This window comes from Indicator indicator, chromosome 1 (genome assembly GCF_027791375.1).
Source record: "Indicator indicator isolate 239-I01 chromosome 1, UM_Iind_1.1, whole genome shotgun sequence".
In the NCBI taxonomy this organism is placed as follows: domain Eukaryota; kingdom Metazoa; phylum Chordata; class Aves; order Piciformes; family Indicatoridae; genus Indicator; species Indicator indicator.
Genome location: NC_072010.1, coordinates 129,345,840 through 129,465,315, shown reverse-complemented (window position 1 = coordinate 129,465,315; position 119,476 = coordinate 129,345,840). Strand labels below are relative to the sequence as shown.

General features: G+C 46.5%; 2 protein-coding genes across 6 annotated transcripts; one reads left to right on the top strand and one right to left on the bottom strand.

The window, feature by feature from the left end:
- The first annotated feature begins 36,125 nt into the window (after nt 1-36,125).
- Nucleotides 36,126-49,942, top strand: PDHA1 (pyruvate dehydrogenase E1 subunit alpha 1). 5 transcript variants are annotated; one of them, XM_054388390.1, is made up of 12 exons: nt 36,126-36,203; nt 38,636-38,650; nt 40,927-40,995; nt 41,991-42,164; nt 43,042-43,168; nt 43,631-43,722; nt 44,249-44,341; nt 45,684-45,839; nt 46,383-46,454; nt 47,222-47,289; nt 48,407-48,515; nt 49,479-49,942. In XM_054388390.1, the coding sequence occupies exons 1-12, from the start codon at nt 36,126-36,128 to the stop codon at nt 49,641-49,643; spliced, it is 1,218 nt and encodes a 405-aa protein (XP_054244365.1). In that variant the 3' UTR covers nt 49,644-49,942. The 5 variants fall into 5 exon arrangements, with proteins under 5 accessions (XP_054244365.1, XP_054244600.1, XP_054244520.1 ...); XM_054388625.1 differs by lacking the exon at nt 38,636-38,650 and having other exon boundaries at nt 36,126-36,185; XM_054388545.1 differs by lacking the exon at nt 38,636-38,650 and having other exon boundaries at nt 36,126-36,191.
- Nucleotides 49,943-51,086: 1,144 nt separating this feature from the next.
- Nucleotides 51,087-117,580, bottom strand: MAP3K15 (mitogen-activated protein kinase kinase kinase 15). Its single transcript, XM_054396528.1, has 30 exons — nt 117,250-117,580; nt 100,776-100,915; nt 99,021-99,044; nt 93,389-93,460; nt 90,522-90,715; nt 88,660-88,828; nt 88,197-88,303; nt 86,536-86,706; nt 85,423-85,535; nt 83,109-83,268; nt 81,824-81,974; nt 80,817-80,924; nt 79,485-79,534; nt 78,497-78,592; nt 77,451-77,538; nt 72,035-72,168; nt 70,558-70,685; nt 69,177-69,307; nt 68,797-68,902; nt 65,022-65,179; nt 63,108-63,291; nt 58,718-58,895; nt 57,452-57,626; nt 55,724-55,909; nt 54,770-54,875; nt 53,889-54,099; nt 52,745-52,857; nt 52,491-52,588; nt 52,292-52,368; nt 51,087-51,210 (listed from the first exon to the last, which is right to left on the bottom strand). The coding sequence occupies exons 1-30, from the start codon at nt 117,578-117,580 to the stop codon at nt 51,087-51,089; spliced, it is 4,083 nt and encodes a 1,360-aa protein (XP_054252503.1).
- Nucleotides 117,581-119,476: the final 1,896 nt, after the last annotated feature.

Sequence of the window (119,476 nt, the reverse complement as noted above, 5' to 3'; positions counted from 1 at the left end):
TAAATCTCCCCTCCTCTAGCTTGGATCCATTCCCCCCCAGTCCTATCACTCCCTGACACCCTCAAAAGTCCCTCCCCAGCTTTCTTGTAGCCCCGTTCTGAACTGGAAGGCCACAAGAAGGTCTCCTTGGAGCCTTCTCCTCTCCAGACCAAACAACTCCAACTCTCTCAGTCTGTCCTCATAGGAGAGGAGCTGCAGCCCTTTGCTTATCCTTGTGGCCCTTCTCTGGACACCTTCCAGCACATCCTCAACTAGATCAGGTTGCTCAGAGCCTTGTCAAGCCTCACCTATCATACACATCTGAACTCTCCTTCTTACATAACCTCAAGACACTTTCCACACACAGATAAATATTCTCTCTCTCTGTGGCAAGTGCAAAAATTAATTGCAAAATAGTGGCTGCCCACAAGTGACAGTGAGGATGAGTGGCAGACCTCAATAAAAGTGGTTTAAATCCTTTGAAGGATTCCTTACTGCAAACTGAATCCATTTATTTCAGTCATTTCTTCTGTTATTTCTTATTTTTCAGAAATATGCATGCCCCTTTTTCACACTTGATCGAACTAACAAGCAGAGCTTCACTGAATTTACTTAGGTAACTTATGGGTCATGGTCAGTCCCACCACAATGTGATAACTAATGTCATTAGCATTGTAGTTAAAGTGCTAAGACATTTCAGGAGTTTACGATAGGATTCCAATAGCTGAAGAGATCCTACAGGACGGCTACAGAGGGACTTTTCATGAGGGCGTCCAGAGACAGGACAAGGGAGAATGGTTTAAAGCTGATGGAAACTGGATCTTAGGAAGAAGTTCTTCAGTAGGAGGGTGGTGAGACTCTGGAATAGGCTGCCCAGGGAAGCTGTAGATGCCTCCTCCTTGGGGGTGTTCCAGGCCAGGTTAGATGAGGTCTCGAGCAGCTGAGTCTGGTTGAGAAGTGTCCCTGCCCATGGTGGGAAGGTTGGAGTAGATGAGCTCTGAGGTCCCTTCCAACCTAAACCATTCTGTTATTCAAATGCCCAATGCAAGACATGTCAGAAGGGCCTGGTTATTGTGTGCTTAGCATTTCCTGAACACTTAAGGATATGTTGTCATAAATCTCTGGGGTTTTTAGCCATGTATTAGTTTTATATACACAAACCTTTACAGAAAGGGGCACTAGATTCACACTAAAGGAATGCTAATAATACAGCAAATACACTTCTGAAGGTCAAGGTCAGGCTGGATAAGGCTCTGAACAACCTGATCTAGTGGAGGATGTCCCTGCTCACTGCAGGGGGGTTGGACTGGATGACCTTTGGAGGTCCCTTCCAACCCAAACCATTCATGTTCTCCTCATGCCCCGGTGTCTTCAGAAACCATCACAAGATATCCACATCAGAGGCAGTTTTAGGAGTGCCTGGCACAGCAGTTCCTTTGCATGCCATGGTATGGTGTGAATAAGGCACAGAACTCAGCAATGCAAGTCACCTGTATAGCTTGGGGACAGTAGAAAAAGCAGCTCTCCAGGGCTCCCACACCTCCAGCTGTGGATCCCATTAAAACCCAGGCTAACACATACAAACAGCAACTCAAGCTCTCAGAGTGTTTCTGAAGAGCCTAGGCTGACAGGCTTCTCTTCTCAGAATGCAACTCAGCTTCCTAGAACTGGTGCAGTGAGGAGCAGAGAGAACATGCTATTTCGGTTACAGAATGTCCTTGTGCTCCTGGGACACTTCATCCTCAGCAGGGGCCAGTCTTGAGAAAGAGGCCAAAGCTGGAAATGTTCATGCACTTAATTAAAAGATGGCAGTGGAATCAAATTTATACCTTCAGATCTTCTGTTGGATTTCAACATGAGCATGCAGCCCTCTGATGGTGCCAGTGGAGTTTCATGTCAATTCTTGAAGTCATCTTGCACGTGAGGTATGCTGGAGGAGAGGAACACAGGATTTCTGACTATTCTTATTTAGAAATCCTGTGTCTGAGCTACCTCAGATTTCAGCTACATTTGGATCCAGATGAGGATCATGTCACTTGGATCCTTCTCAGTTACTAGTTAAGTCCTCATAGGAATACTGGAATAGCAAGTTTTAAAGTTGCACTAAGAAGAAGGGGTTATGGTAGTCTGCACAACCTCTGCCCAGCTGTCTTTTGGGAAGGCTTTGCAGTGCCCAGTGACAGGACAAGGGGAAAGAGGCACAAAATAGAACACAGGAAGTTCCACCTAAGCATAAGGGAAAATCTTTGAGTATCCAGAGCCCTGGAGCAGGCTGCCCAGAGAGGCTGTGGAGTCTCCTTCTCTGCAGATTTTCAGAACCTGCCTGGATGTGTTCCTTTGTGACCTGATCTGGGAGAACTTGCTTTAGCTGCATCACCCAGCAGAGCCTGGCTCCATTCTCTTGGCACTCACCCTGCACATCTTTATCAACAGCAATGAGGTCACCCCTCAGGCTCCTCCTCTCCAAGCCCCAGCTCCCTCAGCCTGGCCTCACAGGGAGATGTTCCACTGCCTGCAGCAGCTTTGTGGCTCTGTGCTGGACTTTCTCAAGCAGTTTCCTGAGGTCCTTCTTGAACTGAGGGGCCCAGAACTGGGCACAATATTCCAGATGTGGCCTCACCTGGGCAGAGTAGAGGGGGAGGAAAACTTCTCTTGATCTGCTAACCACAGCTCTTCTAATTCATCCCAGATAGCATTGGCCTTCTTGGCCACAAGAGCACATTGCTGGAAATGGCCTGAAATTGTGGGAAGGTTTAGACTGTATATCAGGAAACATTTCTTTACTGAAAGAGTGATCAGGCATTGGAACATGTTGCCCAGCAAGGTGGTAGAGTCACTGTCCCTCGAGGTGTTCAAGAAACATGGACAAGGCATTTCAGGACATGGTTTAATGGCCCTGCTGGTCTTAGGTTGATGGTTGGACTCAATGATCTTAGAGGTCTTTTCCAACTCAAAGATCTCTGATTCTATAAGGAAGGTTTGTGTTAAACCATACCTTGCAGTCTTTGAAAGTCTATTGAAGAGCATGAAGTAGCAACAACCCAGTTAGATATCTGCTTTACTAAGCAAGCTGGAGAGTGATGTCCTTTTCTTGACAACTTCATCAACGATGACCTGCAGATTACAGCCAGCATTAAAGAAGTGTTATTTTAATGGTTCTGAAACCATACTTTCAAGGAAACAACGTCTGCTTTATTTATGGATGTGGCTGAACTGCTGCAACACCAGCACTGGATTAACCACAGACTTATAAAATGACCCCAGCTGACTCCCTTTTGTTAGCATCAAGTATGAGTCTGTAAATCATAGAATCACAGAATGTCAGGGTTGGAAGGGACCTCAAGGATCATCCAGTTCCAACTCCCCTGCCATGGGCAGGGACACCTCACACAGGTTGCTCACAGCCACATCCAGCCTGGCTGCAAAAACCTCCAGGGATGAGGCTTCCACCACCTCCCTGGGCAGCCTGGTCCAGTCTCTCACCACCCTCATGGGGAAGAATTTCTTCCTGACATCCAATCTAAATCTCCTCTCCTCTAGCTTGGATCCATTCCCCTTAGTCCTATCACTACCCAACACCCTAAAAAGTCCCTCACCACATCCCATCTGAATCTACCCACTTCTAGTTTTGCTCCAAGTGGGCCTTGTGAAGCTGCCTTCAGCTCTACCTTTGAGACACTTGGATGTTTTATACCCCTTCTGACCCTTCAGACCTGCAGTAAGAGGTTCCCACAGTTCCCACTCTGTGAAAAACATTCAGTTGCTTTGTGTAAATGATGAGCAGCCTGAGACCCTTAAAAGAAGAAGTCACAAAAGCTCTTCTGTCTTGGTAATATTATTGTTGATGTTGAAAATTTGCTTGGATACTACAGCAATGGGGCTCTGCAGAACATCCTCCAGAAAAAAAAAGAAAGCAGTTAAATATTTGCACATGCTGGAAGGAGCATGAGTCAGCAATGGAGTGGGAACATTAATCACAGCTTCACAATGAGCAGCATTGTGATGGGGTCTTGCCTCAAGCATGGGATCCACCAGGACTTTCTTCTCAAAGGAAGGTTCAGGGAGTGGACTTAGCTGGAACTTCTTTTGCACCAGAGGAGTGCAAAAAGAGGTGATGGAAAATTATTGTTATTCTAAGCTGGGGGTATATTCAAAATACCAGAAGGAAGCATTCCCCATTCACTCCTGAGACCTTATTTGGTTGCATGTAGGCTATGGAGAGAGGTTCATTGGCTAAAAAGACCCTTGGACTGTGTCATAACTCCTGCCTGGAAAACCACTGCTGCCCAGACAAAAGGAAAGGGAGTGAATGGAATCAGGGAAGAAGAAGCCAGGAGAGATTTTTTTTTAATCCATTCCCAGGGTTTAAAACACTGAAACAGATGGACAAGAAGCTGGACATAAGCAGGCAGTGTGCACTTGAGGTCCAGAAAGCAAATCACATCCTGGGCTGCATCAAAAGATGCATTGCCAGCAGATCCAGAGAGGTGTTTCTACCCCAGAGCCTTCTTCTCTTCTGCAGGCTGAACACCCCCAGCTCCCTCAGTCTGTCCTCGTAGCAGAGGTGCTCCAACCCCTTGATCATTTTCATGGCCCTCCTCTGGACCTGCTCCATCAGGTCCATGTCCTTCCCATGCTCCATCTCTCCAGTTTTCACCTCTTCTCCCTTCAAATGACACCAGGACTGTGCACTCTTCTGTTTCTTGAGGTTTGTTTTTTAATCTGCTAAGATTGTGGTTGTTGTTTCCAGTCAGACAGTGAGTGTCTCACTGCAGCTAAAGGCCAATGTCTGCCTCTCTAAGGCTTTTCCAGACCACACCATGAGTGATAACAAGGGGTGGGGTTCCATCAGCATCTGCTAGGAATTTTAGCACATGCCCTGCAACAAGTCTGGAAATGAATTTTCAGTCTTTTATCATTTGTATTTTAAATGTTATTTAAATGCTGTTGAGGTTTCATTTTTCACCCTGAAGCTCAGTGATTCACAGCAGTTTCTGACAGTAGCCATGTGCCTGTCAACTTCGAGAATTCCCCAGCTACTGCCTTAGCACTGCTCTGATCTGATTTGTTTTGCTTTGGAACATGGATTGGTTGCTTGTGGTTTTTTATTAAAGAGGCCATGTGTGGGTGTTCCTTACTCTCATCAAAACCAGAGCAGCCACAGTGACTTGTCCAAACTTGTGCTTAAAAAAATGACACAGAGATGTTGGAGTGAGTCTAGAGGAGGGCCACAAAGAAGATCCAAGGGCTGGAGCAGCTCTGCTGTGAGCACAGGCTGAGGGAGCTGGGGGTGTGCAGCCTGCAGAGGAGAAGGCTCCAGGGGCACCTCAGAGCTGCCTGCCAGGACCTGAAGGGATCCTGCAGGAAGGCTGCAGAGGGACTTTTGCTGAGGGGGTCTGGAGCCAGGCCAAGGGGGAATGGTTTGAAGCTGAGGCAGAGCAGGGTTAGAGTGGAGCTGAGGAAGAAGTTGTTGAGTGTGAGGGTGGTGAGAGTCTGGCACAGGCTGCCCAGGGTGGCTGTGGCTGCCTCCTGCCTGGGGGTGTTCCAGGCCAGGTTTGATGAGGCCTTGAGCAGCTGAGTCTGGCTGAGAGGTGTCCCTGGGCATGGTGGGGAGATTGGAGTAGATGAGCTCCGAGGTCCCTTCCAACCTGAACCATTCTAGGATTCTATAAACCAGGGACAAACATGACAGCAACCTTTACACACCATTGAGTAACTTCTCCTGTTGGTGACCATCCTGTGACACTAAGCACCACAAGCAGCAGTGGAGGAGATAGCTTGGGGGACCACACCCTGGAGGAGGCAGTAAGGCAGCAGGCATGGCCACCCAACACCTTGTAGAGATCATGCTGCCCACAGGCTGCCCTCAGCAGCAGTAGCAGCTTCCTGCAGAGCTGTCCACACAGTGGTAGGGGCTGGACTCAAACATGGCCTTTGGGCTGCTCAGAAAGGTAAGGCCAGCCCACGAAAGTCCTGCATGCTTCACAACATCTGCCCTGGCAACTGAGGTTCTGGGCCCCTCAGTTCAAGAAGGACCTCAGGGAATTGCTTGAGAGCCCCCAAGCTGCTGGAGGCAGTGGAAGATCTCCCTGTGAGGCCAGGCTGAGGCAGCTGGGGCTTGGAGCTTGGAGCAGAGGAGCCTGAGGGCTGCCCTCAGTGCTGGGGAGAAAGATGTGCAGGGCAGTGTGGGGAGGACAGAGCCAGGCTCTGCTCAGGGCTGGCCAAGGACAGCACAAGGGGCACTGGGTGCCAGCTGGAGCAGAGGAGGTGCCACAGGAACAGAAGGGAAAACTTTTTCCCTTGTGAGGGTGGCAGAGGGCTGGAGCAGGCTGCCCAGAGAGGTTGTGGAGTCTCCTCTGGAGACATTCCCAAGCCCCCTGGCTGTGTTCCTGTGTGAGCTGCCCTGGGTGCTCCTGCTCTGGCAGGGGGTTTGGACTGGATGATCTCTGGTGGTCCCTTCCAACCTCTAACATTCTGTGGTTCTGTGGGTCCTGTGGGTCCTGCATGTGTCTGGGTGGGCTGACCCAAGGGGAACCACCAAGCACTAAATAAGCAGAACAGTAGAAAAGGAAATGTAAATGTTTACAAGGAATGATTAAAAGGTTTGAGAGAGGCACAAAAGGAGAAATAGTAAATAAAGAAATTTTTTTGTATCCCAGTTGTTAGCTGTGCCTTGTCAAGTGTTTCAGCAAGCTCTTCCCCAGTCCCATGCTCAGCCACACTTTACAAGAAGCTTTCAGGTAATGGGAGTTTAAAAATTAACTGGAGAGCCCTGTGGTGAGCACTGGTGAGCCAGGGCCCTTTGAAGTGGGCAGAAACACCCCCCCCCATTTCCAAGGGTTTTGAAGCAGGCCATGAGCACACAGAGACAGCAGTTAATGTTACACTCCACACAAAGCCAGCCCTGCAGTGGCCACGACAGCAAAGGGCCTCACCCCTAGCTCCACACTGGTGGGAAGGGCTGCCAGGAAGGTGGTGGTGGTGGTGGGGAGGAGATAGAGCACAGCACCCTGGCACAAAATGGCACGCAGCCAGCACAGCAGCCATGCTGCAGCCCTGCCCCTGGCAGGCGCCTGCCTCTCCTTAGCCAGATTAGGGCAATGAAGAAGGACACAGAAAAGAAGTCATCTGCCCTTCCTCTAAGGGAGTACAAATGTTCAGCCTTGGAAAGAGCAGGAACTGCAAACTAAAACCCTGGGAAAACACCTCATGGTGATGGGAATGGAGAGGAAGTTGAGCTTAGTATGGGATAGATTAAAATCCTGCAAATACTGAGGGGTGAAGGAGTCAAGAGGACACAATGTGGCAGTACCCAGCACAGAAGAAAATGAAGGACCCTTGGAGTAATCATACAGAAAACTCTAGGGTTAGATGGCAATCAGTCATCCCTTATTGTGCCTCCTTTATTGTTCTGGTTCTCCTTGCACTACAATATACATAGATTCATAGAATGGATTAGGTTGGAAAGGACCTTGAAGCTCATCCAGTTCCAAACCCCTGCATGGGCTGGGACACCTCCCACCAGCCCAGGTTGCTCAAGGCCTCATCCAGCCTGGCCTAGAACAACTCCAGGGAGGAAGCATCCACAACCTCTCTGGGCAGCCTGTTCCAGAGTCTCACCACCCTCCCTGGAAAGAATTTCTTCCTGTTCTTCAGTCTCAATCTGCCCTCCTCAAGCTTCAATTCATTTTCTCTCATCCTGTCACTACAAGCCCTTGCAAAAAGTCCTTTCCAAATTTTCTTGTAGCCTCCTTCAGGTACTGGCAGGCTGCTCTAAGGTCTCCTTGGAGCCTTCTCTTCTCCAGGCTGAACAGCCCCAACTCTTTCAGCCTGTCCCCATAGGAGACATTCTCCAGCCCCCTATCATTTCCTTTACAGTGAGGATGGTGGAGCACTGGAACAGGCTGCCCAGGGAGGTTGTGGAGTCCCCTTCTCTGAAGAGATTCCAAACCCACCTGGATGCTTTCCTGCACAGACTACCCTAAGTGATCCTGCTTTGGCAGGGGAGTTCAACCCAATGATCTCTTGGGGTCCCTTCCAGCCACTGATACCCCTCCTCTGGACCCTCTCCAACAGCTCCTTGTCCCTCTTATGCTGAGAGCTCCAGAACTGGAGGCAGTGCTGCAGGTGGGGTCTGAGCAGAGCAGAGCAGAGCAGAGGGGCAGAATCCCCTCCCTGTGCTGCTGCTCTCCCTGCTTTGGACGCAACCCAGGGCACTGAAGGTTTTATTAAGCCACATTCCTTTGTTACTAACAGCTTTCAGTGTTTGAAGCAGATCATTTGTTTTGCATTATGTTGCTGCTGGTGTCTGTTCTCCTCAGAGAGCAGACAAAATGTAAAAAATAATGGCATGTTAAAAATAATAATTCATATTATAAAATATAAAGCACTTCAACGGGTATCTTCAAACTCCTGTTATCTGTTACCAGTTTCCAGTTTGTAAGACACAGAATCACAGAAAATATCTGGTTGGAGGAGAGCTCCAAGCTCATCCAGTCCAATCCTCAATCCAGCACTGCAGGGTCAACACTAAACCATGTCCCTAAGCACCAGCTCCACACACTGCTTGAATACCCCCAGGGAAGGTGACTCCTGAGCAGACCATTTCAACGTCTGAGAACCCTTCCAGTGAAGAAATACTTCCTGAGATCCGTCCTGAACCTCCCCTGGGGCAGCTTGGAACCATTTCCTCTGCTCCTGTAATTTGCCACCAAGGAGAAGAGGCTGCCCCCTCCTCACTCCAACCTCCCTTCAGGTAGTTATAGAGAGCCCTGGGCAGACCATCCCGATGTTTGAGAACCCTCTCTGTGAAGAATTATTTCCTAGCACCACACCACAGATGTTTCCAAGGAACCCATTCATTGGTACATATTTTGAGCATGTGCTTGAGTACATTCCTCAAAGTGCTGGGGTTTATTAACACAATACCTTCTTCTTCTAACCATATGAGCTCTGTTCAGCATTATCCCTCTGGATCTACACAATTTGGTGTGAGATCCCAGAAGGACAGACACCATTTCTGGCAGGCTGAGGGAACAGCTGCATATAAGCAATCCATTCTGGGATTCAGGCAAGGAAAATTCTCCTGGACAAGGCTCTGCCCACTCCAGCACCTGAGCTGAACACTCCTAAGCACTTCAGGCTGTTTGACCTATAATCATTATTTGCTGACTTGCCAACTCTATTTTAACTCTATTTATATGAAAACCACACAGGATAGTATGAGGTCATGGAAAAAATTATTTGGTCAACTAAGAACAGAACTGAAAACAAGAACTACGTAGGTAGTCCACACATGTTAGTAACAAATATATTGAAAGCAGACCCTTAGAAATAGTTCAAGAATAGCTGACCCTGGACTGAGAGGAGGATGGACCACAGCTGTGCCAGCAGATTGAGTGAGGTGATTCTGCCATTTTGCTCTGGTGAGACCTCACCTGGAGTACTGCATCAGCTCTGGAGCCCTCAATACAGGAGAGACATGGACCTGATGGAGGGGGTCCAGAGGAAGGCCACGACAATGCTCAGGGGATTGGAACACCTCTGCTATGAGGGCAGACTGAGGGAGCTGGGAGTGTTCAGCCTGAAGAAGAGAAGACTCCAGGGAGACCTAAGAGCAGCCTGCCAGTACCTGATGGGGGCTACAAGGATGGAGAGAGATGGTTTGCAAGGGCCTAGCAGTGATAGGATGAGGGGCAATGGCTTCAAACTAGGGAAGAACAGATTTAGATTGCATGTTAGGAACAAGTTCTGCACCATGAGGGTAGTGGAACACTGCAACAGGTTGCCCAGGGAGAGGGTTAGGGCCCCATCCCTGGAAATACTTGAGGTGAGGCTCGACAGGGCTCTGGGCAACCTGATCTAGTGGAGGATGTCCCTGCTGACTGCAAAGGAGATGGGACTGGATGACCTTTGGAGGTCCCTTCCAACTCAGACCATTCTATGATTCTATGATTCCATCCTCAGTGTGCCTGTGTGGCACACAAGTTGCCAGCAGAACAATGTTCAAGTGAAGGAGAGTTCAGTGGTTGATGGGTTAAGACTCAGCCAAAAGGAGCAGAATACTTTGTGAAAGCTGTTTGTTTCTACTTGAGCATTAAACTTCTCTCCTCAGATGTGTTTTTCTCTATTCAAACATCTGTAGCCATTTCATGATAAGAAATAGATAAATTATACTCTTCAATTGATTAGTGGCTCTGTATTGATGACAGCCTACCCTTGGTAACTAACAGAGGCAGCATCTGCACTGGCACAGCACTGCCCTTGGTCCTAAAGCTGACCGGGTTGCTGCTAGCCTGAGGATGTCCCACAGCCACACTCCAGGTACAGTTTCAGTGACCTGTCTGTGGATGCTGTGGATATTTCAGCCCAGGGGCAGTGTGACTTGGCTGGCAGGTTGGGAGATGGAGTTGGGAGTTTCCCATCAGGCCAGGGACAGACATAGGCTGGGGTACCAGATAAAGGTAAATATTTGCAATGCTATATATCCTGGCACAAAAAAAACCCAAACCCAAAAAACATCAAAACCCCAAAGTAATTAATGTTTTTTTTTTGCAAATAGATTTCTTTTCACCTGGTCAAATGTCTTTGTGGAAAGTAAAGCAACTAACTTGTGCATATTGGCCAACCTCTCCCTCTGCCCCCAGCACTGCACCAGCACCAGGGAGCCTTCTCCTGGGGTTATGGGACAGTGGGAACTGCAGTCTGAGCCACAATGCCCAACCAGCAGCTGGGAAGTGAGTGCCACCTCCAGACTAACACATTTCTCTGCCTTTCATTAGCCCTCTTGTGTGGGACAGCTGTCCCAGAGTTACAAGAGGAAATGGCCTAGGCAAGACAAACCCAGGCCAGGGGCTTCCTTGTGTGCTCCAAGGCCACCTTCATCTCCTAAGCTGCATATATGTAAGAATACAATTAAAGAAAATAAAAATACTTTGCTCCTGGAAGAGAGATGCAAATATCTTCAAACAGAAAACTCGAGCTGTGAGATTCCACTAAAGAAAGAGGATTTTCAGGAACAGGGAAATCCAATTAAAGATAATTTCCAGCCTCTTGTGTTGACTAAACTGCATATTCAGTGCTTTTACAGGGATGATTTGTGTTCTAAAACCTCTAGCTTGCCTTTGGCCTCCATTGTAGTTACATTTGACACATCAGATGTTGCTATAGCAACAGTTTGCTTTCAGAAAAACAGAATATGTCAGAGAATATTTCACTTCCCTACAGAATTAAGAATTTGGTAAAGACTTAAGTAGAAGTGTCTGAAACCACAGGTCAGGGAATATAGCAGCATGATGTACCACAAACCTCTTGGTCCAGAGAGCTGCCAACTTTCACAATTATTTAATGGCTGAAGGCCTCAATACTTGGCATCCTCAGATTTGAAATCTTTTATTTTACAATCAAATCAGGAAGCAGTTTGAGGAGGAGAGAAACAGAGGGGCTTTTGTGATGGAATTTTCTGCTTACAGGGAAATACTTGCCTACCTGAACAAGCAGCTGGGAAGTACCAGGATGCAACAGTGACTGCTAAATACAATGAAAATGTGGTTGAGAAGCTGAGGGCCTGAGTAATGTTGGTAGATGATAGGAGAGGAACAGTAATGATGAATTCCAGTAGTTTATACAAGAACTTGGAACATAAATCATGCTTATAAAAAGTTCTACATATTACTTCTGGACAGCAAATGGGGTCATGAGGGAGCTGGGGCTCTTCAGCTTGGAGCAGAGGAGCCTGAGGGCTGCCCTCATTCCTGTTGGTAAAGATGTGCAGGGCAGTGTGGGGAGGACAGAGCCAGGCTCTGCTCAGGGCTGGCCCAGGACAGCACAAGGGGCACTGGGTGCCAGCTGGAGCAGAGGAGGTGCATGGGAACAGAAGGGAAAACTTTTTCCCTGTGAGGGTGGCAGAGGGCTGGGGCAGGCTGCCCAGAGAGGTTGTGGAGTCTCCTTGTCTGGAGCCATTGCAAGCCCCCTGGCTGTGTTCCTGTGTGAGCTGCCCTGGGTGCTCCTGCTCTGGGAGGGGGCTTGGACTGGATGATCTCTGGAGGTCCTCTCCAACCCCTCACATTCTGTGATTCTGTGAAAGCAGAGCCACCTCCTGCACCTTTCTCCCTCACCAGACACACAATTTCTGTAAGCCATAGTGAGAGTTTTGGGGTGTTTTCCAGTTACAGCCGTCTGTAAGCTGAGTACAGTTATTAGGGTTAGAAAAATGCAGTTTACAGAAACACCTTTCAGGGCATGTTTTGTAGCTTTACTATAGGCACCTGATTCATCAGTTTAAAAAATTTAGGAATGAAAAAAAAAACAAAAACAACTTTGCTAGAGGAAACGTAGACTGTGAGTTCTGGAGCTCCTGCTGAGGATGAGACACAGTAGCAGAACATTAGCAAAACAAGAAGCTTGAACAATATTTTTACTGGATACAAGATTCTGGATGTGGCCTCACCAAGGCAGAGTAGAAGGACAGGAGATCCTCTCTTGACCACTCACCACAGCCCTTCTGATTCACCCCAGGATGCTCTTGGCCTTCTTGGCCACCTGGGCACATTGCTGGTTCAGGGGCATCCTTCTGTCCAGCAGGATCCTCAGGTCCCTTTCCCCTACACTGCTCTCCAACAGATCAGTCCCCAACCTATCCTGGTCCATGAATGCCTTAATATGAACACTTTTGTATTCTCTTCCTCATTTCATGAACTTAAAAATGTATGTCACAAATCCATACTGACACCTGGGGGAGTTTTGAGGCTTTATATGGAAATCCTGGAGAACGTGGTGCCTTTGATGAAGCCTTTTGGCACAGTTTACTTTGCTCCAAACAAGCATTGTGAGGAATCCTGTATGCAGTTGCATTTGTAAATGGGTTAGTGGCTTTGTTTTGAGCTCCATGTGTCCTGTGGTTTGCTGACAGGACGATGCAGGCTCTAACTTCAAAATCAAGGCCAGAAAAAATACATCATCGTAAGCCCCATGCTCCAGGCTGTCAAATAGCCTCCAAACCACTATCAGCTCTCCTTTCCAGCAGAGCCAGGGGGAAGCCTTTTCCTAATCTGGGTCAGGCTGAAGTTTTATCTTTTTTGGCAAAAGCATTCCTAGCTTTCAGAACAAAGCTCATCTTGAAACTTTTTAACAACAGAGCATATGCAAACCACACCTCTTTCTCCAAAATCTCTATTTCTATTTCATTCCTTTCCAATGTCGCTCTTTTAACCAGTTATGAGATCACTCATTTCGTTTGTGCTTTCTGTATCAAAAGATCTGGGTAATCACAGGCTCACAGGATGTTAGGGGCTGGAAGGGACCCCCAAAGATCTTCCAGTCCAACCCCCCTGCCAGAGCAGGACCATAGAATCCAGCACAAGTCACACAGGAACACATCCAGACAGGGCTGGAAAGCCTGCAAAGAAGGAGACTCCACAACCTCTCTGGGCAGCCTGTTCCAGGGCTCTGGGACCCTCACACTGAAGAAGTTCCTCCTCAACCTCCTGTGTTGTAGCTTATGTCCATTGCCCCTTGTCCTATCCCAGGGTGCAACTGAGCAGAGCCTGTCCCCTCCCTCTTGACCCCCAGCCCTCAGATATTTATAAACATTTATTAAATCCCCTCTCAGTCTTCTCCTCTCCAGACTAACCAGCCCCAGGGTTCTCATCCTCTCCTCAAAAGGCAGTGCTCCAGTCCCCCAATCATCCTTGCAGCCCTCTGTCAGACCCTCTCAAGTAGATCCCTGTCCCTCTTTAACTGGGGATCAAAACTTCAGTATTTAGTCAATCAAATGCCTCTTCTTTCTGGTGTTGACTGCATTATTTTCTCTGCTGGAAAAGATTGAGCTGAGTGGATCTCCAAAGCCAAGTGATATTTAATTCCCTCATTGCCTTCACATTTTAAGATGTACACTCAATCAGCAGAGGAAGGTGTAGCAGTCAGAAAAACAGGTGAGGCCCAACCACCCATGGTGGTAGCTGAGGAAGCTGTGGGGCAGAAGCAATAGGGTGCAACCCAAAATCCTGTCTGGGTGTAGGTAGAGGCAGGCTGTGACATGGCAGAAAAAGGGAGGAGATTTAGATCAGATAATAGGAAGAAATGCTTCACTGTGATGGTGGTGAGACACTGAAACAGGCTGCCCAGAGAAGCTGCCGATACTCACTCCCTGGAAGCGTTCAAGGCCAGGCTGGATGAGGCTTTGAGCAACCTGATCCAGTTGAAGATGTCCCTTCCTGTGGCAGAGGGTTTGGAACTGAAATGATCTTTAATCAGACTGCTTTCACTCAGCTCAGTTTTCCTAAGGATGGAAATTTTTCCAAACCTCCAAACCTCCAATCATCTGGCATCTCCCATTTCTATCTCACATTCTTCTGGACTTCCTCACCCTATTAGAGCCTTCCTCTTCTGTCTCAACTTTTTCTTATTGCAATCTCCTGACTGACCTGGCCTTCATTCACAAATCCACTTTAATGTCAATAACTTGGAAGCTGTGAGAGAAGAAAAACCAAGACATAAGTTTTGAAAGAGAACTGTCAGCACCTCCTTCCATTAATCCTCCCATGGCAATTATGATGGGAAGATGCAGCAGGATGTTTTGTCTGATGGCTTGGTAGGAACTCAAGTTTTTCATCATGCTAGTCTTCTCTAGCCTAGAATCTATGCATCCCTAGATCTTCCCTGAATTCTGTTTCCCACACAGAGATAGCCCAAATATTTACTTTCCTTTTTTCTTCCTGCTGCTGCTCAAAGAGTGGATTTGCCCTCTTCTTTCTGAAATAGTGCTGGATTTTCACAGTTCCAGTCTAACTGGACCTGCTTTTGGGTTGGGGTTTTTTTCATCTGCAATACAGTCCTAGAGACTTAACATTCCTGTATTAATTTCAAACCCACAACATTTTTAGTCTGGAGAGGAGAAGACTGAGAGGGGATCTAATCAATGTTTATAAATATCCAAGGGCTGAGGGTCAAGAGGGAGGGGACAGGCTCTGCTCAGTTGTACCCTGTGATAGGACAAGGGGCAATGGATGGAAACTCCAGCACAGGAGGTTCCACCTCAACATGAGGAGGAACTTCTTGACAGTAATGCTCCCAGAGCCCTGGAACAGGCTGCCCAGAGAGGTTGTGGAGTCTCCTTCTCTGGAGAAAAGGACTTTCAAGCCATGTCTGGATGTGTTCCTGTGTGACCTGTGCTGGATTCTATGGTCCTGCTCTGGCAGGGGGGGTTGGACTCAAAGATCTCTATAGGTCCCTTCCAACCCCTAACATCCTGTGAGCCTGTGAATCTGTGAACATTAAATTGGCTTTGATATTAGGCAGGGAAGGTCTGCCCAGCCAACTGTATCTACATGTCAAATGCTTACACTAATTCCATTACAGCAGCCATTGGTTTTTACATTAAATCCTTAATAATGTTGTATTAAAAGGCTTGCAAGGGTGAGACAGAAACTTCCCAAAGAAGGGAAATATTAAGTAAGTATTTCTGCTGTGGCTTTAATTCCTTTTGTCTAGACATCACAACAGCCCTTATGTTGATCCTGCCAACTTTAATAAAGTCTCTGGAGGTTACATGGTAAATTAACAAATATAGCAATCAAAGTAATGGGAGAAGAATTACCTATAATAATAATGAAATCCACAGCCACCCCATGTGCATACAAAAATAGGTCCCTGCAGGCACATATATGCAATGTCTAACTTCATCATGCCACAGCAAGTCTGTTTTTGCCACGTGGATTTGTACATGCACAGAGCTTCCTGGCAGATGGAAGGCTGAGGGAGCTGGGGTTGCTCAGCCTGGAGAAGAGAAGGCTCTGAGGAAACCTAAGAGCAGCCTTCCAGTAACTGAAGGGGGCTACAAGGAGGCTTCAGAGGGACTGTTTGCAAAGTGACAGGACAAGGGGCAATGGCTTCAAACTAGAGAAGAGTAGATTTAGACTGGATGTGAGGAACAAGTTCTGTACCACGAAGGTACCAAAGAGTCTCTCTGAATCTGCTAATGCTGGGTGGGAGCAATAAGGGAATTGCATTATTTTACACACAGAATCACAGAATGTTAGGGGTTGGAAGGGACCTCAAAAGATCACCCAGTCCAACCTCCCTGCCATAGCAGGAGCACCTAGAGCAGGTCACACAGGAATGTATCCAGGTGGGTCTGGAATGTCTCCAGAGAAGGAGACCCCATAACCTCTCTGGGTAGCCTGTTTCAGGACTCTGGCACCCACACAGGGAAAAAGTTCTGTTCCTGTGGCACCTCCTCTGCTCCAGCTGGTACCCAGTGCCCCTTGTCCTATCATTGTACATCCCTGAGAAGAGCCCGGCTCCGTCCTCCTGGCACTCAATCTTCATGTACTTCTAGACTGGACTCTTCCCTGTTATCTCTCTTCACAAGAACCCACACGCAGAAGTCAAGGTGGGGTCCAAGTTGTACCAGCAGAGGTTTCATCTTGAATTAAGAAAGGAATTTTTTACGGTCAGACCTGTCAATGACTGGAACAACCTCCCCAGGGACATGGTGAAGCACCCATCACTGAGGGATTTTAGCATGCAATTGGACAGGGTGTTAGATAGCCTCACCTAGGCTCCCTCTCCCATGAAATGTTGGACTAGGTGATCTTTTGAGATCTCTTCCAGCCTGGGCTGCTCTGTGGTTCTGTCATTCAATGGAAAATCTGCTTAGGTTCTCCTGAAACTTCCAGGAGGTTCATGAGTTCCACAGCTAGAGACATTTTTTCATGATCAACTTTAGGTCCAATACTCTTCTAAAACAAAATGTCCTGAGAGAAGGAGAGAAGCTCTGTTCTTTCACAGCTATGCAAAGATTAAAACTGTAATCAGAGTTTTTAGCAGTCATAATAAATGGTGGAAGGATTGAACAAAGTAGACCAAACTTGCCTGCAGTGAGGTCCTTCCCTTGGTTCTTGATGATACTGAACAAAACAGTAAAGGAAGAGAACATAATAATCTCATCCTGCTATAGGAATCTCCTCCTTCCTATATGAACCCTCAGTAACCTCATTTTCCCCCAAGCTCCATCTCCTTCAGCATGGGGCACATCCTTGCAGTAATCTGAAGCACACTTTACACCAATTGCATTGTCACTGGATTGCATCTGCAGATCTCAGAATGGACTAAGGGACTTGGGAAATGCTTTTTTCCTCTTTAAAATGAGGAATCTCCACCTTTCCACAGGTTGTATCCCACACGATGCCTTTCCTGAAATTGTTAGTAAGATAGAAATTGAAAGAGATAATGAAGATAATTTTCACCTTTATCTTTTGTAAGCCTTCAGGGATTTTGTACCTCTCACTCAAAACAATCCAATGATATATTTATCATATTTCCCAATAGTTTCCAGTACCTGAAGGGGGCTACAAGAAGGCTTCAGAGGGACTGTTTGCAAAGGCCTGCACAGACAGGATGAGGAGCAATGGTTTGAAGTTAGGGAAGAGCAGCACCAGCACTTTTTGTTTCTCTCTTCCCTGTCTGCACCAACAATTTTTGTTTCTATTTTCACTATCAGCACCAACAATTTTTTATTGTCTTCACCATCTGCAGCAACAATTTTTGTTTCTATCCTCAGTATCTACACCAATAATTTTTATTTCTCTCTTCACTACCTGCACCAACAATTTCTGTTTCTATCCTCAGCTTCTGTACCAATAATTTTTGTTTCTGTCCTCAGTATCAGCACCAACAATTTTTGTTCCTATCTTCACTATCTGTAACAACAATTTTTCTTTCTCTCTTCACTATCTGCAGCAACAATTTTTGTTCCTTGTCTTTATCTACCTCTCCAAAAGACAGCAGGGCTTCCCCAAGTTTTACTATGTTTCAGTTTGCTATTATGGAGACAAGCTCCAGATTTGCTTGAAATAATGGCTACAGATTCCAGTCTCTGCAACAGCCTCTACAGACTGAGACACAAATGGCTGCAGGACCATAGTAGACATTGGGTCTCCTTTTAAAAGAGAGCAAGCAAGAAAGTCTTAAGCTTGATTGCTGTCGTTAAACTGCTCTGACCAGTCCTGAAAGAGCTCATTTATATTTTTTTTCTGTTTGTTGGTTGCTGTCACCGCAGCAACTAACTGGTTCTACATGAAGCCATGGTGCAAGCCAGCAAGGCTGTAATGGAATACATTCCTCAGGGTGAGTCAATGCCTGTGCTGAAGAGGAAGCACACTCTTTTGGAAATGGGCTCTCAAATGGGGTGTTCTGCTCAGAGACTGGAAATAAGTTTTCTGCAATCTGATTTTTCCCCCATCTGAGTATTTTTAATTTACATCTACTTCAGTTATGCTTTCCTTGTGATGAATTGGGAGTCCTGCTCATCCAACAAGACTGCAGTAGTTGGAAGGAGGGAGGGCTGAAGCTGAGGCTGCTTTGTGCCCTGCAGAATAGAGAGAGATCTCTATCTGTCACAGTGTAGGCTGGCAGTTATTTCCTGTAAGAGCTGCCTCTGGTGAAGTGGTTTTCAAACAGACCTCTGGGGATTTGTTGACCACTTCAGAAAGTTCTTCCAAGTGGGACTATAAACCCCAAACGTACTGTATTCTAATGTACATTCCCTATCCAGGGATCTGTATGTTCCTTGGAAAACTATGAAGGTCAACAACTCTGAAAAAGTTGAAATCACTGTTGTGCACAATGGAATAATACAGGCTGTGTAAAGCAAGGCTCATTCTGCCTGCAGAAAGCCAGCATCAGGCTGGAGGAATTCTAACAGCACTGGGAATTGCACTCTTGCAGGTGGAGAAGGCTGAAACCTTCCCCTGGCCAAGCTGCTCCAGCTCATGTTGTATGAAAAACTGCTCTGGTCTGCTGAGACCACACCTACAGCACTCCCTCCAGAGAGGGTGTCAGGAGCACGAGAGGGACATGGAATTGCTGGGGTGGGTCCAGAGGAAGGCCATGATGATCAGAGGGCTGGAGAACCTCCCCTGTGGGGACAGGATGAGAGAGTTTGGGCTGTTCAGCCTGGAGGAGAGAGGGCTCCAGGGAGACCTTAGAGCAGCCTTCCAGTACCTGAAGGGGTGCAAGATCTGGGAAGGGACTTTTGACAAGGGCTGGGAGTGATAAAATGAGAGGGAATGGATTGAAGCTTGGGGAGGACAGATTTAGGCAGATTAGGAAGAAGTTCTTTCCAGGGAGGGTGATGAGACACTGGCACAGGTTACCCAGGGAGGCTGTGGATGCCTCCTCCCTGGAGGTGTTGAAGGCCAGGCTGGATGAGACCTTGATCAAGTTGGGCTGGTGGGAGGTGTCCCTGCCCATGGCAGGGGGGGTGGAACTGGATGAGCTTTGGGGTTCCTTCCGACCTAAACCACTCTATGAATCTGTGGAACTTTAGATCTTGATTAGTAAAGAATGAAATCTATTTTGTGATGCATTTTTAGGGGCAGAGTTATGATTCAGTTTGCAGTCATTATAAAAGCAGATTTGAGGAAAAGCAAAATCAAGTTGAATCTCAAACAGCAGTTCACAGTAATGATTATAATGAAGTAAATTATTAGCACAGTGCATTTAATAAGATGCATTGGAGCTTACCAGTCTGTGGAAGGAGTTGCAGGAATTTTAGTTTTCTATTTTAAAGTTGCCTGAGTTCATAAATTAGCAACTGGATGAAGCTTTAAGGTAGATTATTTTTACACCAATGGAATTCTCTGTGCAGTCAGAGCTACTTTGGACTTCTTTTTTCTGAGAACAGAATAACAGCACATTTTGCATCCCAGATACTATGTCATCTGCTTTAAAAAATAAATCTACAACTCCAACCACAGGCTGTTAACCTAAAATATAATGTGTCACATTTGTCTTAATAAATCCAACACATTCATAATATTCAGAATTTTAATAATGACTTTGTCTTGGAAGTGCTGTTTGGAATATGGTTTAGTGTTACTTTCCCTCAAACTTTCCTTCAAGACATTTATTATAAATGTCTTAAAACTGAGCCATTATTTCCTCAAAATGAAACCACATGGCAAAATAGATTTGCTCCCTTAACAGTCAGACTTAGGGAAGGCTTAATGAAAGGCTTATGTGAGATACCAGAGCTAGAAAGAAACTGATCACTACACAGAATCATAGAACCACAGAATCATAGAATCATGGAATCGGAGAATCACAGAATCAGAGAATCACAGAATCAAAGAATCACAGAATCAAAGAATCACAGAATCATAGAATCATAGAATGGTCTGGGTTGGAAGGGACCTCCAAAGGTCATCCAGTCCAACCCCCTCTGCAGTCACCAGGGACATCCTCCACTAGATCAGGTTGCCGAGAACCCTATTGAGCCCCACCTTGAATATCTCCAGGGATGAGACCTCAACCACCTCCCTGGGCAACCTGTTGCAGTGTTCCACTATGCTCATGGTGCAGAACTTGTTCCTAACATCCAATCTAAATCTCCTCTTCTCTGATTTCAAACCATTGCCCCTCATCCTGTCACTACAGACCTGTAAACAGTCTCTCTCCATCCTTCTTGTACCCCCCTTCAGATACTAGAAGGTTCTTTTTTGTTCTCAGTTTAAAGTAACTGCTTGATCTCATTTCCTGACTCCTCAAAATTATATTTTCACATATCACTCAATAAATCTTCACAGCTGTGAAGCTTATTTTTATCCTACCAGTAATGGGCAAATTGCTAGCACAGTAATCTCATGAACATTTTCAGGCAGCCTTGCAGGGGCCACCCTAACAAACTATGATTCATCAACACTCTTGGGCAGAACACTTCCTCAGAAAATGAAATCAAATCATGACTTTGCCTTCTCCCTTGCAACATATAGAGGCAATACATGAGCCTGGAGAGTAGAAAATAATCACAGAATCACAGAATGTTAGGGATTGGAAGGACCTCTAGAGATCACCCAGTCCAACCCCCTGCCAGAGCAGGAGCACCTAGGGCAGGTCACACAGGAACACATCCAGGTGGGTTTTGAACGTCTCCACGGGAGACTCCACAACCTCTCTGGGCAGCCTGTTCTAGGGCTCCATCACCCTCATCATGAAGAATTTTCTCCTTATGTTGAGTTGAGGGTGGTGAGACACTGGAACAGGTTGCACAGGGAGGTCATGGATGCCTCCTCCCTGGAGGTGTTCAAGGCGACGTTGGATGAGGCCCTGAGCAACCTGGGCTAGCGGAAGGTGTTGCTGCCTATGGCTGTGGTTGGCTGAGGGAGCTGGGGATGTTCATCTTGAAGAAGAGGAGGCTCTGGGGCCTGCCAGTACCTGAAGGGGGCTACAAGAAGGATGGAGAGAGACTGTTTACAGAGGCCTGCAGTGATAAGATGAGGGGCAACGGCTTCAAACTAGAGAAGAGCAGATTTAGATTGGGTGTCAGGAACAGGTTCTGTGCCATGAGGGTACTGGAACACTGGAACAGGTTGCCCAGGGAGGTGGTTGAGGCCCCGTCCCTGGAGATACTCAGGGTGAGGCTTTACAAGGCTCTGGGCAACCTGATCTAGCTGAGGATACCCTTGCTGACTGCCGAGGAGGTTGGACTGGATGACCTTTGGAAGCCCCTTCCAATCAAGACCATTCTATGATTCTATGATTCTTGGATGTAAAGTTAGACCTCTGCAGAAGTATTTGCAAGACTGGGACTAATCTGGCTGGCAAGCTAGAGAGCTTCACTCTGATATCTATATTTAATATCACCAGAGGCTGGAAATGTAAAGATATTTAGAAACAGTGTAACCCTCAGTTAAAAACTGCTGGTAGCACAGCTTTTTCACCTTGGAATGCAATGAAGCAGACATATTTTTAACTCTTGCTCACTGGCCCTCCATGACTGGAATGAATTTATCCCACAAAGCACCAGCCTAAGGAAGAAGGTTCAGGTTCCAAAACAGAGAGTTACTGGAATAACAGTGATTCAATCTATTTATTTCAGGGAGGGAAACCTGCATGTTGTAAAATGTGCTTCAAGCATCTCTCTACTGCAATGTGCAAAAGTAGCAGGACTAAATGCAGACTCTTGCCCTTGACTACATGGAGAACAGACTCTTTCAAATGCAATGTACATAAATCCAAAGAACCAAGATTACCTCAACTTGAATATCTCCAGGGATAGGGCCTCAAGCACCTCTCTGGGCAACCTGTTCCAGTGTTCAACCACCCTCATTGTGAAGAAATTTTGTCCTTGGAGGTGTTCTCCAGTTTCATGGACCGTACTCCCTGTACTCTTTTGCCTGCCAGTGCAGCATCTCTTTGGGCATGTTTGTTTTGAGGCACATTTTCATGTGTGCTTATGCAAGCATTCTTTCTGCTTTGCATGACAGACATTGATTGAAAACCTCCTGACAGTCTGCAGAAGAGAAGGCTCCTGGGAGACCTTATTGTGTCCTTCCAGTATCTTCAGGGGGTCTACAGGAAAGCTGGGGAGGGACTTTTTAGGGTGTGAGGTAGTGATAGGACTGGGGAGAATGGAGCAAAACTAGAAATGGGGAGATTCACATTGGATGTTAGGAAGAAGTTGTTCCCCATGAGGGTGATGAGACACTGGAAGAGGTTGCCCAGGAGGTGGTGGAAGCCTCATCCCTGGAGGTTTTTGCAGCCAGGCTGGATGTGGCTCTGAGCAACCTGATGTAGTGTGAGATGTCCCTGCCTATGGCAGCAGGCCTTGGAACTGGATGATCTGTGAGGTCCCTTCCATCCCTGACAATTCCATGATTGTATGACAGACATTCACTGCACCCCTGTTTTCTCTGTGCCTTTATGTTCTCTCTGGATGGGACTCTGCTCTCACCTCCAGGGGATTTTTTGTGTGCATTTGATTCTTGTCTGAGAAGGTTTGCCTACAAAAGGCAGAAAGCTCTCAGTATTTATGTGAGAATATAAATAATATCATCTTCAGATTTAATCTCTCAGAGGGAGTTCTCTACTGCTTCCCTATCATTTTCTGGATGTGCACAGAAAAAAAGCACAGCTGCTATGCAAAGATGTCCAGGACACATCAAACTAGCAAGATATAGAACTGTGATACCACATTTGAATTTTTTCCACTATACAGATTAGTTGATGTAACTTCAGCTCAGGATCTCTCTCAGGTGCTGCTTTGCCATCACAGAAGATCTTTTTTAAAAAAATCTATTCAGAGCATGGATTTTTCTAAATTATTCATAACGGATTGCCATTTGAGGGAGCAAGATAAATCAAGACATGCTGCTTCAAAAAGAAGTGTGGCCAGAAGGTCAAGAGAGATGATTCTGTGACTTGACTGCTCTGGTGAGACCTCACCTGGAGTACTGCATCCAGCTCTGGACCCTCAACACAGGAAAGAGATGGAGCTGAGGGAGTGGGTCCAGAGGAGGGGCATGAAGATGATCAGGGGGCTGGAGCACCTCCCCTATGGGGAGAGGCAGAGGGAATTGTGGCTGTTCAGCCTGGAGAAAATAAGGCTCTGGGGATACCTCAGAGCAGCCTTCCAGTACCTGAAGGGGGCTAGAAGGCAGCTGCAGGGGAACTGTTTGCAAAGGCCTGCAGTGATAGGGTGAGGGACAATGGTTTGAAATGAGAGAAGAGGAGATCTAGATTGGATGTTAGGAACAAGTTCTGCACCATGAGGCTGCTGCAACACTGCAACAGGTTGCCCAGGGAGGTGGTTGAGGCCCCATGCCTGGAGATCTTCAAGGTGAGGCTGGACAAGGCTTGGAGCAGCCTGATCTAGTAGAGGATGTCCCTGCTTATTGCAGCAGGGTTGGACTACATGACCTTTGGAGGTCCCTTCCAACCCAAACCATTCTATACAACTTCATAAGACTTACTTTCCACCAGTGAAGTCCCAAAGCATTTCCCTGATACCCATCTGATAGTTATGAAAATGCTAAGAGCAAATGTATCCAAAAAAGGCAGTAATCTCCAAATCACTTCTCATTATGATCTGAGTTTGTTCCCAGTCTCTGGAATACATGGATTCAGATTTGCTGCTTTTACTCACCCAAGTGACTATTCCTTATAGGACTAGTCAAATTAGTATAATTACATCCTTCATTGGACAGGGCCTGTCTGCACACCCATTCTGGGTTTCTGAAATAAGCCTGGGTACTTTTTTATCACTTTTAATTGTCTCAGATTTCAGTCTGACCACATCAAATCCTCAAATCCATTAAGAACCTAATCAACTGGCTGCCTAAAGCTTCTTCAAGATGCCTTCAGGGCTTGCCTATCAACAGCCCATTGATAATGATGTAGCTTTGTACATGCAAGAAGAGGCTGAAATACTTTGTTTGCATAATTAATGTCCTCATAATAATGACTTCAAAAGAAGCATTGTCAGAAATTCTCATTTTGAGGTCCTCATGCTTGGATTTAGAAACATATCATGGTCGGGGTTGGAAGGGACCTCCAAAGTTCATCCAGTCCAACCTCCTCTGCAGTCAGCAGGGACATCCTCCACCAGATCAGCTTGCACAGAACCCTGTTGAGCCTCACCTTGAATATCTCTGGGGATGGGGCCCCAACCACCTCCCTGGGCAACCTGTTCCAGTGTTCCACTACCCTCATAGTAAAGAACTTGTTCCTAACATCCAATCTAAATCTGCTCTGCTCTAGTTTGAAGCCATTGCCCTTCATCCTATCACTACAGACTGGACATTAGGAAAATTTTTTTCCCTGCAAGAGTGGTCAGGCATTGGAACAGGCTGCCCAGGGAGGTGGTGGAGTCACCAACCTTGGATGTGTTTAAAGGTCATTTGGATGTGGTGCTTGGGGATATGGCTTAGGGGTGAACCTTGTAGAGTAGGGTTAATGGTTGGACTTGGTGATGCTGAGGCTCTTTTCCAATCTGAATGTTTATATGTTTCTATGTCCTATCACTACAGGCCTTTGTAAGCAGTCTCTCATAGATTCATATTCTTAGATGATTAGTGGACTTGAGCACCTCCCCTGCAAGGCCCCTGAGAGCCCTGGGGCTGTTCAGTCTGGAGAGGAGAAGTCTGAGAGGGGATCAGGTCAATGTCTATCAATATCTGAGGGGTGGGTGTCAAGTGGAGGGGGTCAAGCTCTTTTTGGAGGTGTGCAGTAATAAGCCAAGGAACAACGGATACAAACTTGACCATAGAAGGTTTCACCTCAACATGAGGAGAAACTTCTTGACAGTGAGGGTCACAGAGCACCGGAACAGGTTGCCCAGAGAGGTTGTGGAGTCTCCTTCTCTGGAGACTTTCAAGACCCATCTGGATGTGTTCCTGTGCGACCTGCCCTACGAGCTCCTGCTTTGACAGGGGGGATTGGGCTGGATGATTTCTGGAGGTCCCTTCCAACCTCTAACATTCTGTGATTCTGTGATTGGTCATCTGGGATTACAAAGAGTTGCAGTTAACTGTGATTTCTCTGATGCTGGATGATGGTCTTGTTAACATAAAGCTCTCCTCCTTAAGTGCTCCTCCACTCCATTACAGCAGTTTTCCAGCTCTGGATGGAATAAGAGCCTTGCAAAAGCAGGTCTGGTAAGAAATAATAACAGAGAGCAACATTCTGGATCAGAGAAGTCCTCTGGCACCTCATGGGATGCATTTACTCAGCCTCCAGCAGTTCAAACTTATCCTCCTGTGACTGCACATGTCTGGGCCCTTTCTTTGATGTGCTGTAATCCCATCTTAATGAGTTGAGAGAGAAGCACAAATGGACAGCAGATGTGCCCCAAACTGGCATCTATCCCACTAAACTGTTAAGTGGCCCTGATCTAAGCAGTTATGAGTCTCAGAGGGTGACAGTGTCTCACCCTGATTTTCATGGGGCTTATTAATTCATCTTAAAAAAAAAAATGAAATGCAGTCTTTAATATCAAACGCTACAGTAACAGCCTCAAGTGCTTACTTCAGTGTCATTGTGGGGCTTCATTACCTCTAGCACCATTAACAAGGAAATTAATTTCACTCATGACAACAGGACAGCAACTTTAGCATCCAACATTTAGGCTGATCCAAGCCATACTGTTTTCTGCAGCATGTTTTGGTCTTCCTAGTGAGAAGTCTTTTGCTGGCACAGGCAAGCAGAGGCATAGCTGAACCAAAACTACAGGCACTGGGAGAAATGAAGAACTTATTCCTACCTACTGTCCAGGAAAAGTCAATCCAGAAGCCAACTGCTGAGTATTTTGTTCCATTTTCTTCCTGGAATAATTTATGCTCTTGGATATTCTTTAACATATGGCTAAGAAGCAAACTTCAGGCTACATGAGTCTTTATAACTATTTCACTTAGGAGTAGGCCAAGTGCAGAATCTAATTGCTAAGCACCAGTTTAGAGCAAACCAACAAGAAAAGCATCTGCAAACCAAACCCTGAAGCATTGCCATTTTATATTTTCACCCTGGCCTTTCTTCTGCTGTACAAGTGGAAAGAGGCATGCAGATCAAATGAGAGAGCTCTTCAGATGACCAACTGGACATGTTTGAAAAGTTTGGAAAAATAACAGGAAAGCTCAGACTGGCTCAGATTTGCTCTGCTTCTGTTTTCTGATCTGCTCCTTCAGCTAAAATTCTCCTAGAAGAGCTATAAAAAAATCCATGCTGGAAATCTACATTTACATCACTTGAGATCAGTCAGCTGGATCACTTGTCTCAAACACCTTTTCAGCCATTGAGACATGTTGTCTCACAAATTCTGTTTGTCTGCCTGTCCTTACTAGCTTTTCAAGTGGCTGGTGGCCAAGCTGTCATGACACTGTGCACCAAATTTACATAGTGGAATCCTAGGATGGCTTAGGTTGGAAGGGACCTCAGAGATCATCTCCCCCAACCTCCTCACCATGGGCAGGGACACCTCTCAGCTAGACTCAGCTGCTCAAAGCCTCATCCAACCTGGCCTTCATCACCCCCAAGGAGGAAGCATCCACAGCCTCCCTGGACAGCCTATTCCAGAGTCTCACCACCTTCGTACTGAAGAACTTCTTCTTCAGATCCAGTCTAACCCTACTCTGCCTCACTCTAGTTTGAAGCCATTGCCCCTCATCCTATCTATCACTGCAGGTCTTTGTGAAGAGTCTCTCTCCATCCTTCTTGCAGCCCCCTTCAGGTACTGGCAGGCTGCTCTTAGGTCTCCCTGAAGCCTTCTCTTCTCCAGGCTCAACACCCCCAGCTCCCTCAGCCTGCCCTCGTAGCAGAGGTGGTCCAACCCCAGGGAGGTGGTGGAAGCCTCATCCCTGGAGGTGTTCAAGGCCAGGTTGGATATGGCTCTGGGCAACCTGCTGTAGTGTGAGGTGTCCTTGCCCATGGCAGGGGGGTTGGAACTGGCTGACCCTTGAGGTCCCTTCCAACCCTGACAATTTTGTGATTCTGTGATTTATGACAAAGCATTCCAGGCTTGTGTGTTTGATTGAAGATATAAACATACTGATGGATTGGAAAGCTATCCACAATCAGTTTGGCTGAAACTACTCAGAAATCAATAGGAAACTTCTCATTGATTTTGATTGAGTCTGGAGAAGACCCATAATCTGAAAACCAGTGGGGTACATCTTGTTCTCATCAAGATAGTAGACACACAGGCAACCCTTCCTAGACTCCAACATCTGCCTTCTGAAGGGGCATTCCCCTCTTCCTTCCTCTCCTGTGCTTTTAGTGAACTACTCTTCAGCAAATATTTTTGCAAGCCAGTCTATATTTGCAGCACACTTTCACCCTTCAGGCAAAGACTCCTAGGGTTTGTAGACAAGGAGCTACACAGCTGGAATGAAAAGCAATCTTTGTGTAGGGTCAGCTAGAACCATGGGCAAAGCCAGGATTGGCATAGGGCAGTTGACTGGCAGAGGCAACAAAATTAGCATGGCCCTACTGCTTATTTGGCTTGTGCCAGGGCCTCGGGAAGCCATGCTAGTTGATGCTGCTGGCAGAGAAGTCCATGGCCCAGCAGCACAAATTCAGGAAGGTCATGGTGTCTCATGCTCCTCATCTCCCCACAGGCATTCAGCCACAAGCCCAGCTCCATACAGCTTTGCAGTTTTTTCCGCTGCTTTCTGTCTTTGGCCCAGGACACAGCTACAAATTTTGCTTGGCCAATTCAGTCTTCCCCAAAACTAGAGAAGCCTTGGGCTAGTGCTGCCTTTGGCAACTTTGTTCAGGACTTGCCTGGCTGGCAGCAGTGCAAGCTAAAATCTAACATCCAAATTTAAATCAGTAACACACTCAAAATATTCTGAGCTTTTAGACCAAGGAAGATGCCATTTAATAATCCTGAGAAAATTACTTTTAGAAAAAGCTGTAGCCATTGCCTTGTAATGCTCAGGACCAGCTGACACTGAATTTGGCTTGACAAAGTTGTACTTAATTTTAAAACCTAGGGTAATAATGTGGGGTTCATACTCTTTATGCAGGAAGTCATGTTTAGATTACTGCATGAAGAGACTCAGCAGTTTGGTGAAAGCTAGCCAAGCTCCCGTAACAAATCCTTACACTTAAATGCTTCCCAACCATCCTCAACAACACAAAAAACCTGGACAGAAAAATTATCAGTCTGGAGGGACTACTCTATACCTCTTTGAGAAACAGAAGTCTGTTTTCTTCCTTAATTCCTCCTTAACTCCCAATTCCCCATCCTATTTGTACGCATTTCAAAACGTCTTAGTTGAATAATCAAATATAATTCTGCATGCCCTTAATTGTGGCAGAAGAAAAGAATTCCTGCAAGTGAGAGATTAGAGAGATGCAAGGGAGTGTTTCAGTATCAAAGCCCAGGAAACCAAATTAAAGAACAACCTTAATTCTGTCATTTGTTTGGTCTGCTTTCATAAGCATAACTAACATCCTCCTCCTGTAATTATTTGCAGGTTTTCTGCGCACAGATCCAGATGCACACATGCTAAAACAAGAGATGTTTGATCATCACAAAACTAGGGTAAGGAAGGGCTGAACCAGAATCCACTAAGGGTTGTCAGAGACAACCACAGAATCTATCTGGTTGGAAGAGACCTCTAAGATCATCCGGTCCAACCCAAACATGTGTGCCAGGTTAGGGCTGCAGAAAGTAAAAGGCAGTCCCTGCAAGGAGGAGCAGGTAGGATAGGTGACCCTAAAGCTATTTCATTCCTTATAGATCATATTTAGTATCTAGCTCAAGAAGCATGAGGGTCAGTGGCCACTGTCTGAGAAGGACTCTGTCTTCAATTCTGATCCATGTGTTCCTGAATCCACTTCCATCATCCAGCTCCTGAAGCTGGTTCCTGTCTGCCTCTGAGTTCAGTCTGCCCACAGCATCAATGGTGACAGTGACTAATTGCCATCAGGGGTGGTAGGTTCAATATTGGTGTTCTATGTATTTGTATATATTTAATTTTATTTGTAGCATTTTCATTGAAGTGATTTTAGTTTTGTTTTGGAATCTTTTGTTTGTGCTTGGTTTGGGTTTTGTTTTGTTTTTCCTTTGGTTTTTTTGTTGTTTGTTTTGTTGTTGGGTTTTTGTTTGTTGTTTGTTTGGTTTGGTTTGTGGGATGTTTTTCTTTTTTTTTTCCAATCCATAAATCTCTCTCTCCCTTATTCCTTTTCTCTTCCCCTTTGAGAAAGGACAGAGATTAATAGAGAGCATCTGTCACTTGCTGGGTGGCTGGCCCAGGCCTAACCTTTGACAATGACCCTTACCACAGGAGTGGCTTGGATTTTGCAGAGGTCCAAAAAGCTTTGCAGAGAGCACAGTTGTGATTCCCTAGCGTGGGGAGTGTGGGGAGGAGGGTTGGGTAAGTTTGACCCCACTCAGATTTATAAGCATGAAAACCAGATAAACATCAGAGCTACTGAAGGACAAACCTAAAGCAGGCACTCCTTCCCCCGAGGGAGCCTGAGGACTGGGGGTAATGGCAACAGATCAGGTACTAGAACAGCCCCTTCTTGTGCTGGGGAAAAGGAAATAAACAGCACAGGCACAAGTGGGGAAGCAGTCCCAAGCGGTCACACCCTTTCTAGTGAAACCCGTTTATTTTCAGTTTGCTCTTTTAATATTCTCTTAACATTACACGCTCGAGTAACTAAGCAACCTTCAGTGCCCTGCTGCTCAGCTGGCTTTAGTCACTGCTGGGACACCCGGGAGGTCTGAGTTCACTCCAGGGTGCAGGATACAGCGCAGAGGAGCTTCAGTGCCTGGGCTGCACTGCCGCCTGATGGCACTTCTGCACAGCTCCCTTGGTTCTCCCCAAGGCTCCAAAAAGCTCACATCATTCTGACAGCCTTTCCTGTTGCTTATTAGGAGAGACAAGCAAACACAGAATCTCCCATTTTGTTCTGGGGAGACATAAAATGGAGAGGGGCAGAGAATTAGAAAATGTTCTCTTGTAAGACTTCACCTGGAGTGCTGTTTCCAGCTCTGGAGTCCCCAACACAGGAAGGACATGGACCTGATGGAGAGGGTCCAGAGGAGGACCATGAAAAAACATGGGGGCTGGAACAGCTCTTCTACATGGACAGGCTGAGGGAGCTGGGGTTGTTCAGCCAGGAGAAGAGTAGGCTTGTGGGAGACCTAAGAGCAGACTTCAGTTTCTGAAGGGGGCTACAAGAAGGCTGCAGAGGGACTGTTGGCAAAGGCCTGCAGGGCCAGGATGAGGAGCAATGGTTTGAAATGAGGGAAAATGAGATTTAGATTGGATGTGAGGAACAAGTTCTGCACCATTAGGGTGGTGGAACACTGCAACAGGTTGCCCAGGGAGGTAGTTGAGGCCCCAATGCCTGGAGATACTCAAGGTGAGGCTGGACAAGGCTGTTAGCAACCTGATCTAGTGGAGGAGCACCCAGGCCACTTCACACAGGAACACATCAAGGTGGCTTTGCAATGTGTCCAGAGAAGAAGATTCCACAACCTCTCTGGGCAGCCTGCTCCAGGCCTCTGACACCTCTCACAGGGAAAAAGTTTTCCCTTCTGTTCCTGTGGCACCTCCTCTGCACCAGCTGGCACCCAGTGCCCCTTGTGCTGTCCTTGGACATCCCTGAGCAGAGCCTGGCTCTGTCCTCCCCACACTGCCCTGCACATCTTTCTCCCCAGCACTGAGGGCAGCCCTCAGGCTCCTCTGCTCCAAGCTACAGAGCCCTCAGCTCCCTCAATCTCTCCCCATAAGGAAGATGTTTCACTCCCTTAATCATTTTTGTGGCTCTGTGCTGGACTCTCTCAATCATTTCCCTGAGGTCCTTCTGGAACTGAGGAGCCCAGAACTGGACACAATATTCCAGATGTGGTCTCAGCAGGGCAGAGTAGAGGGACAGGAGAACCTCTCTTGAGCTACTAACCACAGCCTTTCTAAACTACCCCAGGGTGCCCTTGGCCTTTTTGGCCACAAGGGCATAGCTATAAGTCTTAGACCTTGATTTTGGATCAAACTATACCTGTGTATATACTTGAAAGATAAATTATCTCAAAATGCAGAAGGAATAAACTGAGATGCAGACATAGATTGCAGTTTTCATACCAACATGGTCCAGGAACAAGAGAAATTATGTCTGTTTTCTTTCCTTTCCAGTTTTCAAACTGATCATTGTTATGTCCACATCACTCTCCACTACTTGGGCTTACCCAGGAGAGTTAAATAATCTCCCTTTTGCACCTAGGGGTTTACTGTGTAAATGAATACAGCCTTTTTCTACAGCAGAGCTCCTCTGCATGTTATAATACTAATTACTCCTGGGACTGCAAAAAAAGAACGTAACATAATGGGAAGCACAGAGAGGAATAGCATAAAAAAAGAAATAATTCAAGCATGAAAAATGACATTTTAACTTCACTGGCATTTTGCTCCTTCAGTGCTTTCCAAGTAATCATAATGCAGGAAAGCAAGCAGAATGACCAAAAAAAAAAAAAAAATCCATCTTAATCCATTGTTCTGTCACTGCTAGAAGCAAAACATCTGGAAAATCCTAGAAAACTACTTCTCTTCCAAAATTTGATGACTCCAAAGGAAACAAATCATCTAAAGAATTTTGACAGTGTAATTAATTAGTCTAATTCCCTCATCAATGTCAATTGCCTGTGCCTCAGTATGACAAGTGAGTTGAGAGTAGGGTTGCTGTCTAAAGCAGCAGCTACTAGAGAATGTAAAACTGACTGGGAATTAGTCAGAAGGGGTGGGATGCAATAAAGCAAAAGGGAGAGAGACATTTTTTTGTGAGAGATGTAGAGGAACAATGTGGGCCTGAGGAAAATAAAAGAGGTACAGAGACAAAAGGAACTTTTTTTGGGGAAAAAAAACAGATGAGATATGGGAGGACAGGAAGAAAAATGTGAGGAGATAAACCAAATGAACACTCAAAAGAGGGAATTATGAGAGAAAAAGGATTGTTCCTGCTGAGCAGTTTCAGAGTGTAGTGTATTTAGATCTGGTGGATGCATCTGGAGAGAAGTTGGTCATTTAGGCTTTAAAGATGGAAAAGGAACTAAGGCTACATCTGTTCTTTTTCATAACTTAATTCCTTAGTTCCAGTCCCAGGCCCTGGTCCCCAGTCATTCACATCTGAGCATGTCCAGCCACTTGTGTGCTCTCTGTCCTTCGGCGCTAACTCACCGCTCACCCCTAGGAAGAAGCCAAGGCACAGTACTGGAGGCTGATGCCTGTGAGCAGCATGGATGAGGCAGTGCCACCACCTTCCCAGTCCTACAAAGTGGAGCCAGCTCATCATGCCACCTGATTCCCACACCACTGAGCACGTAGTACAGTCCCACTGAGCAATGACATCAGGAACAAGTTCTTTACCATGAGAGCGTTGAGACACTGGAACAGGCTGCCCAGGGATGTGCTTGAGACCCTGTCCCTGGAGACATTCAAGATCAGACTCAGTGTGGCCCTGGGCAGCCTGATCTAGTTGAAGGTGTCCCTGCTGACTGCAAGGGGATTGGACAAGATGACCTTTGAGGGTCCCGTCCAACCCAATGCAATCTGTGAATCTGTGAATGTCATTCAAATGCCACTCCATGGCCCCAATTTACTCCAAGCATTTAAAAATGAATAAACACAAACAAGAGCCATTACAATTTAATGGTCTGCCATGTGGTGCCACACAGGAGACCTGGGCAAACATATCACAGTGTGAATACCCCCCCCACAGGAAACAAGAGTTAAGTGATGTGACTACAAGCTGACCTGTGACTGTCTTCCTGGAAGCTGCAGGTCAGTCCATCACACTGCTGCCTTCTGAGAGTTAGACCTATGGCAGCAGAGAAAGAAAAAATCAGACATCAATCTTGAGTCCTGAAGTGAGGTGAGGATTGTTTTCTTTTGGATGCAGCCCTCAATACAGGAATGACATGGACCTGATGGAGTGGGTCCAGAGGAAGGCCATGAAAATATCAGGGGGTTAGAGCACATCTGCTATGAGGACAGGCTGAGGGAGCTGGGGGTGTTCAGCCTGCAGAAGAGAAGGCTCCAGGAAGACCTAAGAGCAGCCCTCCAGTACCTGAAGAGGACCTATAAGAAGGATGGAGACTGTTTACAAAGGCCTGCAGTGATAAAACAAGGGGCAATGGTTTGAAAACAGAGAATAGCAGATTAGGATTGGATGTTAGGAACAAGTTCAGCACCATGAGGGTAGGGGAACACTGAAACAGGTTGCCTGGGGAGGTGGTTGGGGCCCCATCCCTATAGGTATTCAAGGTGAGGGTCGACAGAGCTCTGGGCAACCTGATCTAGTTGAGGATGTCCCTGCTGACTGCAGGGGGGTTGGACTGGATGACCTTTGGAGGTCCCTTCCAGCCCAGCCCATTCTATGACTCTATGAGGATGGTGAACTGGGCTGATCCCCAGATCCTGAACACTGGATGTTTCCTTCTGTCTCTAACCCAGCAGCAGATATTTGCAACAGCAGCTGCAATCCAAAATATTATAAAGTTTCAGGATCCCACCCAGAACAATAGAAAACAAAGAGTTTTGGTCAGCTGCCATGTAACCCACCCTGGATGTGGTAATCCATATGGCAAGGTGCTCCATTATGAAATATTACATCAGCATCTTTCATGATATTATTTCCTAGTGTCATTCTCTGCTTATGATTTCATTATGTTTTCCTTTTCATTGTTTACCTCCTGCATGAATTAGCTTTCTGCTTTAGTTTTCTGTTGGACAATTTAATCATTTCAGGATGTTTTCAGAGGTTTTAGTGGAGAAAGTATATGAATAATAATGGGACACCATGAAAAGTAAAAGATGTCACGTAGGCAATGTAGGTCAATGCTTTACTGCCTTTCCAGGGAGTACAAAAATCATAGAATCACAGAATAGTTTGGGTTTGAAGGCACCTCCAAAGGTCATCCAGTCCAACCCCCCTGCAGTCAGCAGGGACATCCTCCACTACAACAAGTTGCTCAGAGCCTTGTCCAGCCTGACCTCAAATAGCTCCAAGGATGAGGCCTCAGCTATCTTGCTAGGCAACCTGTTCCAATGTTCCATCCCCCTCCTGGTGCAGAACTTGTTCCTGACATCCAATTTAAACGTCCTCTCATTTTAAACCATTGCCCCTCCTCCCATCCCTGCAGGCCTTTATAAACAGTCCCTCTGCAGCCTTCTGGTAGCCCCTATCAGGTACTGGAAGGCTGCTCTTAGGTCTCCTCAGGCCCTTCTCTTCTCCAGGCTGAACAGCCCTAGCTCCCTCAGCCTGTCCTCATAGCAGCCCTCTGAGTATCTTTGTGGCCCTCCTCTGGACCCACTCCATCAGGTTTGCTTTTCTAGTCAATAACTAACCAAACCCAAACCAAAGAGTTGGGCTTCTTCATAACATCTGGACAAATACTGTCAGGAGAGATGGCTACCTGTGTTTGTGATATAATGAGGAAGAAATCACACTGGCTGCTAGCATCCTGTGTAATAATAAACCCCAGACAGCCAGGGACAGATGGGAACAGCAGAGCAGGGAGCCAGATGAAGCTGTGTTTTGGAAATAGACACCCACTTACTGCCCTCTCTGATGAAACCCTGAGGGTATAGCTTGAGGAAAATGCCTTCAGTGCCAGGTACACTTAAACATTTACCATTGGTGCAACAAAATGTGCTGAGCTCTGTACAACCCTCGTACTCAGCAGACACAAGCATCTGTGATGCCAGCAAGTGAACATCATTTACTTTCTGTTATTGTTTGGGAATTTTTGGGAGGTGCTATCTTTCAGCTGGATCTGCTCAGTTTTCAGCTACAGGGTTATGCAAGTGCTGATGTCAGCACCACTCAGGAACGTGAAACAAAGGGCAGGAGCAAACGGCCAGGTGTGAGGCCAGGGTAGCAGTGCAAGTGGTTAACCTGGTTTGGACACTCCACTGCCACCCAGCGTGTACCGCCAGAGTGAGCAGGCGGGAAGGAAAGAGGAGGCTGGCTGAGGAATCAGGCAGCAGTGATGCGAGAGCATTAAGTCACATCTTAACTTCCTAGTGCATTTCCCAGGGGTGGGATGGCTGTGAAACTAAAAGGTTTAACACTTTAGATACTCTATGCATATAAAAATTGGGGAGTGCTCTCACAAAGACCAACTCATGCGTAGCAGAGCTGGAAATACTCACCCCCTGTCACAGCCCCAGGCTGTGGTGGGTGGGTGGGAGACCAGAGGCAGTAACGACAGCCGAGGGAAGTGGCGCGGCCACAGAAGAGGTGACCTGTCCAAACCACTCATTTTCGCATCGGGCTGCCCCAGGTCTGCATGAACACAGGCAGGCCTGCTAGACTGCCGACGTTTTTGAACAAATTAAATCTTTTTTTACATTTAAAGCCCGGCCCGTGAGCCCCTACCGCCTGGGAGGGGGTCCTTGCGCCGCGCCTCCGCCAGGAGGCAGCCGCACAAACCCCTGACCTGGGCTCTCGAGCGGAGCGTTCTCTGCGAGCTTGGCCCCACAAGGTGCAGGGAGAGTCGGCAGGACAATCCCACCGGCAAGAATCTCCCTGGCAGGAGGGCGCACCAAGCGGGTGGCCCTGACAGGGCCTCGGCCGGGTGTCCACCTCTCGGTGCCCGACTGCCTGCGGCTCGCCGCCGTCAGCGCCCCGCGCCCGCAGCCGCCTCACTCGCGCCGCCGCACCCGCGCTGTGCGCGCGCACGCCGCCTGGCGGCACACAGGGGAAAGATCGCTCGGCCCCAGAACTGGGCAGCGAGTCCCGGCCGGCGGCACCGTCACGTCCGGGAGCGTCTCGGTTGGCCGTCAGAAGGGCAGGCGGGGCGGCGGCTGAAGGAGACTTGAGGACAGGGACCTACCCCAGGCACTGTCGCCCCTCCCCGCTCCATGCGCAAGATGTTGCTGGCCGTGCTTTCTCGGGTGCTGCAGGGCCCGGCCGGCGCCGCCGCCGCCGCAGGCAGGACGGTGAGTGCGGCCCTTCCCCGCCTGTCCGGAGGGCGGGGGCCACGGGCCTCAAGGCGCGCGGAGGGGCAGCAGGGGGCTGGCAGCGCGGGGCTGGCGCTCGGCCCTGCGTCGGCAGAGGGCTGCGGCAGGCGGGGGCGGCCTGTGCCGTCACTTCCCCAGCGCGGCAGCGGTGGGGCCTGACCCTCCCGGGACCCGGGTACGGCAGGCAGCCTGCGGGGCTCGGCCCGGTGGCACGGCACGGCTGCCGCGGAGAGATCCACGGGTTTGGCGTTTTGCAATAGCCTCTCCGTCACGGCAGCCCGCTTGCATCGTTCCAGAGGCAAAAGAAAATGATTACAAAGTGGGAGGGTTTTCCCCCACTTGGTGTAAAATGCCGCAGGAAAATAAAATGGTTGCTAGTTGCAAAGCTATTTGACAAGTCCTGACAGTCAGTTGATGTCCCTGGAGACTGGAAGGAAGGAAACATTACATCCATGTTTAAAAAGGGTAAAGAAAAAAAAAAAAGAGGTCCCTGGGGATGACTGACCTCTGTGAGCCTCACCTCTGTGCCGGGGAAGAGCAGGGAACAGATCCTCGTAGAAGCTCTACTGAAGCACATGGAGGATGTGGCGGAGATCAAGACAGTCAGCATGGCTTCACCAAGGGCAAGTCCTGCCTGGCCAAACCTGGCATGATGGCATAACTGTATCAATGGACAAGGGAAGACCAACAGATGTCATCTGTCTGGGCTTTTGTAAAGTCCACACAGTTGCCCACAACATCTTTCAAAGCTGGAGAGATAAGGGTTTGGTGGGTGGACTGTGCAATCGATAAGGAATTGGTTGGATGATTATATACAAAGGACTTGGGAGTGATAAGACGAGGGGGAATGGTTTGAAACTGGAGCAGGGTAGATTTAGGTAGGGCATCAGGAAGAAGTTCTGCATAATGAGAGTGGTGAAATACTGGAACAGGCTGCCCAGGGATGTGCTTGAGACCCTGTCCCTGGAGACATTCAAGATCAGGCTGGATGTGTGCCTGGGCAGCCTGCTCTCATTGGAGGTGTCCCTGCTGACTGCAAGGGGGTTGGACAAGATGACCTTTGAAGGTTCCTTTCAACCCACTGCAATCTGACTCTGTGCAGGAGCTGACTTTGTAAATACGTTTTATACCTGCCCAGCGTGCTGGTGAAGCAGACAGCATGGCTGCTGCCCAGGCATGAGGTTCCTGTGGGGCTTATTTTCTTCCTGAAGTTAAAATCTGGGACAGATGTACCTGTGGCCACATGTGTGTGTTGTCAGGGGAGGGCAGAGCGTTCCAGTAGTGGGGCTGGGTGGACTGTGGGTTACTTGGGAGCCAGCAGCTGTGGCTGACCTGCCCAGAGGCTCTTGTCAGCTCTGTGGGCAGTGATCTCTTTGCTGGGTATGGTTTTAGTACATATGAAGTGTTCTGATTCATTCCTGAAATGTGGTTTGTTTTTTTTCTGGGCCCTCTACTTTGATTTATTTTATTTACATACCTGTCAGCACAGGTCAGATCCTAAACAGGGTGCAAACATTCTTCTCATTCCAAGTCAAATTCAGCCATGGATTTTCTGAGCTGCTTCACCTTGGTTTGCTCAGCCAGTAGCCTCTTTTCATCTCATCCTGAAGTTTTTGCAAGTTTTGTTGTTTTTGTTACATTATGTGTGTTATTTGTTGTGTTTTATCTTTTCTGTGTGAGCTTTCTTACCTCTCCATCCTCCTTAATCCACTATAATGGCTGTGAGGAAAAGGTAACCCTGCTGAAAAAAAAAAATAACACAAGAAGATCCAGGTCAGTGTTAGAGGATACTTGTTGCTAATGGGAATTCAGTTGCATTTTTGCCACTGAGAGTGTTATCTGCATCTGTCTTACTTTACCTAAGCATCCATTTCTTGTGGGAAAAGCAGGTGGGTACACGAGAGCAGATTTACCAGAACATCTTCCTCTGTGTATTTTGGAAGTGGATATCTAAAAGTATTTGCTAATTTATTAAAATTTTCAAATACAAGTGCCTAAAATTAGACTTTTATTACAGGTACTTGGCCTGCTCCTGAAATACTGCATTGTCCTGTAATTCAACACTAAGTCTGCTTTGAATATCTAAATACTGATTTTTTTTTTGATCCTAGTGATTCACAAATACATAAATACATAAATATTTCCTTGAATTACTCCTATGCATTTCTAAATCACCAAATAAATAGAAATAGTTTTAATCCACAAAGCAGTATTTTATATATATGTGGGGTAGTTTGCAGAGCATGGAGGTGGATTTCCATGATGCAGTGCTTACCTGTAGGGAAACCACCTCTTGCAATGTTTTAGTTAGCTAATCATTTGCTGACTTCTCCTCTGATTTTTTTATTGTAGTTACTTACTCTTTTTTTTCTTTTCTTTTTTTTTTCCCCTTCCAAATGCTGCTCACCTAGGGAGCTGTTAGTGAGGTAAGGCCTGAATCAGTCTTGTCAAGGTTTGGTCTTGATAAATGCACTGTCCATGTATCACAACTTTTGTACAGACTCCTCCCTGTCACTTCTCTGTTGTATCCAGGCTGGATGAGGCCTTGAGCAGTTTAGTTGAGAGGGAGGGGAGGCTGGAGGAGATATCTCTGAGGTCCCTTCCAACCTAAGCCATTCTATGATTCACAGAAGGGAGCTTGGACCAGATGGCCTGAAGGGGTCTCTTCCAACCTCATCTGTTCTGTGATTCCACAAATTCCAAGCTCTTGATTTACTTCCATCTCTGGAAGTAAAATAGCTTTTCCTCACTGGTGATACTGCTGCATTGTGGTAAACAGTGTGGACATGGTTTAAATAAAGAAGTTTAAATATTTAATGGGGCAGGAGGGGTATCCCTGAGTTGATAATGGGGTGGGGTGGGGGGGTATCCCAAAATTGTTAAATCAAATATACAGCAGTGCAGGTAACCTAGATGGGTTGAGTTTTCCCTTGGTGGTGTTTGTTTTTTTTTTTTTTGCAAGCTTTATACCTATCAATCAGACCTTTTTTTTTTTTTTTGAGACATTAACCTGGATATTCTCAAAAATTGGAGAGCATGAACCTTCAGCTAAATGCACCTGAATTCTGTGGTTAAAGGAGCCTTTGAAATTTAGGTGTAAGTTAATTAGCAATGCAATTGTGCCCCAGAAGACAGAGATTCCTTATGGCGTATGCATGGGCAGATGAGCATCAGGTCTGATCACAGGATGTTAGGGGTTGGAAGGGACCTCTGCCAGAGCAGGACCAGGTCACACAAGTGACCTGCACACAAGAAACGCATCCAGGCAGGGCTGGACAGCCTCCAGAGGAGACTCCGCAACCTCTCTGGGCAGCCTGTTCCAGGGCTCTGGGACCCTCACAGTGAAGAAGTTCCTCCTCATGTTGAGGTGGAACCTCCTGTGCTGGAGTTTATATCCATTGCCCCTTGGCCTATCACAGGGCACAAGTGAGCAGAGCCTGTCCCTGTCCCTGACCCCCAGCCCTCAGATATTTATAGACATTGATCAGATCTCAGCCTTCTCCTCTCCAGACTAAACAGCCCCAGGGCTCTCAGCCTGATGGTGAATCTGCAAACTTCACTGATGCTGCAATGAAACTTACAAACTTAGGTGTTCATTAGTTAATAGCTCTTACCTCTCTCCTGCCATGCTACCCTCTCTGTTGCTCTGTGTTTCATGTGTCCTCAGGCATGTGACCTTATATATTGCTGTGTAATTAGTGGCTGTGCTGTTACCTGCTTAAGTGACATTCCCTGCATTGCTATTGCTTTGCATTCCTCCAACCTCTCATCCTACTGAAACAAAAGAGTGAGTGGTTCCTACTCCAGAAATCAGCTGGGTTTTTGTTCTGTTTTTCCAAATAAATTCTTTGTTCAGTCAAGGCAAAATTCTGGTCAGTGCAGGGAGACATTGATATCTTGCGTCAATCCTAGGCACAAATTCAGGCTGGGTGCAGAGTGGGCTGAGAGTAGCTGTAAAGAAAGAGCCTTGGGGTGTTGGTTGCTGAGCGGCTCCCCAGGAGCCAGCAGTGCCCTCCTGCAGCCCAGCAGGCAGCTGTGGGCTGGGCTGCAGCCAGAGGAGTGTGGGCAGCCGGGCAGGAGAGGGGATTCTGCCCCTTGGATCTGCTCTGCTCAGACCTCACCTCCAGTCCTGCCTCTAGTTCTGGTGTCCCCAGCAGAAGGACACAGAGCTGCTGGAGAGAGGCCAGAGGAGGCCACAAAGATGATCCAAGGGCTGGAACAGCTCTGCTGTGAGCACAGGCTGAGGGAGCTGGGGGAGTTCAGAAGAGAAGACTCCAGGGAGACCTCAGAGCTGCCTTCCAATAGCTGAAGGGATCCTGCAGGAAGGCTGCAGAGGGACTTTTCCTGAGGGTGTCTAGAGACAGGCCAAGGGGGAATGGTTTGAAGCTGAGGCAGAGCAGGGCTAGACTGGAGCTGGGGAAGAAGCTCTTCAGCGTGAGGGTGGTGAGACTCTGGCCAACCACTCTCTCTGTGAAGAACTTTCTCCTCACCTCCAGCCTAAACCTCCCCTGGTGCAGCTTGAGACTGTGTCCTCTAAGAAGTTCTCTTAATGTCACAGGGATATACTACTGGTGAGTTTAAGTCACAGATTATTTCAGTTTGGGAGTGATGTTCAAAATTGTTTGAGAATTCCCCTACTTTTGCTTGATAATTCTGTTTACGTAGTGCTCATGGTTTGGTTTTGTCTTTTGTTTTTCCCAAGGCCTCTCGAGTGGTGGTGGCATCGCGCAACTATGCAGACTTTGCAAGTGAAGCTACCTTTGAAATTAAGGTAAAGCAGCTCAATACTTAATACTGACATTCTGTTTAAGGGCTAGTTGTAGACTTTTGGCATCTGGATTTGCCCCCCTTACCTTTTCAGTTAGAAAAGTACTGGTTTGAATTTGGAAACAGCTTACAGAATCAGAGAAACATTCAGGGTGGAAAAGACCCTCAGGATCACCAAGTCCAATCATTAACCCTCCTCTACCAAATTCACCCCTAAACCATATCCCCAAGCACCACTTCTAAAGGACATTTAAACACATCCAGGGTTGGTGACTCAACCACCTCCCTGCGCAACACATTGCAATGCCTGACCACTCTTGCTGGGAAAAATTTTTTCCTAATGTCTAGTCTAAACCTACCTAGTCATAGCTTGAGGCCATTACCTCTTGTTCTGTCACTAATTACCTATGAGAAGAGATCAGTACCAACCTCTCCACAACCTCCTTTCAGGTAGCTGTAGACAGCAATGAGGTTTCCCCTCAGCCTCTTCTTTTTCACGCTAACCATCCCCAGCTCCTTCAGTTGCTCTCCATCAGATTTCTTCTCCAGGCCCTTCCCAGCTTCCTTGCCCTCCTCTGCCTTGGCTCCAGCACCTCCACATCTCTCTTGGATTGAGGTGTCCAAAACTGGACACAATACTCCAGGTGTGGCCTCCCCAGAGCTGAGTGCCAGGGGACAATCCCCTCCCTGCTCCTGCTGGACACAGCATTGCTGATCCCAGCCAGGATGCCTTTGGCTTTCTTGGCCACCTGGGCACACTGCTGGCTCCTGTTCAGCTGCTTGGCCATTAGCACCCCCAGGTCCCTTTCTGCCAGCAGCTTTCCAGCCACGCTGCCCCGAGCTTACAAACCTTACCAGTTACTCTAACCTGCAAATGCAGGTTTTGCAAGGTAGTGCGTTCTGAAAATGGCACAGCATAAAAACCCCAAACTCCCTGAACTGCAGTTCATAACCAGGATGAATTACTTTCATGGAACAACTGCTTGTTCAACTTTGCAGAAGTGTGACCTCCACCGCCTGGAGGAAGGTCCTGGTACCACGACAGTGCTGACTCGAGAGGAAGGGCTCCACTACTACAAGACAATGCAGACCATACGACGCATGGAGCTGAAGTCTGACCAGCTCTACAAGCAGAAGATTATCCGTGGCTTCTGCCACTTATATGATGGTCAAGTAAGATTTGATTGTTTTCCCAAGAGGTTTTTATAGTGCTTTACCTTACTGTATTTGAGTAGAGAGGAAATCTAGAACTGTGTGTTTGTGTACAGCATCTGAAGCTGTTGCTGGATCGCTGATTTAATTCATTATTTCTTTAAAAGCAATGTCCTAGCACACAAGGGAGTCCCTGAGGTCTTGGGACAGCAATAGGAAGAAACATCCAGTCCATCCCTCAACCCAGCACTACAGGTCAACTCTAAACCATGTCCCTAAGCACCAGCTCCACACACTGCTTGAACACCCCCAGGGATGGTGACTCCAGCACTGCCCTGGGCAGAACAATCCAATGTTTGAGAACCCTTCCTGTGAAGAAGTAGGGGCATGGGGCAGCTGAAGATGAGCTGAATGTGAAGAATGAGCAACTGCAGAATCTGAAATTCCTCACATTTGGAGGCCCACAGTCTCCTTCTCAAGCTTCACTGATGTTTTTTGTTGCAATGTCTCATAGCTTGTGTGCCCACTAAAAAGCAACAGCTAGAAGGAACTTCATGTACTCGTGAAGCTTTGCTGCCTGTCCATTCCCCTGCCATTTTTGAATTGCTGTTGTTCACATCTTTAATTTGGGACAGTGGAGTAGAAAAAGTCCTTAGGTTTTTGCAGCTTCCCCTGCTGCCTGCTTTTGTTAGTCACAGTGAAATAGGAATTTAGAGCCCAAGGCTCTGATAACTCCAGGCCTGCCACTCCTTGGGATTTAGGGCAGTGTCCTGTGTCTGCTCTTCTGATTTCTGCTGCTGTGTGAGATATAAAGGATCCTAGCTGGCCCTTGCCACACTGCTGGCTGGCAGGTGTGTGCTTTTTCTTCATTGCTAAACTTCCTTTTCCTTTGTAACAGGAGGCTTGCTGCGTGGGGCTGGAAGCTGCCATAAAGCCTACAGACCATGTGATAACAGCTTACAGAGTTCATGGCTTCACCTATGCACGAGGAGTGTCTGTGAAGGAAATCCTTGCTGAACTTACAGGTCTGTGCTAATTGAGAGGAGGATTTGCTTGCTGCTGTACTTGGCTCAGAGTTTTTTAATTCAAATTCAAAATGCTGTTGGTGTGGAAAGTGCACTGAGGCTTTAGGAGCAGTTTAGTGACAGGAGAATAAAGCAGTTTTATAATTCACAGCTTCACAGATTGCATTGGGATGGAAGGGACCCTCAAAGGTCATCTTGTCCAACTCCCCTGCAGGCAGCAGGGACACCTCCAAGTAGATCAGGCTGCACAGGGACACATCCAGACTGATCTTGAATGTCTTCAGGGACAAGGTTTCATCCCTGGGCAGCCTGTTCTCTTTGGGGAGAGGCTGCTGTGTCTTATCTAATGACAGTGATATGGGCTTAGTGTTACTGACTTCAGGAACTGAATGAGATTTCCCATTTGTACAGTATCTTTCCTCTGAAAAAAATAAAAGGGATTGCTTGTTATTCATGTTTCAGGTCGAAAAGGAGGATGTGTGAAGGGAAAAGGAGGATCCATGCACATGTATACCAAAAACTTCTATGGTGGCAATGGCATTGTTGGTGCTCAGGTATGGGCATGACTTCTGCTTTAAAGCAGGTGTTGGATGTGGCTCATGTCTCCTCCCGTGGTATGAGCTGTATGCAGACACCATTGCTCTGTGGCTATGATGAAGAGCAGATTCAGATTGGATGTTAGGAACAAGTTCTGCACCATGAGGGTGCTGGAACACTGGAGCAGCCCAAGGAGGCAATTGAGGCCCCATCTCTGGATATCTTCAAGGTCTGAGCAACCTGATCCAGTGGAAGATGTCCCTGCTGACTGCAGGGGGGTTGGACTAGATGACCTTTGGAGGTCCCTTCCAACCCAACCCATTCTATGTCTTCATTCTTGTTTACTCAGCTGCCACAGAGCCACATCAAATGGAGGATTTAGTTAGTGTTTATGTTTGGGAAGTGCTGGAGTGGGTCAGTAATGACTTGTTTGTTGGGTGACCTCTGCCAGCGTCAGCAACTCTTTGCAGCTGACAAGTTGTTTGTCTCTAACTCCTGTAAACATTGTTCTAAAATTGTGCTTTGTCTTGCTGTCTGTGCTAGGTTCCTCTGGGTGCTGGGATCGCACTGGCCTGTAAATACTTTGGTAAAAACGAAATTTGTCTTACCTTGTACGGGGATGGTGCAGCCAATCAGGTAAAGCAGCTTTGTCTGCTGTGTCTCTGAGCAGAGCTGTGCCTGTGGGTAATCACTTTGCCTTCTGGGAGCTGTGTGAGCCCTGCCTTGCCACATAGGAGTTGGAGAGTACCTTTCACTCTGTCTTTGCAGTACCTGCAACCCTGGCAATGCCTGGCTTGGAACTTAGGCTGATGTGTCCAGCAGGTCTCGGGAGGTTCTCTCCCACTCTGTTGTGTGGGAGGAGGGTGCAGCAGAACTGCCACCATGGACTTCTAAAGGGGAGGCTTTGACTTGTTTAGGAGACTGCTCAACAGCAGTCCTGAAGGGCAAAGGAGTCCGGGAAGGCTGCACACTCTTCATGAAGTCAGTCTTAAAGGCACAGGAGCAGGCTGGCCTCGTGTGCTGTAAGAGGAGCTGTTGGCAGAGAACAGCAGCCTGGCTGAACAGGGAGCTTTGGCTGCAGCTCAGAATAAAAAGGAGAGCTGACCCAGCAGGTCTGGGGAGGTTCTTCTCTCCCCTCTGCTCTGCCCTGTTGAGACCACACCTGGAATATTGTGTCCAGTTTTGGGCTTCCCAGTTCAAGAGAGACAGAGACCTGCTGGAGAGAGTCCAACTGAGAGATATGAGGATGATTGTGGGACTGGAACATTGCTCCTGTTAAGACAGACTGAGTGCCCTGGGGCTGTTTAGTGTGGAGAAGAGAACGCTGAGAGGGATCTGATCAATGTCTATAAATATGTGAGGGGTGAGTGTCAAGATGAAGGTGCCAGGCTCTTTTTGGTGGTGCTCACTGATAGGACAAGGAACAATAGGTACAAACTGGGACACAGGAGGTTCCACCTCAACATGAAGAGACACTTCTTTATTGTGAGGGTGCTGGAGCACTGGAGCAGGCTGCCCAGAGAGGTTGTGGAGTCTCCTCTGGAGGCAGGAGGGTTGGACTGGATGAGAAGAGTCTGGGGGGACCTTGTAGCTCCTTTCAAATACCTTGAGGGGATCCTGCAGGAAGGCTGCAGGGGGACTTTTCATAAGGGTGGCTAGAGACAGGACAAGGGGGAATGGTTTGAAGCTGAGGGGATAGCAGGGTTAGAATGGAGCTGAGGAAGAAGTTCTTGAGGAAAAGAGTGGTGAGACTCTGGAATAGGCTGCTAGAAGAGGGGAGATTTAGCCTGGAGATAAGAAGAAACTGTTCACAGTGAGGGTGGTGAGACACTGAAACAGGTTGCCCAGGGAGGTCGTGGACCACACTTAGTATTAAAATTTCTCTTAGCTAACTTGTACAACTGAAGTGCTTTCTGCAGAGCCTAATGGCAGAAGGCTGAGCTCTCTGTCTAGATGTACCCTGCTCTTTTTCTTTCAGGGCCAGATATTTGAGACATACAACATGGCTGCCTTGTGGAAGCTGCCCTGCGTCTTCATCTGTGAGAACAATCGATATGGAATGGGAACATCAGTTGAAAGAGCTGCAGCCAGCACTGACTACTACAGAAGAGGAGACTTCATCCCAGGGCTCAGGGTGAGGACAGTCACAGCTGCTTTTCTGGGGGAAAATGAAAGTGAGGGGATGCTTGTGCACACACCTGCACAATGTACTCATGGATGGGTTCATTTGTAAGTCTCTCCACAGATGGAATGAGGCTGGGGTTGGTCTCTTCTCCCAAGTAATCAGTGACAGGATGAGAGGCAATGGTTGAAGCTGTGCCAGGGGAGGGTTAGATTGGACATTAGGAAAAACTTCTTTCCTGAGAGAGTGGTGAGGGGTTGGAACAGACTGCCCAAGGAGGTGGTGGAGTCACCATGCCTGGAGGTGTTCAAGAAGCTGTAGCTGTGGTGCTTCAGGACATGGTTTTAGTGGGCACAGTAGTTGGGTTGAGGTTGGATTTGATGATCTTAAAGGTCTTTTCCAGCCTTAATGATTGTATGAAATACATTTGTAAATACTTTTCTGTATATAGGAAAACTTGAAACTGAATTCCTGTTGCATTTGTGGAAGTATGGAGATTGGAAGCTGTGAGGTTTGGCATTGTTTTGCCTTATCTTTGTTGTTTCTGCTCCTCAGGTGGATGGCATGGACATTCTCTGCGTTCGAGAAGCAGCCAAGTTTGCAGCTGAGTACTGCAGATCTGGAAAAGTAAGTCTGCAGTCCTCATTCCTTTTCGTAAGAGACATTCTTAGCCAGATCATTGCATCATAAAATGTTCCTCATCTACACCATTTCCTCCAGTCACTGTTGAAACTTTCATTTGATTTTTATTTCCCTTCTTTCTCCACACTATTGAACCTGTAAAGCAATTGAGTTTGTCTCTAATTTAGTAAGAATTTATTAACATGCAAGTGGTAGTTAACCAAGCACTAAAAAAAGTGTCTCTTACTACTCTCTCATAATTTCTACCCACATACCTACCAACATTTCTACCCCTGACAAATTCTGCTGTGAAAGGTTTTCTGCTTGTCAGATAGTTGATAAGACTGAAGAACAGGATGGGTGCCATCCAGAGGGACCTGGACAGGCTGGAGAGGTTGGCTGAGGAGAATCTCCTGAGGTTCAATATAGCAAAGTGCTGCAAGATCCTGCAGCTGGCTCAGGGCAATCCTAGATATCAGTCCAGGCTGGGGGATGATGACATTGAGAGCAGCCCTGCAGAAAAGGACTTGGGGGTGCTGGAAGCTGGACACAAGCAGACAGTGTGAGCTTGCAGCCCAGAAGGTCAGTGGCAGCCTGGGCTGCATCAAAAGCAGTGTGGCCAGCAGGGCGAGAGAGGTGATTCTGCCAGTACCAAAAAATGGATGCTCAAGGTGGTAACACCTTTTTATTATTTAAAAAAAATATTATTAAGAAATACTACTAATAAACAATATTGTTGTTACTATTAAAAATTAATATTTATTATTTCTTAGGGCCCTATTCTGATGGAGTTACAGACATATCGTTACCATGGCCACAGTATGAGTGACCCTGGAATAAGGTACTGGGACATCCTTTCTTGGCATTCACTGAAAACCTTTAAGTATTTCATCTTCAAGATCCTGAAACTGTGTTCAGGGTCCAAAAGCCTGAAACTTGGCTTTGGGGTCCTGAGGCCTGAAACTCAGCTTTGGGGGCTAAGGCCTGAAACTGTGGTTCAGTGCCTAAACCCACTGTGAGGTGCTTCTCTAGGTGATGATGTCATTGCTGTGAGCAGCCTGATCCCTCATCTCATTGATAATCCATGGCCATGTCACATATGTGTTTTGCTTGCAGCATTAAGAGATTGATTTTTGTGCTTGGTCTAAAACTAAATTAACCTTCTGTACTTTCTATTGAGGAATTCTGCTTTCAGCAGGCCTTTATGGTGTGTTCTAATGAAGCTTGGACTGAAAAGCAGCAGCAACAGCGTTCCCAAAATTTTAGTGTACTTTAAATCCTGTAAGCTAAAATTCTACACAAATGTGGAGGTGTCAGAAAGAGATGGGAATTGTGCCAGATGGCACAGCTGAATTGATCTGCATGAAGTAGATCCCAGTGTATCCCACTGCTTCCTTGGAAACTTAGAGTGAATGGGAAGTGAATAGGATAGAATCACTATCCTGCAGCTCTCTTTCAGGGTGATGGGAAGGAAGCTATACAGCCCCTAATCACTGTCCCAGGCTGGGATTGCTCTCCTTTCCCTGCTCAAGTCAAGCCACTTCAGCTTGGTTGCTTCTTGCAGATCTAAGAAGTGGTTTAGATGTAGCTGGATGTTAGGAAGAAATTCTTCACAGAGAGATGAGCCATTGGAATGGGCTGCCCAGGGAGGTGGTAGAGTCACTGTCCCTAGAAGTGATTAAAACAAGAGTGGATGAGGCACTCTGTGCCATGGGTTAGTTGGTTGGATGGTGTTGGGTGATAGGTTGGACTTGATGATCTCAAAGGTCTTTTCCAACCTGGTTGATTCTGTGTGATTCTGTGTCACCCCCTGACTGCTGAATGCTCCTGTATGTCTCACTGAATGCCTGACAGCTCTTTGGTCACACTTGCTTCCACAAGTGAGCTGTGTCCAGCCCCTCACCCCTGTTGAGAGCTGCCACTGCAGAAGTTCATGTCTTTGCTTGTTTTGCTCCTAGCTATCGTACTAGAGAAGAAATCCAAGAAGTGAGAAGCAAAAGTGATCCTATTACCTTGCTGAAGGACAGGATGGTCAACAATAACCTTGCTAGCATAGAAGAATTAAAGGTACAGCTTTCAGGTGCTATTTAAGCATTCCCACATTTAATGATCTCTGGAAAGCACATCCTGGGGCAGTGGGCAGCACTTTGAAGGTTCTTTGAAGGTCTTTAAAGTTTCACATCATTAAGTTTCGTTGCAGAGCAGCTAAGGCTGCAGTCTGCTGGGAAAGCCATTTTGCCTTTGGGTGGTGAGTGTAGCTCAGCAGTGCAAGGCTCTGTGGCTGTCAGTGTTTCAAAGGCAGTTCCTCTCATCTGCTAACACCTGGAAATCAAAATTACCCAGGCTGCCTCAACTAGGCAGGGGGGTGAGTCTCTGAAAGGGCAGTGAGCAGTAGTCAAAAATCCTTGTGAAGGAGCCAGGAACCCTCTAACAAATGGAAGTAATTTCAGCAACTCGGTTTAAAGGGGGGAAAAAAAAGACACTGACGTTGTGCTTGGTAGAATCAGAATAGTAAATGTAGAGGCTCCATGGTGTCATGTTCCTTTGGTACTGTCCAAAAGGAACAAGTGCTGCAGCTGAGTCGGGAAGGAGTTCTCCCAGGTTTTTAACTGATGTTTATAGTGTTAACAGTAATTCTGAATAACAGTCAGAGAATGGTTTGGGTTGGATGGACCTCCAAAGGTCATCTAGTCCAACCCACCTGCAGTCAGCAGGGACAAGCTCCACTAGATCAGGTTGCTCAGACCTTGAAGACCTCCAGGGATGGGGTCTCAACTGTCTCCCTGGGTTGCTCCAGTGTTCCAGCACCCTCATGGTGCAGAACTTGTTCCTAACATCCGATCTCAATCTGCTCTTCTCTCATTTCAAACCATTGCCCCTTGCCCTGTCCCTGTAGGCCTTTGCAAACAGTCCCTCTGCAGCCTTCTTGTAGGCCTCCTTCAGGTACTGGAAGGCTACTCTCAGGTCTCCCCAATTCAGAATGCTGCCTTTTCTGAGCTGCCTTCTAACCAGCATCCATTCTGTGCTTAGGAAATTGACGTGGCAGTAAGGAAGGAGATCGAGGAAGCTGCTCAGTTTGCTACCACTGACCCAGAGCCACCGCTGGAAGAATTGGGTAACCACATCTACTACAATGAGCCACCCTTTGAGGTGCGTGGCCCCAACCAGTGGATCAGGTACAAGTCTGTCAGCTAAAGGCCTTTTTCTTGGCATAACTTATTCACAAGAATAAGTGAATTCTGTTACAGGAACTACAATGACTCAAAGCCAACCTTTAAGCCTATTTAAAAGCTCTTTCAAAACTGAAAAAAAAAATGTGTAGGGAGGTCCATCTCAGTCTGGACTTCCTTAAACACCTTGAATGTTGTTTCAGAAGGAGCTAAATTAAGAAAAAGCAGCAGTTTATTATTTAAATTGCTCCCTTATTTACTTTTCTGACTTGTTTCGGGGTTGCTCAATGTGTTCTGTACAGTGTAAACACAAATAAACTTTGACAACATTTCTCTAGTGCTCCACTTGCTTTGTGCCTTGATCATGGAATAGTTCTGGTTGGAAAAAAACCTCCCAAGATCGAGTCCAACCTTCCATGGCCATTAAACCATGTCCCCAAGTGCTATGGCCACACCTTTCTTGACTGCCTCCAGGGATGGGGACTCCACCTCTTCCAAGGGATTAGTTTAAGGTCATGAATTAGTTTAAAGTCAAAATATTTAAGAGGCAAAAAAATGGTGAACAACAGACTGTCCAGGCTGCAGTTTTGCAGGAGAAAAAAGAACCTCACCTGCCTGGAGAGCTCAGAGAAGCAGGAGCAGAGTCTGAAGTGACAGCTTAGTGTGGTGAGGAATGAAAGGAGTGACAGTGAGTGGGGATTTAAAGGAGTGCTGGAGGTAAGGCATGAGACAAGTGCTTTATTCAAGGTGAAACCCTGGGGCATCATTGATGCTTTGTGGTTTTTGTGTTTGAAAAGGATGTAAACAGAGGAAGCTAAATAAAGGAGGGACTTGTGAAACAGGTGAGGCTTGGTTCAGCTGTCAGAGAAATCTTGATGAGCACTCACCTATGAGTTAGGCTCACAGAAGAGCCTGGCAAATACTGCCACAGAGCCTGGAAAAATTAGGTTTTGTTTTTCAGGAAGGGCTGTTCTGATGAGCTGCGCAATGACCCTTCTTAAGAAGCCCTTTAGCTGCTCTCCTCTTGCTGTGGATAAGTTGTTAGTAAATGAAAACACCACACCAGGCTTTCTCTAGGAGTTGTTGAGAGTACCTTTAATACAAAAAGCTATATACATTGATGTGTGACAGAGAGGACAGACGCTGTAGCATATCTGTCTCCCCCCTCAAAACAGCAGCCAGCAGAAGTGTTAACACATTTTAAGCTCACAGTTTGCACAGTGCCAAAGCCAGGCCTGCAGAGAAAGGTCTTGTGGTAAGCTAAGACTTTGTTTTGCATCACTAAGCATTTGGCTTCTGCATCACTCTGTCATAAATCATTGAAGTGCATTGACACTGACTCACTTAAAAGCTGTCACTGGTCACTGTGTGTGACACTGATGGGCAAAGGAGCCAGGGGGCTGTGCAAAGCCTCTGTACATCCAGATATATACAGCTAACAGGGGCTAGGAATGTATCTTTGGCTGGGTTATTCCCATGTCACATTCTCCCTCCTCTCCGAAGCATTAACCTGCTCCTGCTGCACTGGGGTCTTACCAGATGTTTGCCTGTGGTTCAATATTGCATTCCAAATTCTGCAGAGAAGACCACCCCTGTGTGAAGAAGAATGGAGAACAGTTAGGGGAAACTCCCTCATCTTCCTTACTTCTTGCTCACATGAAAGTAAAACCCAGACATGCCAGGGATGTACCAATTATGACAGTGCACAGAGAGCACTGCACTGCCTTAAAGCTCATAGATTCATAGCATGGGTTAGGTTGGAAGGGAACTTAAAGATCATCCAGTTCCAACCCCCCTGCCACGGGCTGGGACGCCTTCCACCAGCCCAGATCACTCAAGGCCTCATCCAACCTGGCCTTGAACACCTCCAGGGAGGAGGCATCCACAACCTCCCTGGGCAACCTATTTCAGTGTCTTACCACCCTCACTTAGAAAGAATTTCTTCCTACTTGCCAGTCTCAATCTGCCCTCCTCAAGCTTCAATCCATTCCCTCTCATCCTATCACTCCCAGCCCTTGTCAAAAGTCCCTTCCCAGCATTCCTGTAGCCCCCTTCAAGTACTGGAAGGCTGCTCTAAGGTCTCCCCAGAGCCTTCTCTTTTCCAGGCTGAACAGCCCCAACTCTCTCAGCCTGTCCCCACAGGGGAGGTTCTCCAGCCCTTTTATCATCTTTGCAGTCTCTTCTGGACCCTCTCCAGCAGCTCCATGACCCTCATGCTGGAGACTCCAGAACTGGAGGCAGTGCTGCAGGTGGGGTGTGAGCAGAGCAGAGCAGAGGGGCAGAATCCCCTCCCTGTGCTGCTGCTCTCCCTGCTCTGGATGCAGCTCAGCACACAGCTGCTTGCTGGGCTGCCAGGGACCATTGCTGGCTCCTGGGGAGTTTGTCACCTACTGACACCCCCAAGGCTTTCTCCTCCAATCTGCTCTTGAGCCACTCCTCACCCAGCCTGGATTTGTGCTTGGGATTGCCCTGACCCAGGTGTAGGACCTTGCACTTGGCTTTGTTGAACTTTATAAGGTAAAACTTTGGACAGAAGCTGAGGGATGGCATCAAAGCAGTTGACCTGGCACTGCCCTCTTGGAATACCGTAGCTTCTAAAAAAGCCCAAGGGTTTTTAACAATGAGGTTTAATTAATGAAGCTGCTACCAATGAAGCGAGAAGTGCTTCCTTACCGCAGCTGAAGACACCGCAGGTCATCCTTAGTGATATCATTCAGGACAGCACTCAGGGTGTAATCTTCTTCAGCAAACTAAAAGGTAAATTCAGTCCTAAATTATTTTTTGGGGTTTTTTTTGCTCATGACTGCAATGCCCTTTTTTGTTAAAAGGCGATTTTGGGGGGTTTAATTATTCAAGTTGGGTTTTTTTTTACCCTCTTAATGGTCTCCAAGTCTGCTCCTTGTTCTTTCAGCCAATTCATGAGCTCAGGGTCTGCAGTGCCTCTGAAAGTTGCTGCAGGCCATTGGGAGTCTACCAGAAAACCAGAGATAAAAATACACCTCAAAACCAGGGCACAAAGTGGTGGTCCTCAGGCTACTGAAGCTTAAACCAGACAATCTTTTAGCCTTCAAACACAATCCACTGTGTTTGTCTGCAACTGGCAAAGTGTGCAGGACCTCCTCATACCTTTGGGCTTAAGTTTTAAGCGCAGCAAGTGCAGCTCCTGAGTTTTTTGCTCCAGAGATTGGTGTAGCAGGGCCTGATACTCTTTCTCCTTATGAATGAGGTTTTCCAGAAGCCTGTTAGCACATGAGAGAGATCAAACACAACCAGACCGAGGATAAGGCTGGCTGAAAAAAAAGCATCAAGCAGTTTGAATGGCTACCAAAGGACAGAGACACTTGAGAGATCCTGTCTTTGATAGCTTAGAGATTGCAGTTTGATTGTATGAGACTCAGCTCAGTGGTGGCACTTTAAGGCTTTCATCATTGCAGAATTTAGCTAACAGCTTGCAAATTCTGTTCCTGGTGTCCTTCAGCCTCCCTGGGCAGAGTGGCTGCCTTTATGCTGTGATTCACTGCTGAGCAGTGTAACACTGGTGGTGTACCTGGGACTTTCTGCTCACAGCTTGACATGCCATCCATACAGATGAGCAGGACCTTCAGCTGTTAACACACTGCCAGCAGCCTACAAATGCAATCCATGAGAAACAGGACAGGCTCTGCTAAGCTCTGTTTGTGCTGGGCCAGGACAGAGCTGCTCTAGCCCTTCCTTGCAGGAACAGCTTTAAGGGCACTACCAGGTGGGCTCCAGGAAGCAGAAAGGAAACTAGCCTATTTGCACAACCCTAATTACTGAACAGTAGAAACCCAAGGTGACACTCAGCAATTAAAAAAATTATACAAAAGTTACTCTGAAACTGTTGGGTTGTACCAGCAGTGCTGCCAGCACATTCTGGATCCATTTGTGTTCTGCTTTATCAAGGGGCAGTCTCAGAAGGTGAGTGGTTATCTGTGCCATGTCACAGAGTCACAAGAAAACATCCAGTTGGAAGACAGCTCCAAGCTCATCCAGTCCAACCTTTGACCCAGCACTGCAGGGTCAACACTAACCCATGTCCCTAAGCACCAGCTCCACACACTGCTTGAACACCCCCAGGGATGGTGACTCCAGCACTGCCCTGGGCAGAACAATCCAATGTTTGAGAGCCCTCTTTGCAAAGAAATATTTCCTAATATCCAGCCTAAACCACATGTCACTGCAGAAAGCAATGTCTGAGAGCTTGTCACAGTGCCTGGAAATAAATCCACAGTTTTTATAAGAGGGTTACCTGAAGGTCTCTTGTTTAAGTCTGCCCAGCTCCAGGCTAAGTTGCTGCTGAGCCTCCTGTGACACCACAGAACTAAGAGTGCTGACTCCTGACGTGGTGGCAGGATCCTCAGCCCCATTTTGTTCAGTGGGCTGGCAACTGTCCTCCACTTCATCACCATCCTTGTCCCCACCTTCAGTTTCTGATGCTGGCTCAAAGTGAGCTCGAAGCTCTGGTAAAAAGGAAACAGGGGAAGAATAAGAATGTTTTTGGACAAGTATGTTTCCAGAGGCTGCAGTTTGTGCTTTGCTAAAATCACAGAACATAAGGGGCTGGAAGGGACCTTGAAAGTTCATCCAGTCCAACCCCCCTGCCAGGGCAGGAGCACCTGGAATAGGTCTCACATGATTCAGCCTCCTCCCCAATGGTGGTGATTTTTCTTAGCATCCTTCTGTAGGCCCTCACGATCCTCCTTACATTAATGCACTCCCTTATCTGCATCTGTTTTCCAGACCTGTGCAGTATTAACCACCTTGGATGTCACTAAAACCTTGTACAACCCTCTTTCTTCCTTGAAAAGTGCCAGGTGGGACTGAATTCAATTTACCTTTTTTTTTTTGTCCTGGTTGGAGTACAGTGGTGGTGCAGACCTGCTGGGTTACCTCCTCACTATGTGCTTTTGTGCTGCAAATACAGCACTAATCCTGCAGATCAACACTTCTCCCTCTACAACCTCTCACCCTCTGCCTTTGATGGTGTGGCACATGGGATGCAGTTTTTAATGGCAGGCTGACAGATGAAAACATCTAAACTGTTCCATTTGCTGGGACTCCTTGATATGCAAACAGTCCTTAAAAAAAATAAGAAGGAGGAAGATCTGACTTTCAGCTGCTTTGATTTACCTGGAATAAGGATGGTGACTGCTGCTTGGACTGCACGGCGAATGATGTTATCCATGGCAAACATCCAGTGGGGCCTTATTAAATGATTCCTCAATACTTTGTTCACCTACAAACCAACAAATAATCTTGTTGTACACCACCCGGAGGAAGTTTGACACATTAACAGCCACCTGAGTCACTAAGACACTCCCACCTTTGAAACCCTCACAACTAATTTGACAGTTCTAGGCCAGAGCTTTTAAACTGTGCCCAGACTGTGGCACTCAAGCCCCTGTACAGTACAAGCAGAAGTGAAACAGGAAATAAAAGTAGGATCCAGAACAAAAATTAGAGTTTGTGGGCAGTCTTTCAAGCACCATTACTCCCAAGTAAGCTTCAAGGCTTACCAGGGGGTCACCACCTGTGGCTTCAGTACATCAGGGCTCTGTGTCCAGCAATGTGCACCCCTCTAGGGTGCTCATCTAATGGCTGTTGGCTACACCCCAACCTCCTAGAGCAAGGCAGCTTTCAGCACTGTTGATCCACAGCTCCCCAGGCAAAACCTGACCTTTGAACACTCCTAGCTTTTTCTTAGTCTTCCATGCAGTCACCAGAGCTTTGTCTACTCCATACTGACCACACAGAATCATAGAATTGTCAGGGTTGGAAGAGACCTCAAGGATCATCTAATTCTAACCCCCTGCCATGGACAGGGACACCTCACACTAGAACAGGTTGCTCAGAGCCACATCCAGCCTGGCCTTAAATTGCAGGGATGAGGCTTCCACCACCTCCCTGATCAACCTCATGGTGAAGAACTTCTTCCTAACATCCAATCCTCCAACCTTCCCCAGCAAGTGCAGGAGCTTCTGAGGAGCTGGGGCAGAAAAGTGACTGTTCAGTGTGAGCAGGGTAAAGAGGAAGAGTGAAGAAGGTGTCCAGGAAGAATTCCTCTGTGGCAGACAAGGGACTCACCGCATCCTGAAATCCAAACAGCACCAGATGGATCTGGTTGATGGAAGTGCTGTCAAAGTCCAAATCCATCTTCAACTTGGATATGGTAGAAGCCATCACTCTCTGCTCTGGAGAGTGTATGAAGTCCCTTAAAATCCCAATGATCTGTTTGATGTGGGCAACTGAAAGCTGCAGTTCTTCAGAGCTCTGGAGAAAAGATAATGAATGTGAACCAAGTGTCTACTACAGGCATTAAACAACCAACTAGCAGTAAGGTTGTTTAGGGTTTAGAGCTTTGCCCAAGTATATTTCACACAGATGCAAAGAAATCACAGTGTTGTGTTCCTGCAAAACCTTTCTTTTGTACCTAATTTTGATTTTTTTTTAATAGTAGTTCCTGTTTTCCAAGAAATAAATCAAGTGGATGCCACAAAGGGAAGAAGGTGCAGGTAATAGCTCCAGGTGTCTGCAGTGGACTGCAGAGGGCAGCTCTCCTCCATACAAACAGCAGAGTGAGTTATTAAGAGACCCACAGTTTTTACATGCCATCCTTTCAATAAGCTGAATGTGAACTTAGAGCTAATTAGGCAGAAATTTTGTTTCCTTAGGCAAGTGACAGAATCAAGTGTTCATTCTGTGATGTGCAGTTCAGAACCCTCAGAGTTAAAGCCATCAAAGGGATAGGATGAGAGGGAATGGATTGAAGCTTGAGAAAGGGAGATTCAGGCTGGAGATCAGGAAGAAATTCTTTAGAGTGAGGGTAGTGAGACACTGGGACTGGTTGCCCAGGGAGGTGATGGATGCCTCCTCCCTGTGGCATTGCTTGGCTATAGGTTAACCAACTTTTCTTGCTCCACTTTACAGTCACCAAACCTTCCCACTATAGAAATCTACCTTAAAGTTTTTGAGATCACAGACTCATAGAATGGCTTGGGTTGGAAGGGACCTCCAAAGGTCATCCAGTCCAACCCCCCTGCAGTCAGCAGGGACATCCTCCACTAGATCAGGTTGCTCACAGCCTTCTCCAGCCTCACCTTGAACATCTCCAGGGATGGGACCTCAACTACCTCCCTGGGCAACCTGTTGCAGTGTTCCACCACCCTCATGGTGCAGAACTTGTTCCTAACATCCAATCTAGATCTCCTCTTCTCTCATTTCAAACCACTGTCCCTTGCCCTATCACTGCAGGCCTCTGTAAACAGTCCCTTCCCAGCTTTCTTGTAGCCCCCTTCAGGTACTGGCAGGCTGCTCTTAGGTCTCCCTGGAGCCTTCTCTTCTCCAAGCTGAACACCCCCAGCTCCCTCAGCCTGTCCTGGTAGGAGATTCATGTACTATGTTCTTGGCACCCAGCTTCCATGTGGTTTTGGTTAAAAATCATCCCTCAGATGTCTATCCTTAAAGCAAATCTGATTTTCCATTTCTAGGTTTTTAAAACCCAAGAGGAAAACAAACAAACAACCCCCCAAAAAACCCCAGCCTCAAACCACAACCTTCAGCCCCTCCACCCCACATCAGATGTCCCCAGACCTTCTCCTTCAAAAAACTGCAGAGCCCAACAGCAGGGCAAAGCTGATGCCTGCTGTCCATTCAGACAATAGAGAGTCACACAGGAGCCTCAGAGATTGAAGGTATTCAGAAGGAATGATCCAAGCACCTTCATCCATGAGTTTTCAGAGAAGGAATAACACCAACTGCCCTGCCATTTCCCTTTTGAGGTAGGAAAAGGACAGCTGAAGTGAGATTACCTACCTGTGCAATGCACTCCTGCAAATGGGAGGCAACTTTATTCTGTTCTTCCTTCAGGATTTTATAGAGAATGGCTCTGCGCTCGCTGTCCTTCCGCAGCAGGAACAGCCCAGAGTCCTTGTCCTCCACAGAAGGAGAGGAGCTCCTGTCCTCCAAGGCTGAGCCCTCATCAGGCACACTGTGCAAGCAACCAGGCCACAAGCACCAGAATCATAGAATGTTAGAGGTTGGAAGGGACCTCCAGAGATCATTAAGCCCAACCCCTCTGCCAAAAGCAGGAGCACCCAGGGCAGTCTGCACAGGAATGCATCCAGGTGGGTTTGGAAAGTCTCCAGAGAAGGAGACTCCACAACCCCCCATGGCAGCCTGGTTATTGATGAGATATAGGCAATATTTAAATTAACTGGTAACTTGCCTCCACAACTCACTTGCTGGTTATTTAGCACACATCCTTACCTAGGCACAGACTCACAGAATGCTCTGGGTTGGAAGGGACCTCCAAAGGTCATCTAATCCAACCCCCTCTGCAGTCAGCAGGGACATCCTCCACTAGATCAGGTTGCCCAGAGCCCTGTCGAGCCTTACCTTGAGTATCTCCAGTAATGGGGCCTCAACCACCCTCCCCTGGATAACCTGTTGCAGTGTTCCACCACCCTCCTGGTGCAGAACTTGTTCCTAGCATCCAATCTAAATCTGCCCTTCTCTAGTTTGAAGCCACTGCTCGTCATCCTGGCCCTGCAGGCCTTTGCCAACAGTCCCTCTGCAGCCTTCTTGTAGCCCCCTCCAGATACTGGAAGTCTGCTCTTAGGTCTCCCAGGAGCCTATTCTTCTCCAGGCTGAACAACCCCATCTCCCTCAGCGTGTCCATGTAGGAGTGGTGCTCCAATCCCCTGTATCTTTTCATGGCCCTCCTCAGGACCTGCTCCATCAGGTCCATAACCTTCCTATGTTGAGGGCTCTGGAGCTGGATGCAGTACTCCAGGTGAGGTCTCTCCAGAGCAAAGTGGCAGAATCACCTCCCTTGACCTTCTGGCCACACTGCTTTAGATGAAGCCCAGGCTGCCATTGGCCTTCTGTGCTGCAAGCTCACACTGCCTGCTCATGTCCAGCTTCTTATCCATCAGCATTCCCAAGGCCTTTACTGCAGGGCTGCTTGCCAGCACTATATCCCCCAGTCTGTACTGTCAGTGAGGACAGTCATTATGCGATAAAATATAATGTGAATTAAATCTACAGAAGGGGTTTCAAGCAAAAAAGCAAATGCTTTACCTTAGTAAGTGGGAAATGGGATGCTTTGTCTGGATCTCTGAAATGGATCTCTTTGGCCTTTCAAAAAACATCTCATGCTGTAGGTCAGAGTCAGGTGAGACAGAGCCATGCTCACTGCTGCTGCTGCCGGCCTGCTCTCCGGGGCTGGGCAGTGGGAGGGATGCAGTACGGCTGGAATCTAGGAGCAGACATAGCAAAACACAGAACAGGGCAGGAAAGGTGTAGCAGTGAAGAATTAGTTGGAGTTTGATTAGAAATACCCAGCAGCCAAGGCATGCCTGGGAATAATTGGTGTTTGTGCCTAGCTGCCTGGGGTGTCTGGGAACACTTGGTGTTTGACCATGAGCTCCCAGGTGCACAGTAAGAGTGATGGACAACATGGGTCTGTAGGTACCCTCTCTTTATGAAACCAAGTAGGGATGGGAATGTGTTGAACATGTTGACATCCTGACCTGACTGCAAAAGACCTTCAAGCTCTTGCTTGACTGCTAACGGACCTGAGGGAGATGAAGATGAGGAAGGCTATTGCTGGGCAGGGGGCATGCGACCCCCTGAGCAGGCTGCATGCATGAGCAGTAGGGTGAGAAGTTACATGACACGATTGTGAAATATGGGAGGGGCTTTGGCTCCAAGCCCCAGCCTCCTGTGACTGTCCTGGCCAGACAGCACAGGACCCTTAAAAGCCCTGAAGATCGCTGCTGGGCACTGCTGCTGTTCTCTGTGACCCAACAAGACAAGGTCTGGTCTGGCAGAGATGTCTGCCTGGATGGGAGACACTCAGCTCTGCCACTGTGTGATCTTGGGTACCGCCATGTTCCTTGTAGGGTGCTTAGGGTAAGTTAGCTGTGTTCAGCTTGGGATCAGACTCTGCGCTTGGGTTCCTGGGGAGCTGATGGGGTTGTGCCTTGCCTTAGGGTTCTGTACTTTACAGCGCTCTGGCACAGCCTCCTTCACCTTCATGCTAAATAAAGACGTAGCTCTCGGCACCTGTGGTACTGGTGTGATGGTTTTAAGACTGTCTTTCATTTTTCTTCTTCACAAAGTTCGAGCAGAGAAAGTGAAAGAATGTAAATAAATCACTATTGGGTGTAAGAAAGCAAAAAAATGATTATTCTGAACACTTCCATTGGAGAGATAGAAATGGGTAAGAATCACTCCTCAAAACAAAGTCACTCAGTCTCAGCTTGTTCGGCTTCTTTCCGCTTCTCCTTCTCCCTTCGGAAGACAACACACCTGCATGCTGACCTTGACAAGCTCAGTCTAACTGCCTCTCTGCTTCTTGACTCTCTGCCTTCTGCCAGGGGGGTCTGGGGGAGTCCTTCTGCTTGGGGGGAGGCCCCTTGGGGAAGAAGCACAGCCCCTCGAAGGGAGGGGGAAGCCAAGGGGCTTTGTTGTGTTTTTCTGTTGATTGTACACATTTGTGAATGTTGTGAATAGTGCATGTTTGTACATTTTCATTGCATTTCATCACAGATTGTAGTTTTGCCTGTAAGCTACAGCTTCATTTGCTTCCAGACTGAGCTGGCCTGGTTATTGTCCATGTGGGAGGGAGATTTCAGCTCTCACACTGTTACAACAGGTAATTCATTATTCCTGGGGTGGTTTTAAGGCTATGCCTGTAATTTCTTTTCACAGAGCCCGAGCAGAAAAGTAAAAGAATGTAAATAAATCACAATTGGGTGTAAGAAAGCAAAATAATGATTATTCTAACGACTTCCATTGGGGAGATAGAAATGTTGAAGAGTCAGTACTCAAAGTACAGTCTATTTGGTGTTTCTCTGCTGGGCAGTCTGCATTTCTCTTTTGGCTTTGCTTTCAAAGATAACATACTGGCACACTGACCTTGAAAGGCTAAATTTTAACAGCCTCTCTGCTTCTTGTTTTTCTTCCTTCTGCCAGGGGGGTGGGTCTGAGGAAGGCAGGGAAGTGAGAGGCAGGGGGGGCAGCTTTCCTGGCTTTGGCCAGGAGGGTTTTGTGTTGTTACTGTTAACTGTACATATTTGTAAGTATTGTAAATCCTGTATCTTTGTACATATTCATTGCATTCTGTTGTAGATTGTAGTTTTTGCTTGTAAATACAGCTATAGTTGCTTCCAAACTGAGCTAGTCTGGTGGTGTTAATGTGGGAGGGGGATTTCAGCCCACCACACTACAACAATTCCTCATTGAAAAGAGCTCACTATAACAAAAGGGCAGTGTGCTTCAGACAGCTGTGATCCCCTTTGGTGGCACCAAGGCCTCATTTTGCCAAAGAGCTGAGGGGCAGAGAGCCTTGCTGACAGAAAGCAGCAACACAAGTCATGAGTATAAGCAGTAAAAGGTGTAAGGAACAAACAGCTGAGCTCAAGGAGAGCAAAGCAGCTGGAGATACTGCTATGGAATGCTGGTTGATTACCCTCTTACCTCTCATAGGAGAGGTGTTCCAGCCCTCTGATCATTTTGGTGGCCCTTCTCTCCAGGTGAGGCCTCACTAGAACAGGGTAGAAGGGAACAATCACCTCCCTTGACCTGCTAGCCACAAAGCAGGGACAAGGAAGAAGATGGTGCAGAAGACAGCTGTACCTTCCCTGTGATCACAGAATGGTCTGGGTTGGGAAAGACCTCCAAAGGTCATCTAGTCCAACCCCCTTGCAGTCAGCAGGGACTACCTCCACTAGATCAGGTTGCCCAGAGCCCTGTTGAGCCTCACTTTGAATAGCTTCAGGGACAGGACTCCATCCACCTCCCTGAGCAACCTGTTCCAGTCTTCCACTGCACTCTTGCTCCCAGGGCAGCTTCCAGGACAAGCTCTGCACTTCCTAACGTGTAACAGTTCCCGTGCTGTTTAGAAATTGTAGATATATGTAAATATTGTGTATTTTGTACATATTCATTGCATTTCTAGATTTTAGTGTGCTTGTAAATATAGCTTCATTTGCTTCCACTGAGCTAGTCTGGCAATTTTATCCTGGGGGGTAATTTCAACCCACTACACAATGCCAGGCAATTTTTCCAGGAAGAAGTCCTCAGGCAAGGGCTGAAGAGGCCATAAGAGGACATTATTGGAGTGGGGCAGAAGGTTACAGCCTGCCAATAACTCCTGACTGTTACCAGCCTGGTCAGGCAGGGTGGTGTCTCCATTCCCCCCAGTGCAGCTGCAAGGATGGCAGTTCTCAGTGCCTCTCCAGACAAGAGATGATGCACATTTCCTTGCTGAAAGCAGCTCAGTTCAATGTCATAAATGCTTTGCTGTATTTTCCCCTTAGAATGCCCTTCTGTCAAATGTTCTTTGCTGAGGGGTGTGGAAATCAGAAAGGGAAGCAATTCAACTTGCATTTTGTCTATCTGTGTGTGTGTGTGCAGAGAGGGAAAAGCAGCAGCAGAAGCAATGGTTCTGCCTGTCATTAAATTGGCAGCTCCCTCAAACACCAATGACTTATTTGGCAGGTCTGTATTAAGGTTAATTATCTTATCACTGAGAAAGTGGCATGGAACACACTAGAAAGGTAACCCAAAGCAAGCCATTGAACAGCTCCTTCAGCACCTCTGTGCCAAATTTCCAAGTCAGATACCAAGTTTGAAAATGCTGAGCCATGCAGGTCCAACAGCACCTAGCAGAGCCAGATTTTCAGGTGCCAAACTCACATCTCTCAGGTGTATGCAATTGTGAAGCTAATCCCTTAATTGCTTTGGAAAGTCTTCACCAAATGTAATTTTCTTTCTAATTTTAATTTACTAATCAATGAGGCATTTAATTCTGGGGAGAGGAAAAAGTGGGGTTGGGTGCTTTCAGCAAGTGGAAAGGCAAATAAGCAAGGGAATTGTTGGATTTAAAGATGTCTAATTACAAATCACAGTTGAGTTCCTGCTGCTTTCCTGGAACAAGAAATGTCCTTTGTACAAGAGGCTGCTGAATGATTGTAATCTTTTAATGTAACAGTTAATGATCACAGAATTGCCAGGGTTGGAAGGCACCTCAAGGATTATCCAGTTCCAACCCCCCTGCCACAGCAGGGACACCTCACACTACATCAGGTTGCCCAGAGCCACATCCAGCCTGGCCTTAAAAACTTCCAGGCATGGGGCTTCTACCACCTCCCTGGGCAACCTGTTCCAGGGAAGAACTTCTTCCTAAATTCTAATCTAAATCTCCTCTCCTCTAGCTTGGATCCATTCCCCCCAGTCCTATCCCTACCTGACACCCTAAAAAGTCCCTCCCCAGCTTTCTTGTAGCCCCCTTCAGACACTGGAAGGCTGCTAGAAGGTCTCCTCAGAGCCTTCTCTTCTCCAAACTGAAGAACCCCAAACCTCTCAGCCTGTCCTCATAGGAGAGGAGCTCCAGCTCTCTGCTCATCCTTATGGCCCTTCTCTGGACAGCTTCCAGATGCTGACTCAGTTGGTGATTCCCTACCTGAGGGCTTGAATGCAATCCTGCTTTTCTTGCCCTTGTTCACTTGTTTCAGGAAGGAATCTCTGAGCAGATCAGATGCTGTAACACGTTTGTTAGGATCAGGTTCAAAACAGAGCAAAATAAAAGCTCTAGTTTCAGCAGAGAGTGATTCTGGAATTTCAGGATGAATCTTAAACATCCCAACCTGTGAGGAAAACACAAACACAAATATCAAAATAATGCAAGGAGACCATGGGCCAAAGCTTTCTTACTCTCTGATCTCTCCCACTCTCACAGCACAGGAGAGGTCCAGGTACTCAGACAAAGCCAACAAGGTTCCAATCCTCTTTTACTTCATTGCAGCCATAGTGGCATTACACAAATGCCAAGCTAGGGACATAACCAAACATCTGCTTTCTAGCACCCTGGGGATCTGGACATTGTCCACACCAAGTGCTTCAAACACTGCTTCTCCTACCAGCCACAAATCCCTCCTGCTCCTGCATATGCTTCTCATCACCCCTGCCCAGCACATTCATGCCCAGGAATGGGAACACCATCCTCCTTCTCTAGCACTGCCTCCCAGGGGCCTGCACCTGTTCTGCTCCTGCCACTGCCAAATTTCCTTGTATGAATGCCCACAATGACCTTGCCAGACCTTGTCACCACCCCCAGCACTCAGGCCAGATGTCTTTCCTAGCCTGTCAGCGTTATTGACCTGATAACCACACGACATCCTCCCAAGGTTTAACCAGACCCCCTCAACTCCTTCAAAAGTAATGGAAAACGTATTTCTACAGGTCACACTCTACTGATTTTTTCAACTCCTTCACTGCCTTTTAATCTCTGATGCCAATCTGGTACAAATGTTTTGAAATGAGAGCTGTGTAATGTGTGGCATGTATCTGGCAAGATTATGGCTTCTAGCCTCAGCATCTTGACATAGAACAGGCTCTGGAGGACAAGCAGCAAGATAACAGCCACAAGGGAGGCAGTAGCCCAGCAGTTAAACAAGTCCCAGCTGCCTTTAAATCATCTCATTATCCAGCTGCATTAACACCAGCAGGCAGCTCACAAGAGTGCTTCAGCTCCAAAGCTCAAATAATGCTGAGCAGTCAGGCTGCCATTGGGATGACAGTGCAGGGTTTAAAGTGCTAACAGTGCATCAGGGCCTTCAAACAGCAGCTCCAAGCACAGCCACAGCTCCGCATTTCCTGCATGCAAGGCTTTTAAGATCAGCAACTTGCTAAGTTCTGCAATTAAATTGATGTCTTTAATAAAGGCATTTAATAAATCAAAACACAGAACCATAGGATGGTCTGAGTTAGAAGGGACCTCCAAAGGTCATCCAGTCCAAGCCCCTCTGCAGTCAGCAGGGGCATCCTCCACTAGATCAGCTTGCACAGCCTTTGCCAGCCTGACCTTGAGTATCTCAACTACCTCCCTGGGCAACCTGTTGCAGTGTTCCAGCACCCTCATGGTGCAGAGCTTGTTCCTCACATCCGGTGTAAATCTGCTCTGCTCTCATTTCAAACCATTGCTCCTCATTCTATCACTGCAGGCCTTTGCAAACAGTCCCTCTGCAGCCTTCTTGTAGCCTCTTTCAGGTACTGGAAGTCTGCTCCTGAAGCCTTCTCTTCTCCATGCTGAACAATCCCAGCTCCCTCAGCCTGTCCTTGCAGCAGAGGTGTTCCAGCTCCCAGATCATCTTCACGGCCCTTTATTGGAGCCACTCCATCAGGTCCATGTGCTTCCTTGTGTTGAAGGCTCCAGAGCTGGATGCAGTACTGGCAGGTGAGGGCTCACAAGAGCAGAATAAAGTGGCAAACCAACCCAGATAACAAAGTTACCAACAAATTACTATTAAAACCAGTAAGTTAGCATCTGAAAAATCCCAAACTCTAGCAAAAAAAAAAAAAAAAAAGTTGTCCTTACTTTAAACATTGCTGCTTGAGGCTCCCCTAGTTCATGAAATGGAGGTTTGCCTGTTGCCATTTCGATAATGGTGCAACCTAATGACCAGATATCAGCTGGTGCACCATATCCTCGTGGTCCCTTATCAATGATTTCTGGAGCCATGTACTGCAGGGTTCCTAGGCAGAGCCAAAAGAACAGTCAAGTGTCAGAGCCTTCACAAAATTGTCAGGGTTGGAAAGGACCTCAAGGATCATCTAGTTCCAACACCCTTGCCATGGGCAGGAACACCTCACACTGTATCAGGTTGCCCAGAGCCACATCCAGCCTGGCCTTAAAAACCTCCACCTCCCTGGGAAACCTATTCCAGTGTCTCACCACCATAGAATCATAGAACTGTCTGGGTTGGAAGGAGCCATCAGGGGCATCCTCAACTAAATCAGGTTACCCAGAGCCCTGTTGAGCCTCACCTTGAATATCTCCAGGGATGAGGCCTCAACCACCTTTCCGGGCAATCTGTTCCAGTGTTCTCCCACCCTCACAGCAGAGAGCCTGTTCCCAACATCCAATCCAAATCTGCTCCTCTCCAGTTTGAAGCCACTGCTCCCCTCCCATCACTGCAGGCCCATGGAAACAGTCTCTCCCCATTCCTCCCCTAGGCCCCCTTCAGTTACTGGAAGGCTACCATTAGGTCTCCCTAGAGACTTACCTTTTGAATGTAGACAGGCTAAGCTACAAAATGCATTTCTGGTATTAAAAACGAGTGATTTAGCTTAGAGGATCACTTTCACAAAACACCTAATCCATAGAATGTTTACCCTTCCCATGGCAACTTTCCTGATGGTAAGTTCCTTCCTGCACCTATGTTTCCACTCCTCTTAAAACCAAATCTATCAACACATTTTCCATTCTTCTAACAAATATTAGAGAAAAATTATTTGATTTTATACAACTCCTTCTAATTTTCATAGGGCAAGTAGATTAAAAAAGAAATCTCAGATACTTTTAATTAGAAGTCCTTTGTCCTTAAGTGTGTACTGCTTCAATACAACAATAACACAGGAATCTATTGGAGCCATAATCATCCTACTTATTCCTCATGAGGAAATGTCCACAGCAGCTCCTGCCACTCTCCCCCCCGCCCCCCAGCCTTCATCTTCCAAAAGCAGCTCCTGCTCCCACCCCGCCATCCTCCCCCCTGCCTAAACAGCTCCTGCTCTACCACCACCATTATTGCACCCAACCCAAAGCCTGGAGCAAGACCCTCAAACAGCCAAAATGCCACACAGAAGAGCTCAGCCCCAGTGACGAGGCCCAGCCAGCACCCATAGATGATACTGGAGCGACTCCTCAAACCTCTTCCTACTTAGCCAGGGGACCACCAGGCCCCCCAGCCTTTGTCCCCCCCAGTCACCCAGTACGTACCATGAGGACTCACCAGTGGGCTCAGTTTGGGGCTTCTGCCTTTCCTGGGGGGATTAAAAAGGGGAGTGGGTGGGGAGGGAAAGTGGCCACAACTGGGGTGGGAGGAGCCTCCAAGAGAGCCCAGGTGCTCTGGGATTTGGGGTGGAAAAGGGGCAAAATGAGGTGGGTGGGGTGGAAATGGCCATGCTCTTTCAGCTATGGTTCACCAACATTTCTGTATCACTGAGAGACTGTCCCCTCTCCCTTCGTCCTGCCACCTTCCTCACACCAGATCTGCTAAATCAAACTCATACTGACTGAAAGCAGACAAAGAACTACTAACATAGGAGAGAAGAGGCACCAGTCAGGCTGCTTGCACTGAAATGCAGATGCTGCTGCCACAGCATTCTCCAGCCTTGTTTCTTCTCCCTCTGCAATCTCATTCTAGTCTCCTCTTTTCCACACAGGATCCAGCCTTTTGCTTCACCCTCATGGTGAAGAATTTCTTTCTAACATCCAATTTGAATCTTCCCATTTCTAGTTTTCTCCATTCCCCCCAGTCTTATCACTACCTGACACCCTAAAAAGTCCCTCCGTGGCTTTCTTGTAGTCCCCTTCAGGTACTGGAAGGCCACAATAAGGTCTCCCCAGAGCCTTCTCTTCTCCAGGCTGAACAGCCATGCTCATCAAAGACAATTAGCACACCACTAAGCAACCCCAAAATTGTCAAATGCAACCTGTATGGCCAAAATATTTCAATTCCCCTACTGGCACCGTAAAACCAGCCAGAAACTTACACTTTAACATCTTTACTATAAAACTCTCTTGCTTCTTCCCCTTTCTGATATACCATTTTGAACTCAGGGTTCAGTATTAGGGCCAGTACTATTCAATGTATTCATCAAGGACCTGGATGAGGGCACAGAGGGCACTGCCAGCAAGTTTGCTGATGACACCAAACTGGGAGGAGTGCCTGAAACATCTGAAGGCTGTGCTGCCATTCAGCCAAGCCTGGACAGGCTGGAGAGTTGGGTGGGGAGAAAGGGAATGAAATCCAACAAGGACAAGGGTAGAGTCCTGCACCTTGGAAAGAACAACCACATGGACCAGGATAGGTTGGGGACTGACCTGTTGGAGAGCAGCACAGGGGAAAGGGACCTGGGAGTGCTGGAGGACAGAAGGATGCCCCTGAGCCAACAATGTGCCCTTGTGGCTAAGAAGGCCAAGAGCATCCTGAGGTGGATTAGAAGGGCTGTGGTTAGTAGGTTGAGAGAGATTCTCCTGCCCTTCTCCTCTGCCCTGGTGAAGCCACATCTGGAATACTGTGTCCAGTTCTGGGCCCCTCAGTTCAAGAGGGACCTCAGGGAACCTTAGAAAAGTCATTTATTTCAAACCTTAGTAATTTTATTTTCATTGCTTTCTTTGTAAGAAAGCAGGGGGAACTCCAGACTCACTGCCAGGCAGGTAGTGGGAAGCTCTTTGATTATCACTTCAACAGAGGTTGCTGTCTCTTGCTTTCCACACAGACTGCTGTGTGGAAAGCAGGAGACAGCACTTAAAAGTGCAGGCCATCCTCAAGGTTATTAAGAGCTGCTGGATTCAAGTGCTTCCAGATGTAATTGTAACAAATCGATTGTTCCTTAAGGAAAAACACTTAGAAGAAAAACTATTACCCAGCACACTTAACAAGCCTTTAGGGAAAACAAAGGGGGAAAAGTTAAATGAAAGAAAATGGCATTAAAAAAAAAAAGAGAGAGAGAGAGAAAGTCAGATAAGTTTGTGGTGATCACACTCTCATTTGCTCTTCCCTGGAAATAAAGCCTTTATGTGTGTTTTCATCACAAATCCAAAGAGCCACTTGGCTCTAACTCCCAATCCATCATCAAATCCATTATAAACTTGTGCTGGAACGTGTCCAGGGAAGGGCCATGAGGATGATCAGAGGGCTAGAGCTCCTCTCCTATGAGGACAGACTGAGAGAGTTGGGGTTCTTCAGTTTGGAGAAGAGAAGGCTCCCAGGAGACCTTCTTGCAGCCTTCCAATATCTGTAGGGGGCTACAAGAAAGCTGGGGAGGGACTTTTTAGGGTGTCAGGTAGGGAGAGAACTGGGGGGAATGGATTCAAGCTAGGGGAGAAGAGGTTTAGACTGGATGTTAGGAAGAAGTTCTTCAACATGAAAGTGGTGAGACATGGGCACAGGTTGCCCAGGGAGGTGGTGGAAGCCTCATTCCCTGGAATTTTTTAAGGCCAGGCTGGATGTGGCTCTGAGCAACCTGATCTAGTGGAAAATGTCCCTGCCCATGGCAAGGGGGGTTGCAACTAGATGATCCTTGAGATCCCTTCTAACCCTGACCATTCTGTGATTCTGTGAACTCTGCTAAATTAGTCTTACCTGTAAAAGTTTCTGTGCATGGATTGATTCCTGCTAGCCTCTTGGAAGTCCCAAAATCAGATATCTTTACCACCCCACTATAGGTGTTCACCAGTACATTATCTCCCTGTGGTTGAGAGAGAGGGAGTGAGGAGACAGATGAGTAAGAGATTCCAAATCCCAGTCTCAATAATCCTTCCAGTTCGGAGCTATCTTTGCAATATACCTTTTTACAAAGAGATTTTCATGGAGCACCAGGGAGAAGAGGTTGTTTCATTCTTTCCTTTTGTTTTAAGCTTCCATAAAATCCTACTCAAAGTTCTGCTTCAGGTTAGAGTAAAACTAAGTGAAGTAAATGCAGAAAAAGCAAATCACATAAGACACACTAAAGGAAAATTCACCTTTATGTCTCTGTGTACGATCTGGTTCTCGTGGAGGTATTTAAGGCCTTCCAGAATCTGCTTGGTGTAAAATTTAATCGTGGGTTCTTTCACTGGGCCCCACTTAGATCTTAGGAGAGCTGAGAGGCTGCCTACGAGAGTCAAGAAGCAAATGTCTCAAGACAGCAAAAACCCCAAATTAAGATGAAACATTTACATTTGGGTTAAGCCTTTGCTCACTCCCCCAGTGCAAGAGAAATGCAGTGCCTGTAATTAAGCCAAATCCTTCCTAGGGGCCTCAAAGTGAATCCTTTGCTGCTGCTCTTGTAACGTTACCCTGTAATTACTGTAACATTAACCTGTAGTTAATGTAATGTTACCCTGTAGTTACTGTAATGTTAACCTGTAGTTAATGTAATGTTACTCTGTAGTTACTGTAACGTCAACCTGTAGTTAATGTAATGTTACCATGTAGTTACTGTAACATTAACCTGTAGTTAATGTAATGTTACTCTGTAGTTACTGTAACATTAACTTGTAGTTAATGTAATCTTACTCTGTAGTTACTGTAACGTCAACTTGTAGTTAATGTAATGTTATGCTGTAGTTACTGTAACATTAACCTGTAGTTAATGTAATGTTACTCTGTAGTTACTGTAACGTTAACTTGTAGTTAATGTAATGTTACTCTGTAGTTACTGTAACATTAACCTGTAGTTAATGTAAGGTTACTCTGTAGTTACTGTAACGTTCACCTGTGGTTAATGTAATGTTACTCTGTAGTTAATGTAACATTAACCTGTAGTTACTGTAACGTTAACCTGTAGTTAATGTAAGGTTACTCTCTAGTTACTGTAATGTTAACCTGTAGTTAACATAATGTTACCCTGTAGTTAACATCATGGTGACCTGTAGTTAATGCAATGTTACCCTGTAGACAATTTAACAGTACCCTGTACTCAATGTAATGTTACCCTGTAGTAGTTAAGGTAACATTAACCTGTAGTTAATGTAATGTTACCCTGCAGTCAAAGTAATGTTACCCTGTAGTAGTTAATGTAACATTACCCTGTAGTTAATGTAATACTGACCTGTAGTTAAGGTAATGTTACCCTGTAGTTTATGTAACACTGACCTGTAGTTAAGGTAATGTTAACCTGTAGTCAATGTAACATTACTTTGTAATCAGTGTAATGTTACACTGTAGTCAATGTAACATTACCCCGTAGCAGTTAACGTAATGTTAACCTGTAGTTAAGTAATGTTAACCTGTGGTTAATGTCTTACCAGAAAACCACTTACAGTGCACAAACATATCAAGTGCAGATCTTGGCTTTCACTAAGCTTAAAGAGCTGAGTGCTTTTGATTCCTTTGGGAGGCTAAGCTGAGAGAGATACAAACCTCCTGGCACTTGCTCCATAAAAATCTTAATGTATCCATCTTCTGAAACAGATCCTAGATACTGGACGATGTTGCGATGCTTTAAATATTTGTGCAGTGCTATCTCTTCATGAAGAGGTTGGGAATACCTAGGAAAATAAAACAAATAATCATCTAGGGGTGTCTCATCATGCAGGAAAAGCTTCTAGGCTACACCTAAATGCTAGATTGCAAACAGAATGGATTTTGGGGACACTGATCCTCTTCTCAGCAAACATCTTGTCCAGGACCTTCAAAATGTAGTGTGACTGGTGGTCTATTTAGGAGAGGTACAGAGATGGATCTCAGAGGAATCCTGAAGGACAAACATGCCCTCAAAAAATTGAGACATGCCTTTTTTAACACAATATTGTCTCTGCCTCCAAAAATCCTTCTACATTTTTGCCCCTCCCTCAGAAGAATACAAACGAGATAAAACTGCAAATTAAAACGAAAAATATGTCTTACTCTAAAATATATATATAAACAATCTGTATTTCCGCCCCCCCCCCCCCCCAAATAAATAAATAACTCTTTATTCTGAAAAGGGTGAGTTGGATATTAGGAGGAAAGAACTGAATTTTCTCATGAGGTTCAACTAGGCAAAGTGTAAGGTCCTGCACCTAGGTCAGGGCAACCCTCTTTATCAATCCAGGCTGGGGGATGAGGAGATTGAGAGCAGCCCTGCAGAAAAGGACTTGGGGGTGCTGCTGGGTGAGAAGCTGGACAGGAGCCAACAGGGTTCACTTGCAGCCCATGTCAATAGCAGCCCATGTCAAACTGCATCCAAAGCAGTGTGACCAGCAGGTCAAGTGAGGTGATTCTGCCACTTGATTCTGCTCTGGTGAGACCTCACCTGGAGTACTGTGTCCAGCTCTGGAGCCCTCAATACAGGAAGGATGTGGACCTGATGGAGTGGGTCCAGAGGAGAGCCACAAAGATGATCAAAAGGCTGGAGCACGTCTGCTATGAGGTCAGACTGAAAGAGTTGGGGCTGTTCAGCCTGCAGAAGAGAAGGCTCTGGGGAGACCTAAGTGCTACATTTCAATATCTGAAGGGGACCTAAAGGAAGGCTGGGGAGGGACTGTTTAGAAGTGATTGTAGCAATGGGTTGAAACTGGAGCAGGGGAGATTTAGCTTGAACCTCAGAAAGAAGTTCTTTACAATGAGAGTCGTGAAATACTGAAACAGGCTGCCCAGGGATGTGTTTGAAGACTCAAGATCAGCCTGGATGTGTCCCTGGGCAGCCTGCTCTAGTTGGAGGTGTCCCTGTTGCCTGCAGGGGGGTTGGACAAGATGACCTTTGAAGTTCCAGTGTGATGCATTCTGTGACTCTGAATTTTAGTATAGTGGGACTTGGTTAACCAGCCACATAGAAATACAAGGTTAGAGCAGCAGATTTCAGCAGGCAGCTGCAGTTTCATTAGCAGTAGGGACACCACAAGACATGAAGGCTTACCTGCTGTCTCTCTCGGGTATCTCTTTGATGGCTATCCGGACCTGGTTGCTAAGGTCTCTTCCAGCATACACTATTCCATAAGTACCTTTCCCCAGAACCACTCTCTCACCATTCTCATCATAATCATATTCATACTGCAAGCAGAAAAGATAAAGAGAGCAGCACAGAAAGTGTTATCACTAACATTTGTCTTTTACACAGAGCCACAAGTTCTGTCCTGTATTAAGTACAGCAGAGAGCAGTCCCTGCAGCACAGCTGTGGCACCAGCCTTCTGCAACATTTCCATCTTACTTGCTTCACAAATCAGCTTTGAAATGCATTCACCCCAACAAAGAACACAGCATTAAACCACACTCAGTGAAATAGTTGCTGCCAGAAGAACAGGTATCATAGTTAAGTACAGAGATCTGCACCTGGGAACACCACCATGCACCAGTACACATTAAGGGTTGACCTGCTGGAAAGCAGCTCCATGGAGAATGACCTTGGAGTCCTGGTGGCCAGTAAATTCTCCATGGGACAGCAATGTACCCTTGTGGCCAAGAAGGGGTTAAGAAGCATACTCAGGAAACTGATAAAGGGTATTGGAAAAGCAGTTCTGCAAGGAATTTAGAAAGGAATTGAGGTGGTTTCATAACCTCAGGTGTTAGCAGGAGTACACAGCCCTCCCCTAGCATCTTTCCAGATCCAAGGATTTGAGGAGGATGTTCCATACGGGAAAACAGCCATATATTCTCTGTGGCTTCATCTGATTCTCTACTAAAAAAACCAAATTCTTTTACAATGGCCATAACTACTGACATTTCTGTCAATGGCCACTCTCTCTGCTTCATCCAAGACAACTCTCTCATACAGAATGACAGAACGTTAGGTGTTGGAAGGGACCTCTAAAGATCATCCAGTCCAACCCCCCTGCCAGAGCAGGAGCACCTAGGACACGTCACACAAGAACACATACAGGTGGGTTTTGAATGTCTCCACAGAAGAAGACTCCATAATGTCTCTGGGCAGCCTGTTCCAGTGCTTTGCCACCCACACAATAAAGAATTGTCTTCTCATGTTGAGGTGGAACCTCCTCTGTTCTGCCTTCTACCTGCTGTTCCTTGTCCTATCACAGGACACCACCAAAATGAGCCTGGCACCTTCATCCTGACACCCACCTCTCAAATACTTATAGACATTGATCAGACCCCTCTCAGCCTCCTCTTCTCCAGACTAAACAGCCCCAGGGCTCTCAGCCTTTATTCATAGCAGAGATGTTCTAGTCACCCAGGCATCCTCACAGCTCTGCATTGGACTCTCTCCAGCAGGTCTCTGTCTCTCTTGAACTGGGGAGCCCAGAACTGGAGACAGTATTTCAGCTGTGGTCTCAGCAGAGCAGAGTAGTGGAGCAGGAGAACCTCCCTAGCCCTGCTGGACACCCTTTTCTTAACACACCCTGTGGACCACAAGGGCACATTGCTGTCCCATGGAGAACCTGCTGTACACTAGGACCCCAAGGTCTTTCTCCATGGAACTGCTTTCCATCAGGATGACCCCTAGCCTGTACTGGTGCCTGCTGTTATTCCTCCCCAGACGCAGGACTCTACGTTTGTCCTTATTGAACTTGTGAGGCTCAGCGGGGCTCTCGGCAGCCTGATCTAGTTGAGGATGTCCCTGCTGACTGCAGAGGGGGTTGGACTGGATGACCTTTGGTGGTCCTTTCCCACCCAGACCATTCTATGATTCATGAGGTTTCCCCTTTACCCAGCTCTCCAGCCTGAGAACGGAGGCTGAATGCAGCCCTGAGATCTATTTCTTTAACTACCTTCCCAGGTCACATTTTGGTGTGCACATGTCACTGACATTCCTCTCCTTTCACCTCTACAGAGATACCAATTTTCCTGCTGCTATATGGAAGGTGCTAAAGGAAAACTGTCTCTTATTTATCCTGACAGCATCCTCTGCTCAGTGGAACTATACTTGAGTTAGGACAGCTTTAGGACAGCTTCCTTTGCCATGTTTCAGCACTTCAAGGTTCACAACATAATCTTGTGATAGGATAGGCCTGGCTGACCCAAAATTCCACATGTAAAACTTGTCAGGTTCTTTGGCAGGAGCGCAGCCAGCTTTCACAGCTATCATATGACAGATAACTCCACAGAGGAGAGACAGCAGTCACACTGCAGAATTTAAGACTGACAGCAACCCTATCTACAACAGCCTGGTCCTAAACCAACTCTGGGATTACGGTGGGGAAATCTAGGTCCTCTAGTCTGTGTCTTATGATACATGAAAAGCACTGAGATTTATAGTTCAGTGCTAGTCAGCAGAGAGTTTAATAGAGCTGTACATCACAGTATCACAGTACCTTAGAGGTTGGAAGGGACCTCAAGAGATCATCCAGTCCAACCCCACATAGTTGATGCCAATTCACATTTGCCTCCTCTCTTTCCAGTGGCTACAGAGACTGAATAAATCACAGCCAGCTGCCAGAAGTCTGAATATTTCATCCACTGATTGTGCAATTTCTGGCATTAGGTGTAAGTAAACAAGTTTTTGTTGCTGACCTTCTGCATGGACAGGGTAGAGCAGAATCAGATCCCTAGGATATCCTAAGTGGGGCATAGAAGATACTCTCAAAGGGAAAAGAAGTTCTTCAACATCAACATCCAGCAGCAAATAATCTAAGGTGGAAAGGATGGCCAAACTCATTCTCCTTCCAAATCCTACTCAGCTGTAGAACTAAACTGTAGTTGCTTTCAGTGGATGCACAACCCATTTGGAAAGCTTGAGGAAGCTGAGGCTCTTCAGCTTGGAGGAGCCTGAGTGTTGACCTCATTCGGGTCCATAAAGATGTGCAGGGCAGTGTGGGGAGGACAGAGCCAGGCTCTGCTCAGAGATGTCCAAGGACAGCACAAGGGGCACTGGGTGCCAGCTGGAGCAGAGGAGGTGCCATGGGAACAGAAGGGAAAACTTTCTTCCTGTGAGGGTAGCAGAGGCCTGGAGCAGGCTTCCCAGAGAGGTTGTGGAGTCTCCTTCCCTGGAGCCATTGCAAAGCCCCCTGGCTGTGTTCCTGTGTGAGCTGCTCTGGGTGCTGCTGCTCTGGCAGGGGGCTTGGACTGGATGTTCTCTGGAGGTCTCTTCCAGCCCCTCACATTCTGTGATTCTGTGTGACAAGAATTCTACCTGCAATAGTATTCTTTTTCCTCCAAACTGTGCGCAAGGTTATTTTTTCCTTTTCCAACTCTAAATAGCTGTTTTATGAATGGTAAGAATCTCTGCTTTCTCTGTGCTTGTTAAGCCCGCCAAGAGAACACAAAGCTTTGTTTTCCATGTTCTCTCCCTAAATTTAAGATCTCAGGCTACAGAAAGACAGTGGCTTAGCTCATTTATAAGCTAAAAGATCTTCCCCTTCTATATCTTGATCTCTGTTTTAATATCCTGTCATAAGAGACTTATGTACAAGGTGACAATGGTGAAAACTCCAAAGCAAGTGAAATGGCATAGCTTAAAGATTTTACATTCGTTTCTGCAGTCATTTTTTTCTTACATCATTGATTCATGGAGGATTGCTTCCTGCTGTGCACTCTGAAATGTTTCTTGCAGATCAGTTTTCAGAAGGCTCAAGCCAGGGTGAGCTCACATCCTCTGACAGGTTATTATGCAGTTGAATAGAGATTGTGTTATTTGGAGATTGCTCTGCTAGTAGCTAAGTACAGAAGCCTGCAATGGAAAATCTGCAGCTATAGATAATACCCTGGCTCTGCCAAGGCAGAGCCTTGACACTAGGCCAAGACTGCAGATGTATTGTATTAAGCTGGGCTTAATAGCTGTGTGTATCTGCAATGTTCCAGGCTTGGGGAAGTGTGGCTGGCAAATTGTCCAGCAGAAAGGGACCTGGAGGTTCTAATGGACAAGCAGCTAAATAGGAGCCAGCACTGTGCCCAGGTGGGAAAGAGCGAGCAACTAAGCTGGTGAAGGGCCTAGAGAATGAGTCTGATGAAGAGCAGCTGAGGGGACTGGGACTGTTTAGCGTGAGGAAGAGGAGGCTGAGGGGAGATCTCATTGTCCTCTACAACTACCTGAAAGGACAATGTAGAGAGATTGGTGCTGAGCTATTCTCACAGTGACAGAACAAGAGGGAACAGCCTCAAGCTGTGACTGGATAGGTTTAGACTGGACATTAGGAAAATTTTTTTTCCATGCAAGAGTGGTCAGGCATTGGCACAGGCTGCCCAGGGAGGTGGTGGAGTCACCATCCCTGGATATGTTTAAAGGCCATTTAGATGTGGTGCTTGGGGATATGGCTTAGGGGTGAATGGTTGGACCTGAAGGTCTCAAGGGTCTTTTCCAACCTGAATGATTCTGTGATTCTAGGATCTGGTCCATTTCACTTGAGAATTCTGTGGCCACAATAACACAAACTTCAGTGCAAAAACTCTTCTTCCCCACCACATGCAATTACATTCCACAGTACAGTAGAGGGTTTTCTACTTTCTTAAGCCTCTTCTAAAGTCTCAGGTACTACAAAAGGTTCACTGGCTACCAAGAACTGTTTTGAATCCTAAGCCAAATAGAACTGCTGGAATGAGTTGAGTATCTGCAGACAGACACCCAGCTCAGACAAATCACAGCAGGGACTGAACACACATTATTCAGATTGACTGCAACTGCTTGACCACAAATAAAAGTTCCAACCTATTGTTTTAATGGCTTCTCAGACTTCAAAAAGGACAAAGAGAAGCACAGGGGCTGGCACTTAGTGCTACAAATCTGGACATTTGCTATAAAACAGTGTCCCATGAAGGCACCAATTTACCTACCCTAACCTGGGCCCACAATAAAATTTGAATGACCCTGTCCAAGTGGGTTTGATTTTATCATCTGTACTGATCAGACAGAAAGCCTACAGCTACTAGGTTGCTCACATGGATTTTTCAGTGAGAAGTCAAAAGCACAATGGGCCAGTCTGATCCTAAACCACTGTGACAGATAAAGCCTGTCAAATGAAATTATCTGGAGTACCAATAGCATCAGATACCAGCTAGAAAAAATGAAGGATTTTGCTAAATGGCTTTTCCTTAGAGTTTATTTAGTATCTTCTCTCCTTTTTTTAATTTTTAATCCACTTAAGCCAGCTGATACCAAATAATTCTTACCTGGAGGTTGTTCACAACATAAACATAAGATCAGTATCACCCTTCCTTAGGGATTCATGCAGTTTATAGCAATAACAGACTTAAATTAATGAAAAAATGCTTTTTTGTGGATGAATGCTGCTCTTTTGTACCACTAATTTTGTAAGAGTGGAAATTTCATCCCCAGTTAAGGAGCTTTAATGCTATTTATTAGCTTTCTAGCACACTGAGATGAAAATGCAGGGAAAACAGAGAACAAGTTTCAGAGTCCTTGCACCTTTTATCCTTGACATACCTCCAGTGTGTCTCCATCTATTTCTCCTTCTAGTTCCAAAGTATTGCCAGCTGCATCAGACAAAATCTCTTTCACCAGCCCACAGAATCTAAAAAAAAAAAAAAGAAAGAAAAAAGGCGATAAATAGCAGAGGAGCAAATAAAAACATCTGGAGCAGCTCTAGAGGAGGGCCTGAAGATGACCAGAGGGCTGGAGAACCTCTCCTATGGGTACAGGCTGAGAGTTGGAGCTGTTCAGCCTGGAGAAGGCTTCAGGGAGACTTTAGAGCAGCCTTCCAGTACCTGAAAGGGGGTGCAAGAAAGACAGGAAGGGACTTTTTGTAAGAGTTTGTAGTGATGGGATGAGAGAGAACAGATGGAAGCTTGAGGAGGAGAAACGTGGAGGCGATATTAGGAAGAAATTCTTCAGAGTGAGGGTGGTGAGACACTGGAACAGGTTGCTCAGGGAGGTCATGGATGCCCCCTCCCTGGGGGTGTTCAAGGCCAGGCTGGATGAGGCCTTGAGCAACCTGGGTTAGTGGAAGGTGTCCCTGCCCACAGCAGTGGGGTTGGAACTAGATGATCTTTAAGGTCCCTTCCAACCCGTTCTATGAATGCATGGCTCAACAGGAACAGGAAACATCTGGATACAGATGCAGACAAGAGGTATCTGTGACACTTAATGCTGCTAGACATTTTGATTACATCTGTTTGCTTTTACTGAAATCAAGTTGAACAGCTACATAAAGGAATCTAAACCAACAGACGGCACAGCCAACACACAGCAAAAGAAGGTAATATTTATAAATTAGAAGAAGCTAATTAAACCTTTTCATAGACTTAATGCCTTGTAGGTAAACTGATCAGAACCAGCCAACAAATGTAACAGGATGTCATTCTCATGACCTTAGACATCACTAAGTTTAGCTCATTGCTTCTTCATCAAGAGAAAAAGAAGCAGAGAAATAAATCATTAATTTCTTAGAAACAGCAGCTGTCAAACTTCAACAAATCCAGCAAATCTGGGACAGAAAGCTCACATGCAAGACCCACACAAACTGGACTCACCTGCTGCATTGGCTTTCAGTAGAAAAGTAGATTTGGAAGTCGTCAGAGTTGTCATGGACATAAAGGAAACAACATCGCTCATCGAACTTGGAAATGCTGCAAAACACAGCAAGGAAAGATCCTTTGGGATGGAACTGGGAGATGAAATACTGCAAGGAGGAGTTCATCTTTTCACAGATTCACAGACTGCAATGGGTTGGAAGGGACCCTCAAAGCTCATCTCATCCAACCCCCCTGCAGGCAGCAGGGACACCTCCAACTAGAGCAGGCTGCCCAGGGACACATCCAGGCTGATCCTGAATGTCTCCAGGGACAGGGCCTCAAGCACTTCCCTGGGCAGCCTGTTCCAGGCTGACTGGGTTCTGGAATATCTCTCCTGTGATGAAAGACTGAGAGCCCTGGGGCTGTTTAGTCTGGAGAAGAGAAGGCTGAGAGGGGATCTGATCAATGTCTATCAACAGCTGAGGGGTGGGTGTCAGGATGCAGGTGCCAGGCTCTTTATGGTAGTGCCCAGTGATAGGACAAGGAACAAAAGGTACAAGCTAGAAGCCAGCAGGTTCCACTTCAACACGAGGAGACGCTTCTGTAGGGTAAGGGTGATGGAGCCCTGGAGCAGGCTGCCCAGAGAGGTTGTGGAGTTTCCTTCTCTGAAGCCATTCCAAAGCCACCTGGATGAGTTCCCTGTGTGACCCACCCCAGTTGCTTCTGCTCCTGCAGGGGGGTTGGACTGGATGATCTCTGGAGACTGATAAAACAGGGAAGTCTACCCCAGAAGATACACTCCCACACATCCCTCTTAGATGAATATTCCTATGAGAAATGCACAACTTTGCCGATGCATGAAAATGCAAATTCTTCCGTGCTGACATTTCAAGGCTTTTGTAACAGGCAATGCAAAGCAGAGGTTTAAAGCAGAATCCAGATTCTCAACTTAAGGGAAACAGAAACAAACAAAAAACCCCACTTAACTGCTTTCTCACATACCAACCTTATTCCCCTAATGGAAGAAGCTGTGAAATTCCACTCATGAATCTGTTTCTGTAAAGAATGAAGAGCTACAATCAGCCACAGTTTAACCTTGACTTGAAGTCACAGCATGGTAAGCAAAAGAAAGGTTTTCCATGTTTTTCAACATGTCTCTTTCCTTCCTTTATTTCTCCTCCTCTAACTTTCAACTAAGATTGATGTATAGGTAAAAAAAGGCCATACATAGCTGAGGAAATGCAAGGCCCTGGGAAAAGGCCACTTGAGGAAAAATGAATATAAATGGCAGAGGGTGGAAGTAAAGGACACATTTCCTGTGTAGAATTACATTTGAAAAAGAAATTTTGAGGTGCGATTAACCAAATTGACTCAAAACTTCAACATTTTGTATGATACAGACTATGCCTTACTCTTACCTAGGCTTGAAGAGGCAGGAAGCTTCATACACCTTCCTAAGAGGTATTGAGTTAACAGTTTGGCCCAAGGGAGCACATTGAAAGCAAAACACAGGAAGCACACCTGGTGCCCTAGGACCTCAGCCATTCATAAATCTCTGGCTAATAGCTGGATCTTCTTTAGCACTGCCTGATAGGCAACAGGGATTTGTTCACAGAATGGTTTGGCTTGTAAGGGATCTCAAAGATCATCCAGTTCCAACCCCCCTGCCATGGGCAGGGACACCTTCCACTAGCTCAGGTTGCTCAAGGCCTCATCCAACCTGGCCTTGAACACCTTCAGGGAAGGGACATCCACAACCTCCCTGGGCAACCTGTTCCAGTGTCTCACCACCCTCACTGGAAAGAATTTCTTCCCAACATTCAGACTAAATCTGCCCTCTTTCAGCTTAGCAAAGTTCTATAAAGCAAAGCTGGGTCAGACAACATTCACTCTAAGTAGTGCAGTAGAACAGCATGCTGAAAAAGAAGTTCACAGGTCCAGGTCTAGATCTTAGGAAGAAGTTTTTCAGTATGAGGGTGGTGAGACACTGGAATATGTTGCCCAGGGAGGTTGTGGATGGCCTCTCCCTGGAGGTGTTCAAGGCCAGGTTGGATGAGGCCTTGAGCATCTGAGTCTAGTTGAGAGGTGTCTCTGCCCATTGGCAGGGAGGTAGGCATAGATGTTCTCTGAGGTTCCTTCTAGCCTCAGCTTTTCTATGATGATTCTATGAAAAATCAAGTTTCATAAATACACCAAAGAGATACTGAACTTTGTCCTTCACAGAAACGTAGAAAACTTCACATTATTGCAACATGCTCCAAAATCTACAGGTAAAAAAAAAGGGACTTTGAGCACAGTGAATCACACTACAATGAAATACATCTGCTGGGAGCTTTACCATTTCAGTGGGAGAGACATGCCACAAAGAGAGACATCTCTCATCTGCTTCTTTGTTGATGGAAACATAGGCAGGCTGGTAGACTTTGGTTGGTTCTATCACCAAAACCTGAAGAGAGAAAACATTTTCCCTTAATAAATCAGCATGTAATGCATGACAGTATCTTCAGATGATTTAATATGGACAACAGGTAATCTTAAAGTAACACTAAATCAATTTCCAAGGGGAGAGAGAAGGGCAAAACAAGGCAGGCAGAGGCTGTGTTCCTATGTGCAAAAAAAATGGTATTAGCAGAATTTGTTATAGGAGACATAAAAGTCTTAGAATGCTTCTAGAGCAGTGGGTTAAACATTTTTTATTGAGTAAAGATTAGCAGAACACAGAGCTTTGGTTCATGCAATGAACTGATAGGTAGCAAAGCATGTAGGCACTGTGTTTAGAGTAGTCCAGTTCTTGTTATAGCCTCTGCAGCCCTCAACACAGGAAGGACATGGACCTGATGGAGCAGTTCCAGAGGAGGACCATGAAGATGACTGGGGGTTTGGAACAACTCTGTTACAAGGACAGGCTGAGGGAGCTGGGGGTGTTCAGCCTGGAGAAGAGAAGGCTCCAAGCAGACCTAAGAGCAGCCTGCCAGTACCTGAAAGGGGCTACAAGAAGGCTGCAGAGGGACTGTTCCCAGAGGCCTGCAGGGACAGGATGAGGGGCAGTGGTTTGAAATTAGAGAAGAGCAGATTTAGATTGGATGTTAGAAACAAGTTCTGCACCATGAGGGTGCTGGAACACTGCAACAAAGTGCCCATGGAAATAGTTGAGGCCCCATCCCTGGAGATACTTAAAGTCAGGCTTGGACAAGTCCCTGAGCAACCTGATCTAGTGGAGGATGTCCCTGCTGACTGCAGTGGGGTTGGACTAGATGACCTTTGGAGGTCCCTTCCAACCCAAACCATTCAATGATTCTACAAGACATAAAAAACTTGTTTGGACATGACAACAGAACATCTTACTGGAAATCTCAGTCCATTAGTTGCTTCCTTTGTTGCCTCAAAAATGATATCAATCCAGAAAGTCAACCTTTCTTGTCTAGAAGAATGTTCTATGGTGAGCTTCTTGAAACGCTGAATTAACATTAGATTCTGAACTAAGGATTTCAAGTACCTGGAAAGTATTGAATTAGGGAGTTAAGAGGGAGAGAACAAAATGTGACCAAACTGTCTGTGACCAGACAATCAAACTGACTTACACATACACACAAAAAAAAACTAACTGCACAATGAACTGCACTTTACAAGCTGCCATAATGGAGATGACTGTGTTGCTTTTTACAGGTTTCTGGGAAGAATAATAAGTTTAGTCAAAACCTGAAGCCATAAGCTCACCTGCATGTTCATGAACAAACAGCTTTTGCCAAAGCATAGTTACATGAGTAGCTACATGGAGATTAGACTGGAGATTATCAGATAGAGGATGGTGAGGGAGGGAATCAGCATCCAATTAAACTCTGCAAAGAATGGTTTCAGAATTCTTTTACAAGGAATTAAGATGCTGGCCTTAAGATACTGGCCTTCCAGTATCCGAAGGGGGCCTACAAGAAAGCTGGGGAGGGACTTCTTAGGGTGTCAGGGAGTGATAGGACTGGGGGAATGGAGCAAAAATAGAAGTGTGTAAATTCAAATTGGATGTTAGGAAAATATTCTTCACCATGAGGATGGTGAGACACTGGAACAGGTTGCCCAGGGAGCTGGAAGAAGCCTCATCCCTGGAAGTATTTAAGGTCAGTCTGGATGTGGCTCTGGGCAACCTGGGCTAGTGTGAGGTGTCCCCGCTCATGGCAGGGGGGTTGGAACTGGATGATCCTTGAGGTCCCTTCCAACCCTGACAATTCTATGAATCATCACTAATTTCCAAATTTTTTCCTATAAAAGGTAGGATACAAACCCAGCAATGATGGGTAACAACTTACTGTTAGAGTGGGATGCAAACCCCACAATGATGGGTAACAATTTATTGTTAGAGTGGGATACAAACCAAACAAGGATGGGTAACAATTTATTGTCAGAATGGGATACCAACCCAACAAGGATGGGTAACACTTTATTGTTAGAGTGGGATACAAACCAAATAAGGATGGACAACAATTTATTTACCTCCCCCCTTCCTTTCCAAAATAAAAGTCAGAGTCACACAAACAATCTAAGGTGGAAAAATCCAGTGAAGTTATCCAAGGAACTACATTTTTTTGGTGTATTTCACCATCATTGGGTACTTGAGTGCCAACTTTTTACCACATACCACACTGGAGGCTTCAACTTAAAAAGTTTCTCTGCTGCTTGCACTGCTTTCCCAACATCATTAGCCAGCATGCTCACGCTGAAGAACTGTCCCACATCCCAGTAACTGTTCAGTTTTTCCAGGCTTCCTTTTCTTCCCAGCAAACTGTTTAACCGTACTCCTGCAAAATTGAAATTAAACCCCCCATATTTTTCTATCAGAAAAACACTTCTGGCCCCAGCATCTATCAGAAAAACACTGGTGGCCCCAGCACAAGGACACAGAGCTGTGGGAGCAAGTCCAGAAGAGGGCCACAAAGAAGATCCAAGAGTTGGAGCACCTCTGCTATGAGGATAAGCTGAGGGAGCTGGGATTGTTCAGCCTGAAGAAGCAAAGATTCCAGGGGGACCTTAGAGCTGCCTTCCAATAGCTGAAGGTATCCTACATGAAGGCTGCAGAGGGACTTTTCATAAGGAGGTCTAGCAATAAGACAAGTAGGAATGGTTTGAAGCTGAGGGAAAGTAGGTTTAGAATGGATCTTGGGAAGAAGTTCTTCAGTACAAGGGTGGTGAGACTCTGGAACAGGGTGCCCAGGGAGGTTGTGGATGCCTTCTCCCTGGAGGTGTTCAGGGCCAGGTTGGATGAGGCCATGAGCAGCTGAATCTAATTGAGAGGTGTCCCTGTCCATGGTGGGGAGGTTGGAGCAGATGATCTCTAAGGTCCCTTCAAACCTGAGCCATTCTATGACTCTACGAATAATCACAGAATCAGCCAGGTTGGAAAAGACCTCAGAGATCATCAAATCCAACCTATGACCTAATACCTAACATCTCCTGACAACTAAACCATGGCTCCAAGTGCCACATCCAAGCTTTTTTTTGAACGCCTCCAGGGACAGTGACAACTCCACCATCTCCCTGGGCTGCCAATTCCAGTGGCCAATTACTCTTTCTGTGAAGAACTTTCTCCTCACCTCCAGCCTAAACTTCCCCTGGTGCAGCTTGAGACTGTGTCCTCTTGTTCTATTGCTGGTTGCACCAGAGAAGAGACCAACCCTCACCTGGCTACAACCTCCCTTCAGGGAGTTGTAGACAGCAATGAGGTCTCCCCTGAGCCTCCTCTTCTCCAGGCTGAACACCCCCAGCTCCCTCAGCCTCTCCTCACAGGGTTTGTGCTCGAGACCTCTCCCCAGCCTCATTGCCCTTCTCTGGACCCATTCAAGTATCTCAATGTCCTCCTTAAATTGAGGAGCCAGAACTGGACTCAGCACTCAAGGTGTGGTCTAACCAGCACTGAGTATAGGGGAAGAATGACTTCTCTGCTCCTGCTGGCCACACTATTTTTGTTGCAGGCCAGGATGCCATTGGCCTTCTTGGCCACCTGGGCACACTGCTGCCTCCTGTTCAGCCAGCTGTCAGTCGTTTTCACTGCTGAATCTGTCAGTAAGAGACTAACAACATCTGATTAAGCATTACTGATAAAAATAAAGTGGAGCAACTTTTCCCCAGAAAATAAACTGACAGAGAGCCTGGGTCTGCAAATAACATCCTCAATACCCTTCAGAACTGTACCATACAATGTTGAACAGCCTCTTTTGCTATCTGCCTGGACTGTCTGCCTCCTGATCCTCAGTGTAAGCTCCACATTTCTGTGTCCTCAAGATCTGCATCTATTACAAGAGATCAATGGCTAGAGGTTATTGCAAGTCCACCCCAGAGTAAGGATTTCAAGCTACCTTTGCATTCTTCCCCTTTAAAGTTCGAGTATGTGTATCAGACAGGGTCTGATTCTAAAGTAATTGTCAACTACTGTCTTTCTAGGAAGAGCTGCATATCTGTTTCCATCATCTGCTTTCTTTACAGATATCTAGTGGTGTCTTATCACCTACAATGGAAGATGTGAATCTAGGTAGACAACTAGTCTTGGTAGTTCCTTCCATGTGATATTTCCTGTGGCTCTAACAAAAGCTCTGTGGATCCTTCCCTGGCATCCCTGATGAGAACTGGGCTACACTTAGTCTCTTCCTGTCCTCTGTTGGCTGTGCAAGAAGACAATCTCTGTAGTGCAATAAAGGCAGCATAAGGATGGTGCTGAAGTTTGTCTTCCTTGCTCCTCTCCCATTCTCTGGGACCCTTTACATGTTACCAGAAAGCTGCTCCAAGGCAGAGAAAAATGGCCCTTCAAGATGCTTGGGTTCTTGGCTGCCAGGCAGGACCCATCACTAAGAAGCCTAAACCTGACCATGCAACTCATCACTATAAGTTGTTTTTTTTTTTTTTTCCCCTCACAGGGAAAGACACAGAAAGCTTATCCATGGCACTGTGTGGATATTTACCTATTTTTCTCAGTTCCATTGAGCTTTCAAACTGTTGTCCTGCAACAAGTAGCAAAACTGCAAGGTTAATTCCAGAATAGAGAGTGGACTGCAGTTCAAATCCTTTGCGGTACCTGCAGGGAAGAGTCAAGAGCTCACATCTCACTGCACAGAAGAGCTGAAATACTGCAACACTTTGGTAGTTATTTTAAGTTATTGATTTATTTATTGTAAGGGCAGAGCCTTGGAGCAGACTGCCCAGATAGTTTGTGGAGCCTCCCTTTCTGGAGACATTCAAAACCCACCTGGATGTGTTCCTGTGTGACCTACTCTAGGGCTCCTGCTCTGGCAGGCAGGTTGGACTGGATGAGCTTTTGAGGTCCCTTCCAACCTCTGTCATTCTGTGACTATATGGCTGGTTGGGGCCAATAGCACTCTTTGCAAAGAGCACTTGAAAGAACATAGCTTCTCATCTTACAGGAAGAAACAAGAGAGGTGACTCCACTCTTCCCTGGTGAGACCTCACCTGGAATATTGTATCCAGTTTTGGGCTCTCCAGTTCAAGAGGAACAGGGATCTACTGGAGAGAGTCCAACGGAGGGCTACAAGGATGCTGAAGGGACTGGAGCACTGCCTGATGAGAAAAGGCTGAGAGCCTTGGGGCTGTTTAGTCTGGAGAGAAGACTGAGAGGGGATCTGATCAATGTCTATAAATATCTGAGGGCTGGGGGTCAAGAGGAAGGGGACAGTCTCTGCTCAATTGCACCCTGGGATAGGACAAGGGACAAAGGATATAAACTACAGCACAGGAAGTTCCACCTCAGCATGAGGAGGAACTTCTTCACTGTGAGGGTCTCAGAGCACAGGAACAGGCTGCCCAGAGAGGTTGTGGAGTCTCCTCTGGAGACTTTCAAGCCCTGTCGGGATGTGTTCCTGTGTGACCTGCACCAGATTCTATGGTCCTGCTCTGGCAGGGGGGTTGAACTTGATGATCTCCAGAGGTCCCTTCTGACCCCTAACACTCTGTGATCCTGTGAACAACTGATCTTTAATTCTTACAACCCTCCTTTTCATAACCAGAAGTCTGAAAATGTTTTTAAATGGATCTTATTGTTGGGGTTTTTATTCTGTTACCACTCGATGGCATGATCTCGACTGTCGGTGTCTTTACAGTCAGAATCCAGAAACATATCCTTGTAGATCCTCCCACACAAGCAAAACATATCTGGAGCAGGATGATCACATGTCTGCAGGACTTGAAGCATAACTTGCAGTGCCTTCTCTCTGTCACCTGCATTATTTCTTCTGAAATCAAACGCAGAGAGTAAAATTAATTAGTTCAGATCTCAAATAGTAATTGCAAGATGGTGGAGTAATATCTAATCCCACAACCCATCCATCACTACTCGTGACAGATACTTAGGCTGATGTATGATTGCTGGTTAATAGATAAAAACTAAATGAGTTCTCCTACCACAGAGATACTACTTGTAGCCACATAAATACTGATTTAAACCCAGAACTCCTCTACGAAAAGGCATCCACAACCTGCCTGGGCAACCTATTCCAGAGTTTCACCACCTTTGTACACCCTCACTTACAATAAGAAACTACTTAGTGAGTTAAGGCACATTTCACTGAGGATGCAATTTGATAGTAGAACCTTCAATATCTGACACAGTCAATGAGAAAAACAAGGCCCTGAATGGGACTTTGAGGCTGGAACTAAATTTGCACTCTCCAGGTAGTTATGAAAATGAAAAAAGAGCTGTTTTTACCCCCTTATATACCCTTCAAGTGCTTCATGCAAGCCACTCATAAAATGAAGAACACCATGATGTGCTTTTTACTAACTCTGAGTAATTGCAGACCAGAATATTTGAAATTAGTACCTAGTGTTCTGCAAAAGGAATCATTTCCTACACCTACTATTATTCACAATTACTTGTGATTTTCTACTGGCACCCTGTTATGCCCTTCACTTGTTAATTGCCCTTTTTATTATTGCACTGGGATATGTTTGCTTGTTAAAACACAGCATGCTGAGTTAAATTACAGTGGCTCCAGCTGCCCTCATCTTTCATAGAAGTCAAGACAGAACTGCCTTAAAAAGACACTGAAGTCTTCATAGCTCTGTCCTCATGCTAGGACTGGATTTGATTTTAAGGTCTGCTCTGTTTTGAACACAATTTGGCTTACCCTTTGGCCTCTTTGCTGAGGTAGCTGAGGCCCCATCCCTGGAGATCTTCAAGGTGAGGCTGGACAAGGCTCTGAGCAACCTGATTTAGTGGAGGATGTCCCTGTTCACTGCAGGACTAGATGATCTTTGGAGGTCCCTTCCAGCCCAAACCACTCTGTGATTCTATGAATAATATTTCTGTCTTTCCTAATCTAGCAGCCTGCCTGTAGGTCCATATCACCTTTCAGCCTTTCAAGGAAGCTGTATTGTGGTACAAGTGTATTCATGTACCTAGCAGTGCTTGTTACCTGTTACTTTAATAATTCATCCAGCTCTCTCACGCTAAACTTTTCTAGACATTCAGAAGAAGCAGTCTCAGCCTGACCAAGAACCCATTGGCATCACTGGAGTCACCAGATCCACTTTCACCACGCTGTTGACAAAATGATGGTTGTTGGAAAAGAAAAGTTGCAAACTCTCCTGGTGTGCAGGAAGCATGGGATCAGGGAAAGATGACTGGTGAATGTCAGTGTGTGCAGCAAGGGAAAAGAATTTGATCTTTTCAGCCCATAGGGAACCACAACAACATGAAACAACCTCACCTAATGGTCCTTACCGGTTCAGTGCAAAAGCATAATGAAATTTAATGTTGTGCTGATCAGCCAGATCACAGGTAGGAAGCATTTCTAGTGTTTCTACCAGCTTCACCATAGCATGATAGTCCTGGTATGAATTAAGAGGAAAAAGGAAAAGAAGTACTAAAAGAAACTGAAGGCAGGGGAAAGCATCACTAAACTGAATTGTATCATGACTATTAGTGTCTCAGCTAACTGTTTAAGGAAGTTAAAAATGACTAAAACCAAAGGAGGTGACCTCAGGAAGTCACCTAATCTGTGTTTCCTGTTTGTAGGCAAAATAAATAGGAGTCCAAAGCCCAACAAACAAATCAAACCATTCAACAACATAACAACTCACTGTCAGCTGTGAATCACGAGTTTACCAAATAACCAAGTACAGAAGAACACAGAAAAGCCAAAATCCCAGGGTAAAATAATCTTCCTTAGTCTTCAGGAACATACCTGAATATCTCTGTAAGAGAGAAGCAGGTTTATGACAATGTCAGAAGTCAGCACTTCAGTGTTATCCATACGAAGCTTAATCCTGGCCAGCTCCTTAGCCAGCTCATCTCCTTGATACTTCTCTCTAGCTTTTCTGATATCATTCAGCAGTGTTTCTTTATAATAGGCACTAAAGAAAGAAAAGATAGATGGGGAAAGGACTGTTAGATACTGCTTATGAAACATGGTTAGTTCTAAGAAAAAGCATTAATTTCTAACAGTACCTCAGATGGAGGTGCACATCAAATGTTCCCACATATCCACCTTGACCCACCTCAGACTCTGGGGCTAGGTATCAGTATTTTTACAACCAAGATTGTGAGTGAAGGCCTGGAGCGCCTCTGCTATGAGAACAGGCTGAGGGAGCTGGGGGGGGGGGGGGCGGTCCAGAGGGACCTTAGAGCTGCCTTCCAGTAGCTGAAGGGATCCTACAGGAAGGCTGCAGAGGGACTTTTCCTTGAGGGTGTCTAGGGACAGGACAAGGGGGAATGGTTTGAAGCTAAGGGAGAGCAGGGTTAGAGGGGATCTTGGGAAGAAGTTCTACATGAGTGATGAGAGTCTGGAACAGATTGCTCAGGGAGGTTGTGGATGCCTCCTCCCTGGGGATGTTCAAGACCAGGTTGGATGAAGCCTTGAGCAGCTGAGTCCAGTTGAGAGGCATCCCTGCCCATGACAGGGAGGTTGGAGTAGATGATCTCTAAGGTCTCTTCCAACCTGAGCCATTCTGTGATTCTATGGAAACTGAGGTGTGGTACTCTGAATCTCTGTCCTAAAGAAAGCAGCAACTGGGACAATAAAGTGACACAGAGAGCAAAGACCAGTGTGATATAAAGAGGAGATACATCACAAAAGGAGCAAAGAGGCTTTCAAATAAAGAAACTAAACCAAAACCAAGCTACCAAAAGCTGATTTAGCTGCAATGTCTGAACATTAGCCAAGAAGGCCAAGGGCATCCTGGCTTGGATTAGAAACAGGGTGGGCAGCAGGGACAGGGAAGTGATCATCCCCTTGTGCTCAGCACTGATGAGGCCACACCTTGATTATTGGGTTCATCTCTGGGCCCCTCACTCCAGGAAGGACATTGAGGGGCTTCAGCCTGTCCAGAGAAAGGCAGTGATGCTGGAGAAGGGCCTGGAGCACCTGAGCTACAAGGAGGGACTGAGGGAGCTGGGGGTGTTCAGGAGGCTGAGGAGAGACCTCGTTGCTCTCTACAGCTCCCTAAAGGGAGGTTGGAGTGAAGAGGGGACAGCCTCTGCTCCTTGGTGGCAAGCAACACAACCACAGGAAATCATAGGATCATAGGATGCTAGAGGTTGGAAGGGACCTTCAAAGATCAACAAGTCCAACCCCCCTGCCAGAGCAGGACCATAGAATGTCCCACTGGAAATAGTTCCAAGCTGTACCAGGGGAGGTTCAGGCTGGATGTTAGGAAATATTTCTTCACTGAAAGGGTTCTCAAACACTGGAATGTTCTGCCCAGGGCAGTGCTGGAGTCACCATCTCTGAAGGTGTTTAAGCAGTGTGTGGGCCTGGTGCTTAGGGACATGGCTTAGTGCTGACCCTGCAGTGCTGGGTCAAGGGTTGGATTAGACGATATTAAAGGTCTCTTCCAACCAAATATATTCTGTGATTCTATGTAGGACATCAACAGAGAAGCAGTAAAGTTAGAAGTCTTTTAACACCATTAGATGCAGAGGAAAAATAAAATAAATCAATAAATAACTAAATAAAAATCAGTAATCCCCGAGATTCTGCAGCTTTTCATCATAACATGAAAAAAGAGATTCTCAAAGGTTCTGGAGGTGTGTGTGTTGTAAAATCACCATGACGTAACATGAACGTCCTTGAGAAGGCTGATGAACTTGTCCACCAGTGGGACACAAAGTGGCCCCAGGATGTTGTCCCAGCTGGGTTGCATATACTCAGAAGCTCTTCGTTGGGCATCACTTTCACAGCAAAAGTAGTCAGCACAAGGTGTGATGATGTAGGGAATAAAATAATAATTGCCACTGGAAGCCTGAAAGAAAAACAGGCACAGGTTTTAGAAAACAAGGGGAAGTGGAAACACATTTGTGTGCACACAGAATCTTTTACTGACAGAAAACAAAGCAGCTCATGTACTATAAAGCTTTAGCACAGTGTTAGAGACAAGATTTGCAAGCATGGAATTCAAGGAATTTTCTGTGGAAGAGTTACAAATATTAACAAGGGTCTAGGTCTGTGAGGCAATCATACAGTGAAATTCTTCCTTTATGTGATAGGGTCCTACAGTTACAAGCCAACCTTCTGCTCCCAGATTTTTGTACTTGCATCCTGTCCTAGGAGGCTATGATGCAGAGCTCCCCACAGAGAGAGAATTGCAGAAAGTAGGAGGATATGATGCAGAGCTCCCTACAAAGAGAGAGAAATGCAGAAACACTTTAGGAAGGACTTTGTGCAGGTGTTTAATCCAGAGGAGCCTGCAAAACACCTGCTGCCATCAAACACCAAACCAATCAGCCAACAAAACTTTGCAAGGTTTTGTAATGTATGGAAGAGTTTGAACACAAAATTCTAAAGGCAAACTCCCCAAATCCTTCATATGCCACAGAGGAAGTGCAAACAGGATCGAAGTGCTGAAAGGGCAGATGAGAAAGGAAATGCCCTTCAGGGCACAAACCCACTAAGTTCAGAGTTTTCAGCTCCTGAGCAAGACCCCAAAACCCAGAGAACTGGGAAGTTTCCTGCAGCTACTAGAAGCACCAGGATCCCATTTGGAGCTGTGTCTATTCTCTGCATTTCAGAGTAACTAGGTAGGAGCAGGGATGGGTCACATCCCCACCCACCACTAAATACCCTCCAACTGCCACCTTGGGGACATCAAGGTGTCAAACACTACAGCAAACACACCTTTCGTTTTTTCATATCCTCTAAGCTTACAGAAAAGCTGTAGCCATTTAAAGTCACCTTAAAAAAACAGGAGAATGCTGGGAAGATGAAAAAAACCATAGAATGCCTTAGGTTGGAAGGGAGCTCAGAGATCCTCTACTCCAACCTCCCTGACACAATCAATCACAGCACTCTAAAATCTACATCAAAAAAAGCCAAAGGTTTAAGAACATGGGGAAAAAAAAACAAAACACAACAAAACAAAACAACAACCAACCAAACCCTAAAAATATCCCAAGAAATAACTGCAAGTAGGTTGAGAGAGGAAAGTGTTCCTCAGGGAAAAATGGTCTAAGGAATTAAGAATTTGCTGAAGGGCTGAAAGAGTTAGGCCCCACAGAAGCTGTTTTAAAGCTCCAGGCAAGACAGGGCTCATGTAGAGTGCATTGTGTTAAGATACTCCTCTAAATATTTGGCTAATGCTGTTAAAAGTAAACTTTAGATCTTAATAAACTGTTGGTTTTTTTTTTAATTGTACTGCTACAGTTATTCCACTGCAACTGTCACTTTTGAGGTGGACTGAGGTAGATTGAGGACTGCTTGGAAGAAAGAAGTCAGAGAGTTGTGGGCAATAGGTCAGAGTCTGTTTGGAGGCCTATGTCTAGTGGAGTCCTTCAGGGGTCAGTGCTGGGGCCAGTGTTGTTCAATGCATTCATCAAGGACCTGGATGAGGGCACAGAGGGCACTGCCAGCAAGTTTGCTGATGACACCAAACTGGGAGGGGTAGCTGACACATCTGAAGGCTGTGCTGCCATTCAGCCAAGTCTGGACAGGCTGGAGAGTTGGGTGGGGAGAAAGGGAATGAAATCCAACAAGGACAAGGGTAGAGTCCTGCACCTCGGAAAGAACAACCACATGGACCAGGATAGGCTGGGGACTGACCTGTTGGAGAGCAGTGTAGGGGAAGGGGACCTGGGAGGTGCCAGAGGAGGTGCCACAGGAACAGAAGGGAAAACTTTTTCAGTGTGAGGGTGGCAGAGGCCTGGAGCAGGCTGCCCAGAGAGGTTGTGGAGTCCCCTTCTCTGGAGACATTCCAAACCTGCCTGGCTGCATTCCTGTGTGATCTGCTCTAGTTGCTCCTGCTCTGGCAGGAGGTTGTCAGACTCAGTGATCTTCCAGGGTACTTTCTAACCCCTAACATGCTATGACTGTGTGACAGAAACACTACACTAAAACTGAAGGTTGGGCCTTTTAAAAAAATAAATAATATTGAGTAAAATCTTTGCATTTTTAGAGGGGGAATTAGGGCAGCACAGCTAACAGCACAATTATTTTACTCGAGCCATGCAGTTCATTTTGCCATTTGCCTGAGCATCACGAGCATTAGGAGTGCTTGCCATAGAAGGAAAAAATAGGGTAACAGAAAGTGAACCATATTCACTCCATGAGTGTTCAGGGAGCTTAATGCTCTGTTGTCTTAAGAATGAATGTTTTCACAGTAGTTTTCTGTAACATCACATTCTTATCCATCTTGCCATGCAGGTAACTAAGAGATTATAAATTATTAAAAAAACCACCACACTCTTTCTTCTAGAGCTGAGCACATGCAGATTGTGAATAGAAATTATCAGAAGCCAAACATTCTAAGTTCTCATGGTCCAGCTTGCAAGGACTAAGTGCTCTAAGATTACAATCACTCTGAAAAACAAGATCCTGCCAAGCACTATCCTTGAAGTATTCTTATCCATTTTTAAATGCCTAGAAAGACAGTAAGGAGATGACATCTCTATTAGCCACAAAGCAGATTTAAAGTGATACATACTTTGCCTATCAGACTACCACTGTGGTATTCAGCAGGCACTTCAACCCGAAGAAAAGCTTTGTGGTTGGCAACCTACTCCAAATTGAAATAGAGCAACAAAGAGGAAAACATCACCACAAAACAGTGTAAGAGTCAACAAGACAGACAGGACACATGGACAGAGAAATTCTTAAAAGAAAAGAAACAACAGAAAGCAAAAATATTTATAGCAAGGCCATATTTACAAGGCCAAGTAAATTGTGCAATACCTTGGCACCCAGAATGTCAGACTTCTCTGGCTATAGGATTTTTTGCTACCCAGAATGTCAGACTTCTCTGGCTATAGGATTTTTTGCTACCCAGAATGTCAGATTTCTCTAGCTATAGGATTTTTTGCCACCCAGAATGTCAGATTTCTCTAGCTATAGGATTTTTTGCCACCCAGAATGTCAGATTTCTCTAGCTATAGGATTTTTTGCCACCCAGAATGTCAGATTTCTCTAGCTATAGGATTTTTTGCCACCCAGAATGTCAGATTTCTCTAGCTATAGGATTTTTTGCCACCCAGAATGTCAGATTTCTCTAGCTATAGGATTTTTTGCCACCCAGAATGTCAGATTTCTCTAGCTATAGGATTTTTTGCCACCCAGAATGTCAGATTTCTCTAGCTATAGGATTTTTTGCCACCCAGAATGTCAGATTTCTCTAGCTATAGGATTTTTTGCCACCCAGAATGTCAGATTTCTCTAGCTATAGGATTTTTTGCCACCCAGAATGTCAGATTTCTCTAGCTATAGGATTTTTTGCCACCCAGAATGTCAGATTTCTCTAGCTATAGGATTTTTTGCCACCCAGAATGTCAGATTTCTCTAGCTATAGGATTTTTTGCCACCCAGAATGTCAGACTTCTCTAGCTATAGGATTTTTTGCCACCCAGAATGTCAGATTTCTCTAGCTATAGGATTTTTTGCCACCCAGAATGTCAGATTTCTCTGTCTACAGGATTTTTGTCTATACATCATCCATGTGTCAACAGTAAGCTGCTTTCAAGTCTTCCTTTTATGAACCTATCAGAGTCATCACCTGATTAGTTACCAATAATCCAAGCACTACCAATATGCACCCCTTGAGATAGTAACATTTCCATTAAAAATAACTAATGAATTTTAAAAGCCTTAGTTTTCATTGTATCAGTAGTAACAGTGCTGTGTTTCATGATTAGAAACATTGATCATACAATGATCATATTGAGTTATTCATTGTTTTGATACTATTCATAGAATCATAGAGTGGTTTAGGGTGGAAGGGACTTAAAGATCACCTAATTCCAACACCACTGCCATGGGCAGGGATGCCTCTCAACTAGCCCAGGTTGCTCAAGGCTTCATCCAACTTGGCCTTGAACACCTCCAGGGAGGGGGCATTTGTGACCTCCCTAGGCAACCTGTTTCAGTGTCTCACCACTCTCACTGGAAAGAATTTCTTCCTCATCTTCAGTCTAAATCTGCCCTCCTCGAGCTTCAATCCATTCCCTCTCATCCTATCACTACAAGCCCTTGTCAAAAGTCCCTTCCTGCTTTTCTTGTAGGTCCCCTTCAGGTACTGGCAGGCTGCTCTAAGGTCTCCCTGGAGCCTTCTCTTCTCCAGGCTGAACAACCCCAACTTCTCTAAGCCTATCCCCATAGGGAGGTTCTCCAGCCCTCTGATCATCTTTGTGGGCCCCCTCTGGACCCTATCCAGCAGCTTCATATCTCCCCAGGATTGTGTTTAAGTTGTTTCTATTCCTCTTTCATTTTTTTTTGCAAATTATTTTAATATTTCTGCAGTTTCAGGCTTTGATAGAAATGTATCATTAAATCTCTATACCATATAAACTTTTATATTTATATTATATTGCAAAAATTAATTTCAAAATAAAAGCTTGAAAGCTGCTCTGCAGTATCATTTCTTCAGATTATATAAATCCATAGAATCACACTTTAGTATTTTGGCTCTGTTTTTCAATCCACTGAGGCTGCTGAATTGCAGAATATGAGTCCAAGTGTCAAAATCTTTCTGTTTAGTCTTCTCAAACATGCACTGCCTTCAAAGAGTAGCCACAGTCCAGTTTATACAAGCTACTGAAACACCTCAGAGACTTGCTGCCAATTACAATAAAAGTCACAATAAAAAGTGATTTTTGGTTTAAAAGGACTTCCTTGTGGCAAGGATAAATTGCATTCTTGTTGCCTTTAGATCAAGGAGAATTTCTGCAAATGACACCTCCATGGGCCAGACATTATTCTCTGATTACTATAAGGGCTGCTACAGGATTTAATGGGAAAAAAAACCCCACAGTTAAATCTCTGAAAACAATTCATCAGGCCTCCAGGCCTAACTGTAGTATAATAAATCTTTTTGGTTTAATATCCAGGTTATTTTCCTTTAAATAGCTTGCCTGAAAGCAATTAACAGGGTTAGTGGAATATCTTCAGGCATCCCATCAGCTAAAGAAAAACTAACTATTAAAGTCTTTCTCCTTCTATTCTGTACCTGGCTTAATAATTTTTCCAGTTCTAGTTTGTATCTTCAATGCCAGTTTGAAACAAACTGAAGAGACAGGCCGGAGAGGTTGGCTGAGGAGAATCTCATGAGGTTCAACAAGGCAAAGTGCAAGGTCCTGCACCTAGGTCAGGGCAGAAAAGGGCTTGGGGGTGCTGGTGGAAGAGAAGCTGAACATGGGCCAGGGGTGTGCACTTGCAGCCTGGAAGGTCAATGGCATCCTGGGCTGCATCAAAATCAGCATGGCCAGAGATGGAGAGAGATGATTCTGCCACTTTCCTCTGGTGAGACCTCACCTGGAGTACTGCATCCAGCTCTGGAGCCCTCAACACAGGAAGGACATGGACCTGATGGAGCAGGTCCAGAAGAGGACCATGAAAAGATGACTGGGGGGCTAGAACACCTCTGCTATGAGGACAGGCTGAGAGAGTTGGGGCTGTTCAGCATGGAGAAGAGAAGGCTCCAGGCAGACGTAAGAGCAGTCTTCCAGTACCTGAAAGGGGCTACAAGAAGGCTGCAGAGGGACTGTTTGCAAAGGCCTGCAGGGACAGGATGAGGGGCAAAGGTTACTTTATTCTTTCCTCACTGGATTTTACTCACATTCATTTTCTTAATTTAAGCGTTTTTTTTAAATGGGTTAGGCAATAGCTCCTTTTTAGAGGAAGAATCAAGATTCTAATTTCAGGGTTCCTCTTTGCCTTTTTGCTAACCACATGGTCTAATACCAGGCTCTGCTGTAGAAACCATGTCACCAGATCATCTTCTCCTCCATCTGAAGGTAAGTATCTCCCTCTGGGGGAGAAAGATGCTGCCAAAAGAAAAGATTGCAGGCTGCTGATTTGATTGCACAAGGCCAAACTTGCCACCGTCTTCTGGTCTTCAAGAAGATCTTCAAGGCATCACCACCATATGGCTCAGTCACAATTTCATAGAATCATAGAATTGTCAGGGCTGGAAGGGACCTCAAGGATCATCTGTTTTCAACTAGACTGGGCAAGGACACCTCACACTACAGCAGGTTGCTCACAGCCACATCCAGCCTGGCTGCAAAACCCTCCAGGGATGAGGCTTCCACCACCTCCCTGGGCAACCTGTGCCAGTGTCTCACCACCCTCATGGGGAACAACTTCTTCCTAACATCCAATCTGAATCTACCCACTTCCAGTTTTGCTCCATCCCCCCCAGTCCTGTCACTCCCTGACACCCTAAAAAGTCCCTCCCCAGCTTTCTTGGAGCCCCTTTCAGATACTGGAAGGCCACAAGAAGGTCTCCTCAGAGCCTTCTCTTTTGATCATCTACTGATGGCTAGTAGCATTCACAAGCAAATCTGCCTCATTCTGAGGCTTCCCTTCATAGAGCTGCAGAACAGCAGATGCAGTTCACACGCCACAGGTGAAACCAGTTCAAAGATCATCAGGACAGACAGGAAAACGACCTGGATTTACTCATGTGCTCAAACTGATCTATCTTTAGCCTACATGCAGTCCTGTGGGCAAGTACAAACAGCAGCTGGAAATAAACTGTTGTGACTGCTGCATTATCTCTTCCAGCTCTATTTTAAATTATCAGCAAAGTCAAAGAACATTTGATTACCTTTGTTCTGCTCTGTGTTTCACAGAAGAAAGTAAAAGTATCTGGTGAATGTTGGGAAACAGAGAGGAATAAATGGAAGTTCAAGATTTTTGCAAAGTCAGTAGTTCTCAAAATGCCTAACGAAAATAACCACTGACCTGAGGTGAGGTATGACAAAACCTCTAAGATGTGCTGGCATGTCACAATAAGCCTTTACTTTGGGAAAGAAGCTTCTGCAGTCCTAAGTAACATCTATGAGTTTGTAAGAAAGAGGATGAGAATAGAGTACCAAAGCTGTCTGAGATACAGAAGTAAGCCTCCAACACAGGAAGGACATGGACCTGAGGGAGTGGGCCCAGAGGAGAGCCACGAAGATGCTCAGGGGGCTGGAGCACCTCTGCTACAAGGAAAGGCTGGGGAAACTTGGGGATGTTCAGCCTGGAGAAGAGAAGGCTCCAGGGAGACCTTAGAGTAGCCTGCCAGTACCTGAAGGGGGCTACAAGAAGGCTGCTGAGGGACTGTTTGCAAAGGCCTGCAGTGACAGGACAAGGGACAATGGTTTGAAATGAGAGAGGAGCAGATTGAGATTGGATGTGAGGAACAAGTTCTGCACCATAAGGGTGCTGCAACACTGCAACAGGTTGCCCAAGGAGGTAGTTGAGGCCCCATCCCTGGAGATACTCAAGGTCAGTCTGGACAGGGCTCTGAGCAACCTGACTTAGTGGAGGATGTCTCTGCTGACTACATGGGGGTTGGACTGGATGACCTTCAGAGGTCCCTTCCAACCCAAACCATTCTATGATTCTCTGATTAAGGCATCACACACACATATATGTTTGCACAAGTGGTAAAGGGAGAAAGAGAATTTCTGAGGTTATGTTTTAATCTATCAGCCTACAGACATAACATTTCTAAAGGCATCCCTTAAAAAGGGACTTTTTACAAGGGCTTGTAGTGATAGGATGAGAGGGAATGGATTGAAGCTTGGGGAGGGCAGATTGAGACTGGAGATTAGGAAGGAATTCTTTCCAGTGAGGGAAAGTTTTCAATCAAGCTTTACTTTGGAAAGGAAGTCAAAAGGAAGACTGGAGAGGGGCATTCCATGAGGGTGTCCAGCAACAGGACAAGGGGGAATGATTTGAAGCTGAGGGAGTGTAGATTTAGACTGGATCTTAGGAAGAAGTTCTTCACTATGAAGGTTGTGAGACTATGGAATAGGCTGTCCAGGGAGGCTGCGGATGTCTCCTCCCTGGGAGTGTTCAAGGCCAGCCTGGATGAGGCCATGACCAGCTGAATCTAGTTGAGAGGTATCCCTACCCATGGTGGGGAGATTGGAGTAGATGATCTCTTAGATCCCTTTCAACCTGAGCCATTCTATAAAATAAAATGAAATTAAACCCCAAAAAAATTCTACTATTTTAACCTTCATTTAATCACAGAGCATATATATATATATGCTTGGCAGCTTCTTAATTAGACTTACCTCAAAAATAGTATCTTCATTTTGTGTTTTAAAAATTAATGTGGATTTAATACTTACTGTGTTTTTCTGAGATACCATATCCTGTAAAGAAAAAAAATGAAAAGGATAATAAAACCATTTATTTCTTTTTACTGGGAATGATGGATTGTTTCCAATGAGAATAACTGCTATACATGCACACACACACCTCTGCAGATGTGTTCTTCACATCATAAGCCATGCTTCCTGCCCCAGTGAATTCCATGTAAGGGAAAAAAGCACCATCAGGAAAAGTATTAATAGTTCAGGTTAGGAAAAAAATAATTATTTGAAGAAGAAACCTATTTAAAGAGGTGCTCAGAATACAAAGAACATTGCCCTTGCCTGGAACTGGAGTGTCCCAGGCTGGGCACTCCACATACCTGGGCATTTGCCCATACTCAAGGCATTTGTGAGACAAAAATTATTCACAGCTGGAGAGGAGCTTTTAAAGAAGGTTTTTAGTCTAGCTTTACTTTGGAAAGGAAGTCAACAGGAGGGCTGCAAGGGACTTCTCATAAGGATGTCTAGCAATAGGACAAGGGAGAATGGTTTCAAGCTGAGGGTGAGTAGGGTTGGAGTGGATTTAAGGAAGAAGTTCTTCAGTAGGAAGGTGATGAGACTCTGGAACAGGTCACCCAGGGAGGGTGTGGATGCCTCTTCCCTGAGGCATGGAGGGCATGGAAGTGTGCCTTAGCACATAGCTATATGGACCACTTCTCTGAGCAGAGTATGAGAGACTCCAGCTCTGAGTTGTAGTGACTCCAGGTCATACAGAACATGAATGTAAATATCTATGTGGAGTACCACCAGAGGAAAGGACACATGGGGTACTAGACACATCAGAGTAAAATTGATGACACTGAGGGCAGAAAAGAGGAAAGTGAAGCAGTGGCAGAATAGAGCTTTTCTGGGAAAAGAGAAGACTCATACAAAATTAAGGTTAAACTAAATATTCTTATAGTATCAAGTATCATACAAAATTAAGATTAAGCTTAGTAGACTTATTGTATCAAGACAGTTTGGAGAATTCCATAAAAGATTTTTGGACATTGATGGTGTGAAAAATATGAGTAATAACGGGAAATAACTCAAAATAAGGAAAAAATCACAAGGCATTAAAGGACACTGCTCTAAGTGAAGGTAGCAAGAAAATGAAAAGCAGCAATAGGTGATAATACATTGGATAAAAACCTAAATGTGATCTAAAGCCAAGAGAGGCTGCACTGAGAAAGACAGAAACATCCACCATGGATGACTAGCACCTGGAATAGCAATTTGAGGACTGAAGAGTACAGCATGTGTTATCCTACCATCAGAATGAACAACAGGCCTATAAAATGATTTGGTGAGGATCTCATATCTTCAAACAGCAATAAAAGGGAGATTCTGTAGTCTCAGCTACTCAGCACCTAGGAGACACAAATCTCATCTGACAGAAGTGCTTCTGGAGTAGAAGTAGGTTGCAATACTCTGCTGGTTTGAGTGGTGTTGTTGTAGAGGCTATCACATTTTTCTAACATGCACTCTAACTGAAAGTGAGAAAGGAAGGAAGATATCATATCTGCATTCTCACTTCCAAGTCTAACCATCTAAAACAAAATCAGTCCTATACTATGGATCTCTTCTTATAGACAAGCTTTTATGTTATTCTGGTAACTACCATTTTTGCTAGCAGCTGTTTTTCTGAGTATGATTTAGCTGCCAGAAAAATCACAGAAATAAACCAAACACAAACATCACTATTTAAATATATTTCCAAAAATGAAGCAGATTTTCAAGTGAGAATCTTACTTTGAGAGACTGAGCAGTGTCAGCATCAGTGTCATGGTAGAGTATGACATTATTAGCCATGTCAAAGCTTTCCCGCACTCCAAGGTGGTAGAACAGTGATGGTTGCTTGGAAATATCACTCATGTCCACAACTGCAACATCTGAAATGAGAGAGTGAGAGGGAGGAAAGTGCTAAAAACACCCCAATAATAAATAAATCATCAACTTAAACCAAATTTTCTTCTTTAAAATAAATCCTGAAATTACACATACATGAGGACAGACAAAATCAACATGTTCAGATAATTATCATTTGGTAAATGCTACCATTCATCAATAAGAATCTATCATGAAATTATCAGAGTGGTACAGGAACTGGGAGGCAGAGTTTATGAATTACGCTTGAAGCTTTGAAATTACTGCATCAAGAACACCTTGAGTGAAGAAAAAGATCTGCATGTGCTCTCTGAACTAGGCCTGGGAGCCTGATATGCCTTTGGAAGGATCCGGACCTTCAGGTGGAACCTCTAAGAACAATAACCTAGCAGAAAATTAAGGACAACTTCAAGAACAAGCTTGTCTTAAGAGGCTGAGGTTTGGAGAAGAGGAAATTCCTGAACAGCGGAAAGAAATGATTGTGAAAATGGACTCTTAAACAGGCAAGGTATCCCAGGTAGGGAGTGAAGGAATGAAGATATTCAACCACAAATAGCCAGAGCAAGACTTCCACTGCATGGAAGGTGACCTACACAGAGAGATAAATACCCTGTATTATACACAACAGCTGAGATACAGCCAAGAGATTCTGAGTCCACAGAGTGTTAGGGGTTGGAAGGGACCCCAAAAGATCATCTAGTCCAGCCCCCATGTGGTTCCCATGTAAGCCTAAAGGCCAATACAAAAAGAAGAGATAACTGGAGAAGAGGACACTTAACACTGAGTATTTCCCCCTGATCCTTAGATCCTCTATACTACCAAAAAAAATTTTTGCTTTAGAGCTTTTCAAAGGTATTTATCTGTATGTCTGCCTGCTTTCACTGCTAGGGGACAGATGGATAAACTTTAATCCAAAGTATTCATAAGACTGGAGCCTTGGTATTGAAATCACAGGAGACTTCAAGATTCAAAATAGGTTCCAGAAACCCAGTGCAGGTAAGCACTAAATCCTACATCTCTGAAGAGGTAACATTAAGAAGAGGTAGCATTAAGAAGAGTGTGTCCAGCAGATCGAGGGAGGTTCTCCTCCCCCTCTACTCTGCTCTGCTGAGACCTCACCTGGAATACTGCATCCAGTTCAGGAGGAACAGGGATCTACTTGAGAGAATCATAGAATCAGTCAGGGTTGGAAGGGACCACAAGGCTCATCCAGTTCCACCCTCCCTGCCATGGGCAGGGACACCTCACACTACATCAGGCTGGCCAGAGCCTCATCCAGCCTGGCCTTAAACACCTCCAGGGATGGGACCTCAACCACCTCCCTGCACAACCCATTCCAGGCTCTCACCACTCTCATGGGGAAGAACTTCTTCCTAACGTCCAGTCTGAATCTCCCCACTTCCAGCTTTATTCCATTCCCCCCAGTCCTGTCACTACCTGATATCCTAAAAAGTCCCTCCCCAGCTTTCTTGGAGCCCCCTTCAGATACTGGAAGGCCACAAGAAGGTCACCTCAGAGCCTTCTCTTCTCCAGCCCTCTGATCATCCTCATGGCCCTTCTCTGGACACCTTCCAGCATGTCCATATCCCTCTTGTAATAGAGGCTCCAGAACTGGATGCAGTACTCCAGGTGGGGTCTCACCAGAGCTGAGCAGAGGGGGAGAATCACCTCCCTTGACCTGCTGGCCACACTTCTCCTGATGCAGCCCAGCCTCTGGTTGACTTTCTGGGCTGCAAGTGCACATTGACAGCTCCTGTTGAGCTTCTCATCCACCAGCACCCCCAAGTCCCTCTCCTCAGGGCTGCTCTCCAGCCAGTCACTGCACAGCCTGGATTTGTGCTTGGGATTGCCTTGACCCAGATGCAGGACCCTGCACTTGGTCTTGTTGAACCTCATGAGGTTGGCTTGTGCCCACCTCTCCAGCCTGTCCAGGTCCCTCTGGATGGATCCCTTCCCTCCAGCCTGTCTGCTGCACCACACTGCTTGGTGCCATCAGCAAACTTGCTGAGGGAGCCTCAATGCCTCTGTCCACGGCACCGACAAAGATATTGAACAAGCCTGGTCCCAGGATGAGCCCTGAGGGACTCTGCTTGTCACTGGCCTCTGCTGGGACATGGAGCCATTGACAGCCACTCTTTGGGTGCTGCCATCAAGTCAGTTCTTTATCCATCTGGTGGTCCACCTATCAAACCCATGTGTCCCCAGTTTGGAGACCAGGCTGTGGTATGGGACAGTGTCGAAGGCTTTGCTAAGGTCCAGGTAAATGACATCAGTTGCTCTCCCCTCATCTATTAATGTTGTGACCTTAGAGAGAGTCCAACTGAGGGCTATGAGGATGATTGTGGGACTTGACCATCTCCCTTGTGAAGAGAGACTGAGAGCCCTGGGGCTGTTTAGTGTGGAGAAGAGAAGGCTGAGAGGGATCTGATCAATGCCTATCAATAGCTGAGGGGTGGGGGTCAAGTGGAGGGGGCCAGGCTCTTTTGGGTGGTGTGCAGTAATAAGGCCAGGAACAATGGATACAAACTTGAACACAGAAGGTTTCACCTCAGCGTGAGGAGAAACTTCTTTACAGTGAGGGAGACAGAGCCCTGGAACAGGCTGCCCAGAGAGGTTGTGGAGTCTCCTTCTCTGAAGGCTTTCCAAACCCACCTGAATGCATTCCTGTGCAGCCTGCTGTAGGTGATCCTGCTTTGGCAGGGGGCTGGACTCGATGATCTCTTGAGGTCCCTTCCAACCTCTAATGCTCTGTGATTACAAAATCATTTTTGAAAACATAGTTGATCTATAAAACAAAAGTCTTGACAAACTAGCAAGCAAACCTATAATCAAATACCACCTAGGGGGGAAACATAATAATAAGTCTAAGAGCTTAGACTGCTTTTAGGGCTTCTATAGAGTGCTTTTTGTGAAGCAAGAGTGCTGTGAAATCAAAATCATTATCCTGGTAAGAGAATGCAGACAATGTGTTCATGTAGCACACAGATACTACATCTTACAACACAATGTGAGCAACCATCCGTTACAGAGCTTATTGAAACAGTTCACTGCCACAGTTCATTGCCACATGTGGTAGTCTACAACTGAAATCAGTCTTCTGTTGACTGCTGCTAGGTAGTAGCAGAAGCTTTAAATGGACATGAGAACAGAAGTAAGAACATGCATTAAAAAAGACTAATTACTTCTCATTGAGATACTCGTTCAATGATAAAAAAAGATTTAGGAGAAGGAATTTTTCTTGTTTATTCACACCTCATGAACAGTTGTGAATAAGGGAAAATAAAAATTAAACAATTTGAAGACTGCATCCAGAAGAGTGTGGCCAGCAGGGTAAAAGAGGGGATTTTGCCCCTTTACTCTGCCCTGTTGAGACCCCACCTTTAATATTGCATCCAATTCTGGGGTCCCCAGCAGAAGAAGGACACAGAACTGTTGGAGTGAGTCCAGAGGAGGCCACAAAGATGAGCCAAGAGCTGGAGCAGCTCTGCTGTGAGCACAGGCTGAGGGAGCTGGGGGTGTTCAGCCTGGAGAAGAGAAGGCTCCAGGGGGACCTTAGAGCTGCTTTTCAGTACCTGCAGGGATCCTACAGGAAGGCTGCAGAGGGACTTTTGCTGAGGGGGTCTACAGCCAGGCCAAGGGGGAATGGTTTGAAGCTGAGGCAGAGCAGGGTTAGAGTGGAGCTGAGGAAGAAGTTCTTCAGTGTGAGGGTGGTGAGAGTCTGGCACAGGCTGTCCAGGGAGGCTGTGGCTGCCTCCTCCCTGGGGGTGTTCAGGGCCAGGCTGGATGAGACCTTGAGCAGCTGAGTCTGGTTGAGAGGTGTCCCTGGGCATGGAGGGGAGATTGGAGTAGATGAGCTCTGAAGTCACTTGCAACCTAAGCCATTATGTGATTGTATGAATACTCCAAGTGCTGAGGAAGTAATTTTAGCCACGTCTTAGTTGAGCAGAAGAAGCATTCTTCAGTGAATGACTGACTGAAAGTCAATCATTAATTTCCTGAAAGGATCAAGCAAATTCAGAGTCCTGCTGTTGCTAGGAAACAAAAAACCCTTGATGTATTGAGATGAGCCTTTGCCCTGTATGGCAGCATTACTAACTGCAACAATTAGGGTGGCTGCTTTGCTCAACTTAGCACACAAACATTAAAACTGGCAGTGTCCCATCTCCAGAGACAAATCTGGGAATAGCTGTGTTAAGCAAAGTGGTCCAGCTGGCACTTCACAGGCTGGATTTAGCTGACCCACTGCCTTTGGAAAGCAAGACATCCATGTACAGGAGGAGGAGGAAGAGGAGGAAAAATAGTTAACATCCAAGTGTGTTTCTAATCACAGCATTTGGATGCAGGCTAGAGAGTTCTTTAATGTAGCCCAGCAAAGCATCTCCTTCTTCCTACACACCTAGAGTGATCAAATTCAATTTTTTTTGGTTCCAAAGGCGAAAGGCTGAAACACAGCAGTTTTTAAACTGCCGGAATGGTCAGAACTTCCAAGGCAAAGCTAGAGCCTGGCTTATACTCTGAAAGTTGAGATAAGAAAATTGGTACACTTGGGGTTTGTGTGTAGGTTACAGAAGTGCCTCATTCCATTCACACCACTGGGGAACTACAGACCTGTCAGTATGATCTATTCCCTGCCTTTGGAAAATCACCAACTTCCTTAGATAATCAGCCTTGAAGGTGAGGGGGTGCCAGTGCTTCCTATCCTGGAATAGAGCAGCTGAGGAAGCAAAAGACAGAAGGAGGATCCAGGGAACTAAGGAAACAAGGGCTGGAAGGAGAAGCCAGGGAACTACAGAGCTGCCAGTCCGACCTCAGTGCCAGGGAAGGTCGTGGAGCAGATCATGTTCAGTGTCCTGCAACACCTGCAGGACAACAAAGTGATCAGGCCCAGCCTGCAGGCGTTCATGAGGGGCAGGTCCTGCTTGACCAAACTGATTTTCTGTGACAAGGTGACCTGCTCAGTGGATGAGGGAAAGGCTGTGGATGTTTACCTGGACTTTAGGAAAGGATTTGACACCATCTCCCCTCAGCACCTACCTGGAGAAACTGGCTGCTCATGGCTTGCATGGGTGGATGCTTGGCTAGGTTGAAAACTGGCTGGATGGCCAGGCCCAAAGAATGGTGGGGAATGGAGTTAAATGCAGTTGGTGGCTGCTCACAAGTGGTATTCCCCAGGGCTCAGGTTTGGGGCCAGTTCTGTTTAACATCTCTATCAATGCTCTGGATGAGGGGATTGAGTGCACCCTCAGTAAGTTTGCAGATGACACCAAACTGGGCAGTTTTGTTGATCTGCTTGAGAGTAGGAAGGGAGCCAGTGGAGAAAGACCTAAAGAAAGCTTGAAAGCATTTTAATGTAGGTAAGGAGGAAAATAAGCCACCATATTCATTTTAAATACTTACTTTAGTCACAACCAGAGAGAAACTTCTTATAGAATCATAGAATTGTCAGGGCTGGAAGGGACCAGTTCCAACCCCACTGCCATGGGCAAGGACACTTCACACTAGAGCAGGTTGCTCAGAGCCACATCAGCCTGGCTTTAAAAACCTCCAGGGATGAGGCTTCCACCACCTCTCTGGGTAGCCTGTTCCAGTCTCTCACCACCCTCATGGGAAAGAATTTCTTCCTGACATCCAATCTGAATCTACCCACTTTTAGTTTTGCTCCATTCCCCCCAGTCCTATCACTCCCTGACACCCCAAAAGGTCTCTCACCAGCTTTGTTGCTCACAAGATTAGTTCTCACCTCTCACCTTTTGTTCTTTCAATTTCAAACTGCAACTTTTGGAAACAACGCTTGAAAAAGTTAGTCTTGGGCTATCCTACAACATCCAGCACTGTAAAATGTGCTGGCAATTCCCATCCAGCCAGCAAAACTGACACTCAGGATTAGAGTGAAAGGCAGCAAACTATCTGAAACAACAGCACAGACAAGGCTGAGGGGACAGTGCTCATCTCATCTGAGTCCCCATTCCTACAAGGAACTCCACAAAAGGACACAAATATTACAGCTACTGATCATGCTAGTGCTGTGGTGTTGCTTTACAAATGTACCCAGATACTGCATCTTTCATATGCCCTCTGCTACTTGGAATACAAATTAAAAATAGAACCAAGACGTTGCTTTTCATGCTCCAGTGGCATTTGGTACAACTCAGGAGAAACCAGCATGCACAACTAGTCATTTCTCTAAACTATGAGAAGGATTTGTGTAATATTTATAAATAACACAGATCACAGAATCACAGATTGTGACCTTGAAAGATCATCCAGTCCAAACCCCTGCTGCCAGAGCAGGAGCACCTAAGAATAGGTCACACAGGAACAAATCCATGCAGGTTTGGAATGTCTCCAGAGAAGGAGACTCCACAACCTCTCTGGGCAGCCTGCTCCAGGGCACTGTCACCTTCACCCTGAAAAAGTTCTTCCTTATGTTCCGCTGGAACCTCCTCTGCTCCAGCTTGCACCAATTGCCCCTTGTCCTGTCATTGGACATCACTGAGCAGGGCCTGGCTCCATCCTCCTGACACTTGCCCTTCACATATCCCTTAATATAAAAAGAATCATTTGCTCCAAAAATTGAATTGCCCAGGAAACTGCATTTTAGTTAACAGGAACAGAACAAACTGCAGCAGGTGAGCAACCCTGTCAAATCTAGGGGTTGATCTGTAACCTAAATTGTCATTATTTTTCTGTTTTGGAGTTTCCTTACCAACTGGATACATAGAGTCATGAAATGGTTTGAGTTGGAAGGGACCTCCAAAGGTCATTCAGTCCAAATCCCCCTGCAGTCAGCAGGGACATCCTCCACTAGATCTGGTTGCCCAGAGCCCTGTCGAGCCTTACCTTGAATATCTCCAGGAACGGGGCCTCAACCACCTTCCCCTGGACAACCCGTTGCAGTGTTGCAGCACTTGTTCCTCACAGCCAATCTAAATCTGCTCTTCAGTAATTTCAAACCATTGTCCCTCATCCTGTCCCTGCAGGCCTTTGCAAACGCTCCCTCTGCAGCCTCCTTGTAGAGCCCCCTTCAGGTACAGGAGGGCTGCTCTTAGGTCTCCCTGGAGCCTTCTCCTGTTCAGGCTGAACACCCCCAGCTCCCTCAGCCTGTCCTCATAGCAGAGGTGCTCCAACCCCCTGATCATTTTCATGGCCCTCCTCTGGACCTGCTGCAGCAGGTCCATGTCTCTCTTTTGCTGGAGGCTCCAGAGCTGGATGCAGAACTCCAGGTGAGGTCTCACCAGAGCAGAGTAAAGCAGCAGAATCTCCATCTCTGGCCATGCTGCTTTTGATGCAGCCCAGGCTACCATTGGCCTTCTGGGCTGCAAGTGCACTTTACTGGCTCCTGTCCAGCTTCTCACCCACCAGCACCCTCAAGTCCTTTTCTGCAGGGCTGCTCTCAATCTCATCATCCCCCATTCTGTATTGATATCTAGGATTGCCCATACCTAGGGTCAGGACCTTGTGCTTTGCCTTACTGAGCCTCATGAAATTCTCCTCAGCCCAGCTCTCCAGCCTGAAAAGCTATCAAATGACATGGAAAGCTGTTGAAAGTGAACACTTACTGCTTCTTTCTTACTATGAAAACAGAAAAGGCCCATCTCAGCTATTTTCAGGCCTCCTTTCATTCTGATTCAGACAGTTTCTCAAACTGACAGCAACCCATCCCTTGTCAGCTGGCTTAAGGGCCACCACAACAGCAGCAGGAACAGGCAGAATCTCTGGCTTTGAGCTTGGTAATCATGTTAATTTCGGTCTGGGTTTGTTGTCAAGCACCCCTTTACAAAGAAAATACCAAGCCAATAAACAAATATCTCAGTTCCACAAAAGACAAGAGATGGTGCTGATAAAAGCCTTACTTTGCTAGTAAGAAGTTACTCTGTTTAACAGGATTGAGCACACAGAAGCTCTGCTAAGTAAGGAAGCCTAGTGCCAAGCAGTGTGAAACCTATCAGCTTTCCTTCTGCAAATTTTTCTTATCAGCTAAGATGAGAGCAGCAGAGGTAACTGGTCTAGCACTGCTAGAAAGCAACACACAGACACAACACAGCCTTGCGCTGGCTTCTTTTACCAATTCCCAACGTCAGTTTCATCTTGTCACTCTTAGAGCAAAGACAAAACTAATAAGAAACCTCTATCCTCAACACATGAACACAAATTAGCAGATTTTTTTTTTAATTATATAAAATTTTCTTTCATCAATTGCTGTGAGTGAAGAGCAGAAATAGGAGATTTAATACAGCTAGCATCATCTCAGTGAGACCAAACTCAGTGACTGCAAACCCATCTTCAGTCAATGCTCAAAGCATCCTGCTACTTTGATGCACGTAGATGATGGTTGCTTGGCTGAGCTGCCACCTCTTTCACACTGCAGTGATGTTATATGGCTGAAATCAGGCAGCCAGGACAGATGCAAGGTCTTGCTTGAGAGAACCTCAGCACGGCTTACCACTGGCAGGGAAAAATTGTGTACATGGTAGGCTCTGCCTTGCATTTCAGCAGGGGTATGAATTGCTTTAGCCTCAGGCTACCTCTGAACAGCAGCCTGAATGCCTGAGGTTGAGCCAAGAGAGGGAGAGCAGCTGCTGCTTTATCCTGCTCCCCAGCTCAGGCTTGCTTTTATAAACAGCGTGGCAGTGGTCTCTGCTGAGCTCAGTGTGGTTCAGCTAGCAGCTGGTGGGCCAAACGTGCCCCATCTGTGGTTTCACCTACCCTGTTTGCTTGCTTTCATGGGTGCAGCTCCTACCTTCACCTTTCCCTGTGAGGCTGGGATGTCCATATGAGCATGCTAGGAGCAAAAGCTGCATCATCAGAGAACCACACAATTAACCAGGTTGGAAAAGACCTTTGAGATCATCAAGTCCACCCTATCACCCAACACCATCTAATCAACTAACCCATGGCACTGAGTGCCTCATCCAGTCTCTTTTTAAACATTTCCAGCAATAGTGACTCCACCACCTTCCCTGGCAGCCCCTTCCATAAGCTAATCAATCTTTCTGTGAAGAATTTCTTCCTCACATCCAGCCTAAACCTCCCCCAGTGCAGCTTGAGACTGTCCTCTCTTCTGTCACTGCTTGCCTGGGAAAAGAGACCAACCCTCACCTGGCTACAACTTCCCTTCAGGTAGTTGTAGAGAGCAATAAGGTCTCCCCTGAGCCTCCTCATTGTAGTCTGCAAGGAGGGACCTGAAGCAGGGGCATGAATTCTGACTCAAGAATTGCAACAATGCATGGTGATAAACTTTGCTTGCTTTTCGTTTCCTGTTATTCTTTGTAATATTCAGCTGTGGCAGAACTGAAACTTTTTGATTTACTCTCTCCTGAAGCTCCTGAGCACTTAAACTTTGGTCTAAGTCAGTAGTTCAACAACAGTTATGCCTTGAAGCTCAAAGCTGAATGGGACTCACAGCTTTAAAAAATGCCTCCCAGCTTTTATCACATTGAAAGGACATAATCTCGGCCTTACTAAGCAGGATCTTTCAGTGACAAAAGCAAGACCTGATGAAAGGCACAAATTCAAAATGATAATGACACTGTTCAGACTATCTGATCTGGAATGGTATAACTAAACCTGTGGGAATTGGAGAAGAGATGCACAGTTAGCACCAGATTTTTAGACAGGCAAACAACTTCATTCAAAGCTTCATTAAATATCAGGAGTGAGAATTGTTTGGCCACTATTTCTTCCCATATGACCAATAACAACTGAAAAATAGATTCTAGTTCCAGAAGGAGAAGTAATGAAACAGACTCCCTTCTCCATTAGAGAACGAAGGTCTCATTTCTTATATTTGATTTTACATTTGATTTTACAGTCTTCATTCTCTGACTACCATTCTGGTCTAGAGAAGGGCCACGAGGATGACCAGGAGGCTGGAGCTCCTCTCCTATGAGGACAGGCTGAGAGAGTTGGGGTTGTTCAGTCTGGAGAAAAGAAAGCTCCAAGGAGACCTTCTTGTGGCCTTCCAGGATCTGAAGGGGGCTCCAAGAAAGCTGGGGAGGGACTTTCTAGGATGTCAGGTAGTAATAGGACTGGGGGGAATGGAGCAAAACTAGAAATGGGCAGATTCAGATTGGATGTTAGGAAGAAATTCTTCCCCAGCAGGGTGGTGAGACACTGGCACAGGTTGCCCAGGGAGGTGGTGGAAGCCTCATCCCTGGAGGTTTTTAAGGCTAAGCTGGATGTGGCTCTGGCCTGATCTAGTATGAGGTAACCCTGCCCATGGCAGGGGGGGTTGGAATCTTGAGGTCCCTTCCAACACTGACCATTCTGTGATTCTGTCATCTTCCATCTGGCTATATAGCAAAGGCAAGTGATGAACTCCACATAATCTATTTATGGTTATTTAACTGCATATTTCTAACCTTGCTCCACTGGCAAGCCATGCAAGTTGAAGCATAGGGAAGCCCTTCAGGTTACCCAAAGAAAAAGCAGGAGCTGATACAAAGACATTTTTCACAGGTGACAGATGGAAAGCAGCATCCTTCAAGTGCTGAGTGAAAGCATGAAAACCCCTGAGCACAAATAAGCATTTCTGCAAGAGGGCTTCATGTTGGAAATTGACCTCAACTAACATCACTAAAGCAAAATACACCTCTTGAATGTAATGCACCCAAGATGTGTCGCATCAGGCTTGTTGCTGTCATTTCAAACTCACCTCATGCACTTGGATACAAAAGGATTACAGTGCTGGTATAAAACATGGCCTTGTTAGCAGAGCATTTAGTTTGCTGGCACAATGCAGAGCTTTGCAGCAGACAGCTATGGTTGCTCTAGATGTGCAGTACCATACAGAGATAAAACAGCAGGTCCCAACAGCCCTGCTTTTGTGTCCAAGCAGCACAATATCCAATCTAGTCAGCTTTAGCCTCACAGCCACCACCTCCCCACTCTGAAAATGGTTGGTTTGCTTCTCTTCCTGCTTCTGTGTAACATCTCCCTGAGACTTAAAGCAAATAGCCACTGAGGCAGATGCAGGGGAAACGAAAGGAAAAACATGCAATGTTCCTCAGCAAAACAGCCAACCCTGCCTGCTGTGGTAAGCATCAGGGAGCCAATGGTTAACCCCTTCCCTGCTGTTCACTGTCACACCCAGGGGCAAAGATGAACTGCAGCAGTATGGTTTGCCAAAGTTTACTGAAGAAGTTACTGTCCTCAGCTGTCATGCTCACATTCCTGACAGAGATTACAACCCCTGCAGCAGAGTCACCAAGTTAAGCATGTGCCTCTCACTCAGCTACACAGTTACTGTTATCTTAAAACTAGTGACAAATGTTTACTGTAACCCTGGCCATTGGGATGGAAGAACGGAAGCATCCTTGCCAGCTGTGAAGCCTTCAGAGGGCAGAGAGCTCAGGGGCAGGCAGCTGGGTACAGGCAATGATGATTCCTTCAGTGCCTGCCAGAGTATGAAAGTAGAGCTTGATTTCCTGCTTCCCCTTTCATAGGGTAACATCAGGAAAGAGACTTTCAAGGGCAAAAAATCAGTTATGTTGAGTGGTTCAACTCCAGTACAGAAAACATGTTTCAGTCTCTGTCTGGCTCCGCTTCCCAAGTCTAACATTGGGTTGGAACAATTCTCATTATCAGTACAGGCTGGGGGATGAGGTGATAGCAAGCAGCCTTGAGGAAGAGGACTTGGGAGTTCTGGTGGATGAGAAGCTGGACATGAGCCAACAATGTGCACTTGCAGCCCAGAAGGCCAATGGCAGCCTGGAATGCATCAAAAGAAGAGGGGCCAGTAGGTTGAGAGAGGAGATTCTGCCACTTTGCTCTGGTGAGACCTCACCTGGAATACTGCATCCAGCTCTGGAGCCCTCAGCACCTCTCCTACAAGGGCAGGCTGTGGGAGCCTTCTCTTCTGCAGGCTGAACACCCCCAGCTCGTTCAGCCTGTCCTCATAGCAGAGGTATTCCAGCCCCCGATCATCTTCATACCCTCCGCTGGACCCACTCCATCAGGTCCATGTCCTTCCTGGGTGGAGGGCTCCAGAGCTGGATGCAGACACTTCCTGATTAAGGTTCCAACTAATAAATCAAGAGATGGCTATGGCCAGGTATCTCTTGGAGAATTCCCACTCTGATCACAGTGCAAGAGAAACTGCTTCTCAAGGATCTGCCTATGTTGTGCAGAAAATAAATACACATCAAAATAGTTATCTTCAGTATGGGAAACCCCTGTGCCATGTCTCATACAGACAATAAGGAAACTTGGTTCTTTTTAAAGTAAATACACAGAAAGTTCATCATAAGCCACAGGCCTGCTCATATTAAAACTCCTTAGTGTTGTTCTTTAGCAAGAACTGAAAAGGTGCCAACAGTCCCAATCCAACACATACTCTGAAAAAAAGAATATAAATAATAAATATAACCAATACATTGTATCTATAAAATATAGACATTTAAAAGGGCTAATTTTTCAAAGATTAAAGGAAATGCAGGGTAGTGGATTAAGATTGTTGAACAATTATTAGGTTCAGCACTTGAGCTTGATATGTGTTCAAAAACATGAGGCAGGAAGAACCCAACAATAAACACAGAGCTAGAAAAAAAAAGAAGGACAAAAGTCTTCAGGAGACAATGAAAGGTCATTGTGTACAAAATGAGAACTGGGGGGGAGGAAAAGGCCCACAAAACAATAAAAAACAACAACCAACCAACAAACAAACCAAACAAAAAGCAAACACACCCCCCACAGGCAGCTCCTCAAAATTCATGGTAATGAAACATCAGTTTTAGACATTGTAAGAACTGGGAAAACCCTAAAGATGGGGGAAATGGCATTACAGCCTATTTTTTTTAACAAAAGGGAACTACAGAGATGTTCAGTTAAAAAAGAAACAGTAATTGTAGCCATGCAAGAAAAATAAAAAATAATTTGCTGGTAGAAAAGCTTCTGATCAAAATATGAAAACAACAGAGGAGCAAAATAAGTATTAAAATTATGGTTTATACTTGACATCATTTTTTTCACAGAATGGCTCAGGTTGGAAGGGACTTCAGAGATCATCTACTCCAACCTCCTGACCACGGGCAGGGACACCTCTCAACTAGACTCAGCTGCTCAAGGCCTCATCCAGCCTGGCCCTGAACACCCCCAGGGAGGAGGCAGCCATTGCCCTCCTGGGCAGCCTGTGCCAGACTTTCACCTCCCTCCTACTGAAGAACTTCCTAAGCTCCCTCAGCTCTCTCTCAGATTCAAACCATTCCCCTTTGTCCTACTGCTAGACACCCTGATGAAAAGTCTCTCTGTAGCCTTCCTGAAGGATCCCTTCAGGCACTGGAAGGCAGTTCTAAGATGCAGTTAGTGACAATTAATTGAGACACCCAGCAATGAATTAACACTAAAATGCTAACACATTGTTACAAATATAGGGTGATAAGGTGAGAAATTAATAAAAATATAAATTATGTATTAATTTGGCTCTGCCTCCCATACAACTATATACAAAAGTTATTAAAGTTTTCAATAAAGTATAGACAGACAAATAAACTCCTTTTCGACACCTTGCAGGTCTGGTTGGTAAAGGGGACTCATGCTACTGCACTTCAGTTTCTCTTAATTCATCTATAACACCACTAAAGGATGCTTTGACCAAAAAATTTGCCAAATTAAGGCATACACTGCACAGATGAAAAACTCCCTCTGGCTGACCTCAAAATGTTGCTAGTGGAAAGAAATCCACACAACACTTTTGAGCAGTCTCTGTTGGAAAAATTCCAAGTTCAGGACTGTTCAGTTAGTTTTTAATGGACACTACAAATTATATGAAGTATTTGCTAACTGCAGGTGGACTACAGAGTGTTGCAGGAGTATCCACACACCTTCAGAAGGGCTACAAAACACCTGGGAATACGTAAAGAAATTGCTAGTCTATGGCTCTGCAGTAAGACACACAAAGAACGTGCTTGTCAACTTTGCTACAAGAGATACAACAAGTTTCCCTGACTGGGAAGTTAAAAACCAACACCAAATGATGTCAGGCTCCCCAGTATTTGAGTGACTCATTGGAGAAAGAAACAGACTCATCACAGAATTAACCAGGTTGTAAAAGACCTCTCAGATCATCAAGTCAAACCCCCTAATCAACTAACCCATGGCACTAAGTGCCTCATCCAGTCTTTTTTTAAACACTCCCAAGGACGGTGACTCCACCACCTTCCCTGGCAGCCCATACCAATGGCAAATCTCTTTGTGAAGAATTTCTCCCTCACATCCAGCCTAAATCTCTCTGGTGCAGCTTGAGACTGTGTTCTCTACTGTCACTGCTTGCCTGGGAGGAGAGACCAACCCCCACTTGGCTACAGCCTCCTTTCAGGTAGTTGTAGAGAGCAGCAAGGTCTCCCCTGAGCCTCCTCTTCTCCAGGCTAAACACCCCCAGCTCCCTCAGCCTCTCCTCACTGGATTTGTGCTGCAGACCTGTCCCCAGCCTTGTTGCCCTTCTCTGGACACATTCCAGCATCTCAAAATCTTTCATAAATTGAGGGACTCAGAACTGGACACAGCACTCAAGGTGTTGCCTAACCAGTGCTGAGCACAGGGCAGGATGACTTCCCTTCTCCTGCTGGCCACACCATTGCTGATGTACGCCAGGATGCCCTTGGCCTTCTTGGCCACCTGGGCACACTGCTGGCTTGTGTTCAGCTGCTGTCAACCAGTACCCCCAGGTGCCTTTCTGCTTCATCATCATATGAGTATTTAAGATAAGACTGAAGTTTTAAGAAGCCTTCTTTTACACATCTCATCAGCAAAATAAAGCTCTTGTGAAAGATATTGACACAGACTTCACTGTATTTTCCCTCTTTGAAGTCTGATCGTCGTGGTGCTGTGAGGTCATAGGCTGTACTTGAGGAGCCCAAAGGTCTATTCCAGCCTCAGTAATTCTGTGATTATATGAATCCCCCAGTTTCCTAATGCCTTCTCATATGGATATGAGAAAAAGTATGTCTGCAACACATCAACACAACCACCTTGATTAGCTTTAGTAATACCTATTGACTTAAGGGCCTCCTCTGCTTACTCACAATCCTTTGGCATAGTACCCAACCAGCCAGGTTGGGTTTTGAGTGGAGAATGGGCATCAGCTTTCTTTTGAATCACCAGACACCAAGTCACCAGCTGGATCCTGGACAACATGGGCAACAGTCACAAGTCTTCCTCCTCAGGGTGTGCTTCTACACTTCCTTGTTCAGAGCAATCACAGTGTTAGGGTTTGGAAGGGACCTTGAAAGATCATCCAGTCCTACCCCCTTGCCAGAGCAGGAGCACCTAGGGCAGTTCACACAGGAACACATCCAGGCAGGTTTTGAACATCTCCAGAAAGGGAGACTCCATGACCTCGATGGGCAGCCTATTCCAGTGTTCCGTCACCCTCACGGGGAAAAATAAAATTCCTCATGTTTCCATGGAATTTCCTATGCCTCAACTTCCACCATTGTCTCTTGTGCTGTCACTGTGCCTCATTGAGCAGAGCCTGGATCCAGCCTCTCTGCACTCACCCTGCACATCTTTATAAACAGGAATGAGGTCACCCTCAGGCTCCTCCTCTCCAAGCCAAAGAGCCCTCAGCTCCCTCAGTCTGTCCTCACACGGACACTCCTTTAATCATCTTTGTGGCTCTGCACTGGACTCCGTCAGACAATCAATTCCCTGAGGTCCTTCTTGAACTGAGGGGCCCAGAACTGGACACAATATTCCATATGCGGCCTCAGCAGGGCAGAGGAGAGAGGCAGGAAATATCTCTCGACCTACTAACCACAGCGCTTCTAAATACACCCCAATGCTGCATCCCTCGGCTCCTGGCCACATGCAAGCCAGTTCCATAGTCCAGGTCTGGAGTTAGAGAATGCGAATCCCCTGCTCAAGCCAACTCAGAAGCTTCTGGCTGACCTGTCTTCATCTCTATGGAAGTTCCAACCTGGCTGGGAGCTAGAAGGGGGTTCTTCATAAATCACACTAGCAAGAATCTTGCTAAGGCTAAGTTGATACTTTAGGGTCCCCAGTCTTGCCGGGGCAACACTCTGTGGTGACTGGAAGAGCTTAAGTAGGAGCCTGAATTTTTCCTCACACCTCCTCCTCTACGTGCAGGACACTCCAGAGACCGGCTTCTTACTCCCATTACATGAGATCCCCGTCACAGCCACTCACCACTCTCCACACTCCTACTCAAGATTCCCTTCACAGTCTCGTTCTTGCTCCACTCCCCCTCTTCTCTTTCCTCACCCGCACCATCTTATCTGAGCTTTCCCCAGCTCCGCCGGCTGTGACCCCACACAACTCGAGAAGGTGGCGCCTGGCACAGGCAAGCCTGAGCCGCCGCCCCGCCTCCGCCCAGCCAGCTCACCTGCGTCGTAGAAGGCGTCCAGCACCGCTGTCTCCCCGAAGTCCAGCTCCCCGAAGTTGACCGTGCCGAGCTGAGCCCCCTCGGCCTCGCAGGCCCGCAGCAGGCACTGCCGCGCGCCGGCCTCGGCGCTGCGCGCCCCGGCGCCCGCCTTGGGCGGGTCGTTGAGGACGTACACGACCCGCAGGCAGCGCGCCCGCGGGGCTGCCGCGCCGACCTCCGCCGCCTCCCCGCCGCCCGCGGCCGCCTCAGCCGAGCCGGCGGCCGGCAGCTCCGGCTCCGCGCAGGGGTGCACCGGCTCGGCTGCCGCGCTGCCGCCTGCGGGGCTCTCCATAGCGGCGTCGAGGGCTGAGAGAGAGCCGGCGGTTGCCCACAGGTGCTCAGGCAGGGTCACGCCTCATCGCGAACACTTGGGCAAACTCCGGCGGTGCAGGGTAAGGCAGCTCCCTCCTTCCTCACAGCCCTTCCGCCCTCGCTTCTCTCCTCGCCTCGGAGGCTGGCCGCTGCGGCCAGGCGGCACACCGCTCCCCGGCGGGCGGGCACGGGTTCGAGGTGGGGCGAGGTGAAGGCAGCCGGCGCGGAGCTCGGCGCCGCCCTCCCCGGTCGGGACAGCCGGGAGGAACCCGGCGCAGAGCCCAGCTCTCCCTCCTGCGGCACAGCCGGGCGGCCCCGCCGTGCCTTCCCGCGACAAACGCCCCGTTACCCGCTGCCGCCAGAGCGGTGTTGAGAGAGCGCGGCAGCACCGTCGGGGCGATCGGGCCTCGTTTATGACTTCCTCCCCCGCCCCTTGCCGGGCAGGCTCCCGCGCAGCGCCCGCGGCTCCTGCTGTGGCTGTGATTTGCACAGGGATCCTCTGAGGATGCCAGCTGTCCGGCTGAGGTGGGCGGGCTGCAGCGAGGAGGCCCCGCGTGGGGCTATCATGGCACCCCTTCACCTCAGGCTGCCGCGAGGGGACTTTCCCGTCCCCAGGCCGCGGCCTTTGGCGTCCATTCACCTGCCCTCTGCTGCGAGGAACCGGCTAGGCTCCGTTTGCTGCTGCTGCTGCCCCGAAGGGACTTCGTCCTCCCGAGCAAAGGCCTCATAACTAGGGTTATGAGGTAACCCTCATAGCTGGGGGTGTTTAGCCTGGAGAAGAGGAGGCTCAAAGGAGACCTCATTGCTGTCTACAGCTACCTGAAGGGAGGCTGTAACCAGGTGGGGGTTGGTCTCTTCTCCCAGACAACCAGTGACAGAGGAGAGGACACAGTCTCCAGCTGCACCAGGGGAGGTTTCGGCTGGAGGTGAGGAAGAAATTCTTCCCAGAAAGAGCTTGGCCATTGGAATGAACTGCCAGGAAAGGTGGTGGAGTCACCATCCCTTGAAGTGTTTAAAAAGAGTCTGGATGAGGCACTAATCCATGGTTTAGTTGATTAGGTGGTTGGACTTGTTCTCAGAGGTCTTTTCCAACCTGATTAATACTGAGATCCTGTGATAACCTGGGGGCCTGGCTGTTGTTGGCATCTTAAAGCTACTCTGTTCCTTCAGAAGCAAAGGCAACTGCTACTGCTCTTTCTTCCCTCACCTCTCTCTGGCATAGCATTTTGCCCACCATTTCTTCCTTCCATTGTTGTTTAAATTACTCTGACCACAGACAAACTGTTCCAGAAGTTTGGATAGAGTTAATCCTTAAATTTCTTCTCTTTTCTTTAAAATTTCCAGGTGAGGTCTCACCAGAGCAGAGCAAAGTGGCAGAATCACCTCTCTCAACCTGCTGGCCATGCTGTTTTTGATGCAGCCCAGGCTGCCATTGGCCTTCTGGGCTGCCAGGGCACACTGCATTAAAAGCAGTGTGGCCAGCAGGTTGAGAGAGGTGATTCTGTCACTTTGCTCTGCTCTGGTGAGACCTCACCTGGAGTACTGCATCCAGCTCTGGAGCCCTCAATACAGTAAGGGGCATGGACCTGCTGGAGTGGGTCCAGAGGACGGCCATGAAAATGTTGGGGAGGGTGGGGTGGGGTGGAGCACCTCTGCTATGAGGACAGGCTGAAGGAGCTGGGGGTGTTCAGCCTGGAAAAGAGAAGACTCCAGGGAGGCCTAAGTGTAGCCTCCCAGTGCCTGAAGGGGCTACAAGAAGGCTGCAGAGGGACTCTTTGCAAAAGCCTGCAGTGACAGGATGAGGGGCAATGGATTGAAATGAGAGAAGAGCAGATTGAGATTGCCTGTGAGGAACAAGTATGCACCATGAAGGTGC

What these genes read in the sequence shown, in the direction of transcription:
- MAP3K15 (XM_054396528.1), bottom strand. Translation starts at nt 117,580, where the DNA reads ATGGAGAGCCCCGCAGGCGGCAGCGCGGCAGCCGAGCCGGTGCACCCC. An exon ending in TCTTCCATTAGGGGAATAAG is followed by an intron (nt 78,593 to 79,484) that starts GTTGGTATGTGA and finishes TGTGTTTTGCAG; the next exon opens with CATTTCCAAGTTCGATGAGC. An exon ending in CTCAAGCAGCAATGTTTAAA is followed by an intron (nt 63,292 to 65,021) that starts GTAAGGACAACT and finishes TTTTCCTCACAG; the next exon opens with GTTGGGATGTTTAAGATTCA.
- PDHA1 (XM_054388390.1), top strand. Translation starts at nt 36,126, where the DNA reads ATGCGCAAGATGTTGCTGGCCGTGCTTTCTCGGGTGCTGCAGGGCCCG. An exon ending in ACTTCATCCCAGGGCTCAGG is followed by an intron (nt 45,840 to 46,382) that starts GTGAGGACAGTC and finishes TCTGCTCCTCAG; the next exon opens with GTGGATGGCATGGACATTCT. An exon ending in ATGAGTGACCCTGGAATAAG is followed by an intron (nt 47,290 to 48,406) that starts GTACTGGGACAT and finishes TTTTGCTCCTAG; the next exon opens with CTATCGTACTAGAGAAGAAA.